At 39.9% G+C, this 123,286-nt stretch overlaps 1 protein-coding gene across 1 annotated transcript; it reads left to right on the top strand.

Annotated features, from left to right (window-relative positions):
- Nucleotides 1-26,832: 26,832 nt before the first annotated feature.
- LOC126346209 (twinfilin) lies at nt 26,833-112,650 on the top strand. Its single transcript, XM_050002167.1, has 8 exons — nt 26,833-26,949; nt 27,431-27,508; nt 40,745-40,856; nt 69,909-70,071; nt 86,027-86,258; nt 89,019-89,162; nt 97,046-97,167; nt 111,625-112,650. Exons 1-8 carry the CDS (start codon nt 26,925-26,927, stop codon nt 111,775-111,777), a joined length of 1,029 nt encoding a protein of 342 aa, XP_049858124.1. The 5' UTR covers nt 26,833-26,924; the 3' UTR covers nt 111,778-112,650.
- Nucleotides 112,651-123,286: the final 10,636 nt, after the last annotated feature.

The following is a 123,286-nucleotide window of genomic DNA, read 5'->3' as shown; positions in this document are numbered from 1 at the left end:
TAGCGGCGCTGAGGGGTTGCCGCGTTTGAATTTTGTATGGATAGAGATGTAAACTCTGGCGCATGAGACGATACGTGGACGTTGGCGTCATTTGGACTGCAGCTGCAACACGGCGAAAGGAAACCCGAGGCCGCTGTTGGATCACCTGCTGCACTAGCTGCGCGTTGCCCTCTGTGGTTGCCGTACGCGGTCGCCCTACCTTTCCAGCACGTTCATCCGTCACGTTCCCAGTCCGTTGAAATTTTTCAAACAGATCCTTTATTGTATCGCTTTTCGGTACTTTGGTTACATTAAACCTCCGTTGAAAACTTCGTCTTGTTGCAACAACACTGTGTTCTAGGCGGTGGAATTCCAACACCAGAAAAATCCTCTGTTCTAAGGAATAAACCATGTTGTCCATAGCACACTTGCACGTTGTGAACAGCACATGCTTACAGCAGAAAGATGACGTACAGAATGGCGCACCCACAGACTGCGTTGTCTTCTATATCTTTCACATCACTTGCAGCGCCATCTGTTGTTGAAAATTGTAACTACTGTAATTTCCAAAGTTTGTCCGCATGAAAATGTACTGTTGTCCCAAGCATATTGCAACAAACGGTGTATTTCTATCGCTGCCCGTTTAGTTTTTATTGCCATTTCAACTATCCCGGCCATTTTTGAAACACCCTGTATGTTTCGTTGTATATCATGCAGATTATATGTAATATTAATCTAGTAGAAAGTGCTTATGGCCTGATAGATTAAAAGATAATCTTTGTAATAAATGTCAAGGAGGGAGATAGTTGTGAAGAACGATGTGAAGATATGTAAATTAGCGAGTGAAGAAAGTGTTTTTGTAGTAGAAGATTTGGACAAAGAGGAAGGAGAGGGGAAAGAAGACGAAGATAAAGAAGGGTATGAGGCATGAAAGGAGACAAATAAGACAAAAAAGAAGGTGAATGAGAAGTAGGCAAGAAAGTAGATGAAGATGAGACAGAGCTGTTTGGGTGGCGGGAAGAAAGAGACGCTAAAGTGAAGAGATTGGCAGCAGCAAAATTTTAGTTAATGAATATTTGGGGATGCCAATAGATATTAACCTTGCTGACTATCGACTGTGGACTCAGCAGGCGATATTTACCATGTGAGTGTTCTTTAATTGGTCCTATGGTTATCTTTTCTATGGGAGTTGTATTGCTTTCCAGGTATTTGCATAATAAAGTGGTGGGGCACTACATTAATGACCTGTGGCAAATGCACACTGATTAATTTTCACACAGACTCACATGCAACACATTCAAGTGCAGCCATTCTGCAACTGTTGTGTGCCTCAGTTCGCAACACAAGACAGTGATTTCATTGTCGGATTGTACAATGCTTCGCAGCCTACTCAGCAGCAACTCACATTCATCAAACATGTCGGACAATGGCATGCTACACACAATTTCCCATGTAACTTCGATACCACTCCCTCTCTTCCCGAAAACGTGACATGAACTGAGTCACAGTAATCCGACTAATCATATCTGTAGTCTTTCATTGTGGCGAACAGGTCTTCCACACCACATGCGAAATTATTTGACCAGGTGCTGGTAGAGCTGGCTCCACAGTCCTTGGATATTCCGACACCACTCCTCACTGTGCTTTCAACACGTATGGAACATTTGTTCATTACACCTCTATGGATGTAGCCCTAGCAATCGGGATCACTGTCCAATGACGTCGCCTCCACCCACTTCAGTGCACGTCCTAAACTGCCACCATTTTGTGCAGGTGAACCAACTGTCTGGTAGACAATAGCCATAAGCATCCTCACCGCATATGGCGTCACTAGTGAAGGTGGTAAATTTCTTACACAGCTCAATCACGTGGGACAGCAAGCTAATGTGATAAGTGAAGTTATCGTCGTACCCCCCCCCCCCCCCCCCTCTCCTTCAAATAACAGGTATAATGCAACAAAACTGACTCTTCTGCATTTACAGACGCATGAAGAGCAACTATAGTAAGTAATGTATTACGAACTGCGAAATGGGACTTCGTCACAGCTCTGGACCTTGGACCTTATGGGTGGTCGATCTACTGTCAAAATTGCAACTTCTCATGTTCGCACATATTTATGAGTCGTTGGATAACAGGCTCAAATTAACAGACAGAATCTTCACCGTACTCCAGCATCGATAATGCATCAGTACCACTCACAATGATGACGTCATGGAGCGCAGCAGCAGGCTTATCATGCCTGCCCTCTCACTGCAGTGAGGCCTGCTAACCCCATTCGATCGATGCCAGCTGTGATGGCTGGCCGGAGTGGCCGAGTGGTTCTAGGCGCTACAGTCTGGAACCGAGCGTCCGCTAAGATCGCAGGTTCGAATCCTGCCTCGGCCGTGGATGTGTGTGATGTCCTTAGGTTAGGTAGGTGTAAGTAGTTCTAAGTTCTAGGGGACTGATGACCTCAGAAGTTAAGTCCCATAGTGCTCAGAGCCATTTGAACCAGCCAGCTGTGATGTAACAACCCCAGCCCAGGACAATAACCCTCATGTAAACCCAGCAGCTTCCTATGCACCTGGCGACTGCAGCCCTTGCGCTGCCACACAGATGTGGGACTAACTTTGCTGGTTTCAGATGCAGTTTGGCGACACTGCGCGTGAATGTCACGTCTTGCAGCCAATCAAAGGATTTACATGATCTGTGATAGATCCACAGGATCCCAGAGGCTATTCGAATCCCTCATCATATAACACGCCATTGAATCGTCTCCCATGCCACCATCATCTCCCATGCCACTGACACAGAATGGCAGCAGACTTGACATCATCAGCCACTTACACTAGAAACGACATCTCATGTATTGGGCTTCTGATTTTAGCACCACACCTCCAGTTCTTTCATCAAGCTTCAGTTCTGCTATACAGCTCCACGTGGCAAAGACTCTGTGACCACTGTGTTCAGCTCTCAGTCTTGCACACTGGAACTGGGTCTTGGAGGTGTACTCACATAGAACTGCCTCGCCGCAGACATAAGTAAATCAGTACGTGTCGCTGATTTCCTACTCCATTTCTGACTACTACCGGATGTAGCTAGCTGAGACAGCTGCTGCTGCATCACTGGAGTCATGCTCTTCTAGCAGGACAGCACTCCCTCTCAGCGTCTCCTTCAGATGTCACTCAGTGTCACACTTTGAAGGATCTATTTAGACTGCATCACACATTAAAATCCAAGTCCAAGTACTCCACTTTCAGACACATCTGAATTCCCTATGCCTATAGGAAAATGGCGCCAAATGATGAGCAATCCATGTGATGCCAAAGAAATTCATTGTGGCATGGCGCCAATGATAAATTTATCAGTCATAACAGTAACCTCCACTCGCCTGCTACCATTTCATCCCACCATCTCAACTCGGTCTCAACACAGCTTCGACAGTCTTCAAGGAAGTGCCTCTGTCACCACAGCCTTCTTTTGTCGACAAGGCCAGTAACATACCTCCTGGCCATGTGTTTCTCACTGGAACTGTGTGTATTCTTGCACTCCCCCCTCCCCCCCAATCACTCCATGAGTGTTGTTTATACAGTGTGCTACCAGAAACGGAGGAGTAAACCAGGTTACCACCATGCCAGGCCCTCTGCTCTGCCACAAACTGCACAGGCTACCACCGGACAAGCTCTATACCACTAAGCCATGGGTTGCGCTCATTACGTTAGTGCTCAAGAAAGGACTGTACATTTATGTGGAGACTATAGGATACCTAATAATCGTATGATAATTGACAATTACTTGATACTGAGCATTCAGTGTATTGCCTACTACCTCGTGGGCCCTTGACTAAAAGCAAGCAAACCTGCAGATACTGATAAGTGTGGAAGACTTCCGCAAGACATCAATTATCATGCTGTTTGGCTTGTTCGAGTGCCTGTTTATGCCAAACCGCCTCAAAAATGATGTTCAAACCTGGCAGCGACTTATTAATGGTATATTGCTCGAGCTCCCTTTTTGCGACCTAGACTAACATCCTCATTTTTTCGCCAGGAAAGGACATGCATGGATTACATCTTCAACAGGTTTTGACACGCTTGCTGATAACGATGTCACGATTAATGAAAAAAAATGCCAATTTTGACAAACTGATGTCATCTTTCTTGGAGATGTTAAAAACGCTGGAGGCATTTGTCCTACACCACAGCAAAAACAGAGTACACCCATCAGCTGCTCCCACTACATAAGTTCCAAGTTTGTTGATTTCTAGGGATGGTTTATTTCTATCACTGTCGCCTTCCGCATGCAGCCATCATTCTGTCCCACTCATGGAGATTATTGAGGGAATGAGACCAAGAGTAAACATAAGCTATGGTCGAATCTCTCGTACAACATGCCTTTGATCAGCTTAAAGACTACCTTGCACTTTGGCACACCCACTTCCTCATTATCAACTCACTGTTGCGTCTGTTGTGGGTAATTTCGCTATTGGGGCCGTTCTTGAGCACGAAGCGGAAGGTGTATAGCAGTCATTTACTCACATAAATTGACAGCTTCACAGCGTAAGTGGTCTGCCTACAACCAAAAACCTCTAGCGGTTTATAAAGCGGTGTGCCAGTTCAAAAATGATGTGACTGGCAGACCACTAGTCATTTACAAGGACCACTGACCACTAACAGAATCAGTTCAAAGATCGTTTGAAGACATATGTCCCAGGCGATTCCAATGCATGGACTATACTGCATAGTTTATGACCAACGTCCACCACCTGAAGGGTGTCGACGATGTTGTTGAGGACTATCTCTTCTCCACGATCCCACAAATAACCTCAGACTAGACAGACCTTGTGTGACGTGTCACAGGTTCGAACTAGGCCCTCGTCTCCCAGCTGCTTCGGAAGATCATCTTTGATGAGTTGCAAAACTCGTCACATCCCAGCATTCACCTGATGAAGCCCCTCATCACAGATCGCTCTGTGTGGCTAAACGTTAAAAAAGATTGCATAGCATGAACATGGGCGTGCATGCTATCTTAACAGAGTAAAATGGGCATCAGGGGCAGTCATCGCGTGATCAGTTCGAGGTACTGAACGACGTTTCCAACAAGCCCATCTTGATCTGGTAGGAACCTTTCTCTGAGCCCAAAGACTATCTATATATTCTTCGTTTGCTGAATGTGTAACACATACCTCTTAGCGACATCACAGCAAATTCATCAGCCAGAAGTTTCACTGATACATGAATTTTTCAGTTTGTATGCATGGTAACAATACCAACCGATGAAGTTCGGCAATTTGAATCGGCCCTGTTCCGTGAACTATGCAATCTTTGGGGCCCTCATCAATATCGGATGTCTGCCTACAATCCACAGAGCAACGACCTCATCTAACCCTGAAACATGTCATTGTCACAGACGCCTTGAGTGCTGTTAAGTGTGTGCTCGGCACACAAATTTAACTTAGGGGCTTCTCTGACAGAGTTCCTATACGGCGAAACGCTCTCCTTACGAACCGATTTCGTACTTAAACAAGTACAGGTCACAGTCATGCACCTACCCGACCTCGTTGCATGGAAAAAACGCCACACCTCCACACCTGCTCAAAAGTTGCAAAGTATGCCAAGTATTTTACTGTACAAGGCCTTGGCCATCTGCAACTTTGTTATGCTCCATGACGACACAATTCAGTTAGCTTTACAGCCACCATACTCAGATCCACACAAAGTGCCTAAAGGAGGGGAACACACTTTCGAAATATAACTGAGTGGCAAGACTACAACAGTTATGATAAACCATCTCAAGTTCACATTGCTCTTCACTACGACTCATCCACTGGCAACACATCGCTTCCTTTGTGCCAGCCAGCACTGCTCCCTGCCCCTCAGATGTATGGCCTGACAGCACACCAATGCTCTCAACGATTTCGAAGTATTTCATGATGTCCAAAACTTCAATGTCAAATTAGCTGACAATTTTCTGATCATCGAGGGACAACACTCAGAATGGTATGCCGAGAATAGCTTCATTGCCTGTCACTTCAATCACATCTATAAGCTGCAAATCATATTCACTTGCCTGCTATTATGTCATGGTTGGCACTAGATGGCTACTTCATTATCACTACACCCAGAACATCTCATCCACTCAACACCTCTTACGAGGATTCTGGCACTTCCACCCCACAAGGTGATCCCTGCAGCTCATCACCGACAACCAATGCCTACAACCAGACCTGCTATGACTGGACTTGGCGACCTCCAGTAAATCTTTGGGACTATCACCTCTATGCAATGACATAGGAATCACTCCCATGTACAGACACTCCAGCTGGCACAACCACTGCACTGACTGAATCCTACAACCAGTTGGACCTCACCATGCCTCTCCTGCCAAATGGGCCTCATACTGTTGCAGCATAGTTGGAACATGCTGCTCACCTTCCGCAAGTACTCCACATTTACCAGGGCGAGGGCCTCTGTGGAAGTGCTACTGCATATTAACCTTGCTGACTATCAACTGTTCAACTGTGGTCTTAGCCATGAGATCTTTCGAACCTTGTGCATGCTTTAGTTAGTCATATGACTATCTCTTGTACAGACATTGTCTTATACTGTTGTTATTCGTGTAATAAAGAGAGTGCACTCTCATATTGGGACATGTTATCTGTCACCTTAGCCTATCCTGTGTTAGGACACTATAAATATATACATCAGAAGGAACAAGATATCATAGAAATTAAATATTCTGAATTGATCAGATGAACTTCAGTATTATGAATAAAGGAGTATCAGTAGCTGGCACAAGAATGTTTTGGTTAGTTAATCTAGAAGAGGGAGGCGGTGGAGGAGTTACAGGAAGCACCTACTAGGATGACAAAGTGCTGATGGATGTATCGAACCAGCAAGTGAAGAAGCCAGCAAACAAACGAATGCAAAAAACAAGCGAAATAGGTCAATTAAGTATAAGCCCATTTACTATTAAAAGACGAATTGTTAAGAGAAGATACAAGAAAGAAAACGATTTTCAGTGTTGTGCTCTTGGTTTGCATCATATGTTTTTATAGTGATTCAGTGTGATAATGTTTAGTGAGGAAGCAAGAGGAATCAAGATTAGAGCCTCCACACTAATGGTCAGCTAGTTGTGACACATTACTGATTGTTGACAGTGCCAGACACAACTGCTGAGATTGAAGAGAATGGTTTCTTTATGTGGAAGAGTGCAGACAGCCAAAAGAGCTGTGTATGAATGGAAAGGTCGTGGTGCCCGACCGGGTGATACAGAGCTCAGCAGAGTGAACATCTGAAGTAACACTACATCACAGATTGTTAAAAAAAATCATAGGTGTCAGTGAAATAGGAGAGGGCATTGCAGTGCTGGTCTCAGATGGCCATAGGGATGTGAGAAGTATGAATCTGGGTGTGGAAGTGAATTAAATCAAATTGTTCAATTTATCAAACATGTGACATAACTGTAATAAATAAATGTAACTGTTAGAAACTCTAATAAAAGCAATTTATTATCTTAGAGTTTTGGGTGGGAGATATGAGAGAGACTTTTCTCCATTGTAAATTAGTCTAGTATTTTCTAAAATTATGTACAATGGTTTTAATGTTCGTTTAATATAATACATGCCACACACAAATCCCAAAGTTGTAAATGTTTTCTGTAACTGAAGTTTTGATATATATATTTAATGAAAATTCAAATGTAAATTCTGTGTAACATAAATGTAGCTGAAAGTACATTGGTCTGACAGGTTAAAAAATAAATCACAAGTAAAAAGGGGGACTGAGGGATGGAGGTTCGTTAGTGGAGAAACAAGTTCTATTATGTGAAAGGGAAGAGATATTTTGTGCCAGTGAGAGGTCAGTAAACTGGTGAGTAGAGGATTGAAAGAATATTAACATGCAGAAGTAGGGAGACAATTGAAGGTCTAACAAACAGGGAAGGATGAGCATTTTCTATGGTCTCGTTCGCAGGGATTTTCACGTTCGATAATGAGGAAGGAATACATTTTTTTGAGTTGAACTCAGACAGTGACCAGTTAACTGTAGCCAGAAAGAGACAGGATTTGAATTAATTCAAGTGAAACAGTTCCTAGAAAATCAGCCCGAAAGTAATAACAGATTTGTTGCATAGCAATACAGTACCTTCATTGAATCTATATTTGCAATTCTAATACAAGTTTTTATGTATACAAACTATTCAAACTCTGAAAAGGCAGAACAAGGACAGAATACTTGGAGAAGGATCAAAGATTGAAGACTGAACTGATCTCGATGCAGAAGATGATACAAGAAAGAAGAAATTAAAATACTGAAAGAGAAAGAATTGTTTGGACCTTGATTAAAGAAGTATTAGTGTATGGAATAGTAGAAGAGGTTGAGGATGGAGAAGTCAGCAGTCTGATGGAACAGAAGAGCATGTTGACTATAGTGGATGAACAGACAGTGTTAACAGAAAGCGATAATTACACAAAGTTTTCTGTTAGGGAAGTTGAATTCTTGAAAGACAGCATATAACGTAAAAATAATTGTGGACACAGCAACAGAGCATTCTCGCAGTTACTGTGCAGACAGCTCCTGTTCAATTACGATTAATTATGTTTGAGTTGTTCTGTATATTGACTCTACATTACAACACATTAAGCATTTGTAGCTTGATCTTAGGGAAATTTGCATTAGTAGCACTGATACTTAGTGGCTCTACTTGAATTGAAACACAGTCTGTTTCTCTTAGTTCAGTATTTAACATTATTGTGTTTTGTAGTTGTGTCTGTATGTTCAGCTATATAATATTACCACAAGTCTTGCTGTGTGCGATGTTTGTGGCTTAATTTCATTTGCTTATTGTGGAAGAATTGTGTTCAGTTGGCTCCTGTATTTAACGCATTTTATTTCCGTAATTAGCGTGCTTATAAATTACAGGACTCGCAGGAAATATGAAAACAGAACTGACATAACTGGAGGAAACAATTCATTGACATACCATAAGAGCAAGAGTCTCTCAACCTAGCCAACAACGGGATAATCTAACATGTAACACTCGAAAACCATGGAATGTCTGCACACCATGGCAAGGACTAATCACATGTCAGTGCTCCTAGCGGACAGCGTGCAAACTCAGGTAGCACATAGTATGTGATCAACTGACCAGTGATAACAGCTCCACTACCGCCTCTACGTCCTAGAATCTAACTGGGAAATACACACTCATCCAGACTGTGTCTGATGTCTTATCTGCGTTGCTGGAGTTACAGGAGGTGTTGTTTGGTGTAGGGGAAGTTGATCATCTAAAGATTCCTCCATGACAAACACTGGCTTAACTCGGTCAATAGGCACAGTGTTTCTTTTTCCATTAACCAAAATGTTCATCATCTTATCTAGTGTTACTCCTACACAGTGTGATCCAGTACATGGTGGCCTGAGCGCAGGCTTGGGGCCATCTTTTTGTAGCATGACGTGGTTGCAACACTTCAACTTTTTATGGACTAACATGTGCCATGTGGCTTCTCGTTGAGCTGATTGCGGTCTCATGTACGAGGTTCAGTCTCTCAAATGAACTGTGAACTGCACTGGCTGTGATAGGTCCATTGTCCAGGCACCCGGATCGAAAAACCCGCCTGGCAGGTATAGCATTTCCCATAGAGCAATTCAGTAGGCGATGTGTTGAGGTATGGTGTGCTGAGGCCAAGCAGAATTAATGGTAGGGCTATCATTCGCTTTGATTCATGAGACATGAGGGCAGCTTCTAGGGACCAGTTCCACAATTCGACCATGCCATTGCCGCTTGGATGATAAATCCTTGTTATGTGATGAGATCCACTGCAAAATTTGATCAGGTGTCTTCTGTTAGTTGTCTTCTTCAGATGTCATATGCAGTTGACTTCTGAAGCGACACAAAAGCGGCTCTAGCGTCTTGGCAGAGAAATTATCTTCAGAAATAGCTTCTGGCCTGTTTGTGACTCTATCAGTAATGGTTAGCAAACAACTTTGACTTCCTGATTGTACTAGTGGTCCCATGACAATATGTATGTGGGCGAACCTCTCGGTTCTGTAAGGGGATTTGCATACCAGCGGATGAACATCATATGAATCTTTTCTGTGGTGACTATTCGCGGATTTCCAAGACCACTGACGGCAATAATTTTGTACCTCATGCCACATGTAACGATTAGATATGAGCTTCGTCACCTCCATTACTACAGGACGACACAAATCGTGCAGGTTATGGAATACATGTTTGTACAGTTCTACTGTAATCAACAAGTGAGTTTTTCCCTTGGAGGTGTTGCAATACACCTTAGTGTTTGCATGTGATACGTCAATGAGCATGAGCTGCAGGCCTGTCATGGTATCTTTTATGCAGTCTCGGAGTTCTTAGTTTGACTGCCATGCTTGAGCCAGATGTGTGAGATTGATTGTCTCCATGGTAGCGTTGAATGTCAGTGGGTAATTGGACAATAAATTCCAGCTGATTAAACTGCCTTGGAGAGCACTTGACGTTGTTCTGGAAGAAGGTGAAGGTTAGAGGTTTGTGGTCTACCTAAATTGTGAATTCTTTTATCTCCAGCTACATTTGGAAATATTTCAAGTGTGCATAGATCGCCAACAATTTCCATTGATGTGCTCTCCTTTGTTGCTGAGATGGGGACAATTTCTGGGAAAGAAAAGCGAGGAGCTCCCAGATCTCGTTAACATATTGTTGCAATGCTGCAAAAATGGCTACCTGGCTACCGTCAACCACTAGCACGACGAGTCCTTCTAAAGCAGGATGAACAAGAAGCCTCTTCTTGGCGGTCACGTAGGCGTCTATCATTGTCTGTGAGCTGACTTTTGTTTTCGGACTGGCCAGACTTGACAAAAGTGCTTCTCGAAATTCTGCCACATGCGGCAGATGACAGCGGTAGAAATTGAGCACTGAAAGGAATGTGTGTAATTCTTTGGCTGTGCAAGGAATACTCAAAATGGCTTCAACTTCCTCTGTCAGAGTGCGGATCCTGCTGATAAAACAAGGTGGCACAAAAACATTATCTCTGGCTGTTTAAACATGCATTTAGGGACGTTCAAAACAATTTCGTATGCATCAAGGTGCTCAAAAACCTCTGTGTAATACTGTTTTATCTCGTTGTTTCAGCTAGTCTCATGTTTAAAGGAAGAACTTCACTTTTCTCACAATGAACAGTAATTTTTCACAAAAATTAAAACATACTTCACACAGCCAGTAAACTCGTTTGCCATTGGGGAGCATCTCATTTAGTATTTTTCGTAATACATAGTAACGAGTATGATGTTAACTGGTCTCAATTTGAAGAATGAAAAGGCAGCAACAGTTCCAAAACTACCAAGAATATACCAATGAAAGGTACAGTGGGAGTGATCGAACTTGGATAAGGATTAAAACAATATATATATATTGTTCTTTGGTCTGATGTTCTTACTACACTGATGTCATTTTCTCTCTTCTCTTTTTTTAAATTCAGTTTCCGTATTGGAATTGCCCTTGCCGAACTGTCATCCCTGAATCCTGAACAGAGTATTAGCGAGCTATTTCTGTGTATATTACAACAACCCATTTGGATAGGCTATTAGTACTTCATGCATGCATTTTAATATTGCACTGTCCGTTTAATGTTCCAAGAGAAGATGTTACATGAGTACTTATCTTGATTTTGGCATCAGCATCTAGGGGATGGTGTCCAATAAAAATGTTGATTAAAATTCGTTTCATCCAGATTTGTGGTTGAAAATAACACTGAAGCACATTACTTTAACAACATCACAATATTATTAACAAGCAGCATCATTTGTGTAGCAAAAAACACAAAGATTTAGCACAAAGGAGAAACATTTAAACGCACAATTCTCATAGTAACAAAAGGCAGTTTATATGTGCAGTACATAAGTAGTCTGACACACAATGAGAGCTAACAAGAAGTGTTTGAAGTGAAGTGAGTACCAAAGCGTGCGCTCTGAGGGGAATATAGTTGTAAATGTCAATCTGTATTGCTTCCAGAAGATTCTAGAAGCTTGAATGGATCAAATTGAAATTGAAACAAAATCTGGTTTATGTATTATCAACATTTTATGTAAACTAGTTTCTTTTCACTCTTTCAAAAATGAATGGAATTAATTACTGGTAAAAGTTAATTTGTAATGTTGCAAAATAGAAATTTACAGATTTTAAATTATGTCATATATACAAGTATGACAGTATATGAGTATATTTATCTTTCACGAAATACTGATTTATTTACAATAAATATAAGTCTATTTCTTCAATATAATAACAGTTTTATGTTTGGTAAACAGTAAATTTTCTTGAGTTGTTATGTAAGTTATACTTGGAAAAATATTACATCCACTGATATAAAATGAAATCTACAGAATTATTAATTTTTATGACGAAAGCCTTTTCCATTGGAAGTTACAAATAATGTTTCAACAAGTTGCGAAGTAATTTGGAAAAGTGTAATTTTTTTGTAAATACTTGAGTATAATTTGTTAGACATGAATCCTGTACTTTATAAATGCATTTAGAATAAACATTGCTGAAAGGAGAAAGAAGATTACAGTTTTTGTTAAACAGCAGACGATATCACAAACAACTCTAATTAACATAGGAATCGCACATATTGGTTTGTTAGAATATGATGGTAAAATTCTATAATATAAGGAGCTGCTGCATTAATTCATCTGATGATATTGCTATTGTTGCCCTAAAAAAAAGAAAAGACTACAGCTTTGAAAGGAGTACAGGCACAGTAACCCTCTTGCAACGTTTCCTTTTTTCCCTTACTTCAGTATGAAAGTTGGAAAAGAAATTATGACTATGTTTCAGAGAAAGTATTAGAGGTACACTTATTAAATAATAACACATATCTTTTTGGAGTTTACTGAGGCGAAATAACGCTTTTTCTTTTATGTTACCCAAACAACTCTCAATTTATATTTCATCTATTTCATAGTTGGGAAAGTAACAGGAATTATTGTAATGAAACTGTACTTTCGTGTCTAGCTTATGCTGCAACTAATTGAGATGCTGATTGCTCAATCCTTTTAAGTAATTTTTGAACCTGCATCTTCATGATTTCTTTCCAAAGATTAATTTTATTATGATTTAGAATGAAATTTACATACTTTGAGAGGGGTTCCATGCCTTCTTTTGCATATCGCCTCTCACTTTCATTAATTTTATTTATGTTTTACATCATTGCACGGTGGCAACACGCCGAATACGGTTATTGTAATGAGAGTATTTGTACTGAGAGCCCAAAATACTGACGACATAAAGCCCTGCTTGAAATTGGAGCGAACGGTCCCTATTGGCGCGAATGATGTTCTCAGACATTATGGGGGAATTTTGTAATCAGCACTGAATGCTGATTCGCGGTTTTCGAGGATAGTAGTGAGTTGAGCGATGTTGGCTTCGCTCTTGCATTGTGTGGGCGCAGGGATGCGAGATCTGATCTTCGTCAGAGTCGGAAGGTCTTGCGACTTAGTCGCACTGTTTTGGTAGAACTTAAAATTCTCAGACAGCCTTCGAGGCCAGAGGTTGAAACAGAGTTGCTGTACTGCAGAACTCGGAGGCTACATCATCAGAACGCTGCTTATCGATGACCTGCTACAGATTTCAGGATTGGTAAAGTATTTTGGGGCTTTGGCATTATAGGAACTATCAATTTGATACTGAAATCCTCAACAGCACGACCATTCACTTTGCTACAAGTCCATTTTGCTTGTTTCTCCATGTGATCCTATTTGAGCTCTTACTACCAATCGTGATACTGCAATGTAGTCGGGAGAGTAATATTTGATTCATTAAGACCTCCAGTCATTATCATCAATCTATTGCATCACAGAAGGTAGGAGCCCCTTGTTCTCAAGCCAATATTATTCTCATAATAGTTCAGCATACCTTACCTTTTAACCTACTGTTTGTGTCGTTAATAATGTGCCTTTATGTTCTGATGTATAATAAATCTTACTATAATATTAAATCTGCAAACCATTTCATAGATATATGGAGAATCCCATTTCATGTTGTTTATCATGATAAAATTCTCTTTTCTTCTCTGAGTAGATTACGATTTTTGTTAAATTATTGTGAGTGTGCACTCCTTATTTTACCAACTAGCAGGGCCCATCATCATTTCCTTTCGTTACCATTGTGTGCGTAATTAATTAGTTGGTAGGTAAGGAAAGGGTCGAGTGCAAGTATCGTTCTCATGAAAAATTCGTCAGAATTAAAGAGGTACAAACTCTTATCCACCCCGGCACCTTGCAGCTTTATTGTTATAAGTTTTCAAGTAGTACAGACACATATTACTTTTTCTTTACATTACATTACAATAAGGCTGATTGTAGTGGGATAAAATGCCGGTCCACCCAAGCATGGGTCACCAAACCTGGCATGAGGGGGGAAGGGGTGCAAATAAATGGACACCACACACACACACACACACACACACACACACACACACACACACACACACAAAATATGTGTGTGTGTGTGTGTGTGTGTGTGTGTGTGTGTGTGTGTGGTATACCCAGTTGTTGTTGTTGTACCTGCTAGCACATGACTGTAATGTCTGCACATTGTTGATTGACATATTGTGGACCAATTCCTTCAGGTGTCCCCAAAACCAAAAATCTAGAAAACTGACGTCTGGAGAACGAGCAGTCCAAAGTGTGGGGCCCATCAACCAATCTAACAGTCCTGAAATGTTTGTGTTAGAAGTTTGTGCACATTGTGATGAATGTGTGCTGGACTCCATCATAAATGAAACACTTTGTATTCATTGCTTCAAAGTCTCCAGTAAGGCAGGCAATTAATTTATGAGAAAGTCCAGATACTGCGCCCAGTTAATCTTTGTGGTAACACATATACATGCTGGTTATGGAAATTCACAGCACCAAGATGGCCGCCGAGTGAGATCACAGGTATTTTCTTCGTCCGCTAAAATAACTTATTTAAGAGGAAATAGTGCCAAGTTTAAATATTCTTTGTTTTTATTACTTGCTGTAGTGTCCGTTCTTGTCACACAACTGAATATTAGCGTCCAAGCAGAGCTTGTTTTTGAAAAAACTTGTTCTTTAGCTGAGGTCCCGATAATCGCGACATAAGCCGTAATTTTGCGGGACATAAACACAACAAATTCTATTCAAGTTTTCTTGATAGTGCAAAACTCGTTTAAAAAAGACAGCTACTAGTTTCATCAGTGTCTATTGTCGCAATAAAAGTGTAATTAAACATTTCTAAATCGTATTTAACTAACACATTTCGTATTGTTTACTAGTTAGATAGACGCGATCTAGGTCTAAATTTTCCGAGTATAAACGTTTAAAAACCTGACCAAACACGCCTGATAACTTAAATTCTCTAAAAGCAAAGTAATTACAAATTCATTCTTCTGTTTTTGCATCTCTAAATCAGTAGAAAAACAACAACCACCGCACATAAGATCTTTGTGTCGTTTTTTTTTTTGGTTTGCTTGCAGACATACAATCTCGCGACCTTGACAAATTTAAAACATTCTTTAAACTTAACTATTCTTTCGAAACTGACCATGAGTGAGAAATGTGGGAGCTGTTATAGGGTAGTGAGTAGAGGGATTTGTTGCCAATCTTGTAGGAAATATTTTCACTGGGGGGGATGCAGTGGGGAGAATATTGGGAGAACAGAAGAGGCTCTCTCCTGGAACTGCAGAGTATGCAGTAGGAACATTTTGATTGGGGAGCAGGAAAGAATAATCTGTGCCCTTCAGGCACAGTTGGAGGAAGCAAGGAAGGAACTGATAAGGATCAAGGGAAATAGGGGGGAGGAGGGTGGTTGGGAACTGGCAGCTGGTAGGAGGATAGGAAGAAAGAGAACGCGATCTGATAGTTTTATCATCAACACCAAAAACAGGTATCTGCCACTGCCAGAGTTAAGTGGAGAAGAGCCTCAGGTAGAACGAGGAGCAGGAAATGTGCAGCACACTTCAACCGAGGCCAAGAAGCCTAGGAATGTACAAAGTGTTAGGAAGAAGAAAGTGCTGCTGCTAGGTAGTAGCCATGGGCGAGGTGTAGGCCCTCAGTTACAGGAAAGTTTAGGGGCAGCGTACCAGGCCACCAGTATCTTCAAACCAAATGCAGGGCTAAGTCATGTGATAGAGGACCTAGGGTCTTTATGTAAGGATTTTACAAAAGAGGACCATGTAGTGATAGTGGGTGGGGCGGGAAACAGTTTGGACAGGGATGGGGCATATGAAATAGGTGGTGACCTGGACAAGATAGCTTCCCTGACTCATGGCACCAATGTACACTTTGTTGTGCTGTTCCGGCGTCATGATCAGCCACGCCTTGATGGAGCTGTGAGGCGAATCAATGTGGGGCTGGGGATGGCTCTGAGGATGGCCAACTTTGCTCATGTTTCTCTGGTGCCCGTCGGGACTATCAACAGATGGGGTTTCACTAGGCATGGCCTACACCTAAACAGGACTGGGAAGGGAAGATTGGTACAGCTGATTCATGAAAGTATAGGGGGTGGATCTCGGGCCACACATGGTCAAATACCTGTTGTCATAGGTAGGAAAAGTAGGTCTTTTTTAGGATAAATCCAGACAACAGGTTCCCCTGCCTAAAGAGTATCTCTAGCAGTTCAAAAAATACTGAAACAATCACTCACAAGACAGATTATAACACTTCAAAAATCACACATACCAGATGTCACAAAGAAAAACAAACCATCGGAAAGAGTAACATGGGGCATTTCACAGACTTAACAATCCTCCATCAAAACATGCAATCAATAAAAAATAAAATACAAGCATTAGAAGTTGAGCTCCAATCTTTGAACTGCGCAGTAGTTTGTATTACTGAGCACTGGTGTAGAGACACAGAAATCCAACATGTAGTATTATCAGTGTATGAAAGGGCAAACTCTTACTGCAGAACTACTTCAAGGGGTGGAGGATCATGCATTTATATCAGAAAAGGAACACAGTTCAAATCTAGACTGACCTCAGTACAGTAAGTGAAGACAAACACATTGAAATATCAGCTATTGAATTATCAGGGCTCGATATCACCAAGAAATTAATCATTTTGTGTGTGTATAGATCTCCCAGTGGTAGTGTGGACACTTTTTTCAATAAATTAACAGAAGTTCTAGATAAAGTCTCAAGTACAAAGGTCAACATAATTCTGTGTGGGGACATAAACATCAACACTAATATCATAAATGAATCCAGCAGCACCTTCATAAATATCCTTCAAAGTTTTGGCATGTCCCTATTGGTCAATAGTGCAACAAGGGTTACTACAATGACTGCATCAGTAATTGACCATGTGGCCACAAATATAGACAGGGAAAAATGTGATGTAGCTGTAAAATATCTCGGACTATCAGACCATCTCTGTCAAATAACAACAGTAATATCAGGCATCGAATCATTCCCTAAACTACAAGCCTATAAACGACATCTATCAGAAATCAAAATAAAAGATTTTTCAAAAGAACTAGAAAAACAAAGCTGGGATGAAGTGTATAAGGAAACCAATGTGAATATGAAATTCTCCAAATTCTCCACATTGTTTAAATTGAACTTTGAAACAGCATTTCCAAAAGTATGCATGACTGTATCAACATCTCACAAAAACAGATGGATAACAGCAGGTATTGAGAAGTCCTCCCAAACACTTAAACACCTCAGTTCCATGAAAAAGATTCACAATGATCCAGAATTCTTAAATTTCTATCATAGATACAAAAAGATTTATAGGAAGGTGCTGATTGCTGCAAAAAAGTCATTTAATGACAAAATAATATATAATGCAGAGAATAAAAGCAAAGCAGTCTGGGATGTTATAAAAAAGGAAACGGGGAGAGGCAAACAAACGCAGAATAACATACTGCCAAGGGAGGGGGATAAGGTAATAAATGATCCACAACACTTAGCAAACTATGTAAACGAGCATTTTTCAAGTATTGCAGAGAAGTTACAGCAAAAATTCCCCAAAACAAATATAACACCTGCAAAAATTGTTGCACTAGATACAATGATGTTACTTCCAACCACAGAGAATGAAGTCAATAAAACTGTTCAAAAGCTAAAAAATAAAAAGTCAGAAGGCTTAGATGATGTACCAATGTGTGTACTGAAACAATGCATAGGGATTATACAAGGCCCATTAACAAATATAATAAATGAATCCTTCACATCAGGGACATTTCCAGAGCAGCTAAAACAGGCAAGAGTTGTACCTTTGCTTAAGAAAGGTAATGCAGAAGACATAGAAAATTACCGGCCCATTTCCCTGCTGTCAGCATTCTCAAAAATAATAGAAGCAATTATGAAAGACAGATTAATGAATTATCTGAATAAATACAATCTTTTAAGCAAATCACAGTTTGGTTTTCGAAGTGGCAAAAATACGGAGTCAGCCATAGTAGAATTCACAAAAGTTGTACTTAATGCTCTTGATAAAGATGAGTGTGTCACAGGCATATTTTTGGATCTTTCTAAGGCTTTTGATACAGTCGACCACAAGATTCTATTAAATAAATTAGAAGCATTAGGAATAAGAGGGGTAGCTAATGACTGTTTTCGATCATACCTAACAGATAGGGTACAAAGAGTAGAGATAACACATACTTCAAATAGATCTAAACATTTAGTAAAATACTTATCAGAACCAAAACATATTAATATAGGGGTTCCACAAGGTAGCATATTAGGACCAATACTATTCCTGATATACATCAATGACTTTCCCAGTAGTGTTACTCATGGTGAGAAAATTCTCTTCGCTGATGACAGCAATATTATAGTCACTGAGAGAACAAGAGAACTCCTTACCGAGAAAGCAAATGAAACTCTCAAGGAAGTTTACGATTGGTCAATAAGCAACAAATTGACATTAAACATAAAGAAAACTAATGCCATGAACTTCAGTTTGAAGAGGAAAAATGACAATGTTAAATTAAATGTAGATGGCACCTCTATAGACTGTGTAACAAATGCAAAATTTCTAGGAATGAATATTGACTCTCAGCTGAAGTGGTGCGAACACACAAAGGTACTTGCAAACAGAATGTCATCAGCATGTTATGCCCTTAGAATTCTATCATCTGTGTGTAACATGCAGTGTCTTTTAGTTACATATTATTCATATGTACACTCAATTCTTAGCTATGGCATTCTTTTTTGGGGAACAAATCCACAAAATATGAACACAATTTTCAAACTCCAGAAAAGAGCCATAAGAATAATAACCAGAAATAGTAGTCGAGCTCATTGTAAAGATCTGTTCAAAACACTGGGAATTTTAACTGCTCCATGTGAACACATTTACCAGTCAGTTGTACACATCAAAAGTAACATTGGCAATTACTGCACAAACAGCTCTGTCCATGACCATGCAACAAGAGATAGACTCAACTTACATTTACCAAGAAAAAATAAACATAAAACTCAAAACAGCATTTTCTACCAAGGAATAAAACTGTACAATAAATTACCAAAAGAGATTAAAGAAATTTCAAAAATACACTTATTTAAGAAGGCAGCTAAAAAGTACCTGTTATGCAATACATTTTATACATTGAAGGATTACTTAGATAAAGCAGAGTAGGGGTTTGATAAAAAAATGTTATACAAACAAATAATAATAATAATGATGATTATAAAACATCCAATATTCCACATAACACCTTCACTTTATTATTTGTCTTCTTTTTTCCTTTCTAGAGACACTCTCCCCTCAAGCTATGCATAGCACAATACTAACACCTCTTCCTCTTTCTGAGCTCAACATCTCACTCATTATGAAGGGATGCTGACTCAGTTTTTCAGGATAGCAAATGGGAACTTGCAGTACAGAAAATGGCCCAAGGATCACCTGTATGTGTATGTGTGTGTGTGTGTGTGTGTGTGTGTGTGTGTGTGTGTGTGTGTGTGTGTGTGTGTGTGTGTAGTAAGTGAAGTGTTATGAAACAATGTGTGTATAGTGTGTGCAGTGACTGATAGTGAAATATGAGTGAATAGTGTGGCATTACATTATTTAATGAGTTAATTGTAAATAAATTATTGTATACCAGGAGTAAAATCTAATGATTGTCTCTAACTAGAAGTCTGTAAATATATGTGTATACGAATTAGCTTATTGTAAATTGATCTAAGCTTGTAAATACTATGACATGTCCTATATCCTTGTAAAAAGAGATCTACGGATGAATAAAACTACTACTACTACTACTACTACCATCTCTTGTGAAGCCTGCCTCATCAACAAACAAAATCTTGGTTATGAACTGTGGATCTGCAGCACACTTCTGCAACAGCCATTGACAAAACTGCTATCTGCTATGATGATCCTGTGGCGTTAGGGCCTCAACGCTCTGTAGATGATATGGGTACAGCAATTGTTCATGGATAGGAGAGTTCCTGGACAAGAGAGTGAGACACTTTTTCTGCTGCTGATAATCGTCCCTGGGGTTTCTTCAACCAAACATAGCACATGCTTCTCCATGTCAGACGTGTGGACTGTACACTGTCAGTGCTCCAAGGTGCAAGGGTACCTGTGTCCTTCAGACGCTGGAAAAGTCTGCCAAACAGCTTACCAAAGGGCACTCTGTGCTGTGAATATTTTTCAGCATACAGGGCACGGGCTATCAGGCTGTGTCCATTTGCTAAACCATAGCAGAATATGATATATGCAATGTCACTTGTCGAGTACTAGCCCTCAATGGCTACCAAGTGGTGGGTAAAACACCATGATATGGACCCAGGGTGGACAATATGGTACAATAAGGCAAACAAAATGACTAAAGCTCACGTAGCTATGAGAGATTCCAACTACACAACTGACTGCAACAACCACGTAATGGTAGGTAGTGTGCTGTGAATAAGACATAATAATACCCTTCCGACACATCAGATGGAGCGCCAATGGTACGACTGTGCTAATATCTGTACCCAATAGTAGTGTAGCCCTACCTATAAACACGAGTTTATTTGAGAAAGTATATGTCTCCAGATCCATGTTTATTGGCTGTATTTTGCTTGTTGCGATGTTCGTTATCATCTCTCAAAGTATTCGACACTGTACCAGAAGATGATGAGAGTGACTCTCATCAAAACGTCATGGAAGTTCAGCATAGCCAACCAGATGGTAGTCTGAGATTTCACCAGCAATATACGCCATGAAAGTCTGCATTCGTGTGAGGAAAGGTGTTTAAACATTAATTTAGAGAAAATGGAATATTTGGTTGCTAGATGAGCGAGTTAGAGTTTGGAGTCGTGAGGTCTTCAGACTGTTAGAGATATTTGGAAATCACTGTTAACAACGATGGGACCAGTAAAAGCGAAATTAAGATTCACATTGGGCAAGATAGGCGAGCAATCAAACGATTAAATCGAGTGTTATAGAGCACAGATATTAGATCAGAAACGGATGTTTAAAACAATTGTAGAAAGAACAGCAACATGTGGAGGAGAAACATGGGAAGCAGTAACTTATTATCAATGGATACAGAATTTTTGCAGTGTTGCTGCAGGTTAATGCTTGGGGATAAAATTAAAAATGAAGACGTACATAAAAGAGTGAATTGGGGTTTCGGTGTAATGGGTACAAGCAAAGAATAGTGATTGAGACATATGGGCATGTATGCTGTTTGGGAGTCCTAAGAAGATGGTGGAATAGATTCCAACTAACAGAAGGAGAAGAGGACACACAAAAACAACAGGTGGTAGGGGGATCAGAAGAGCTACATCAGAAGGAATTCGAAAGCAGAAGGGTGCAAAAGTAGGAGACTCTGGAAGCTATGATGCGAGAAGCCACTATAATGATGCATTAAGACACAATAAAAGAAGTGCATTTGTGACTACATTAATAGAACCTAAATAAATTGTCATCACAGGTACCGATAAATTTTAGATCTTTACATTTATCCACTTCAGGAATGCATTTTGCCAATGGGAAAGTGCTACTAGTTTTCTGTTATTAATCAATCACATTTGTTCATCTACAATGTAAATAACATACAAATAAGTTGTAGCTTTAGACACACATATGAACATTGTTTAAAAAATGAAAATCTTGGAATAATTATTTGTTCCTTGAATTTACAAAAAATTATGGTTGTATTTTGGAAAATGTTAGAAAATAATATCATGTTTTAAAATACAAAAATAATAGTATTCAATACTATAAAAATGAATATCACTTCATTGCAGTAAATTTTTAGAAAATGAGCAGCAGCTGATGACAGTTTTAACAGTAGTGTCTTTTGTAAAGTACCTGTATGTTGGGTGGAAAACGATTAGAAACAGAATTCTGAACCAAACTTATGAGAGGAATCCTCAAATGGTTAGTAAAAGGAGTATTTTGTGGAAGCTGGAAACATGTGAAGATATGTAGGCCGTTTTCTTAGCCATATAATGAGAGGTTGTTCAGGTGTGAATCTGAGGAGTATGGGTGTAGTGTCGGCTAGATGAGCTGGTACAAGTGCGAGACTATAAACAGATTATAACTGGAGATGAAATGATTAGGTAGTTCATGTCAAATTTGTGTCAAGTCTTCACTGTGAATAAATGTAAGGGAAAATATTAAGTTCATCCAGGATTCGAATGGGGGCGTGTAGACAAATATAAATGCCAGGTGGCATGCAAACCATTCGTGGATTTGGAAGAACACTAGAATTTTGGTGGAGTGTAAATCAAGCCATTGGCGTAAGTGAGGAAGAGTCAGATTATGATTTTGTAGGTGTGGAAGATGATGGAGGAATGCAGTCCCATGTTTGGTTGGTTAGTAGTTTTAGTCTATTGTGGGCTTGTTGATGCGTGGTTAGCAGATGGAGTTCCCATGTTATGTTACAAAAAACGGTTCAAATAGCTCTAAGCACTATCGGACTTAACATCTGAGGTCATCAGTCCCCTAGACTTAAAACTATTTCAAACTAACCATGGAGCGTTTTGTTAGCAACCTAAATGATGGCTCTGAGCACTACGCGACTTAACTTCTGAGGTCATCAGTCGCCTAGAACTTAGAACTGATTAAAACTAACTAACCTAAGGATATCACACACATCCTTGCCCGAGACAGGATTCGAACCTGCGACCATAGAGGTCGCTAGCTTCCAGACTGTAGTGCCTAGAACCGCACGGCCACTCCGGCCGGCAACCTGAGTGAAAATAAATCTGCTTCGACAGAATGGACTCAGTTTAACATTATTTTAAGATTATTGTTAAATTTATTTCGTACATTGTTGCCCTGGTTTCTCACCCAGCCGAACGCCGCCAGCTGCAAAGCGTACGCCAAAGATTTTCCACACCCCTACGTATCACGTGAACACCGAATGCTTTCTCTGGAAACGAGTGTAGACTTTAGTCTTAAGTATTTTAGAATGTTAATTAATTGGGTAGAGCAACTGTAGTGATGAAGAAGGCATGGGGGCAGAATATATTGGTGGTTCACTCTATAATGATTGCATTGCTCTTTGAAAGGTTCAGAACAATCACATAGGTAAAGTTGGTACCAGACTGCAGTTCATTGGTAGAATATCAGGGAAGTAGACTGAGTCTCCAAAGGAGACTGTGTACAAAATAGTCATGTGACATCATAGAATATTGATCGAGTGTATGGGATTCGTACCAAATAGGGATAACAGGAGATATAGAATGGATACAAGATGAGCGGTACGAATCGGCACAGGTTTGTTCGAACTATGGGAGAGTGACAAGATGATGTTAAAAAAACTGAAGTGGCGCTCGTCTGAAGATAGATATAAACTGTTCTACAAAAACTTTCTTAGAAAGATTTTAGAACCAACTTTAAGCGATAAGTTGAGGGTTATATTGGAGTCTCCTACCTATCGATCCTATAAGGATCGCAAGTACAAGATTAGATAAATTACAGTGCACACAGGGATATTCAAGCAATCATTCTTCCTGCGCTCCATACATGAATGGAACAGGGAAAAAGGCCTAATAACTTGTATAATTGGACATACCTTATGCCAAACACTTGATATTGGTTTGTGGAGTAGGGATGTAGATGTAGATCTTGAGGTATCATTGGCTGTACTGGGAGATTAACTGCTTGATGGGGAGTTGAAGGGATCCTTACCATTTCTGGAGGGCGAGATGTAAGGCATCATCGGCATATTAGGATGAAATGGACAATAGAAGAGGATTTTGGTATATTTGCTGGAACTCCCTTTTCTATTACCTACAGTCTCACTAGGGGAAGGGAGGCTCCTGCCTTTGAATAAAATCGTTAAGTGCATTTAGTGGAATACAGGTAATAGTCTTAATCTTTATGAGATGACGATGCATGTGGGCCTTAGACTTGTAAGAATGATGGTGCTGTGGGCTCCTCATAAAATTTTCTAGGTGATGGTTTTGGTTGCATATGGGATTGTAGACTAAGTATTATGTGAATGGAAAGGGTTAGTATTGGGAAGGGAGAAAAGAAATGTAAGTGATTGGAGGCGAGTAGAATTGCAGCAATGTGGGGAACAGGTTTGCTGGAGCCTTTATTTGGAATGGAAGATGTGGGGTAGGTTATTGTTGATAGGATAGACAGATGTCAGGAATAACATCATAATTCGCTGTGAAGCTGGCTGCAATTAACTTGGAAGATAACGTGGCTTGTGTGGAGACGTAAGGAAGGTGGGACATGCTGATAAAAGCGAGACAGCAGGCTCCATTCTCAAGGATAGGGGTACATTGGGGTGCAGAGAGCTGAAACTGCAGGAGACGAAGGACATGCAAAGGTATTACAGTTTTCTTTGGAGATGAGTTCTCCATCAGCCAGTACAGGAGGCAGGTTAGCTGTAACTGCCTGAATAGGCCTCGGCATAATCAGTGATACCGATTGACTGCTGCATCATCCTCAGCTGATAAGCAATACTGATGCGGATATGAAGGAGCCTGTTGTCGGCACACTGCTCTCCATGCTGTTGTCAATTTTCGTCACTGAAGCCACTATTTCTCGGTCAAGTAGCTTATCAATTTGCCTCACAAGGGTTGAGTGCATCTGCTTGCCAACAGCTCTTGGCAGACCCATATGGTCACCCACCCAAGAGCGCTAAAATTCTGTGATCTGCCAGAAACTGATGTTACTGGTGTAGCAACGTGATTTCCAGTGGAGACAGGTAGAGTAGGATAAACGGATACAGAAGTCTAGGCGGAGAACATACATTCATGGATATGAAAGGTATGCAATCATTACATTAATTATTTTGTGTAAAATGCAAAATGGGGTGCTTTGTGCAGAATAAAAACCTATATGAACAGGATACAGAATAAGAACACTCCCACCAAACACGTTAGTGCACTTTGTTAGACAATGAAAAAATGTAGTGAATTTTGAAAATCTGGTTAACATGAGATGAAAAAAAATTCTAAAAAATAAGTTGTTCTCATATATTCTATATGGATGTATATTTGAGTTAAGTTCATTGTATCTTGACAAAAAATCCTACACAATTACAAGATGATCCTTGGATTATTTAATAAATATTTAAAGCCCACTCCTGAGATACACTTAGTTGTTTACATCTGGGTTTCCATAGGTATGAATTTCTTACAAGTGCATTGCTTCCCATCATTCCCCTTACTTTATCATTTGCGTTTTCACACACCTGAGTTGGAAACACTACTTAGGCGACTTTCAAGATGGCAACAAGTGAAATTACTCGTATGGAAGCTGCACAGAATTTAGCTGAGGAGCTTATAGTGACATTTACGGAAGAAAAACGTAAATACATATGATGGATACGGATATGGGCACCTTGTAGGAATCGTTTGAGAACATAAAGTACACTAATAAGGAAGGTTTCAGATGAGGACGATGTGTAGTTCGAAAATAATTTTGGAATGAATAAAAGACATTTTGAAATCTTTTAAAGCCATATTTCAGGCTGTTGTACAAAATCGAATATAATTATGCAGTGTCTGTTCATATTAAATTACAAGCAACAGAGAAATATCTAGTAACTGGAGTCACTGCAATATACATTTTGCATTCTGAAAAGTGCTGCCTTTAATTTTTATGTTATCTACAATACACTGAAGGTGCAATGGAAAGTAAGGTTTTTGTCTCAACATATCAGTTTTGTTTTTATTTTCAGAGTTAGTCAAGCTTTTGATAGATCACATGTGCTGTAAATATACATTTGTTTTACCCTCTTAATTTTGTAAACTAACGTTTTACTACCTCTCAGCAGAGACCATATTCAATGCCGCCGCTAATGTGAAGGCGTATGTTTATATAAGACTTTAATGAGGGCCAAGATTACTTTTAAATCCCTAAACCCACAAATAAATTTCCATTTCACAGTAATGTTAATACTCAAAAGCTACAGTAAAAAAATTAGTATCCTTATATTGAAATAAAAAATACCTGGACAGTGGTATTGACTGTTCTCCAATGAAATGTATCTCAGCTAGTTCACATTCTTAATTTCAACAATTTATAAGCCATTTCATCACTCCAAACGATGGTGTAGTACTCTGTTAGAAATAAGTGTTTATAAGTAGTTGTTGGATGCTCACTGTCTAAGAACATTTTGCAACGTTAAATGTGTTTATTTACTTGGTTGAAGACTGCTATTATTTTTTCATGACGCTATCTTTTCACGCATATTAACAAACTGTTTCAGATCTCTGCAGCAGTATGAGAACAGATCCACCAATCTGCAGTTGCTGATTCTCGTGGGGGAAGTGACATCGAGAAAAGAAAACGCCTTTCAACTTTCGTAAGTTGATTGACAGTGTGCATGTACGGATCTTCAACATGTAAGTTGACTTACGCGAGTGGTGGTGGTGGGGGAAGCACGTGTAAGAAATTCTTGCCTGTGGAAACCGTGCGTACCGTGACGTTGAGTGGCATAGATGTAGTTGCTGCATTGAAGTCTTTGGTAGGTTTTCCGAAAAGGAGGGGTTGGGACGTATTTTGTTTCTATATTTATATTTACCACAGTATTAAATGTCTCATCAGACGGGGATACGCGGTAAAATACAATTTTTGATTTTTTAGCATTTACAGAAGTAAACATTCATTCAGAAATATTCATATCTTCTAAACTAAAAATCTGAAGCACAAATTCGTCATGAATAGTTGATACAAAGTACTGAGTTCAGTGTACCGGTGGTTAAACGTACGTCGTAATCAGATTGTAATGGATGACTTTGTTACCAAAAAAGACTTGTAACAATTTTCTTGTGTAATTGACTTTCATCTCCTAGTTACAGTTCACGATCGAACTGTACTCCAGTGGGCCGGTAGCATGAGTTTATTGGATGATGAATTTCGGGCACATGTAGCCTAAGTATGCAAAAATTATTAAAAGCTTTAGGAGAAATATTCACGTGTGTGACCTGAATTGAACTCTTAATGAAAGCGCGCATTGTTAGTTTTCGTGTAGTTTAAACCACATATAGAATGAGTAATTAATTTGTTCAGAGTTTCCAATTCTGTATTTTCTGTTGCAGCAAATGACGCCCTCAAAAAGTTTTTTGGAAAATGCAAAGGGGGAAATATTCGTGTATTTAAGGTCTCTATAGAGAATGGTGAGTGAAGTATATTGTTCTCTATAGTACAATTGTAATATTTGGAAGTAAATAAATGTTCATTAAAAGCTTAGTCATAATTTTTAAAAGCCCATCCAAGGGAGAGCAAAATAAAGTAATTGGTCAAAATCTCCCATAAACATTAAAAATATTGGCTTGTCACCAAGTCAACAGAAAAACATTAAGATACTGGAGTCGTCTTCAGATTCTTGTTCTACCACCCTGATTGATGATTTGTGTATTTGCTGTGCTTGGCCTGAAGTGGATGTTGAGTTGACTTCAGATACATGACACTTGATGAATGTATTCACTTGAAGTGTGTTTTTTCTTACTGCAGTTTTCTTTTTCTACATCCACTCTGGTGGAAATTCAGTTATCTATCAATCCTATTTTGACAATAAATATCAGAGTTCCATAACATTACATTCAGGCCTTGACCCAGATGTTACATGTATATTGACTCTTAAGGAATATGTGTGGAACTACCTCGAATTTTGTGTTTGCTGAAAGCAGCGCTGCAGAAAATGTGACTGAAGTAGCCATAAAGAGCTTCAGCAATTTGGTCATTTCGGGCTTGTGTGGCATGCTGTTAGCTGTTAAATGTAGTTATACCATATGTTGGCAGGTTGAATAAAGAGTTAATATTATATACACAACAGAAACAAGCTGCACAATCATTAGCATAGACTGAAGCCTGGGCTTAGTTGGAAGGTAAGCTTGGTTGCGAGTTATTGAAGCCAATGAATATTGTTTTGAAATAAAGGTTGTGGCAAAAGATTGATCTGTAGGGGTGCTTGCGCTATCCACTTTTACACGATATTTTAGGCACTTTGCTAGGAAGTTAGTTCAGAAAACCTATGTTAATACACAAGTCTACAAACCATATTTTTTTCACTACTTATGCACATACACTCCTGGAAATGGAAAACAGAACACATTGACACCGGTTTGTCAGACCCACCATACTTGCTCCGGACACTGCGAGCCGGCTGTACAAGCAATGATCACACGCACGGCACAGCGTACACACCAGGAACTGCGGTGTTGGCCGTCGAATGGTGCTAGCTGCGCAGCATTTGTGCACCGCCGCCGTCAGTGTCAGCCAGTTTGCCGTGGCATACAGAGCTCCATCGCAGTCTTTAACACTGGTAGCATGCCGCGACAGCGTGTACGTGAACCGTATGTGCAGTTGACGGACTTTGAGCTAGGGCGTATAGTGGGCATGCGGGAGGCTGGGTGGATGTACCGCCGAATTGCTCAACACGTGGGGCGTGAGGTCTCCACAGTACATCGATGTTGTCGCCAGTGGTTGGCGGAAGGTGCAAGTGCTCGTCGACCTGGGACCGGACCGCAGCGATGCACGGATGCACGACAAGACCGTAGGACCCTACGCAGTGCCGTAGGGGACTGCACCGCCACTTCCCAGCAAATTAGGGACACTGTTGCTCCTGGGGTATCGGCGAGGACCATTCGCAACCGTCTCCATGAAGCTGGGCTACGGTCCCGCACACCGTTAGGCCGTCTTCCGCTCACGCCCCAACATTTTGCAGCCCGCCTCCAGTGGTGTCACGACAGGCGTGAATGGAGGGACGAATGGAGACGTGTCGTCTTCAGCGATGAGAGTCGCTTCTGCCTTGGTGCCAATGATGGTCGTATGCGTGTTTGGCGCCGTGGAGGTGAGCGCCACAATCAGGACTGCATACGACCGAGGCACACAGGGCCAACACCCGGCATCATGGTGTGGGGAGCGATCTCCTACATTGGCCGTACACCTCTGGTGATCGTCGAGGGGACACTGAATAGTGCACGGTACATCCAAACCATCATTGAACCCATCGTTCTACCATTCCTAGACCGGCAAGGGAACTTGCTGTTCCAACAGGACAATGCACGTCCGCATGTATCCCGTGCCACCCAACGTGCTCTAGAAGGTGTAAGTCAACTACCTGGCCAGCAAGATCTCCGGATCTGTCCCCCATTGAGCATGTTTGGGACTGGATGAAGCGTCGTCTCACGCGGTCTGCACGTCCAGCACGAACGCTGGTCCAACTGAGGCGCCAGGTGGAAATGGCATGGCAAGCCGTTCCACAGGACTACATCCAGCATCTCTATGATCATCTCCATGGGAGAATAGCGGCCTGCAATGCTGCGAAAGGTGGATATACACTGTACTAGTGCCGACATTGTGCATGCTCTGTTGCCTGTGTCTATGTGGCTGTGGTTCTGTCAGTGTGATCATGTGATGTATCTGACCCCAGGAATGTGTCAGTAAAGTTTCCCCTTCCTGGGACAATGAATTCACGGTGTTCTTATTTCAATTTCCAGGAGTGTATATCGTACACATAAACTACAAGAGACACTACATAACTGTTACTTGAAACCCCTTATTGACAATACCAATTTTGGTATATGCTAGTTTCCTAAAGTTGATGAAGGTAATAATCCTGGACCATTCCTTTAAAAGGGATGGAGCCAATTTTTGTATCCACCATTGCCCGTTCTGGGATTTCTAGATTACAAAACCATATTTTTTCTTCCATACTATGTACACAGACATATTGGTAGAGTCATAAATGCTACATCTAATATGTACTGCATTGAATACAGGTGCTGTGTCACAGTAGGCCACATAGGGATATAAAGAAAAGCTAATGATATTGACAATATTAGAAACAGTAAAAAATAGTTCAAACTCCGGAAGTGTCCGATTCCACCCATCTGCTTTTACCCGTGACATCTAAATATGGCGCAAATGGCTGTTCTAAGCGTCTTCAATATGGCGCCAATGATGTCACTACATACACATGGCGACAAACACGAAAATTTGTATAAAGAAGGCAAGAACATCTCCCTCCTAAAATACAATCAAACCAACGGGAGAATCGTGGGAACTTGGGGCGTTTTAGGGAGGGGACAAGCTAAATATAGCAGTTAAACAAACACACCACGATCCATAAACACACAAAATGAGGAACAAAAAAAAAAAAAAAAATGCAAAATCTACTGTATCAGACACTTCCCGTGACCTATATAGGTCTGCTGCACCTGACGATAACAAAACACCAATTTAAAGGTTTATGAAAGTAGTTATTTTCCTCTTTGTTACTAGAGACAGGCGGATTATGTTCCTAAATGAAATATTAATTATTTGTCCTAGCTAGCAAACAGTTACGTGAAATGAGAGGTTTTAACTGCACATTGCATTCAGTTCTCTGAAACAGTTGACTACCAGATTGTGTATTGTTCACTGTTTGCAAATTTTGATAAGTAATTAGCTGAAAATAGTCACTTTAAATTCACATTCTGTTCTCTCTCTCATCACTGATTCTGTTTTTCTGATCAGTCTAGAAGACACTGCTTGATATTCTTTTATTAATTTCAGTTTTTAGGAGAAGACTTTGTCTTTTGGGAAATGGAATTTCCATCCTAGTGGCTGATTTCACTTTTCATAATGACTTCGTAGACAAGTGACATGAATATGATATATATTTTTACAGACAAATCACAAAGCAATTGCCTATAGAGATTATCTAGAGCACAGTGTGTCTAACGCAGAACAAAACTGAGAGTGTACAGTGATTGTCCCTGGCTTATATCCTATGAACCAGTCTACGGTAGGAAACTATAGCTTCCTAAACTTTTGTATTCTTTGCCTCTTTCTTTCATCATTGTATTGTGTTTGTATTGAAAATTTCCAAATATTTTCATGAAAACTTTTACTGAAGGAAAGAAATAACTAACTTAACAGGCTTACCAAAAGCTCTGGAAATCAGGGAATTTCAAATGTGTCAGGGAAATTTGGAAAAAAAAAAAGAAAAACATGGAAAATCTCGCTTTTGTCCCAGTAGATGAAATGGTTTGTTTACTGAGATGTCGTGCATCATCGCTGGCTGGGAGCAGCTGAGTATGTGCGCTGCTTCCCTACTCCCTCACTCATACTGCTTCTCCCTTCCTACAACTCCCTGCAGTTAGCAGTCATTGCTGCCACCAGTTCTTGCCACTAGCCTAGCAGCTGCTGACGAGAGGCAGTGAGGCTCGGTTTGTTTGGATCTGATTCTCAGAGATTGTTGACGCAGCGGTCATGTGTCCATGGGATGTGTCTGAGTGACTGTGTGAATGTGTGTGGCTCTCATTTTCTGACAAAGCCTATGACAGAAAATTTAGTTCTAAGAATGTGAGTGTCTTTTCTACATGTCTGCCTGTGGCTCATCGATCATCTTTACAGTGAGTTGCTACCTATCCTCATTATTATTGATTCTCAGAATATTTTCTCAAGTTATCTGTAGCATGGATTGCTCACCGCAGATTCATTTCATCGATATGGTGTCTGTGACACATGAACAGCTGACCCACGAGTGGATTTCCATGATGGGCCAATACTGCAGGCCGTTTCTGTGGGTATCACTAATGGATTGGACCTGACGATCTGAAACCAGCCATTTCCCACTAATGTGCAGGGCCTGTCAGTAAGATCTAGTCTCACCATCTGTGCGCAGGCTGAATTTGTCTATGTGTGGTGTAATGCAATGGATTTTCGTGATTTATCCATGGATCCGGGACTGTGATGCCAGAGGCTATGGGCGATGGATTTCAGGAATTGCGACTGTTTCACCACAAGCACATTGTACAGTGTGGCATTTTATAGACTTTTATTTATTGTAGTACATTTTGGCACTTCATAAGTAGTTTATATATTAGAAAGCATGGACAATTAGAGGAAGAAAATTGTGGCAGTTGCTGGTGGTTTGTAAGCTATGCACTCATATATTTCTTAAAAGAAATATCACACAATACCTGTAAAATGATAGGCACAACACAGTGGGTAATAACTGATGATAATGTACGTGGTAGAACCAAAATTTTATTTGTAGCCACCTATAGTGTTGGTTTACACAACTCTTCCCTGCCTTATACACTTCTTTCTAGAGGCTTACTTTTTTCTGATGTTATTTCTGGAAACAGCGAAGGTATTTTAAATCTGTCTTGTGGCTCCAAGGAAAAGCATATTTTTGTCACCAAATGTGTTTCGCTTTATTGAATGATCATTCCATGTCAACTCAACTCTCTTCCTGCCCCTATCTCTGACTCTCTCCTTCTCTTTCCGTTCTCTGTCTGTCTCCTCATCTCACATCTGTCCATTTCCTTCTCCTCTGTTTCTGTCCATTTCCTCCTCCTCCTCTCCCATTGTCCAGGATCTCCTCGTAAACTGGTCCAACACAACTCGCCAGTCATGCAGGGCGACCAAAAGTATGGTTATTCTCACGTCGTGGGCGACACTTCTTTTTCACCCCCACCCCTTTGATAGGTGGAAGGTTCTTACCCCACAGTGATTCTTCCTCAACAGTAAACGATATGTGTACAAGTTTAGTTGAAATTGGTCTACTGGCTTAAGAGGAGATGTAGAAGTTACGTCTCTCTCTCTCTCTCTCTCTCTCTCTCTCTCTCTCTCTCTCTCTCTCTCTCTCTCTCTCTCACACACACACACACACACACACACACACACACACACACACACATAGATAAGAGCAAATATGGAACTTATGTACATTCATAAATACATTTTTGTAATATATTTGCAACACCAAGTAGGACTGGAGATATTACAGCCAAATGATTTGGGAGATAACATTTTATACAAAGATCATGTGCTTGAAAATACAGCCCCATATGAAGTGAGGAAGATGATGAACTCGGTATTGAAACTCAGTATTGAGTGTTACTCCCATTGCTATCTATAACTGCCGCTACACACTTCAGCATTGAATAAAAAAGGCTCTGGATGTGTTGTTGGTTATAGGAGTCCATACTGTCTCCACATATGCCATAGGTGATCTGGTATAGCAGCGAATTGTATATCCCAGGCCAGCCGTTCCACAATCATCAGGTGTGGAATCCAGACATAATCTAAATGATGAATAGTAATATGAAAAAAAGTAGATGGCCAAAATTTCAGCCTATAGTGCCAGCATGGTAGTAGTGAGCCTTGGCTGGTGTGCTACTTCCGGTTGGTCAAAGCATGACTAAAGTTACGGTGTGAGAGAAATGCACAAAACTTCACCATCAATTTTCTTGGGAGCTAGGTGCCATTGTATCAAAAGCTTCTATCCAGGTACTCGGGTCAGGTGTGTCTGCAGCATGTCTAAGACTAATTAAAAACTGCAATTAATAGATCTGGTGGTCTTTATTAGAATAATTATAGATTAATTAAGAGCATTATTATTGCCAAAGTTTGCAGCAATGCAGCTTTGTAGATGGTGTAGGGAAACTTCTTTGGTTATTCTGTCATTAAAATTCACTTAGCACATCATTATGATGTGTAATTTTGTGTGATTCTGAGGACGCTACAGCAGGTAAGTGAGATATGTTTGAGTCACGAGAATCTTCAGCTTCATTGAAGCCTCGGTCGGCCAGCTGTCCTGTCCTTACAAAGCAAACTTAAGTGTTGTGTGTGTGTATCTAAATTTTGAGTAATTGATTTTTATCCTATAACCATGACAAATTCCTATATCATTGTGAGAGAATCCTTGAGTGAAATATATAACTGCCATTCAATCTACGCAACAGACAAGTCAAGAAATTGCAGACTCTCAAAGACAACATTTGCTTTCCAAGACGGGAATGATTGTGTTGGGTACTGTGGCACATGTGAATTAAGGGCAAAAAAGGCTATAGGAAATGTAGTTGATACTTCGTGGCCCAATGTACTCGTCATCTATGCGCCATCACATTGTTGTTGAACACAGGATCATTTGTCAAGATGGTGAAGTGGTGTTGTGTTGGAGGGGGGGGGGGGGGGGGAGGAGGATTGGGAGATATGGGGGATGATCTGTGATGATGACTACCAGTAAAACCAGCTTCCTGGACACGGCTTGGTACAGCCACCAGGGCATGCATTTAACATGCATCGGTTTTTGGTAGTGTTGTAAAACATGTACACTGTGTGATCAAAAGTATACAGACACTTGGCTGAGAAGACTTAAAAGTTCGTGGTGCCCTCCATTGATAATGCTGGAATTCAGTATGGTGTTGACCCACCCTTAGCCTTGGTGACAGCTTCCACTCTCGCTGGCATACATACAAATCAGGTGCTGGAAACTTTTTTGGGGAATTGCAGCCCATTCTTCATGGAGTTCTGCAGTGAGGAGAGGTACCGATGTTGTTTGGTGAGGCCTGGCATGAAGTCAGTGTTGTAAAACATCCCAAAGGTGTTCTGTATTATTCGGGTTAGTACTTTGTGCAGGCCAGTCCATTACAGGGATGTTACTGTTGTGTAATCACTCCGCCACAGACTGTGTGTTATGAACAGGTGCTACATCATGTTGAAAGATGCAGTCGCCATCCCCAATTTGCTCTTCAACAGTGGGAACTAAGAAGGTGCTTAAAACATCACTCTAGGCCTGTGCTTTGATAGTGCCAAGCAAAACAAGAGGTGCAAGCCCTCTCCTTGAAAAACATGACCACACCACACCATAACACTACCGCCTCTGAATTTTGCTGTTAGCACTACACATGATGGCAGGTGACGATCACCGGGCATTTGCCATATCCATACCTTGCCATCAGATCGCCACTTTGTGTACCATAATTCGTCACTCCACGCAATGTTTTTCCGCTGTTCAATCGTCCAATATTTACACTCCTTACACAAGTGAGGTGTTGTTTGGCATGTACTGGTGTGATGTGTGCCGCTTGACCATGAAATCCAAGTTTTTTCACCTCCCACCTAACTGTCATAGTACTTCCAGTGGATCCTGATGCAGTTTGGAATTCTTGTGTGACAGTCTGGGTAGATGTCTGTCTATTACACATTACTCCCTCTTCAACTGTCGACCACCTCTGTCAGTCAACAGACAAGGTTGGCTTGTACGCTTTTGTGTGGTACGTGTCCCTTCACATTTGACTACTGAGGTCGCTGATGTGGAGTACCTGGCAGCACAATCTCAGGATACTTTTGATCACATAGTGTAATCCCTTTGGTGAGACCTGGGAGCTAGCCCAGAGTATAGTGCTTGTGCCATATTGTATTCCATATACATGATTATAACTGCTGAATTGTTTTAAGAACTGATCTGACCCCTGTTTTGATAAAATAATCCAGTTCCAGATAAGGTCTTCGCTGAATTTGACTTTCAAACTAATTGCTGTGTAGGAGATCTTAGTGTTTCCTTGTGGGGCTGGTTCCTCTGTTTATTGTGTAGGCGACCAGCCAGCTACGTTTTACTGACTTGATATTTTATTTTCTTCTGTTTGTGTATAACTGTTCAACAGTAGATTAAAAGACGATTACTTGGCAGCTTAAGGTTCTGTGCGCTCAAGGCTTAACAGTGCTTGGCTGGCAAGTAGAGTGAGGGCTTTAAAATATTTTATGCTATCAGGTTTGCAGTTTATAGTTTTTAGCAACATTCATCTTGTAATGATTTAGTAACTAATTTAGGAGTAAAAGATAGCACTGTTTGGAATAAATTCATTGTTTAGTTAGTGTGTCAAAGACGCACAAACACCTACAGTGTGCTGTCTGGACACAGTGGGGGGAGGGGGGGGGGTCATAAACATTGATGGGATTGTAATTTGGCAGGTGGACTAGGTAGAGCAAGGTGACCACATACCAGTAATAACGTGAATTATCAGTCAATTTCATAAAGTATCAGAGAAATATGCTACATTGTGCTGTCTAGATACAGTGACGTGAGATGAGTGGACACATTGGCGAGATTGCATTTCAGCTGGTGGACTAGGCAAAGCAAAGTGACCATGAACTGGGGATATCATGAATTATCAGGGAATTTGTGTGTAACTGCCCCATAGAGAGGGGTTACTTTGTAGTATCATGATCTTAACAACATAGTATGCCATCTCAGATATTCATGTGTCTATTTCCTTATTCATGATTCTAGTTGGGACTACTGGCTTGTCAAATTATTGGTTGTATTGACATAATGTGTTAATACAATTGATTGCAGACACTCTAGATGCAGTGTAGTTGTTCTGCTTCTGGATAGACTTAAACTGCTGAAACACACCTCCCCTACCATGTGGTGGCCCCTCACAGAGTAACCCCCACCATTACTGTTGGCCACTCCTCCACAGGGGCAGAGTTATTTTGTGTGCGCTCCACATGCAGTTTCAGGAATAGATGTAATATTACCATATTGGTTGCATCTCCTCCCCTTCCCTAAATCTATGAAGAAAACTTAAGACTAGGAGCTGTATTTCTGGGTGTCCAATGCTGTATATGTTAATATTCTGCTGCAAAAGTTTTTGTTAACTAACCTAATTGTCAAAATATTCAGAAAAATAGAATTTAGTCTTGAAAATATTTCTTTTATCAGTAACGGAGGTAGCACTTCAAAACTTCTTAGAAACCTTTGCCGTGCACCTCACAGTGATTTGCAGAGTGTAGATGTAGATGTAGAAATGATGTTGTTGTTGTTGTGGTCTTCAGTCCTGAGACTGGTTTGATGCAGCTCTCCATGCTACACTATCCTGTGCAAGCCTCTTCATCTCCCAGTACCCACTGCAACCTACATCCTTCTGAATCTGCGTAGTGTGGTCATCTCTTGGTCTCCCTCTACGATTTTTACCCTCCACGCTGCCCTCCAATACTAAATTGGTGATCCCTTGATGCCTCAGAACATGTCCTACCAACCGATCCCTTCTTCTGGTCAAGTTGTGCCACAAACTTCTCTTCTCCCCAATCCTATTCAATACTTCCTCATTAGTTATGTGATCTACCCATCTAATCTTCAGCATTCTTCTGTAGCACCACATTTCGAAAGCTTCTATTCTCTTCTTGTCCAAACTATTTATTGTCCACGTTTCACTTCCATACATGGCTACACTCCATACAAATACCTTCAGATATGTCTTCCTGACACTTAAATCTATACTCGATATTAACAAATTTCTCTTCTTCAAAAACGCTTTCCTTGCCATTGCCAGTCTACATTTTATATCCTCTCTACTTCGACCATCATCAGTTATTTTGCTCCCCAAATAGCATAACTCCTTTACTACTTTAAGCGTCTCATTTCCTAATCTAATTCCCTTAGCATCACCTGACTTAATTTGACTACATTCCATTATCCTCATTTTGCTTTCGTTGATGTTCATCTTATATCCTCCTTTCAAGACGCTATCTATTCCATTCAACTGCTCTTCCAAGTCCTTTGCTATATCTGACAGAATTACGATGTCATCGGCGAACCTTGAAGTTTTTATTCCTTTTCCATGGATTTTAATACGTACTCTGAATTTTTCTTTTGTTTCCTTCACTGCTTGCTCAATATACAGATTAAATAACAGCGAGGAGAGGCTACAACCCTGTCTCACTCCCTTCCCAACCACTGTTTCCCTTTCATGTCCCTCGACTCTTATGACTGCCATCTGGTTTCTGTACAAATTGTAAATAGCCTTTCGCTCCCTATGTTTTATCCCTGCCACCTTCAGAATTTGAAAGAGAGTATTCCAGTCAACATTGTAAAAAGCTTTCTCTAAGTCTACAAATGCTAGAAACGTAGGTTTGCCCTTCCTTAATCTTTCTTCTAAGATAAGTCATAGGGCCAGTATTGCCTCACGTGTTCCAACATTTCTACGGAATCCAAACTGATCTTCTCCGAGGTTGGCTTCTACTAGTTTTTCCATTCGTCTGTAAAGAATTCGCGTTAGTATTTTGCAGCTGTGACTTATTAAACTAATAGTTCGGTAATTTTCACATCTGTCAACACCTGCTTTCTTTGGGATTGGAATTATCATATTCTTCTTGAAGTCTGAGGGTATTTCACCCGTCTCTACATCTTGCTCACCAGATAGTAGAGTTTTGTCAGGACTGGCTCTCCCAAGGCCGTCAGTAGTTCTAATGGAATGTTGTCTACTCCGGGGGCCTTGTTTCGACTCAGGTCTTTCAGTGCTCTGTCAAACTCTTCATGCAGTATTGTATCTCCCATTTCATCTTCATCTACATCCTCTTCCATTTCCATAATATTGTCCTCAAGTACATCGCCCTTGTATAGACCCTCTATATACTCCTTCCACCTTTCTGCTTTCCCTTCTTTGCTTAGAACTGGGTTGCCATCTGAGCTCTTGATATTCAGACAAGTGGTTCTCTTCTCTCCAAAGGTCTCTTTAATTTTCCTGTAGGCAGTATCTATCTTAGCCCTAGTGAGATAAGCCTCTACATCCTTACATTTGTCCTCTAGCCATCCCTGCTTAGCCATTTTGCACTTCCTGTCAATATCATTTTTGAGACGTCTGTATTCCTTTTTGCCTACTTCATTTACTGCATTTTTATATTTTCTCCTTTCATCAATTAAATTGAATATTTCTTCTGTTACCCAAGGATTTCTACTAGCCCTCGTCTTTTTACCTACTTGATCCTCATGCTGCCTTCACTACCTCATCCCTCAAAGCTACCCATTCTTCTTCTACTGTATTTCTTTCCCTCATTCCTGTCAATTGCTCCCTTATGCTCTCCCTGAAGCTCTGTACAACCTCTGGTTCTTTCAGTTTATCCAGGTCCCAATCCTTAAATTCCCACCTTTTTGCAGTTTCTTCAGTTTTAATCTACAGGTCATAACCAATAGATTGTGGCCAGAGTCCACATCTGCCCCTGGAAATGTCTTACAATTTAAAACCTGGTTCCTAAGTCTCTGTCTTACCATTATATAATCTATCTGAAACCTGTCAGTATCTCCAGGCTTCTGCCATGTATACAGCCTTCTTTTATGATTCTTGAACCAAGTGTTACCTATGATTAAGTTGTGCTCTGTGCAAAATTCTACCAGGTGGCTTCCTCTTTCATTTCTTTGCCCCAGTCCATATTCACCTACTATGTTTCCTTCTCTCCCTTTTCCTACTACCAAATTCCAGTCACCCATGAATATTAAATTTTTGTCTCCCTTCACTATCTGAATAATTTCTTTGATTTGATCATACATTTCATCAATTTCTTCGTCACCTGCAGAGCTAGTTGGCATATAAACTTGTACTACTGTAGTAGGTGTGGGCTTCGTATCTATCTTGGCCACAATAATGCATTCACTATGCTGTTTTTAGTAGCTTACCCGCATTCCTATTTTCCTATTCATTATTAAACCTACTCGTGCATTACCCCTATTTGATTTTGTGTTTATAAACCTGTAGTCACCTGAACAGAAGTCTTGTTCCTCCTGCCACCGAACTTCACTAATTCCCACTATATCAAATTTTAACCTATCCATTTCCCTTTTTAAATTTTCTAATCTACCTGCACGATTAAGGGATCTGACATTCCACGCTCCGATCCGTAGAATGCCAGTTTTCTTTCTCCTGATAATGACATCTTCTTGAGTAGTCCCCGCCCGGAAATCCGAATGGGGGACTATTTTGCCTCCGGAATATTTTACCCAAGAGGACGCCATCATCATTTAATCATACAGTAAAGTTGCATGCCCTCGGGAAAAATTACGGCCGTAGTTTCCCCTTGCTTTCAGCCGTTTACAGTATCAGCACAGCAAGGCTGTTTTGGTTATTGTTACAAGGCCAGATCAGTCTATCATCCAGACTTTTGCCCCTGCAACTACTGAAAAGGCTGCTGCCCCTCATCAGGAACCACACGTTTGTATGGCCTCTCAACAGATACCCCTCCGTTGTGGTTGAACCTACGGTACGGCTATCTGTATCGCTGAGGCACGCAAGCCTCCCCACCAACGGCAAGGTCCATGGTTCATGGGGGTGGAAATGATAATGATAGTAATAAGAAATGCCCAGTGCTGCAATTTTATTTTGTTATGGGTACTCAAGTAGCTGCAAGTATTTAAATTAAAAACTTGGCATGACACAGTTCTGTTGCTATTTTAGGCACACAGATTGCTAGATTGGGCTTAATATTAACAAAATGATACTAGATACTCAAGGAATAAATGTCAGTGCAATACTTCGACAAGCATAAAATGATTTTGACACTATTTGTAAATTGTACTGCATGATGCTTAAATAAATTCCTCTTCCATTTCATGTTTCAGCACTTTGCCTGTAGATGTATTTTAATCTTTGAATGTTGTCTGTATTGTCACTCCTTTCTATGCATCTCCCAATTCTCTGTGCATTTTCAGTAGAGTTTGCTCTTTAGTGTAAGGTCATTGTAAACATATAGTGTGCCTATATACTAGCAAATCTTCAGCAGGAAAAGGCAAGAACCGATTTGCCTTAACATGTAGTGTTGTAAATTCCATTCTGGTGATATACATTTGTATGTTTCAGAGCAACTCTCTTTGGCAAAATTTAAAGAGGCAGTTGGATCATGGCAAGAAGATTTTGACAACTGTATTCTTCCTCTTGTCGAAGATGAGCAGCCATCATACATATTATACAGGTGAGGACAGGGCAGTATTTTGTACTTTGGTTAGATATAGAAAGATAGCATTATGTTAGTCTCCCTATCACAGCTTAAAATTTTGGTAACCAAGATGATCATTTATGCTGTTAAGGTGTTCATAATCTTTCACTATTCTACAGTAGCTTGAAGAATAACAATAATAAAAAAGAAAGTTACACACACACATTTCATGGTTCAACCTGTCCCTGGTTTGTCCTAGGTGCTTGTTGTAAGTGCAGTCTGATCATCTCTCTGAACCTTGCATTTACTTGTAAGTGGATGTTAATGCACTCATGCATAACATTGCTTGTTTTTTAATAATAAGTATGTTTAATGGTGATTATGTCATATTTCCTCATACTTAATTCTCTCATTTCTATTATCTTAATGGAGTGGGGGTAACAATCTGCTCCTCTTGTTAACAGTGTGATTTAGTAAAAACTTGTCTGTACTGCTGTCTATGTACGTGGGATCATTACTACATTGCGTTTCCACCTTTGTTGGCAAAAAAGTCGCAATCAGTTAGTCCAACCCAGAAATTCATACATCTGTGATACAGTTGACGTTGCCCTGCAGCAACATAGCAGAAATGTAGTTTTGCCGAATGTGTCACAGTGTTTGGATGTAGGAAAACCATCCTGAGGATGTCAGTAAAGGGAATATCCTAAATTCTGTGCTCTTATGGACATCTTCCAAAAATCCCAGAAAGTGCCTGCCTTCTTTAGCCATCAATACATGTTGGCTTGAAAGATAAACACAACACTGTCCCCTCTTTTTAATGAAATATTGAACACACACTGAAAAGAAAACTAAAAGCAGTAGCTGAAACCATTAATGACACAACATCAAATGATAGCTGGTTGGTATTAACATGGAGTATTCACATGTCTCACATGTGGACAAAATTGACACATTGCATATGTTTGTAAATGAAAAAGAAATTATGACACTCAGAAAAAGTCCTCAGTAGTAAAGGAGAACAAGTAGCGTCGTAAATGAGAAAAGTAGCAAAATAATGCAGCCTCATTAGATTGTGAAGTAGTATTGCTGTAAATTTTAAGTGATTATTAATAAAATAAAGGTAATATACACTGAATGCCAAAACATTATGACCATGGCTCATGAGATGTTGGATGCCACCTGGTGGCATTGCGGTCATGTGACACAGTAAGGAAAGTATTTAAGCAGAGCAGACGGATGGAAGTTTACCCTAGTGAAGATATGGGCTGCAAATAGGGAAATCCATTGAGATAACTGACTTTTACAAAGGGCTGATTATTATTATGTAGAACCTTTGAATGAGTATCTCAAAAACAATGAAGCTAGTCGAATGTTCATGTGCTACTGTCATGAGCATCTACAGAAAGTGGTAGAAAAACAGTGAAACTACCACTAGCCAGTAAGTGGTTAGACAGAGTGTGGGGCTCAGAGGTTTTTCTGCTCTGTAAAGTATAGATGGTGATCTGTGGCATCTCAGCTGAAATACCACAAAGCTGGAGCATGAACAAGTGTTCTGGAGCACATTGTTCATGCTACATTGCTGAACATAGAATTCCACAGTAGATCACTCCCTACATGTTCCCGTGTTGACCCAATAGCATTGACAATTATAACTGCAGTTGCCATGGGACCATAGGGATTTGACTGTGAATCATTGAAAACATATTGACTCTTTGGACGAATCATGTTTCTTGCCACACCAGTTCAGTGGCTGTCTTCACAAAAGCCATCATCGGGGCGAAAGGCGGCTCCAAACATGTAATGCACTGCAGGCGCAGGCTGGTGGTGCAGTATTATGCTAAGGAAGACATTCTCCTGTGCTTGCATGGCCCCTATGGTAGTAATCAAAAACATTATATCAGCCGCAACCACCTGCTTACCATCATGCTTGTCCATGTCTCGAAGCCAGAATCATGCTACAGTGGTTTGATGAAGAGGATGACGGTGAAATCAAGTTGATGTCTTGGCCACCAGATCTGCATGATGTGAATTCAGTGGAACCCTTGTGAGTCACTAACACCATGTACACAAATCAGCAGCCCATTGTTTATGGAAATTATGCGAGTGGTGTGTAGACATCTGATGCTACACACCTCCAACAAATCTACCAACAAATTGTAGAATTGATGGTACACAAAATCGGTGCTGTATTGCATTCCAAAGATGGACCAGCAAGCTATTAAGCAGATGGTCAATCTTTTGGCCCATCAGTGTATAAACGTAATGTGAATCCCTATAAGAAAAGAATAATTTGAAATTTCAGCAATTTACAAGAATTACAAACCTCAATAATAAACAAAACAACTATTCTTGTAGTATCCTTTAAACTTTCTAGTACTAATAATTCAAACATCAAAAACTGCTGCTGGTAATGGCAAAGTGCCCTTCTATGTCTGAAGCAACAAAGCCCAGAATCTTCCAAAGATGAGTCAATTTATACAGATGCAGAAAAGTGTGTTAAATAGCCCATGGCAGATTCAATCTACCAAAGAGACTTGTAAAATCAAAGAGCTTGAGGAACTGGTACAAAGTGTATATCTTTGATCTCTGTTCAAGTTATCGTGCTGTAACTGAATCTTGACTTGTTGAAATTTAGTTATAAAGGAGAACTAAAATTACATTACAGCACAGTTGTTTCCATAGAGTTCAGAGTGCACATGTGTTAGGACATAGTAGCAGGCTTTGGACACCAAACAAAAAGAAAATAATGATGCTCAGTTGTTAAAGAAATGGTTGTCTCAGAGGTGGTGGCAGTTCCTTATTTGTACAATATCACATGGCTCCTTGGAGGACTGAATCTTTGCAAGTGTACATATTTGGCCAGTCTCTGGTGAGGTGGACTAGACTGCTTTGTGCTTTAAAGGTTATCTTACTATTTGCTGGAGTCAGTTAGTTTGAACTCCTGTATATGGTGACTATAACAACTGTTGAAAGCTTGGGAATTAAAACTCAATTGGGATGGCTTTGAAAACAGAGAAAATTTTATTTAGTAATGTTGCTAAAGATGATGCCCAGGTGGAGAGTTTGAGTTTTCCTCTGTCCTGTTGCAGAACTGAGCCAAAATGGAGTGTACTTTATTAAATTTGAGTTTATACCATCTCTTTAGTTAATGTGATCTTTGTGATAACCTATTTCATAAAATTTACTACTAACTGGGCCAACCAGTAAAATCCTGATAACTGTGCTCCTTTTCTTGCTCGCATACTACTACTCCTTTACAGCTGTTTTCAGTGCTACAGGCTGAAAGAAAGCTGGAGTACTTCTCAGTTTTATGTATTGAACAACACTATTTCTTCTTTCAGCATCAATCTAGAGGACAAATGTAAGGATGTAGAAGCTTATCTCACTAGGGGTAAGATAGATACTGCCTACAGGAAAATTAAAGAGACCTTTGGAGAGAAGAGAACCACGTGTATGAATATCAAGAGCTCAGATGGCAGCCCAGTTCTAAGCAAAGAAGGGAAGGCAGAAAGGTGGAAGGAGTATATAGAAGGTTTATACAAGGGCGATGTACTTGAGGACAATATTATGGAAATAGAAGAGGATGTAGATGAAGACGAAATGGGAGATACGATACTGCGTGAAGAGTTTGACAGAGCACTGAAAGACCTCAGTCGAAACAAGGCCCCCGGAGTAGACAACATTCCATTAGAACTACTGACGGCCTTGGGAGAGCCAGTAATGACAAAACTCTACCAGCTGGTGAGCAAGATGTATGAGACAGGCGAAATACCCTCAGACTTCAAGAAGAATATAATAATTCCAATCCCAAAGAAAGCAGGTGCTGACAGATGTGAAAATTACCGAACTATCAGTTTAATAAGCCACGGCTGCAAAATACTAACGCGAATTCTTTACAGACGAATGGAAAAACTGGTAGATGCAGACCTCGGGGAAGATCAGTTTGGATTCCGTAGAAATGTTGGAACACGTGAGGCAATACTGACCTTACGACTTATCTTAGAAGAAAGATTAAGAAAAGGCAAACCTACGTTTCTAGCATTCGTAGACTTAGAGAAAGCTTTTGACAATGTTGACTGGAATACTCTTTTTCAAATTCTAAAGGTGGCAGGGGTAAAATACAGGGAGCGAAAGGCTATTTATAATTTGTACAGAAACCAGATGGCAGTAAAAAGAGTCGAGGGGCATGAAAGGGAAGCAGTGGTTGGGAAAGGAGTGAGACAGGGTTGTAGCCTCTCCCCGATGTTATTCAATCTGTATATTGAGCAAGCAGTAAAGGAAACAAAAGAAAAATTTGGAGTAGGTATTAAAATTCATGGAGACGAAGTAAAAACATTGAGGTTCGCCGATGACATTGTAATTCTGTCAGAGACGGCAAAGGACTTGGAAGAGCAGTTGAACGGAATGGACAGTGTCTTGAAAGGAGGATATATGATGAACATTAACAAAAGCAAAACGAGGATAATGGAATGTAGTCAAATTAAATCGGGTGATGCTGAGGGAATTAGATTAGGAAATGAGACACTTAAAGTAGTAAAGGAGTTTTGCTATTTAGGAAGTAAAATAACTGATGATGGTCGAAGTAGAGAGGATATAAAATGTAGACTGGCAATGGCAAGGAAAGCGTTTCTGAAGAAGAGAAATTTGTTAACATCGAATATAGATTTATGTATCAGGAAGTCCTTTCTGAAAGTATTTGTTTGGAGTGTAGCCATGTATGGAAGTGAAACATGGACGATAACTAGTTTGGACAAGAAGAGAATAGAAGCTTTCGAAATGTGGTGCTACAGAAGAATACTGAAGATAAGGTGGATAGATCACGTAACTAATGAGGAGGTATTGAATAGGATTGGGGAGAAGAGAAGTTTGTGGCACAACTTGACTAGAAGAAGGGATCGGTTGGTAGGACATGTTTTGAGGCATCAAGGGATCACAAATTTAGCATTGGAGGGCAGCGTGGAGGGTAAAAATCGTAGAGGGAGACCGAGAGATGAGTACACTAAGCAGATTCAGAAGGATGTAGGTTGCAGTAGGTACTGGGAGATGAAGCAGCTTGCACAGGATAGAGTAGCATGGAGAGCTGCATCAAACCAGTCTCAGGACTGAAGACAACAACAACAACAACATGTTGGCTTGAAAGATAAACACAACACTGTCCCCTCTTTTTAATGAAATATTGAACACACACTGAAAAGAAAACTAAAAGCAGTAGCTGAAACCATTAATGACACAACATCAAATGATAGCTGGTTGGTATTAACATGGAGTATTCACATGTCTCACATGTGGACAAAATTGACACATTGCATATGTTTGTAAATGAAAAAGAAATTATGACACTCAGAAAAAGTCCTCAGTAGTAAAGGAGAACAAGTAGCGTCGTAAATGAGAAAAGTAGCAAAATAATGCAGCCTCATTAGATTGTGAAGTAGTATTGCTGTAAATTTTAAGTGATTATTAATAAAATAAAGGTAATATACACTGAATGCCAAAACATTATGACCATGGCTCATGAGATGTTGGATGCCACCTGGTGGCATTGCGGTCATGTGACACAGTAAGGAAAGTATTTAAGCAGAGCAGACGGATGGAAGTTTACCCTAGTGAAGATATGGGCTGCAAATAGGGAAATCCATTGAGATAACTGACTTTTACAAAGGGCTGATTATTATTATGTAGAACCTTTGAATGAGTATCTCAAAAACAATGAAGCTAGTCGAATGTTCATGTGCTACTGTCATGAGCATCTACAGAAAGTGGTAGAAAAACAGTGAAACTACCACTAGCCAGTAAGTGGTTAGACAGAGTGTGGGGTTCAGAGGTTTTTCTGCTCTGTAAAGTATAGATGGTGATCTGTGGCATCTCAGCTGAAATACCACAAAGCTGGAGCATGAACAAGTGTTCTGGAGCACATTGTTCATGCTACATTGCTGAACATAGAATTCCACAGTAGATCACTCCCTACATGTTCCCGTGTTGACCCAATAGCATTGACAATTATAACTGCAGTTGCCATGGGACCATAGGGATTTGACTGTGAATCATTGAAAACATATTGACTCTTTGGACGAATCATGTTTCTTGCCACACCAGTTCAGTGGCTGTCTTCACAAAAGCCATCATCGGGGCGAAAGGCGGCTCCAAACATGTAATGCACTGCAGGCGCAGGCTGGTGGTGCAGTATTATGCTAAGGAAGACATTCTCCTGTGCTTGCATGGCCCCTATGGTAGTAATCAAAAACATTATATCAGCCGCAACCACCTGCTTACCATCATGCTTGTCCATGTCTCGAAGCCAGAATCATGCTACAGTGGTTTGATGAAGAGGATGACGGTGAAATCAAGTTGATGTCTTGGCCACCAGATCTGCATGATGTGAATTCAGTGGAACCCTTGTGAGTCACTAACACCATGTACACAAATCAGCAGCCCATTGTTTATGGAAATTATGCGAGTGGTGTGTAGACATCTGATGCTACACACCTCCAACAAATCTACCAACAAATTGTAGAATTGATGGTACACAAAATCGGTGCTGTATTGCATTCCAAAGATGGACCAGCAAGCTATTAAGCAGATGGTCAATCTTTTGGCCCATCAGTGTATAAACGTAGTGTGAATCCCTATAAGAAAAGAATAATTTGAAATTTCAGCAATTTACAAGAATTACAAACCTCAATAATAAACAAAACAACTATTCTTGTAGTATCCTTTAAACTTTCTAGTACTAATAATTCAAACATCAAAAACTGCTGCTGGTAATGGCAAAGTGCCCTTCTATGTCTGAAGCAACAAAGCCCAGAATCTTCCAAAGATGAGTCAATTTATACAGATGCAGAAAAGTGTGTTAAATAGCCCATGGCAGATTCAATCTACCAAAGAGACTTGTAAAATCAAAGAGCTTGAGGAACTGGTACAAAGTGTATATCTTTGATCTCTGTTCAAGTTATCGTGCTGTAACTGAATCTTGACTTGTTGAAATTTAGTTATAAAGGAGAACTAAAATTACATTACAGCACAGTTGTTTCCATAGAGTTCAGAGTGCACATGTGTTAGGACATAGTAGCAGGCTTTGGACACCAAACAAAAAGAAAATAATGATGCTCAGTTGTTAAAGAAATGGTTGTCTCAGAGGTGGTGGCAGTTCCTTATTTGTACAATATCACATGGCTCCTTGGAGGACTGAATCTTTGCAAGTGTACATATTTGGCCAGTCTCTGGTGAGGTGGACTAGACTGCTTTGTGCTTTAAAGGTTATCTTACTATTTGCTGGAGTCAGTTAGTTTGAACTCCTGTATATGGTGACTATAACAACTGTTGAAAGCTTGGGAATTAAAACTCAATTGGGATGGCTTTGAAAACAGAGAAAATTTTATTTAGTAATGTTGCTAAAGATGATGCCCAGGTGGAGAGTTTGAGTTTTCCTCTGTCCTGTTGCAGAACTGAGCCAAAATGGAGTGTACTTTATTAAATTTGAGTTTATACCATCTCTTTAGTTAATGTGATCTTTGTGATAACCTATTTCATAAAATTTACTACTAACTGGGCCAACCAGTAAAATCCTGATAACTGTGCTCCTTTTCTTGCTCGCATACTACTACTCCTTTACAGCTGTTTTCAGTGCTACAGGCTGAAAGAAAGCTGGAGTACTTCTCAGTTTTATGTATTGAACAACACTATTTCTTCTTTCAGCATCAATCTATTTAAGCTCCTTTATGTAAATAAAACAGAAAGAAACTTCCACATGGGAAAAATATATTAAAAACAAAGATTCCAAGACGTACCAAGCGGGAAAGCGCCGGCAGACAGGCACATGAACAAAACACACAAACACACACACAGAATTCGAGCTTTCGCAACTGGCAGTTGCTTCGTGAGGAAGCAAGGAAGGAGAGGGAAAAATGAAAGGGTGTGGGTTTTAAGGGAGAGGGTAAGGAGTCATTCCAATCCCGGGAGCGGAAAGACTTCCCTTAGGGGAAAAAAAGGACAGGTGTACACTCGCGCACACACACACACACATCCATCCGCACATACACAGACACAAGCAGACATATTTAAAGGCAAAGAGTTAAGGGCAGAGATGTCAGTCGAGGCGGAAGTACAGAGGCAAAGAAGTTGTTGAAAGACAGGTGAGGTATGAGCGGCGGCAACTTGAAATTAGCGGAGGTTGAGGCCTGGCGGATATCGAGAAGAGAGGATATACTGAAGGGCGAGTTCCCATCTCCGGAGTTCAGATAGGTTGGTGTTGGTGGGAAGTATCCAGATAACTCGGACGGTGTAACACTGTGCCAAGATGTGCATGCCTTGATGCACGGCCAGCACATCTTGGCACAGTGTTACACCGTCCGAGTTATCTGGATACTTCCCACCAACACCAACCTATCTGAACTCCGGAGATGGGAACTCGCCCTTCAGTATATCCTCTCTTCTCGATATCCGCCAGGCCTCAACCTCCGCTAATTTCAAGTTGCCGCCGCTCATACCTCACCTGTCTTTCAACAACTTCTTTGCCTCTGTACTTCCGCCTCGACTGACATCTCTGCCCTTAACTCTTTGCCTTTAAATATGTCTGCTTGTGTCTGTGTATGTGCGGATGGATATGTGTGTGTGTGTGCGAGTGTACACCTGTCCTTTTTTTCCCCTAAGGGAAGTCTTTCCGCTCCCGGGATTGGAATGACTCCTTACCCTCTCCCTTAAAACCCACACCCTTTCATTTTTCCCTCTCCTTCCTTCCTTCCTGACGAAGCAACTGCCAGTTGCGAAAGCTCGAATTCTGTGTGTGTGTTTGTGTGTTTTGTTCATGTGCCTGTCTGCCGGCGCTTTCCCGCTTGGTAAGTCTTGGAATCTTTGTTTTTAATATATAAGCTCCTTTATGCATAGAGTTACTTGTTCTCAGATTGTATATTACAATCGTATCAGAATTATTTGGACACAAGTACTGTGCGCAATGAGATTACACTTTGAGAAGCAAACTGAATGAGAACATAAGACTGAATGACAAGTTTTAAAACCTTTTTTGTTTTTCTTCTACAAAATCACTTATTATTATTATTATTATTATTATTATTATTATTATTGTGAGGACTGTTCTTACATGTTTGCAACACACTTCCAAACCACAAAGTCGAAGAACAAGTGGCTGGAAACAGGCGAACCCACTAAACCTGTTGTTCAGTCTTGCAGATACATTGCAACCGTACACCTTGCCTTACCCACATGTAATAATAAACCATTTCTCTAAGAAATGCTGTCTGAAACTTAACTACTAACAAAAGTATTAATTAAATGTCCTCTCATCTTTCATTGTTTAGAAGGATTGAGAGTGTAACCCATCATTATCCCTAAAAAATGTTACGCTTCATGGGACACGTAAAAAAACATACTAAATCACATGTATAGTCCATATTTTCCCCATGCAAAAAGTGATCATATCTGTACAAAAAAGATGAGGAGAGGGGGACAAGACTATACTCTTTTAAAAAGTGTGTCCTGTCATTTGTAACATAAACTTCTAATTAGCATGTCAGTGTGAGAAAAAAAGAACAGTACTATAAACCTTAGTGAATATTGGTCATCAAGCACCTGTCGGGCATGAGCATGTAGGCTACCAAAAACATGTATATGGTATTATTAATTTGCTCTGGTAGAGACCAATGCACGTTCAATGAAAAATTTAAATAGCACAATTTATTCTTAGGAGTGTGCTTATGGATACAATTTACTCATTTTTTCATACTGAATGTATGCTTTCTTTATTTATTTTGCACTCTTCGATCTTCAATGAATATTAATTTCATATTTAAATCACCTAATGGGATCACTGGGGGATAAGATTGGATCTCACCAAATCTAACAATCCACTGCTGCTTACATAACAGCAAGATTTCACAAAAGCATGTCTGTACTGTGATCTGTACGTCTGTAATGTACAGTGTAATTGCACCATTATTGGCGAATAAAATGTTCCTCCTACTGACTCTTTGCAATTCCGTAACAAAGGAAATTATGCAGTGCAACAGTTCAAAGAAATTTGCTCCAGAATCAAATATTCTGGAAACAGTATTGTCTATTTTTACTTTAATAAACATTGGCAGGTCAGTTTCTTCCACCTCCATCTCTTTTATGTAATCATTAACTTCTGGGTCCCCTTGTTGTTGGACCTTTACAAGAAATCCACTAGATACTTCATTCAGTGAAAACTTTTTGAAATTCCATACTATGCTCAGGCTTTGTGGGAGTCCCTTAAGGTTATTAGCAGAGGATTTATCCAAACTGCTGTCTGGTTCAGAATGTCTTCCAAACATCCCAACAGGTGTCTGTCCTGGTCTCAGTGAGTGCAGCAGTCTTTCATCCCCTCAGCTAAGTGCGTAAAATTATTCATAAGTTTGAATAAAAATTCTTTAACAAACCACCTATAACGTTGAGGATAATGCCAGAACTATGGGCATGTTGGAGGAGAATTTTATGCTGGGCAATGCAGTGATAAAGAGCACATTCCAAGTTCGTTTCACAGTGCAAAATCAAGTCATTATTGAAGGGAAACAACGTGCGAATGGCCAGCTGCAGATTTAAAATATTTGCCAATCTTGTATTTATATTGTGAATTGTGCTAAAATCCAGACAAGTGCAAATGTGTTGTGCACAAACTTACTTATTTCTGTAGGTGGTGGTGGTGGTGGTGGTGGTAATAATAATATTGTATGGCTCAGTGGCATTGTGAAAGTCTATATTTTGAATGCCTGTTTGCTGACTTGTGTATCCCTAACCTACCGCAGTTATCTGGCAGAGGACAGGGAGCCTACTGTTTAATGTAGAATTAAAGTGAAGTGTTGTTTATGGCAACTCCTCACAGCATTGAGAGGTGAAGGTTCAGTTGAAATGAAGGGTGAAAATATCTGTGGTCTGACCCAGATTTGATCCCAAGACCTCAGTTACCAGGCACACATTTTTTTCACTAGGCCGCCAGGTCTGGTATGTATATATGTAGTTCATCTGAGACTTTGATGTGGGAGCTAGTGAGTATCAAAATATTTGACATATCTGACTGCATATTTTGATTGCATTGACTTAGAAGCTTAAATTTTTTACACTTCCAAGGGGCCGTAAACCTTAGTGTGTGACATAAATTGCAACTTTGAGTCTACCTATTCCTGAGAAAAGGGGATGTTAACAGATGCATAGACTGACAGATGGACAACGGATGGCAAAAAATATTTTTTTATGTGATATAAGTACAAATTAACAATTTCCAGCTCTTTTCCCTATGAATCTTTGCTTCTTGTAAAATTCCTTGTTCTAAGTGAACAGAAAGTACTGTATAGGTTTTGATGAGTGAGTTCACAAGAGTTTAAATATGTGACATAAATCTTTTGATTACTTTGGCTCAGAAGCTTAAATTTCTTTCCCCACGGGCAAGGGACTTTAGACTGTAGTAACTGACATAAATCTCAACTTGATACCTATTCCCATTCCTGAGGAAAAAAGTGTCTTCACAGGCTGGCAGGTAGACAACAGAGTGATCCTATTAGGGTACCGTATTTTCTAACTGAGGTACAGACGTCTAATTAATGTAAATCAAGATCTGTTGATTGTTTTTTAAGGCTAGTAATTCTAGCTTAGAAAACATAGAAAGATAAACAATTAATGGAAACTAAGAGAATCTCCTTATGTTAACAAAATATTCTGTTTCTCTTTGACTGTGGACATTTTTGTTGCATACTTAAAAGTATTTAGGTAACTAGTGAATTGAAATAGTGTATTTTTTCTGAATCTAAAACTGTTGATAATCAGTAAGCTTGAATTTTATTGTATTTTGTGACAGCCACTCACAATAAATGTAATCGGTATTGATTATTTGTCTGGTGTGTTTAAATTTTAGTTTTAGATGTGGTAAACTATTGTTGCATGTATAAAATTTCACATTTTGCTCCAAATAATCAAGAACCACTACATAGTCATTAAAATTATCAGCAACTGCATAGAAAACACATGGCATTTTAATCTGGCAAAGGAACAGATTGTTTTGAGAAGTGAATTTGGTACAGGTCATGAACAATTTATTGAATGGAGCAGTGAGTATGAATTATCAGTTTGGCAGGTATCATTGAGTCAAAGCTTAAAACAAGTTTCATCAAAATGTGTACTGACATCCTATGAGAAACAAGACATCACCTCAGAATGTGTTAAATGTTATATGCTAAGAAATATATGGACCAGTGCTACAGCTTTGCTTAGATTACTTCAGGATAGTATCAGATACTTTTTGACTTGAGCCCGTTGTAGTCAGAAAACTATTTACCATATGGGTACCCCACTTTTCAGACAGTGTGCCACAGGTTTTGCATTGTTAGTAGTGTTAGTGTCATGACTTGTGTTCAGGCACAGGTACTGGTATGGCGACGCAGGAGGAAATCTGTTCCCAAGACCAAGGACAAAGGCCGTGCCACATGAATGGCATACATTACTGTGATCTGCTTTGCCAACATGTGGGAGAGAGGTATTGTGGACTCAATTGTTTTGATGCATGAAGGAACACCACCTCACATTGCTGTGAGGTTACTCAGTAATACATTTGGAGAAAACTGAATCATTATCCAATTGTTCCAAACTATGTGGCCACCAAAATAACCTAATTTGTTATTTCTCTTCCCCATGTCTTTACAAAATTTTCCACAAAGTTTCATTGTCCTTTAATCACTCATTTTTTCAAGGGGTCCCTATCAAGTAGCGGAAGTTTAATTATTATTATTATTATTATTATTATTATTATTATTATTATTATTATTATTATTTTTGTTGTTGTTGTTGTTGTCTTCATTGTGAAGGCTGACTTGATGCAGCTGCAAGCTTCATCACCTCTGAATAACTATGGCAACCTACAGCCTTCTGAATCTGCTTACTGTATTCATCTCTTGGTCTCCTTTTATAATTTTTACCCCCATGTTTCCCTTCAGTACTAAATTGATGATCCCTTCATGTCTTCTTGGACTTTGTTTTTGATAAAAAGCTGACATGGTTGCCCCATATTCGCCACCTGAAGACTATGTGCCTGCGGAGCTTAATGCTCTCCACGTCCTGGCCCATACATCATGGGGTACAAACTGTGCTACTCTTCTCCATCTTTACTGTGCTTTGACCTTGTCCAGACTATGTTATGGTGGTAAGATTTATGGTCAGTGGCTCTTTCCACTCTGAAAACACTGGACTCTGTTCACCATTGTGGGGTGCATCTGGCTGTTGGTGCCTTTCGCACTAATCCCATAGAGTCTCCTTGCAGAAGCAGGGATTCACCTTCTACAGATGCACCAGAGCCAACTCCTGGTTTCTTATGCAATGGCCATTCGCCAATTCCCTGACCATCCCATGTGCCCTGCCCGATATGCAAACGGGGCTGTGTCTCTCCTAACAGCCCACAGGTGGGTTGCCGCTTGGAATGCGTCTTACTTCCCTCTGTTGGGATCTCCATCCCCACTCCCTGGAATGTGCCCCGTGTATTTCCTCCCCCCTCCCATGGATGGTGACTATACTACGGATTAGGACTGATCTGTTCCAGGGTCCTAAGGTCTCTGTGACCCCTATGGTCTTTGTGGTCTTCTGGTGTCTTGTATGTCCAGTCCTTGCAGAGTTCTAGGGTGCTACTATCTTCTGCACTGATGGTTCTAAGACAATGGATAAGTTAGGATATGCTTTGACATCCTCCTACTGGCTTAGAACACCATTTATTGCCGGGATCATTTAGTGTGTTCACAGCAGAGCTGCTAGCCATTAACAGGCTCTCCATTTTGTTACTCAGGCCTCCCTCCACAGTGTTTCATATGTACTTATTCAATGAGCAGCCTGCAGGCTATTCACCAATGCTACTTTTACCACCCTTTGGTCTCTGCTATACGTGACCTCCTCCCTGCCCTTGGCTATGCCACCTGCTCAGTTGTCTTTCGCTGGGTCCCAAGTCGTATGGGTATCTCGGGGAATGAACTGGCAGACTGTTTATTTAGAGAAGCAGATACTTACTCCCAACTTTCTTTCATGATTCCAGCTGCAGCTATGCGGATGTCAGTCACGTCTTTTTTTGTCGAAATGCGGAATGACATTTGGTGCACTACTGCCCTCAGTAATAAATTCTGCGCAATCAAGGAGACTGCTGTGGTTTCGCAGTCTTCCTTCCACTCCACAGCCATGCTGTCAACGCAATGGTCATGCTAGGCTCACCCATTGTTTTCCATTGTGTAACGAGCCACACCTACAATGTGGTTGTGGAACCAGACTGGCAGTATCCCATATATTGGTGGAAGGTCCCCTTCTTTTGGCCCTTTGTACTATTTATTTGTATAGTCTTCCAAGTTGTCTTTTAATATTAGCAGATGATTCACAGATGGTTGAACTGGTCCTCAGTTTGCTCCTTGAAAGTTGTTTTTATTTTCAGGTATACGGTTTTGCTTTACTCCTGGAGCAGGGGCAGGGTAGTTGTGGTTGGGGCCTCCCTTCATGTTTTCTTGGTCTGGTCCCCATGATGGATCCCCCATGCAAACACCACTCTTTTATCCCTCTGTTTTTTTCAGTTTTTAGATTTGGTCTACCCTTTTATGCCTTCTACTGTGTGTTTTTTAACTTCCTTGTTTTATAGTTTGACACCTCTGACTTTAAGTGGACCCTCTCTCTTCCACAAGTAACTTTGGAATCACAGGTCTGAAGACCTCGCCGTTTAGTCCCTTAACCCTCCTCAATCAATCAATCTCTTGATATATCAGAGTGCATCTTGTCAACCGATCCCTTCTTTTAGTTGGAGTGTGCCACAAATTTCTTTTCTCCCCAATTCTGTTCAGTACCTCTTCATTAATTACGTGATATACCCATCTAATCTTCAGCATTCTGCTATAGCATCACAATTCAAAAGCTTCTATTCTCTTCTTGTCTTAACTATTTATCGTCCATGTTTCAGTTCCATACATGTCTACAGTCTGGACAAGTACTCCAAGAAAAAATTCCTAACACTTAAGTCTATATTTGATGTTAAGAAATTCATCTGCTTCAGGAAAGGTTTACCTGCAATTGCCAGTCTACATTTTATATCCTCTCTACTTTGGCCATCATTAGTTATTTTACTGCCCAATTAGCAAAATTCATCTACTACTTAAAGTATCTCATTACCTAATTTCCTTACAATCTCCTGATTTAATTTGACTACACTCCATTACTCCTGTTTTGCTTTGGTTGTTGTTCCTTTATCTGGTCCATTCAAGACACTGTCCATTTCATTTCTGCCAAGCCCTTTGCTGTGTCTGACAGAATTACAGTGTCATCGGCAAACCTAAATGTTTTTATTTCTTCTCCCTGGACTTTAATTTCTGTTCCAATTTTTTCTCTAGTTTCATTTGGGTGCTTACGCAATGATACAGATTGAATATCATTGGGGATGGGCTACAACCCTACAACCCTGTTTCACTCCCTTCTCAAGCACATTTTCCCTTTCATGCCCTTCAACTCATATGACTGCTGTCTGATGGCTGTGTAAGTTGTAAATAGCCTTTTGTTCTGTGTATTTTACCCCTGCTACCTTCAGAATTTCAAAGAGAGTATTCCAGTTAACATTGTCAAAAGCTGTCTCCAAGTCTACAAATGCTGTAAATGTAGGTTTGCCTTTCCTATACTTATCTTCTAAAATAAGTCATATGGTCAGTATTGCCTCGCATGCTCCTATGTTTTTCTGAACCCCAAACTAATCTTTTTCTGTTCTTCTGTAAAGAATTCAGGTTAGTATCCTGCAACTGTGAATGGGTTAACTGATAGTTTGATAATTTTCACAGCTGTCAGCAACTACTTTCTTTGGAACTGGAATTATTATATTCTTCTTGAAGTCTGAGGGTATTTTGCCTGTCTCATACATCTTGCACACCAGACGGAAAAGTTTTGTTGTTGCTGGCTCTCCCAAGGCTGTCGGAAACTCTGACAGAATATTGTCTACTCCCGGGGCTTTGTTTTGAATTGCGTCTTTCAGTGCTCTGTAAAATTCTTCTTAAAGTAAAATATCTCCCATCTCATCTTCATCTGCATCTTCATGTCCCTTGTGTAGACCCTCTATATACTACTTCCAACTTCTGGCTTTCCCTTCTTTGGACTGGTTTTCTATATGGGCTCTTGATATTCTTAAAGCTGCTTTTCTTTTCTCCTAAAGCTTCTTTCATTTTCCTGTAGGCAGCATCTATCCATCCCCTAATGAAATATGCTTCTAAATCCTTAAATTTGTCGTCTAGCCACTCCTGTTTAGCCATTTTGCACTTCCTATAAATCTCATTTTTTAGACATTTGCATTCCATTTCATCTGCTTCGTTTGCTGCATTTTTATATTTTCTTCTTTCATCAGTCAAATTCAGTATCTCCTGTATTGTATGAATATCTCTGTTAGGCCTTGTCTTTTTACCTGTTTGATCCTCTGTTGCCTTCACTGTTTCATCTCTAAAGGCTACCCATTCATCTTCCACTGTCTTCCTTTCCCCTGTTATTGTCAATGGTTGTCTAGTGCCTCCTCTGAAACTCCCAAGAACCTTCGGTTCTTTTCAACTTACCCTGATCTCATCTGCTTAATTTTCTACCTTTTTGCAGTTTCTTCAGTTTCAATCTACCATTCATAACCAATAAATTGTGGTCAGGGTCCACATTGGCACTTGGAAATACGGTGCAATTAGAAATCTAGCTTCGAAATCTGTCTTACCATTATATAATCAATATCTTCTGGTGTCTCCAGGTCTTTTTCATGTATACAACCTTCTTTTATGCTTCTTAAGCCAAGTGTTAGTGATGATTTAATAATGCTGTGTGCAGAATTCTACCAGGTGGCTTCCTCTTTCATTCCTTTTGCCCAGTTCATATTCATCTACCATTTCTCCTTCTCTTTGTTTCGCTATTTTCCTTCTGTCGTATTCCAGTCCTCAATCACAATTAAATTTTCATCTCCCTTAACTATCTGAATAAGTTTTATCCCATCATACATTTCTTCAGTCTCATTATCTGCAGAGCCAGTTGGCACATGAGGTTGCGGTAGTTGGTAGGTGTTGGCTTTGTGCCTATCTTGGCTACAAATATATGTTCGCTGTGCTGTTCATAGTAGCTTGCTCACATTCCTATTTTCTTCTTCATTATTAAACATACTCCTTTATTACCTCTATTTGATTTTGTATTTCTATCCCTGTATATACCTAACCAGAAGTCCTGTGCCTCCTGTCACCGAAATTCACTAATTCCCGCTGTATCAGTTCACATCGCATTGCTAGCTGCAACAGGTAGAAGACATGGTTTGTTGGTGCTACACATTTTAGCAGTTTTGATAGAGATAAACTTACACTCCAGTGCAGTGTTTTCTTTGGCATGCCATTGTAGAAGTGTGTACAGATAAGTGAAAAATCTGTGCAATACGTGTGTGTGTGTGTGTGTGTGTGTGTGTGTGTGTGTGTGTGTGTGTGTGTGTGTCATATATATAGCCAACTTAGGAATTTTCCCTTGTGTGAGACTGCATGTACAAGACAGTTTGTCAATTTCAAGTTCTGGATTCGCATATTTTATTGTTCGTGTCGCTTCTTCTGTGTAATCTTTCTTTGATTGTATCTGTTCTCTTTTGTATTGTGATATGTTGTGAAATTCCGAACATTCATGAGTGCAGTGATAAACTAGCACTGTTATCGTCAAGCTTAAACAAAATTGTGCTCTTTTAAATTTTTTGAGGACAGTAGGCCTATCCTCATTTAAAACAATCTTTCTCTAATTTTGTTGCACAAATAAATGAGAAATAGATTAGTTTCAGAATTTTTGAATGCTTACAAAATTATGTTTTCGTAAGTTAGTGGTTCTTGTGTTTTGGATATGTAATTTAATTCATAGCAAATCAGCATTTGTGGTTCACAGTTAAGCCAAAGTATATGTCACCCCTGAATTTCATTGTATATCAAAGCAAATGAACATAACATTTTTGAGAATTTTTGGAAGCCCCCATTGACCTTTACATAATGTATGAGCAATTTGTAACCAATCAGCATTTGTGATTTATTTACTGTACAATAATTTGTAGCTAACCTGTTGTGTTACATCTAGTTTTTCCTTAAAGGGGAGTAGCCCTATATGTGTCAATTTAGAAAACTAATAATTTTTAACACAGGTTTTTGTGTTGCCTTCATAAAAATCTTGTTTTTTATACCCGATTCAATTCTTATAGCGAATGAGCAGCTTTCTATCTCAACAGATTAAAAGATAATCATCAGGTTTAATTTAAAGTCAAAATGCAGCCCCACTATGAATGCTGTTCTCAAACATGGAATGAGTTGGTTGATGGTCATAAGCAGCTGTAAATTGCCCTGAATGCTGTGAATAGGGTTGTTGGAAGAGCTTCCAAAAGTCGTGTACCTGCGATAATTCTATCAGAGGTACCTCAAGTTCTATCCTCTCCTATACTATCCTCTGCAGAAAGTACACAATCTGTCATTAGCTGTCCAATTGATTGCGAGTGGCTTGTCAGTGGTCGACATAGGTGTCCTGTATATGGTGGATGGGGACCAGGGAGGACTCAGGGTAGTGTACCGATCCCCTTAACCTACAAGTTTGAGATGCTGTCCTGCACTGAAACTGAAACAGCCAGTGGGACTCACTTCACCAGTTTCGGGGAGACCTGCTGTGTCAGGAAGAGACAAACACATAAGGGTAGGGGTCTATTAATCATTGGCAGTTCAAACATACGGCAAATGATGGTATCCCTCAGGGAAATGTCAGCAAGGGACAGGAAAGGAGACACTCTCTCTCTCTCTCTCTCTCTCTCTCTCTCTCTCTCTCTCTCTCTGTATGTGTGTGTGTGTGTGTGTGTGTGTGTGTGTGTGTGTGTCAGAAGTACTACACATTTTGTCTCTTGAAGGTACATACTCACAAGCACTTCTGCTTCATAATTTATTAGTTTCTTTGATTGGGTTTTCCTTTGATAGAATTATATAGTAAGAAGTCCGTTACTGATACTTACTGCAGCAAGTTATGTCTTAATAAAATGAAAAGGCATTAAAAACTGCAAACCACACTGCTACAGTCCACAGTACCACCCAGTTGCTAAGGTTTGCACTGACTACAACCGAGTCACAACAACTCACAGTCACTTGGCTTACATCGATTCCACTGCTCCCTCTAAGTGCCCATTACGGTACAGAGAATACAATGCATATATTTTTTTAAGTGATTCAGCTAACGTTTATTTGGAATTCTTTAATGAAACCAAAACTTACTCAGAGAGGATACTCCAAACAAAGCAAGCAGTAAAAAGCTGAATCTGCTGTGGGCTGGTAAGTGTCGTTGAAAAATACTATTCAAGTAGATCTTCAAAGCGCTACAGCATCACCAGCATGAAGAAACTGGATATTCTATTTTCATCTCTAATGAAGTGAATGTGGTATCAATAAAATTAAGACAAGTTTAATACACTGGAAACCTTATTATGCATTTTTGTCCTTCAAAGCTTACTGACGGCATATCAAACAAAAAGATATGGAAGGAAATCCTGCTACGGAAATCCTGCTCTACTGGATTAATGATCCATGATCTACTTTAGTCATTGTACTTCAGACATATCATAGAAGTAAGACTTACTGATCATTATCTTCATGCTGAAAGTCACTACTTTTTTTCTTCAATCATATAGTCTTTCTAAAACAGTGCTGTGAATTAGTCTTCTTTAACTTCAATTTCCCGTTCTAGCAGAACCATATAGTATCAAATGTGCTGCAAATCAGTTGTTTAAATCTTATATCACCAACAAAAAGTAAACAGTATAACCCAAAACCACATCATATACATTTGTGTGTGTGTGTGTGGGCCCTATTCGACATGTTGAAGAGGCTGTGCTGGCAGCCATTGAGGGAACAGGGTGCAACCAACAGCAAATTGTGGCACATGTTGGAACAAATGGTGCTCATCATCCAGGCTCCAAGGTCATTCTTGGATATTCCAGCATCTGGCAGAGAAGGTGCAGAAGACCAGTCTTGTGCATGGAGTGCCAGTGAAGCTAACAATTTGGAGCATTGTCTCAAGGACCGAACCAGATACTTCGAAGTTTCTGTGACATAGGCTCTCTCTTCCGGACCTGCACCATAGGGTTGAGAGCTGTAGGGTCCCCCTAAATAGGTCAGGTGTGCACTACACACAAGAGGCTACTACTCAGGTAGCTGAAGGTGTGTAGGTTGCTCACAAGGTTTTTTTTAGATTAGGCAGCTCCCCATCCAATCAAGATAACAGTAGCTATAGTAAATCCAAAAGCATCAGTGTAAGATCAAAAGAAATGCCTCTCATAGGCGAGAGTTTTAAAATCTTAATTGTAAACTGCCAAAACATTCTCTACAAAGTGCCAGAATTTGAAGCACTCATGAAAACCAGTGAAGCCCACTAATACTAGGTACAGAAAGCTGGTTGAAACCTGAAATTGACAGAAGTGAGATTTTTGGGGAAAATTTAAGGGAATATCAAAAGGACAGGCAAACCGGATGTGGAGGTCGTGTATTTGTCACAGTAGTCAAGAAACTCAAATCCACTGAGATATAGATTGCAGCTGCACGTGAGACTGTTTAGGCATCACTCAGTATCAGGGGGTGAGCATAAAATGATGATTGGAGCCTTCTATTGCCCACCAGACTCATTTCCTGATGTAACCAAAAACTTTAGAGTAAACCTCAGTTCACGTACACGTAAGTTCCCCAATCATATTCTTATCATCGATGGAGACTTTAATCATCCAACAGTAAATTGAGAATATTACAGTTTTGCTAGTGTTGGTCGTGATTAATGCTTTCTCTGAAAACTAACTAGAACAAATAATTTGTAACTCCACTTAAGATGGAAATAATATTGGATCTAATGGCAACAAATAGACCTGATGTCTATGAGGTTATCCACATAGAAACTTCTATCAGTGATAATGATGCGATTGTGGCAACAGTGATTACCAAAATACAAAGGACAACTAAAACAAGAAGAAAAATATACACGTCCTGTAAACTAGATTAAAAAAAAAAATCAGTAGTGTTATATTTCGGTGGGGAACTTGAAACTTTCAGCATGGGTCAGGAGTATGTAGAGGAACTCTGACCCAGGCTTAAAAGAGTAGTAGACCACACACTGAATATATATTTATGTAGTAAAAGAGTTCATAGTGGCAAGGAACCTCCTTGGTATACAGTCACTGTAAATAAACAGAGATTACTGTAAAACAAAGTGTGGGGCTATAGATAGAGAGATGCTGAATGAAATGCATTTGGCTGTGAAGAGGGCAGTCTATGATGCCCTCAGTGACTACCATAGCAGACTATTGTCAAATGTCATTTCACAAAATCCAAAGACATTCTGGTTGTATGTAAAAGCTGTTAGTGACAATAAAGTTAGTGCCCAGTCCCTAATGAATGAGACCGGAACTGAAACTGATGATAGCAAAGCAAAAACTGAAACGTTCCCTTACAAAGCAAAGCCCAGGAGAACTGCACCAATTTAATCCTTGTACCACTGGAAAGATGAAGAAAATGAGTATTAGTGGCAGTGGTGTTTAGAAACAACAGAAAAATTGTTAAAATCGAATAAAGCTCCAAGCCCCAATGGAATCCCTGTCAGATTCTAACTGAATTTTGGCTGGGTTAGCCCCTTGTCTAACTAGATCGTAGATCCCTTGAACAAAAAACAGTGCCCAGTTCTTGGAGAAAAGCACAAGTCACTCCCTCTACAAGAATGGTAGTAGAAGGGATCCACAAAACTACCATCCAATATCCGTGACATTGATTTGTTGTAGAATCTTAAAACATGTTCTGATGTCAAATATAGTGAGGTATCTTGAACAGAATGACCATCTCAACTAAGGCGAGCATGGATTTCGGAAACGTCACTCATGTGAAATCCAGCTCGCTCTTTTCTTACATGACATACTGAAAGCTTAGGATCACGGCAACCAACTAGAGGCAGTGTTTCTTGAGTTCTGAAAAGCGAGTGACTCAGTACCACACCTACACTTAGTGTCACAAATATGATTGTATGGGGTATCAAGTGAAATTTGTGACTGGATTGAGGACTTTTTGGTTGGGAGGACACAGCATGTTGTTTTGGATGAAAAGTCATCATCAGATGTAGAGATAACTTTAGGTGTGCCCCAAAGGGAAGTGTTTTGGGGCCCTTGCTGTTCATATTGTATAAACGACTTTGCAGAGAATATTAATAATAAAATCAGGTTTTTAATAGATGATGCAGTTGTCTGTAATGAAGTACTATCTGAAAGAAGCTGCGTAAATATTAAGTCAGATCTTGATAATATTTCAACATGACCCAGAGTTGGCAACTTGCCATAAATTTCCGGAAGTGTAAAATTTTGCACTTCACAAAACAAAACAAGTAGTATTCTGTAACTAGTGAGTCACTGTTGGAATTGCTCAACTCCAATACCTGGGTGTAACACTGTGTAGGGATATGAAATGAAATGGAATGATCACATAGGTTAAGTTATGTGTAAAGTAGGTTTATTGCTAGAATACTGGGAAAAAGATTGCTTACACATCGCTTGTGCAATTGGTTCTAGAATATTGCTCAAATGTGTGGGACCCATACCAGATTTGACTAATAGAGGATATTCAACATATACATAGAAGGGCAGGGCAAATGGTCACAGGTTTGTTTAATCCATGGAAGAGTGTCACAGAAATACTTAAAGAACTGAACTGGCAGACTTGCAGACATAAACTATCCCAAGAAAGTCTATTAACAAAGTTTCAAGAAGCGATTTTAAATGATTGCTTTATTGGATATGCTACAACCCCCTACACATCCAGGGTTGCCACAAATTATAGAAATCAGGGAATTTCAAATGTAACAGGGAAATTTGGGGAAAAAGAACTGGAAAAATCTCTTTTTTGTCTCAGTAGCATGAAATTGTTTGTTTAATGAGATGTCATGCTTCGTCACTGGTTGGGCACAGCTGAGTATGTGTGCCACTTCCCTACTCTTATTCTTACTGCGTCTCCCCTTCTCAACCTTCCTCTCAGGTTGCAGTAAGTGCTGCCACCACTACTTGTTGCTAGCTTAGCTGCTGCCAATGAGAGGCAGATGGAGGGGGCTGAGGAGTGGTTTGTTTGGATCTGATTTTCAGAGCTTGTTGATGCAGCGGACGAAGACAATGCTCATCTGTGCATGGGTTGTGACTGAGTGATTGTGTGTGCACTCTCATTTTCTGCCAAAGGCTATGGCCAAAACTTTAGTCATGAGAGTGTGATTGTGTTTTCTATGTGCCTGTCTGGCTCAGCGATCATCTTTATGGTGAGTTGCTGTGTATCCTCGTTAGTACTGGTTCACAGAGTATTTGTCAAAGGTATCTGTTGCATGGGTGATCAGTGTGGGCTCGTTTCATCAATATGGTGTTTGTGACATGTGAATAGCTGTTCACACGAAACCACAGGCCATTTCTGTGGGTATCTCTTTAACAGATCGGACTCCACTTAATGTGCGGGTCCTGCCTGTCAGATCTAATTTCACCGATCTGCCTGCAGGCTGGGTCTGTCTGTGTGTGATGTAATGCGGAGGATTTTCATGGTTTATCCACGGACCCAGCACTGTGGTGCTCCTTGGCAGGCTAGAGGCCATGGGCGATGGATTTCAGGAATTGTGACTGGCTCACCACAAGTACATTGTACAGTGCAACGTTTTACAGACATTTTATTTATTGTAGTACGTTTTAGCACTTCAAAAGTAGTTTATATATTAGAAGGTATGGACAATAAGAAGAAGAAAATAATTGTGGCAGTCTCTGGCAGTTTGTACAGTATGTAGTAACGTATTTCTTGAAAGAAAAATCATGCAATACCTGTAGAATAATAGACACAACACTGTGGACAATAACTGACAATAACAAACATAGCAGAACCATTATTTAATTTTATTTGTTTTACACAACTCTTCCCCACCTTATACAGGGTGTTTCAAAAATGACCGGTATATTTGAAACGGCAATACAAGCTAAACGAGCAGCGATAGAAATACACAGTTTGTTGCGATATGCTTGGGACAACAGTACATTTTCAGGCAGACAAACTTTTGAAATTACAGTAGTTACAATTGTCAACAACAGATGGCGCTGCAGTCTGGGAAACTCTATAGTACGATATTTTCCACATATCCACCATGCGTAGCAATAATATTGCGTAGACTCTGAATGAAATTACCCGAAACCTTTGACAACGTGTCTGGCGGAATGGCTTCACATGCAGATGAGATGTACTGCTTCAGCTTTTCAATTGTTTCTGGATTCTGGCGGTACACCTGGTCTTTCAAGTGTCCCCACAGAAAGAAGTCACATGGGTTCATGTCTGGCGAATAGGGAGGCCATTCCACGCCGCCTCCTGTATGTTTCGGATAGCCCAAAGCAATCACACGATCATCGAAATATTCGTTCAGGAAATTAAAGACGTCGGCCGTGCGATGTGGCCGGGCACCATCTTGCATAAACCACGAGGTGTTCGCAGTGTCGTCTAAGGCAGTTTGTACCGCCATAAATTCACGAAGAATGTCCAGATAGCGTGATGCAGTAATCGTTTAGGATCTGAAAAATGGGCCAATGATTCCTTTGGAAGAAATGGCGGCCCAGACCAGTACTTTTTGAGGATGCAGGGACGATGGGACTGCAACATGGAGCTTTTCTGTTCCCCATATGCACCAGTTCTGTTCTTTGACAAAGCCTTCCATGTAAAAATAAGCTTCGTCAGTAAACGAAATGCTGCCCACATGCATATCGCCGTCATCAATCCTGTGCACTATATTGTTTAGCGAATGTCTCTTGTGCAGCAATGGTAGCGGCGCTGAGGGGTTGCCGCGTTTGAATTTTGTAGGGATAGAGATGTAAACTCTGGCGCATGAGACGATACGTGGACGTTGGCGTCATTTGGACCGCAGCTGCAACACGGCGAACAGAAACCAGAGGCCACTGTTGGATCACCTGCTGCACTAGCTACGCGTTGCCCTCTGTGGTTGCCATACGCGGTCGCCCTACCTTTCCAGCACGTTCATCCGTCACGTTCCCAGTCCGTTGAAATTTTTCAAACAGATCCTTTATTGTATCGCTTTTCGGTCCTTTGGTTACATTAAACCTCCGTTGAAAACTTCGTCTTGTTACAACAACACTGTGTTCTAGGCGGTGGAATTCCAACACCAGAAAAATCCTCTGTTCTAAGGAATATACCATGTTGCCCACAGCACACTTGCAAGTTGTGAACAGCACACGCTTACTGCAGAAAGATGACGTACAGAATGGCGCACCCACAGACTGCGTTGTCTTCTATATCTTTCACATCACTTGCAGCACCATCTGTTGTTGAAAATTGTAACTACTGTAATTTCGAAAGTTTGTCCGCCTGAAAATGTACTGTTGTCCCAAGCATATTGCAACAAACGGTGTATTTCTATCGCTGCTCATTTAGTTTTTATTGCCGTTTCAAATGTACCGGTCATTTTTGAAACACCCTGTACATTTCTCTCAAGAGGCCTACTTTTTTCTGAGGTTATTTCTGAAAGCAGTGTTGCGACTCCATCAAAATGTGTATTTTTGTCATCAAATGTGTTTTGCTTTATTTAAATAAAATATCAGTGGTCTTAATAAAACATATATGCCATCTAAAAACAGTTCATTACAAAAGATGTTTATGTTAATACTTAAGATTTTTGCTCGCACATAAGAAATACAGAAGTCTATTTTGTTTTAACTTATGTCTTAACTTACCCTTGAGATCTCAAAATTTGTCAGGAAAAAATCCTAAAACTTGTCTGGAAATTGGGGAAATATCAGGTAATTTCACTTGGGAAAACTTGTGGCAATCCTTGTATCACTCACATAGGAATCATAAGGGTAAGATTAGAATAATTACTGCATGCACAAAGGTATTCAGACTGTCATTCTTCCCACAGTCCATACATGAATCAAACAGGTAGAAACCCTAATAACTGGTTCTATGGGACGTACCCTGTGCCATTCACCTCAAGGTAGTTTGCAGAGTATTGATGTAGAAATCTCACAATATCTTTCCATTTCCCTTTTTAAATTTTCTAATCTACTTACCCAATTAAAGGATCTAACATTCCACTCTGACCTTCCGAACACAAGTTTTTTTCTCCTCATGACTATATCCTTAACGGATAGTCCCTACCCAAAGATTCGAATGGGTGGACTATTTTACCTCTGGAATATTTTACCCAAGATGATGCCCTCATCATACAATAGAGCTACATGCCATCGGGATGGCTGTAGTTTAATTTTCCCGTCAGTCGTTTGCATTAACAGTGCAGCAAGGCAGTTTTGGTTAATGTTGCAAAGCTAGATCAGTAAATCATCCAGACTTTTACCCCTGCAACTACTGAAAAGGCTGCTGATCCTCTTCAGGACCCATGTATGCCTGGCCTCCCAACAGGTACTCCTCTATTGTGGTTGCACCTACAGTATGGCTATCTGAACTGCTGAGAAATGCAAGCCACCCCACTGACGGTGAGGTGCATGGTTCAAGGGGGGAAGTTTAATTATAACCACCTTGTATTCTAAAAAAGTGATACCTGATACTTCCAGGACACTCAGTATAATTGGAGCTGGTTAAAATGGAACGTTCCGAAGAGTCTTAAATTTCACCATTATTAAACATACAGTTGTTTAATCATAATCATTAAATACTACTAACATAAATCATTTGGGTGTGTTATTACTTCTTTTATGAAATACACAAGTAGAATGTATTTTCGTACGAACCAAAATCATTAGAACTCGCATCGATGCTGAGTTCTATTATTAAAGGTAAATAGATGTGCTGCTGGTATATAACTGTTTGTTTTATTCTTCAAAATTATTGCACTTGTTGGCTTGGAGCCAAGTCAGTAAAAATCAAGCCCAATAATTCTTTAACCATCTCCAACCTACACTTCCTACTCTGAAGGAATAAAACATAAACTAGAACTTGGCTAAAGAAGCAGATACTGATCCCCACTCCCTTTCATGATTTCAGCTGCAGCTATGCAAATCTATGTCAAATCTCTTTTAGCCTAAAACTTAAATGACATCTGGTGTGCTACTGCTCTCAATAATAAGCACCCTGCAATCAAGGCGGCTAATGCGGTTTGGTGCTCTTCCTTCTGCTCCTCTCGGAAGGAGCCCGCTGTCTTATGCGATCTACACATTTGTTATGCCAGGCTCACTCATTGTTTTCTTCTGCATAATGATCCACTGCAATAGTGTAGTTGTGTAGACAGACTGATGGTATCCCATATGTTGATGGAATGTCCACTTTTGACTTGTCTTACTATGTATTTGTATAGTCTTCCAGATCCCTTACCTTTAATGTTATCAGACAATTTGCAGATACTTTCCTCCATGAAAGTGGTGTTTTTCACATACAAAGTTTTGCTCTACTCCTGGAACAGGGGCAGGATGGCTGTGGTTGCGGCCTCTCTTCATGTTTTTTCTGTCTGGGGCCCATGACCATGATCACTCCCTCGTGCAAAGACTGCTCTTTTATCCCTCTGTTTTTCCAGTTTTTATATTTGGTCTACCCTTTTATGCCTTCTACTGTGTGTGTTTTAATTTCCTGGTTTTATAGTTTCACTCCTCTGATTGGACCCATCCCATTTTAGTGGACCCTTTCTCAAAACCCCGCTCAATGAATGAATGAATGGATCAACCAATCAGTCGTAAACTGGAGCAAATCATATACAGCTCCACCACTCTTACACCTATAAAAGTATTCAACTTTCCCATTATTTCTTTGCAAAATGTTTAACAAATTAGACATCCATGTCAATGTCCGGAATTCGAAGCATGCATCCTTCGTGTACTTAGCTATGTTTTAACATAAAACTCCAGAATATGAAACAACACTGTGCTAGATGTACTGTCTCAGGATTAATTCTCATGAACTATCTCACGCTGGCACTTAAATGAACACAGTAGCAGTGCTTTTATTCTTTCCAAAGTTGTAACAATAAGGACCTCCTTCACAGTGACATCCAACAGCACCTGTAGTCCGTGTTCCTGTTGTTCTTGCCAGATGCCTCTGCCATTGCCTTCGCTCTCTCAAGTGATGCAATACACATGCAACATAATATTGAAATCTAAAATAATATATTAGATTGTGTGATTTTTGTCACTCTATAACTCTTGACAGAAAAAATATGTCATCAGTGGCTCGACATTTGATGAGTGGAAACATGCAAAAGAATTGTTCTGAGATCTACAGACAAAATGGTATTTTACATTACTTGCAGATTTCACACCATTCTCTGCTACTCTGGAGACCCTAACTTAGGTGTTAACTCATCAACAACGGAGAGGTGCAGGTTGAGAGTGAGAGAGGGGGGGAGGGGAAGAAACAAGTGAATGAAGGAACAGACTGGAGTGAAGAACATAATTACAATGTAATGAAAATTTAATATGTGGACAGGACAAGTAGCCAGGTAAATGGGTGATAGACATGCAAAGGCAATTTTTGCTGGATAAGGTAAAAAAAGTCCGAGGTGAGGACGAAATGCTCTGTGGGCAAATTACACTAGAAAACATCCAAGAGCAGTGTGAATGTATGATCATCATCATCGTAGTCGTCATCATCTCTCCACACGAAAACAAAAATAACGCAAAAAAATTGCTTCAGAAATGATTGGTGCAAATTTTCGTCCCATGATGAGAAGATGTAAGATTTCAACATTGAATTCTGAATGTAGTCAGAAAGACTAAACTGTACATCTGCAATTAATTTGAATATCATGCACAGCAAGGCTTTATTAGACAAGACTGACTCATATTGTTATATTAGGTTTATGACAATGAATATACATGTTGAACCTACTTGCAGTGGAAGTACTGTAAGTACTAATGAAGATATTGTCAGAGGTTGTATGTCTGGTTTGAAATCTGTTACAGTGATTAATGTAGTTGTGTATGATGTTTTATAAGCCTTGGTGGCTTAGGGGTTTATTTGTGTTCCTGAACTTCACTGCAGAATTTTTGGAATAGGTTAATGTTTAATAGAAATGTGAAGAGGAGTGGAGTGATTTATGTTACAAACTTTCTGTTTATAGGTTGGACTCAAAAAATACATCTGGCTATGAATGGTTACTTATTAGCTGGTCACCAGACAACTCTCCTATCCGCCAGAAGATGCTTTATGCATCAACAAAAGCCACACTTAAACAAGAATTCGGTAGTGGACAGATAAAAGAAGAACTTCATGGTACAACTTTGGTAAGTCATGTAATTTTGCTTCTTAACTTATCACTCGACTTTAAAACTAAACAAAAGACATACCTTTCTAACTCTGGGGTTTTGATAATCCTCAACATTAAATGTGGGTTTTCACACCCTGTGCCAAGTGGACAGAAAACAGCAAATGAATGTCTTGAGAGACCACAGCAAATGCATGTCTGACAACTACCTGTAACCATGCTTCTCCAATGCAAGAGCCCAGCCATCGAACAGCAAAACTGCTGTCTTCTGTTGTGTTGGAGGCCTTTGTGAGGCAGCAAAGGTCTTCAAACGATGTGGTGAAAGCTGGATATAGTGAGCAGTTGTTGAGCAACAAGCTGCACTACTACTTGCACTCTTTAATGTGTGAATGGTACTTTTCTGGGAAATTGAATGTTTATATCAATACAGGAGCATTAAGTGAAGGCCTGTGCTGTCGGATAAGCCTACAGCCATATACAAAGATCACACTGTGGCTACAATTTCCTGGAGAGAAATGTGTACAGCTCTTAATGAATAATTTTAGGCCCTGGAATTGAGATAGAAATGCAGTTACATGTTCATGAACGTAGTCTATGCATTAGTTTGTGTAGTACACAAAGCTTTTTCCTACATGCAGGTTCGGTATATTTCTTGTGAAAGCAATAATTCTTCGTTTTTGATGAACTGTGGTATGTACTGTACTGTAATCAAAGGTTTTGTAGATGTCTCTTCAAATGACAATGTTGCTCATAAAAACTTGTGATAGACATGCATATTAATTTTGTTTTTAATTTGTCTTTGTTGTTCCTTAGTTCTTCAAACAGGAGCTGAAAAGCATTGAACAATTATATTATTTCATTAATAGGATGAAACCAAGGCATTCAGTGGCACTATTGTTGTCAATGTTGCCAATAAAAATGCACAAAGCAATTAGTTGCTTGTTCACTGGAAGCCCAGATACAACTGTGGCAACAATGAAATGGCAGTGGATAGCGAAAGCCAACAGTTGTTCTGCAGCTGATGGTGTCCACCACCAACATGAACAGAATGTAGTACTCAAACTTTTACCTCACATCCAGTTAATAATAAACAGGAGAGAAATCAGTGTCTTTCAAAGATTAAAACCCTTATTCGAACCTTCGACTACATTTCTTACATCGAAATGTACAGTCTGAAACATGGTGAAAAGTAAGTAACATGCAATCGCACCTGAACAAGGAAAGTTTGCTAAGTGTATGTACTTGATTATTGGTGCAATTTCACAACGGTCATTATTTGTAACGATAAGGTAAGGTATTTCTACAAAGCTGGAATCCTGTTACATGCAAAAAATCTGCAGCTCATGGTCTAGTAGTTACAGGGTTTATACGATCCGGGACAACCGGGTGATCCGGAAATAATCCGGGAATTTTTTCAGTTGCGAGAAAATCGAGAAAACCCAGAAATTTAATAGAAATCCGAAAATTTTTTATTGTTCTAGTTTTCAGTTAAATTTTTGTAACTTTGACTGGTAAGAACCAATACTCTAACAAAGGATATTATTGTATCTCGTTACTACAGAATAATACTGCAGCAATAAAACATGAATGAGAGGAAAAAAAATAAAAAATAAAAAAAAATAAAACTTAAGTTGCAAAGGAAATACACCATATACAACAACAAAACAGTTGTCATAAAGTGTCTGCCAACAGCAAAAGTGTCAAATGCTTTAGAAAGACTGTGGAATGCTTCATAACAACAAATTGCCTCTGATGACCATGACATCATGACTGTTTACATTAGATTCGTTTGGGCAGGTGCGAGCTTATGTGCATGCGCAGTTGAGTCATGTAGACTAGTTCCTTCTGCCACATATGGCTGCAGGAGTGTGGCAGCTAGCTGTAAAACCTTGTTTCACAAAGCGGCTACCACCCAGCGCACGTTGGTCTATCAATTATTCATATGATTTTGAAACGCATCCCTGTTGGTTTTTGAACATTTTTAAAACATTCTAAGTTGATTTCTGAATGAATCATAAGTTGATTTCTGAATGAATCATAAGTTGATTTCTGAATGAATCATAAGTTGATTTCTGAATGAATCATAAGTTGATTTCTGAATGAATCATAAGTTGATTTCTGAATTAATCATAAGTTGATTTTTGAATAGTGTGTGTGATGTCTCTGCTAGGGGAATCTCTGTCACATTTAGAAATAAACTTTCCTGCACACAGAAGGGGATGGGGTTATACAAGCTGTGTGGAATAAGTCAAACGGGTGAATGCCAGTCGCTGTTTGTATGGTTGACTGGGTTTGTGAATGATCACAGCGTTTTTACAATTACCAGCTAAATTCTTAGATCCAGACTACCAGAGTGGAAATAAATGACTAACAGGAATAACAGGTAAGAGAGATTACATATTATCTTCTCGGTGTATCCTTGAAAATGAAATTTTGACAGAAAAGTTTTGGCCAGACTGCTACACTAGTAAGGCCAGTTCAGTGACATTTCGTTTTTTCGTGTAGCTAAATGTTTGATGAACTTTGATGAGGTAATAGATTCTCTCCCAGAAAGGAAAGCATGTCATCTAAAGCTGTTGCGAGATTAGAGAAGAAAAAAAATGCTAGGACTTCAGGATTGAAGAAATGTGTACTGTATTGCTCGTCTCTTATCTTTACTGGTTTTATGTATCCTGTATTTAATTTTATGTCCTACAAACTGAAAGTTATTGGCTAATAGGCAATAAAGAGTGCAAATTTTCTGAAGACATTTTAATTTCCACTGTCATAGTTTGATGGCATCCATTACAAAATATAATATGTTTGAGTTCCGCGGAGCGAAATATAGTGATAGCGATCGAAGAACGCTGTGTGAAGAGGCATGGCACTGCACTTTGGCACACTTAAGACCAAATAACATGTCTTACATTTCCTCGATCACTTATGTTTTATGTATCATACTCTTCAGAAGGATGTGGACTACAAAATGATATTTGAAAAGCCGATTTTTTAAAATTTTTGGCATCCTTCCTCAAACACTCGAGGGTGGGGTCGCCACTATCTAGTATTGCCCCAGTTATGAAATATTGTAGATCCAGGGCTGACCACAGGGAAGTCCGAGTTGTGGTGGAGAAGTGGGTAGTCTCCATGTGACCCCCAATTACGTTTAGTGATTTGCTGTTTGCTCTTCGTTTATTGCTCTCGCATCAAATGAAAACAAAACGGATTTCTGTGGCCGGGAGCTATCAAGTGAATTAAAATACATTCACATAATTATGGAAGGCTAAAATGTGCTATTAGTTACAGGTTTCATTCTATTTCCTCCTTTCTGACAGTCGAGCATTAATCACTTTGCAGAACAATGAAGTGATTAATGTCACTTTGCTAAAGAAATTTGACTTTCATTAGTCATTTCCACTGAGGCTATCAATTTATTTGAAACGAAGTGTATAACTCCACACTATTGGCTAGTTTCAACTGTTCACTGCATTTCAAGTGCACTTTTACATCTTCTAGAAAATATGGGATTATGCCAGAAGAAAGAACCAAACATGAGATAATAAAGTACTGGTACTCCAAGAAAATTTTCATCTGGATTTGGAGATATGAATGTGTACTTTAAGCTGAATTATGAATTTTAGTTTGGTTCACAAAATTCCGATGCTCTTTGAGTATCCTCTAATGTCTTGTTTCTTTTATGGCATAATGTAAGATATTTTAATGTTTTACACGTACGAACATACGGGTTTCCTGCGTCATCGTAGCTGTGCAAGCATGGTGATGCCTGTTATGTGGTGATCTCTGCCAACTGCTGAAACGAACCTACTTCTAACAAGTTGTGGGAGAAAATTGCAAATGGTTGTTTGAAAAGTGTTACTTTCAAAGTAAATTTCCTTTTATGCAAGATGAACTATGTGCGAGAATGTACAAGAAGTCTCTTAAACCCAGAGCATTTGACTCCTGTTTAAAAATTAACTCTTTGAGGACAACCATTTAGAAGAAATTCGAGCCCAGAAGATCAGACATTTATGTCATTGTTAAAAATTTTACTGGTTTATCTGTGTGACGTATCTTAAAGCGTAACGCATGCAAAAAGAATCAACACTATATGTGAAAGCTTAGCTTCTCTTGCAGCTTATTAATCTTATAGATCAATATTATATGTGAAAACTTTTCTTTTCTCGTAGCAATGCTATGTATTTAATTTAAACCATTAACTTTTCCTATTCGTGTGTTCGTGCTACCTAACAGTGATGTATCTATTGGCTGACTACATCACGTGTCCTATGCACTGAATAACCACTGTCATCGGCATGACATGAGCTATGACTGACGTACAAAAATGCACCGCAGTCTCAATTTCAATGCTTCGGAAAGTAAGATGCGGTGTTTGTTGGGACTAGAATTTGTACTTTCGTAATACAAAAATATGCAGTGTACATATTGCTGCACATCAAACATCTTTCCAAAACGTTTTTTTTTTTTTTTTTTTTTTCTAAAGTGCTGTGAAATTCTACGTCAGTGTATAAAACCATAACATAACCAATCAAAGGATTAAAAAGTTTTACAGGTCTGAGGAAAAGTATACTGTCACTTAAAACAGTAAAATTTTGTTTTCACCCGGGAGAAAGTGTATTTGTAACATGGAAATCAAGGAAAAATCCAGGATTTTTTTTTACTTGTACGCGTACAGCAAACAATCCTGTTGGAAGAACATCCGCAACAGAGAATTATACCAGATGTTGAAAATATTGCTACAGTTGTAAATTTCTTTTATTTAACACATGGCCAGTATTGGGCTCTTATATGCCCATCTTCAGGTGTCGTCCTGAAAATAGCAAGAGATGGGAGATAAGTACTACTGGCAGCTATACAGATAAAAAACAAAAATTTAAAAACATTAGAAAACTGCCAGTCGGGATAGGTGCTGCAAAACCTAAGTCAATGCCAAAATGACACAATACAGTACTACTGACGATTGCCTGGGTAAATAAATATGCAAAGAATACCAGGACACTTACACTTGGTGCTGTGACCCCGAGCACCATGGTGGACTTGTACAAGACGTAGTGTGCTACCAATGAGCACAGAGCATGGAGTAGCGGACATGTAGGAGGAAGCAAACTGATAACCAGAGAGGCAAAAGTACTGCCATCTGTTGATGGACAGAACAACGCGTGGCCACTAGCCCAGCTGTTCACAATTTGAATTAGTGATTTACGTTTAAAATGAACAATAAGAAAAAGAAACATTACATAAAAAGTTAACATGAAAACTGTTAAAAGTGCATTATGTGTGGTAAAGGAACATGTTGTACAGGGCAGTACAGAACTGTATTAAAAATGCAGTGAAGCTTTTCCCTTTACACGAGTGGCATGCAAGTTTTTAATTTAGTGGGGATATATATGTGGCGACGTCGAACAACACGCCACAGGTCATTAGTTAAAAGAACGTACTTGTGCCACTCCTGTTTACAAGCATCTCTCTACCGACCAAAGGGGAAAGTAGTGAAACTAATAGCACTAAAAGGACACATTAAAAGTGGGGTCGGTTTAAAAACTGCTGACTAAAAGTCAGCAACTAATCAAGGCTTACATGAGATAAGACCTGAGACGTATTTTACATCATGAAAGATGTAAATTTTAAATTAGTGTGGACACAAATAATGATGCAGTACAATAATGTGCCACAGTCATAGGACAAAATAGAAAACATGCAAACTTCTATTAAAAAGAGGACAATTTTAAAGCTATCTAAGACGAACTGTGTGGACCTTGCAGATCCCACTATAAGAAACATACCCACAAAAATAATGGCGAAAAACATTGACCCAGTTACAAAATATACATGTATAGCGTACAATAATCGGAAACCAGAGAGTGAAGGAAATGAGGCTCGATGCTGATTCAAAAAAGAAAAGTTTTTCAGCAGAACTGTGTACTTAAGTGCAGTTTACTTCTTCAAACTGCCAGACGGATCACGGCAAATGCTACGGATGATTTCTATTTCTTCTAAAGTGTTTAAAACCAGGCCCTTATGTTGGATATGTAGAATGCGGCTATTTGTGTTTATATTGGAAATGGAATTGTTATGATCCTTCAGGTGGTTATTGAGAGCGGATTTGGAGTTGCTAAGATCCTGATTCTCTCTGAGCCTATGTTAAAGGAGCGTCCAATTTGGCTTATGTATGCTGAAGGACACTCACTATACTGGATGCAATAGATGCCCGATCGTGTGTAGCGATTGTCTTTTCTAGTATTATGGTGCTTCAATAGGTGCTCGACTTCATGCACGGTGTAAAAGGTGGGTGTGAACCCCTCTTTTCTAAACCATTTGCAAATGCTGTCAGGTATAACACCTCCATATGGATCGCACAAAAAAAAAAAAAATTGTAGAGTTATCATGACAGGGTAATCCCCTACAAATCATTGGACTGCATTTGCTGGTGAAGAACATCAACAACATTTGGCTGGTAGCCATTAGAATGTGCTGTCAGTTTAGTGGTATCCAACTCACACTGGTAGTTTTGTTTTGGGAGAGGGGCTCTAGTCGCACAGTAAAACATAGCATGAAGAGCTACTTTTGTTTAGTGCTTCGGATTAACTGAAGAGCAATGAATAATAGAACTAGTCATAGTTGGTTTCCTAAATATGTTAAAGTGAACTTTACTGTCCTGTAATGAAATTTCCAAATCAACAAATGGGAGTGTAAAGACCAGAGTGCAGGATGGTATTCTTTGCACACTGGATCTTCGGGTGCATTTTGTTTAAATCATGTTGAAAGAGTTGCAGCTGGGCGTCAGTCCCATTATACAAAAGTATGATGTCAGTGACATATCTTTTGTAACATACTACTCTTTAAAGGTGTTGTGGGTGGGTTGAAAAAAAGTGGTGTTAAATGTAATTGATGTAAATATTAGCTCTTATACTGGCTATGGGGGATTTCATGGCGAACCCATCAGTTTGTCCATATGTAATGTCTTTGAAGGCTCCAGAACAGTTCTGAGCAAATGAATAAATTCATTCATTTTTTGTGAATCTAGTAGCGTCAAGTTGAATTCAGTAATGGGAATCACCTCTTTAATGGGGATATTCATACACATGCTTACTATGTCGAGACTTGCTAGACACCCGTGAAAGTGAGCATTCTCGGATTCATCGGTATTAAAGTTATTTAACCCCTCCAGCCCCATTTTCAAAACATACTCATTTAACCGCACAGCTAAGTTCGTTGCAGAAATTAAGAAGGAACTTAAGAAACAGATGCGTTTTATGGTTTATACATTAATTTTATGCCAGTGCTTCCACTCAGTTTTACTACAGTTCTGTACTGCCATGTTCAACATGTTCCTTTACCAAGCATAATGCACTTTTAATGTTTTTCGTGTTAACTTTTTATGTAATGTTTATTTTTTTATTCTTCATTTTAAATGTAAATCACTAATTCAAATTGTGAATGGTCGGGTTAGTGGCCCCGCGTTCTTCCATCCATAAACAGGTAGCAGTTCTTTTGCCACTCTGGTTTACCAGTTTGCTTCCTGCTTCATGTCCACCATGGTGCTCAGAGTCACAGCACCAAGTGTAAGCGTCCTGGTATTCTTTGCGTATTTCTTTACCCAGGCAGTTGTCAGTAGTACTGTCTGGTGTCACTTTGGTACTGACCTAGGTTTCACAGCGCCTAGCCTGACCCGTAGCTTTTTAAATTTTTTATGGATTGTTTTGTTTTTTGTGTGTATAGCTGCATGTAAAACTTCTCCCGCCTCTTGCTATTTTCAGTACCACACCTTAAGATGGGCGTATAAGAGCCTGAAACCGGTTGTGTGTTAAATAAAAGAAACTTACAACCGTAGTGGTACTTTCAACCTCTGGGCAAGTGGTTAGCTTTGCTGTCTCTGGATCAAGGGGTCCCGGGCTTGATTCCCAGCCGGGATGGGAATTTTCTGCACCCAGGGACTGAGTGTTTTTGTTGTCCTCATCATTTGTGAAAGTGGCAAGACTGGAGTGTGTAAATATGGGAAGTCTGTACAGATGCTGATAACCACACAGTTGAGCACCCCACAAGGAAAATGATCATCATCATTGTCAAACATGCAAAGAACAAGAATTAGATTTACTGAGTCAATACTTCTTTTGCAACAGAAATAGAAATGTTCGCAAAAATTAAAAAATAGAAGCTACAGTTTCCTAGATGTTTTTTTTCTGTGCTTAATGTGTTTGTCTCTTAATGCTGGAGACATCATCAGAAACTACGTTAGTTTCAAACTTAAGAAAGCTCAGCAAGTCAAACTTTTTATATGACTCCATCCAACAGGTAGTTTGGATGTCCTCAGATCACTTCCTATATCGCAGAATCACAGCAATGTGTGTTACACATTACTAGACAAAATATTACACACAGAAATATGACTTGAATTGTGGTTGAATGCCCAAAACCAAAAATCACGGAGGCTGTAAATACTAACTGTGGAAGCCTGCATAGTTATGATGAGAAGCTATAGGAAGGTAATATATTTCACGCCAATCACCTGCCACCCTACCTAAAACGTCTTTCCTCATCACCTTAGCCAGCTTCATCCTGACCCACAACTTCTTCACTTTTGAAGGCCAGACATACCAACAATTAAAGGGAACAGCCATGGGTACCAGGATGGCCACCTCGTATGCCAACCTATTTATGGGTCGCTTAGAGGAAGCCTTTTTGGTTACTCAAGCCTGCCAAACGAACGTTTGGTACAGATTTATTGATGACATCTTAATGATCTGGACTCACAGTGAAGAACTACTCCAGAATTTCCTCTCCAACCTCAACTCCTTTGGTTCCATCAGATTCACCTGGACCTACTCCAAATCCCATGCCACTTTCCTTGACGTTGACCTCCATCTGTCCAATGGCCAGCTTCACACATCCGTCCACATCAAACCCACCAACAAGCAACAGTACCTCCATTATGACAGCTGCCACCCATTCCATATCAAATGGTCCCTTCCCTACAGCCTAGGCCTTCGTGGCAAACGAATCTGCTCCAGTCCTGAATCCCTGGACCATTACACCAACAACCTGAAAACAGCTTTCGCATCCTGCAACTACCCTCCTGACCTGGTACAGAAGCAAATAACCAGAGCCACTTCCTCATCCCCTCAAACCCAGAACCTCTCGCAGAAGAACCCCAAAAGTGCCCCACTTGTGACAGGATACTTCCCGGAACTGGATCAGACTCTGAATGTGGCTCTCCAGCAGGGATACAACTTCCTAAAATCCTGCCCCGAAATGAGATCCATCCTTCATGAAATCCTCCCCACTCCACCAAGAGTGTCTTTCCGCCCTCCACCTAACCTTCGTAACCTCTCGGTTCATCCCTATGAAATCCCCAAACCACCTTCCCTACCCTCTGGCTCCTACCCTTGTAACCGCCCCTGGTGTAAAACCTGTCCTATGCACCCTCCCACCACCACCACCACCACCACCACCACCACCACCTACTCCAGTCCTGTAACACAGAAGGTGTACACGATCAAAGGCAGAGCCACATGTGAAAGCACCCACGTGATTTACCAACTGACCTGCCTACACTGTGACGCTTTCTATGTGGGAATGACCAGCAACAAACTGTCCATTCGCATGAATGGACACAGGCAGACAGTGTTTGTTGGTAATGAGGATCACCCTGTGGCTAAACATGCCTTGGTGCACGGCCAGCCCATCTTGGCACAGTGTTACACCGTCCGGGTTATCTGAATACTTCCCACCAACACCAGCCTATCCGAACTCCGGGGATGGGAACTTGCCCTTCAATATATCCTCTCTTCTCGTTATCCACCAGGCCTCAATCTTCGCTAATTTCAAGTTGCCGCCACTCATACCTCACCTGTTATTCAACATTATCTTTGCCTCCACACTTCCGCCTCGACTGACATCTCTGCCCAAACTCTTTGCCTTTAAATATGTCTGTGTCTGTGTCTGTGTCTGTGTGTGTGTGTGTGTGTGTGTGTGTGTGTGTGTGCGCGCGCGCGAGTATATACATATCCTTTTCTCCCCCTAAGGTAAGTCTTTCCGCTCCCGGAATTGGAATGACTCCTTACCCTCTCTCTTAAAACCCACATCCTTTCATCTTTCCTTTCCTTCCCTCTTTCCTGACGAAGCAGCCGCCTGTTGCAAAAGCTCGAAATTTTGTGTGTTTGTGTGTTATTTTATTGTTCCTGTCTACCGGAAAGTGCCTGTAGATAGGCACAATAAATAAAACACGCAAAAACACACAGTCATGAAATTGGACAAGCCAATATCTAGCTACTAGATCCAGTATATATTCAGAATGTGTGAAAAGTTAACAGTTTAAATTTCCCAACAGTAGGGACTGAACAGCATTTTGGTATTATATTCTGAATGATGTTGCCAGTTTGTTGAATGTTTGTTCTACATATTGAATGTGTTTCTGTGGTATCAGTTATTATATGTGTTTGCTTTATTTATTTGCTTTAATATGGATTCATGTAAATACCGGCACACACACATACACACACACACACACACACACACACACACACAAGTAGAGCTTTAAATTACTACATCATCATAGAAAAGCAAAAAGTGATAGAGTATTTATAAACTCTGTAGACAACAACCTAAATGTAAACTAAATAATATGAACAAAAATATCTATATCTTCCAGGCCATTGAAGGTCTTGCAAACAGTAAAGGCGGAGTACGTATGAAACAAAAAATGTGTTTTATTCAGTTTCCGATTAGATGGTCCCGAAGTTAAAATTATCAAAATATTAAACAAAAAGTTAGACAATGGAAACTCCAGTTGGAATGTCAACAGTATAAGGAAAAGATAGATTGGTATGCAGTGTAAAGATGACATGTTGAGTTGTAGTCAGACGCAACAAAAAGACACTTACGCATTAGCTTTTGGCCAAAGTTTTCTTCAAAAGAGGGGGGAAAAAAACACATTCATTCACACAAGCAAGCGCACCTCACAAACACAAGCAGTAATCTGGAGGGGGCAATGAAGAAGGCTAAGGGATAGCAGAGTACAGGTGGCGGAGAGAAGAAACAGCCACAATGAATGTTTGGTGACTGAGGGGTGGGGTAGGTGTGGGGGGGGGGGGGGGGGATGCCTTCCTTAGAACTCCAACATTTTAGCTGAAGAAAGGACAGTTTTACACAACCTCAAAACAAGTCCTGACCTAATCTTCCTACCAGCCAGCAAAGGTTCCACCACTGTTGTAATGAATTGTGGTGCCTACCTGGTGGAAGGCTTCTGCCAATTACCTGACTCCTCCACCTATAAACTCAGCCAGTCTGATCTCATCCCAGAAGTCCAACATAACCCCTAACCCAGCTTAAATCCTTAGAGCCTTCCGAGAACCTCTCCCCTGAATCCATTTCCCTTCTCACCCCTATAACACCCCACTCACACACCTTCTGTATGCTGCCCAAAATCCACAAACCCAACAATTTTGGATGCTCTGTTGTTGTTGATTATTGTGCCCCCACTGGAAGAATTTTCCCTTCATTGACCAACACCTCCAACCAATTGCCCATAATCTAGCCTCTTACATCAATGACCAACCACTTCCTTCACCGACACCCCACCACCCCCCCCCCCCCCTCCCCCTTTACCTCCTGGATCCCTGTTGTCACTGTTGACTCCACTTTCCTATACTGGAACATCTTTCATGCCTATGGTCTTACAACTATTGAACACTACCTTTCCCAACATCCTTCTGACCCCAGACCCACTACCTCATTCTTCTTATACCTTACCAGGGCGCGTACACCCTGAGAAATCCGAGAAAAACCTGGGAATTTTTTCATCTAGGCAAAAATGGTGAATACTGGGAAATTTTTGAGGATTGTGAGAATGTATCATTGTTTAACTTCTCAGTTTAAATTTTTGTAATTTTGACTGGTAACAACAGATACAATAACGTAGAATTTTACCAAATCCCCTTACTGCACAATAATACTGCAGCAATAAAATGTGAACGAGAGAAAAGAAAAGAAAATAAAACTTAAGTTTCAAAGGAAATGCACCATTTACAACACCACCACAGTGCGCACACACACAAGCATCTGCCAACAGCAAAATGTATCAAAGGCTTTAGGACGAAGACTATGCAATGCTTCAGAAAAACGTAATGCTTTTGATGAGGATGAAGTTACAACTGTTTGCATTAGTTCATTTGAGTGGTTGCCAGTGAGTTCATGCGCAATCACAATTGAGTCATATATGACCAGTACCATCTTCTGCTTCTGGTTACCTCAATAAAATTTTTGGCATGCCAAAGCTGCATGATTCGTGAATCTACAGAGCAATCTGAGTTGGAGTGAGGAGGGTATTTTCCACATTACCTGTGTTTACATTTAGTGGTTTTGCTGTTTCTTCTTCATTTACAGCTCTCAAGTCAAATGAAAACAGAACTAATTTCAGTGGCTGGGAGCTATGAAGTGAATTAATATACATTCACATAATTATGAAAGGCTAAAGTATGTTATTGGTTTCCGTTTTCTGCCTTTATCTCATTTCCATGTTTTCGGCAGACAAGCATTAATCGCCTTGCAAAACAATGAAGTTATTTTTGTTGATTTGCTTAAGAAAATTTGAATTTATTAATCTTTTCCATAGAGGCAGTTAATTAATTTGAAAAGAAGTGTTTCACATCACACTTTTGGCTACTTTCAACCTTTTGCTGAATTTCAAGTGCATGTTTTCATCTTCTGGCACGTATGCCATTGTGTCATAATAAAGAACCAAAAATGAGATAATTTAAGACCTCTTAATGCTATATATGTATGAACATACGGGATTTCTGCATCATTGTAGCTGCGCATGCGCAGTAACACCTGTTTTCTGATGCTCTCTAGCGACTGCTGAGACAAAGCTATTTCTAACGAGTTTCAGGAAAATACTGTGAATGGTGGTTTTGAAAAGTGTTACATTAAAAGTAAATTTCCTGTTACGCAAGATGAATTACACTGAAGAGCAAAGACACTGCTACACCGCGAGCATGCAAAATTCCACAACATGACATGGCATGGACTCAACTAATCTCTGAAGTAGTGCTGGAGGGAATTGACACCATGAATCATATAGGGTTGTCCATAAATTTGTAAGAGTATGAGGGGGTGGAGATCTCTTCTGAACAGCACATTGCAAGGCATTCCAGATATGGTCAATAATGTTCATGTCTGGGGAGTTTGGTGGCCAGCTGGAACTGGCCACGTCCGTTGGAATGCACAATGGACATGAATGGAAGTAGGTGATCAGACAGGATCCTTACATATATGCCATCTGTCAGTCATATCTAGATGTATCAGACGTTCTGAAGTGCCGGGATGTTTTGAACCAGTGGATAAAACCTTAAACATTCAAAGGATTGACAAGAGAGAGTATATGTCCCTTGACATAGAAAAAGTTTATGTTCACCTGTGTAGGGTGTATAATAATTATGTGTTATTTATGGTTATTCAAAGAAGAGATCTGGCAGAAAAATACGCTAAGATATATGTTAAGTGAACATTCTAGACTTTGACAAATTAAGCCACAATATTTGGAAGTGGCAGCAGTCGAGCAAGGAGGCCAGTGACCAGCAGAGTTTGCGCAGCAGCATTCAGCACTTCGACAGATCAATGACTGAGCAGACGGGCAGTGTTTCCAAGGAGAGTAATGACCAGCGCAGTTCGCATATCATTGGTCAGTGCTTCAGGAACTGTCATCATACTGAACTCATGTGCGTGACGTATCTGGCGATGCAGAGGACGATGACAGGACAATGCCCGACCACTCCAGTATAGAGGTAAGAGAATAAAAGACAGCACATGTGTCAACATTGGTCATGATTCTGTCCAATGTGAGAAGCGTAGGTTGAAGACTGACTCTTCAGTCGCCACCCTGGAAACATCGCGACATTACCTCCAACAAACGGGCATGATGGGACCCTTTGAGGGAAGAAAGAAGAAATGAAGAAACATCACCTGGACAGACAGACCGATGGTTAGTAAGTGGACGTCATACTTCACTGAAACAATTTGGCTGCTACGCTGCTCGACAGAAGATGATGTCTGTACCATGCCAATTGGTCAGTGCAGAAGATGACATCCCAGGTGTTACCAGAAAGAAGTTTGTGTGTTACTTACCCAGGCGGCTGGTGAGGATGAAGGGAGTACGACCTCACCAATTGGGTCATCGTGTGAACCTAGGGGTTGATTAACTTCACCAGAAGATGTCGAACCTGAGGGTTGCTGGTTCAATTCAGAGACGAAGCACTCAACACCACACTGTAGCAGCTTGTTAATAATGCAACGAGCAAATTCACAATGAGAAGACCACGCTGCCACTACAGTGGATCACAGGTATAGTACTGAATGGAAGAATACGCCACCTGGCCCTCTGCTGCAAGATGAGCCTTTGCTACTTCAGCAGTCACTGGAATTTGCCCGCTACGACACTGCGCTGCACTGCTGTTACAAGGAATTGAGCAAATTAAAACACAGTATATTACTCTGTTTAAAGGGTCCTATGTGTCAATAAATTATTGATAGTGAACCCTTTCCACTGTCCACAAAGTGTTGTTTTCCATCGTGCCATCCCTGATAAAATAATTACCTTCGCTCCCTTCTATCACTGCTGCTCAGTATCTAGGGTCACAAAACCCCGACTCACAATACTTTGGAAAAGTGTATATTTAACTGGGAAATCTGGGACCCTTTTTTTATTGTCCGCGTATACACACTGCTTATTAACTTTAACCTTGCTCACAACTACTTCTCCTTTGAAGGGAAGGTATATAAACAGTTCCATGGGACAGCATGAGCATCCACATGGCATCTTCCTGTGCCATCCTGTTCATGGGCTATCTACAGGAGAACTCCATAACCTCCCAAAATGTCAAATCCCTAGTCTGATTCAGGTTCATTGATGATCTCTTCAAGACATCCTATCGTCATTTCTTCACAACCTCAACACTTTCTCCCCCATTCGATTCCAAAGTTGTGTTGGGAAGTCATTCCACATCCACCTTATTCACCTGATATTGTGTCCTCAGATTTTTACCCTTTCCACTCCCTGCCCAACAACATTCAAGGAACTTCCTTTCAGGATGAAAATGCATTCCAAACATCGCTCGGTGAGTTGTTCACCTCAAAATCGTGAGATTTCTACTGTCACTGGATCAAAAAGTTATCCCAGAATTGGCAGACTGTTTTAAATAGTGAAGGAGAATATGTTATTGATGATGGCTATAATTTGTGATGGATACCTGTTGTGTTTATTAAACTTGTGGAAAAACATTACAAACTTGTGCACCAACCCAATAAGTACGTGCACATGCGACAAGTCATTTTAGGATGACAATGCATGGCTTCAGTATCATGAAGTTGTTAGTGCTGGGCTTTTGGTATGATTAATTTGTAGTTGTTGTTTGCTTGTTCATTTGACAGTTATAGTTCAGTTAGATGTAGACGATATTTTTCTATTATTTTAAGATCTGCACTGGAAACTTGAAACCAGTCACAGTGTGTGACTAGCTTGTCATTGGTGCTGTTAAAAAACAAAAATAAATCTATACAAAGGCGTTGAGAGCTAGACGTTAACTGTTGATCAAAATTGAGAAAATGATTGTACAAAATGGAATTGTGCAGGGAAATAATTCTATCGAACCAGTAAACAATCCCATTGCGTACAACTATTCCGTCATTTGTTTCACATTGATAAAAAAGGGTCTGTAGCACATTTTTGTTGAAATACAGTGTGAATATTAATAAGACTGACAAATGGCAGGGAAGGATGCCTGACTGAAAATTCCTCCGTTTCCAATCAGGAATCCTTCCATGCATTTTGTCAGTTTTATTAATGTTCATCCTGTATATTTACATGCATCTCAGTTGCTGTTTGGAAGAAGTTCCTCTGTTGTTAATTTTGTGCTTCAGTTAATTTAAAGTAAATATTCAGTATATGTAAACTTACTTTCATTATTCCTTTTTCTGATTTTCAGGAAGACATTACATTAAATGGCTTTATGCGTCATAAACAAGCTGCAAAGGAACCAGCCCCTTTGACAACAGCCGAAGAAGAATTAGCAGAACTCAAACGCACTGAAGTTGGTGTTAGTGTTGATGCCAGACACCAGACTTTGTCAGGAGTCGCCTTTCCTATCACAAAAGAAGCTCGGCAAGCCATTTGTGGAATGCTTGATGACACATACAACTATGTACAGTTAAGGATAGGTATTTCTCTGAAAATATGTTGCCCTTAGATGTAGGTAGAGTAAGTTATGTCCTTATTTTAATCATCCATATTTGCTGTTATTGATTTAACATGTTAAATGAAGTATAAATTTGTGTTCTTTTTTTAAAATTGCTTGGCCACTTCCCTTCCCATTCAAGAGTAGTACAGTGATTAATGAAAAACTTGGCACTAATAAGAGAGAGAGCAATTTGTCTGACATAGAAGATATCATTAACTGTTTTATGAAAATCAGGAATTTTGTAACTATATTATTTTAACTTATTGGGAGGGAAGGCATGGTTTTCCTTGTTAATGTATTTTAGAAGGAAATGTACTGTCTTATCAGGGCTCTGATCAGTATATGACAGTGAACATTATTTGGAATCCTTACAATTACAATTTTTTTTTGGGGGGGGGGGGGGGGGGTTAAAAGCAGAACACTGATTCTGATAGGGAGCTTAATCTGAGGAAAGTTAGCACTTACATTCTGGTTATTAGCTACTGGAGACATTGTAATTTTTTCGCATTTCAATAACTGCTATATCTCAGATAGATCCTGATTTCTGAGTGACACATGCAAAGTACTTTAAGGGTTTGATTGAAGTGCATAAAAGAAAGATGATTTCAAAAAATGAATAATGAAGTGTGCTATGTACATAAACCTGTAACAGGTCACTTGATAATAAATGCTATATAATTTGTTAGAGCAGAGGTAGCTTTGTTGTAGGAAAAGGATTTTATTTACTCAGTTTGGAGATTGGCCTCCCAGCGACTGATTTGCGGGCACTATTACTCCGCACAGTTTTCGATTTATGGGACACTGATTGGCGCAACCTGCCCGTGCCAAACTAACTCTGCCGTATCAAGGAGACGACTAGTGTGTGGCGGTCATCCATGCGAGCCAACCACAGGGAATCGGTCGTCCTTTGTCGGCTCCGCATTGGCCACACCCGACTCGCGCACAATTATTTACTGTGTCATGAGGATCCCCCTCTTTGTCGTTGTGGGGCGTCCTTGACGGTGGTCCATATTCTGTTGGAGTGCGCCCTTTTATCTGTGCTCAGGCAGACTTTTGCGCTGCCTGATACACTCTCTGCGCTTTTATCTGACGACTCTTCCATAGCGGACATAGTTCTGCGTTTTATTCGGGCAGGGGGATTTTATCGCTTAATGTAAGTGTGTGAGTTTTTGTGTTGATTCTGACCTATGGCCTACGATTTGTCTGAATTCCCCCCCTCTCCCCCCCCCCTCCCCCCCCCCCCCCCCCCCCCCCATATGTTTCTCGGTGGTTGGCTTTTCCCTTTTTGTTTGTATGGTCGGCCAACCACCGTCACACTCTGTGTGATTTTAGTTCATCTTGTCTGGTCTTTGTCTACGTTTCTCTTGTTCTGTGTCGTCTGTCTTATCGTCCGTTGATCGTTATTATTCTCTGTGGGTGTTTTTAGTATTTGGAAAAAGGGACCGATGACCGTAGCAGTCTGGTCCCTTTAACCCCCACAAGCCAACCTTTACTCAGTTATTCCGTCGGAAACGTCTAAAATAATAGTGATACATGAACAGTGTGTTTGTGCTTAACATAAACCTAAGCAGCAAGCATGACTGGGTCTTTTGTACATTTTCATTTCAGGTTGCACAATAGCTTCATTCTTTGTATTTGTTTACTTTCAGGAAATTTATAGTGCTTATGCACTCATTTCCACCTCTGGAAGTATTGAATGATTTTATTGTCTCTCTCTCACATTCCTGTTGAACCTTTGAGTGCTTCAGCTATTTCATACCAGTTATATTTCATTTTGTGCAGCATTTTGTGCTGTGTATCTCTTGGGTCCCATAGACACACATACTTACATTCTTCTATGAACAGCATTCGATCCATCCACTGCACACACAACTCAAGTCAGCAACAAAATTAGTTTGCATACAAAACAGCAAACTGCTGCTCTGTGCACTGTTAGCACCGAAATACAGGGGACAGATAGTTCCTTTGATGATATATTGAAACACCTACGGCCATGGACAGAGGTGGGAACCAGTGAAAATGAACCTGACACAACAAAATGGTCTTTCAGTAGAACGAAAAACCAGTCCAAGTTGCAGATTTTTACGTTTTATTCACTTGATAAATAGTTTTGGTCCAAGACCCATTTTCAAATCACTGCTAATGTTCAAAGCACATTTTTGAATCTTCGGAAATGCTATTTTTGACTACATTATGATGATTTGAAAATGCGTCTCAACCCAAAACTATTTATCAAATGAATAAAAAGTAAAAATTTGCAACTTGGACTGGTTTTTCATTCTAATGACTTCAAAAGTTGCTGACCCAAGCTATTCCAGCATGCTGGAAGTTCCCAAATGCTCTTTGCTTGATATGCCTGCCACCTTGATAAAGAGAATTCTTATTTGCTGATAGTCGTTTGCCCTGGTGTAAACCGGGCTGAATAGAAATAGTATGCTTGTCATTGTGCAAAAACAAAAGTTAAGACTGTTACTGCTACTACTACTACTACTACTACTACTACTACTACTGCTGTAAGTGGTGGTGGTGGTGGAACCATCCTAAAACTATGTTTTGCTTTGTAAGGCAACTTTGGTTAACCAGTGTGGGAGATAAAGATCTCTCTCTCCTGATTTCAGTTGTTTGCTTTTATTTTTTATAAAGTTTCATGTGTCATAAAGTCGTCATAATTTAGGAGTATCAATATGCTTCGCATTGGAAATTCTTGAATATTGTATGATTTTCTTGTGTACTTTTGCAGATCTCAATGAAGAAAAGATACATCTTGCCAGTGCTGGAAATGTTCCTGTAGCTAAATTAAGCCAGAAAGTTCCTACTGATAGTGCCCGCTATCACTTATATAATTTCAAGCACACTCATGAAGGTGATTACATGGAAACCATAGGTGAGAGTAACATTTATGTCTTATATGCTGTGATTCTGTGCGTATCAAACTGCAGTAAGATGACAATTGCCTGTTAGTTGATGTCTGTAACTTACCAGTACAGAGTAGCTACATTGGCTGCCACTTGTTTAAAGGCAACATGCAAATGTGGCAGGTCACTTTACAAGAGGGAACTTAGAGCAATGTTATAAGCAGCTGCCATCAGGTATGATGATTTTAAGTGACCAATGACTGAACTAAGGCAGACGACACTTTTTGTAGCCCTGAATTTACACTCATGTCCTAACTTAACCAGCTATTAATCACATTTGCATTGTTCATGGTGATTAAAGCTGACCTCTATGAGCAAACTAAAGACAGAAAAAATTCAGTTTCATCTCTGAAAGTGAACTGTAATCTGTCACTTTCATTGTTTACCTAAACCTATCCTCATGCTGGCTACACAAGCTGACACATTGCCAACCAATGAGCAGTCCTGATTGGCAGTTTGGTTACATGTGATAGGTGACACAGCTTGGTTTCAACCAAAAAAGTGAATGATAGAAAGAAAAAAATCAGCACAAATAAAGTCAATACAATGATAAAAAGATATATGGCAAAGGATTAAAATTTAAAAAAGTTACATTTCAACTGATTAATTGAATAAAAACAATAATCAGTCATTTTGCTAAAGATTTAAGAATATAAAACCTTTTATCCCATATCAAGACTCAAACCCATCACATTATGTACATCAGGATCGAAACTTTACCGCCAGACCATACAACCACTTGTATTTACAGCACTGTATTTATTCCTGTGCTGAACCAGATGCAACCATGATTTGGTGCCTTCAAAATGGTCAGCCTCATGCAGTGCCATTTGAAGCTTATCTGCTGGAGCCTGATATCTGTGATGATGATTGAATATGTGATGCTGAATCACATCTTGGGTGAAAGAATCTAGCAGTGTTTGCATAGTGACGTGTATGAAATGCATTTCAGTACCATCATTGTGATTGTGTGTGTTGTTTGTGGTGCAGTTATCATGTTTGATGAAATATGAAATAATTGAGCCAGACCCAGAATTCAGGATTGAAACAGACCAAGAAAACAAACCAGACAAGGAATTGGAAGTGAATGGACCATTTGCTGTGGCAGTTTGGAACAGAAAACCGTTCCGGCATGATGTTGAGTGCTGTGATTGGAGAAAAGTAGCTTCAGTGTACGAAGTATCAACTAACAAGTAATTTTTATCAGAGTATAGTAATAGTTTTAATTACTTTCATTCACTCTGGATTTTTTTTTAAATTTCACGTAAATCATTCACATTTGTGCACCACCACGTTCATATTCTGATGAGGGGGTGATTGCACCTATGAAGAATTTCAATCACTGACAAATGGTGGGAGCTTCCACAGCAAGAGGATAAAACAGAGGTTAATACAAAAGCAGGACAAGCTCTAAAGAATGATTCTTTGGCGGGAAAACATTGGGCGTGATGATTGGTATGGCATTGGCCATGATGATTGGGTATGACTGAAGTCATAATTTAGTAGAAAATGCCAAGAAAGACATTATGTTGTTCTTAAAACATTCTGCAACAAAGGGAAAGTAAAAATGGACTTTGCAAGGTCTGAATTGATTTAAAAATTAAATTTGTGCTTATTTTATCAAACTACAGCATTGAGAAATTTACCTAGGATTGTCTATCCCAAACTGCTTTTGAATTGCAACTGACTGTAGACTCATATGACACAGAGCAAAAATAGACACAAAGGTAGGGGAAAAACTGACTTCTCAACCAAGAAGTAAAAACCATAACTTATGAAAATTTATTTCACGACAGGGAGAGACAACAGATTAAATAAGCAACCATTCCAGTATCTTAGAAAACGAAACTTTTGCAGACACTGTTAAAGGGGCAGATAATAAAATTAGTACCTGCCAAAGGAAACCAAAGATCAGGCCAGGATGGCAACATAGGCCTGTTTATGCCTGAGAAACAGGGAGGGGAGTTAGTTAATAAAGGGCACTCCAGTATTCTTACAGGTGGAATGCTCTCACAAGCTACATTTCTAAGTGTCAATGAATGAAATTCCTATTTAGAACATGAATAGAAATGTAACATATAGTACATCTCACCTCTATTGGCAGAATTCATAACACTACTACCCTAGTGGTGTTGCTATCTTGTTTTGAAGCTATGCCAGTCCATCATCTGCTGTTTCTGTTATGGATGATAATCTAACTCTCTGTTCATATCCAAGCAGACTGATTTTATTATATTTTCAGTTTCCTCGTCTGTCAAATATTGTTTTCTCCAATCATCATCATGAATTTTTTGAAATGACATGTTATTTTCTATAGTCTTCCAATGTCACAGCTAAAAAACAGGCCACTCTCATATTGATTAGCATTTTTTCTGGTGCCACCAACTCGCTGGGTTCGATTCCCTGTTGTGCACATCAGATTTTCTGTGGTGGAAAATTCTGAAAGGAGGTCCACTTACCATTGTGACGCCTAATGAGAAACTTCTTGAATAGAAAAGCAGCCAAATTGGCTCACAAGTTGTCAGAGTGGCGTCACGTCAAAGGGCTTGCACCAGGCTGGATGACAAATGAGGTATACTTGTTAGCAGAAAAAGCATATATCACACCACCACCACTACCCCCTCCCCAAGCCTGTAGGATGCAGTATTTGATATATTACGATTAAGGACCTTTTTAGGTTTCACACTAGTTCTTTAGGACTCTGGTCTAAATGATATTATGACAGTAGGACGAGAACCATTTTCTTGGAAAATTTGTCTTTGGAATAAACAAGAGAAGGTCGGTACTCCATAACAATATCATGAAAAAGAAAATTGTCACTCACCATATAGCAGAGATGCTGAGCTGCAATAGGCACAACAAAAAGACTGTTCCAAATAAAGCTTTTGGCTTGCTTTGTCAAAAATACACACACACACACACACACACACACACACACACAATGCACACAATACACACACACACACACACACACACACACACACACACACACAATGCACACACGCATGACTGCAGGCTAAAGCAACTGTAGTCACAACTGTTGCCTTAGACTGGAGTCGTGAGTGAGTTGTGTTTGCGTGCGCATGCGTGTGCGTGTCATTATTTTTGTTGAAGGCCTTGCGGGCCAAAAGCATTATTTGGAACAGTCTTTTTGTTGTGCCTATCTGGGACTCAGCATCTCTGTTATACGGTGAGTGGCAACTTTCCTTTTCATAATATTGTTACATTCCATCCTGGATTTTCCATTGTTTGGCTATATATAATTAATTTTAAAATTTCAACTTTCATTGTCTAGGTTTTTAAAATTCATTCTGTTCTTATCTCTTTGCTTTTGTAAAGTTTTACTGTTTGTCATGTAGAAGTGAAGATGAAACATAACTCGTATCACTGTCTGCATGCATGACAAGGATGCTTCGGGTGGTGCTGCTTTTTTGGCAGTACTCATTCTGATTTTGTCACTGTTCCACTGTTTATTGACAGTGTGATGTGCATGAATTCATATTTCATCTAATGAAACCAATGGCTGCTTTAATTCTGGTGCTTCATTTTTTGTAAAAATGTAGTATATTCCATCTTTTCAGATGTGTCCTCTTGTTTATTTTTTCACCTTTTAAATCTGAATCCCAGTGATAGAACAGTCTCTTTCAGAATTTCTTTCCTTCCATTAAATTCCGTATCTGTGCGCAAAAAGCTGAAAAGATTTTCTTGTACTGTTCATAGTGATGCAGAAATTGTTGCCTGTCATCCATATCACTTTTGTGCATTGTGCTGCTTCTAGCTTGGAGCAGATACCAGACTCCCACTTTGGTTGGCACCATATCCCTCTATCTATAATGTGCACACTGCACACTCCATTGCAAGTAAACATGTGACCACTTACCTTTTGCTTGTGTACCACTTGAACCACAATCCATTGACTTCTCTGTTGACACTATCACACCTTTCTCCTCCACAGCATCAATAAAATTAATGCTATTAACGGCAACCCGTCATTCTTGCCTGCAGCAATATTTTCTGCAATCATTGTGTGTTTACTGTGTGAGAAAACAATGCCTGTAATGTGGAATTGGAACTTCACTGTACCTAGTCATGCGGCCAAGTTCTCACTGCAGCCAGGTCTACGATTCTCTTTGTCGAGTAATCACTGTAAGCAAGTACCTCTTTATAGGGCAACATAATGAGTTGCAGTTTGTTTGTTTGCTAGCTGACTACCACTTATTTTTGATCTGTTTGGTCCTCAGTTGGCGTATTAATAATCAAACAGTTGTTTGTATCATCACTTGTACAATGGAAAATGTGATTTATATTTCTGGCAAATTGATTTCACATTTTATTTCCAAAAGCATCATCTTTCACCACAGAGCATCTTATTACTTACAAATATCTGTCTGTGGTTATTTTATATCATGTATTGCTTGTTTTGTTGACTTTTTATGGTAACCCATAAATTTTAGTTTATGACAATGTTTTCATCCTACTTAAATTTTTCTGACATTTCTACACTTGTGCTACCGATTTACTTATTTTGTAATATAAAATCTGCTTGCTATGTTGTTAGATTGTAGCGTCACCATATTTACAACCAGCTACAAGATTTTACTACAAAATTCCAGGGAATTCCTTGCTATAGAAGTGTTAACATTTTTCTTACAGTTGTCAACTTTTGTATAGCTTTTGAACCACTCTGTATGTCTGTTTGTGGAAAGGCAGGAGGGGGGGATTGGATGACGAAGACATGCGAACTGAGAGGAATAGGGAATGTTTTCTACATCTACATCTACAACCATACTCCGCAAGCTACCTGACGGTGTGTGGCGGAGGGTACCTTGAGTACCTCTATCGGTTCTCCCTTCAATTCCAGTCTCATTTTGTTCGTGGAAAAGAGGATTGTCGGTATGCCTCTGTGTGGGCTCTAATCTCTCTGATTTTATCTTCATGGTCTCTTTGCGAGATATACGTAGGAGGGAGCAATATACTGCTTGACTCCTCGGTGAAGGTATGTTCTTGAAACTTCAACAAAAGCCCGTACCAAGCTACTGAGCATCTCTCCTGCAGAGTCTTCCACTGGAGTTTATCTATCATCTCCGTAACGCTTTCGCGATTACTAAATGATCCTGTAACGAAGCGCGCTGCTCTCTGTTAGATCTTCTCTATCTCTTCTATCAACCCTGTCTGGTACAGATCCCGCACCGGTGAGCATTTATTCAAGCAGCGGGCGAACAAGTGTACTGTAACCTACTTCCTCTGTTTTGGGATTGCATTTCCTTTGGATTCTTCCAATGAATCTGTCTGGCATCTGCTTTACCAACGATCAACTTTATATGATCATTCCATTTTAAATCACTCCTAATGTCTACTCCCAGATAATTTATGGAATTAACTGCTTCCAGTTACTGACCTGCTATTTTGTAGCTAAATGATAAGGGATCTATCTATCTATGTATTCGCAGCACATTACACTTGTCTACATTGAGATTCAATTGCCATTCCCTGCACCATGCGTCAATTCGCTGCAGATCCTCCTGCATTTCAGTACAATTTTACATTGTTACAACCTCTCGATATACCACAGCATCATCCGCAAAAAGCCTCAGTGAACTTCCGATGTCATCCACAAGGTCATTTATGTATATTGTGAATAGTAACGGTCCTACGACACTCCCCTGCGGCACACCTGAAATCACTCTTACTTCTGAAGACTTCTTTCCATTGAGAATGACATGCTGCATTCTGTTATCTAGGAACTCTTGAATCCAATCACACAATTGGTCTGATAGTCCATATGCTCTTACTTTGTTCATTAAATGACTGTGGGGAACTGTATCAAACGCCTTGCGGAAGTCAAGAAACACGGCATCTACCTGTGAACGTGTCTATGGCCCTCAGTCTCGTGGATGAATAGCGCGAGCTGGGTTTCACACGACCGTCTTTTTCAAAACCCATGCTGATTCCTACAGAGTAGATTTCTAGTCTCCAGAAAAGTCATTATACTCGAACATAATACGTGTTTCAAAATTCTACAACTGATCGACGTTAGAGATATAGGTCTATAGTTCTGCACATCTGTTTGACGTCCCTTCTTGAAAACGGGGATGACCTGTGCCCTTTTCTAATCCTTTGGAACGCTACGCTCTTCTAGAGACCTATGGTATACTGCAGCAAGAAGTGGGGGCAAGTTCCTTCTCGTACTCTGTGTAAAATCTAAGGTCCAGCAGCCTTTCCTCTTTTGAGCGATTTTAATTGTTTCTCTATCCCTCTGTTGTCTATTTCGATTCTACCATTTTGTCATCTGTGCGACAATCTATAGAAGGAACTACAGTGCAGTCTTCCTCTGTGAAACAGCTTTGGAAAAAAACATTTAGTATTTCGGCCTTTAGTTTGTCATCCTCTGTTTCAGTACCATTTTGGTCACAGTGTGTCTGGACATTTTGTTTTGATCCACCTACCGCTTTGACATAAGACCAAAATTTCTTAGGATTTTCTGCCAAGTCAGTACATAGAACTTTACTTTCGAATGCATTGAACGCCTCTTGCATGGCCCTCCTCACATTACATTTCGCTTCGCGTAATTTTTGTTTGTCTGCAAGGCTTTGGCTATGTTTAGGTTTGCTGTGAAGTTCCCTTTGCTTCCGCAGCAATTTTCTAACTCAGTTGTTGTACCGTGGTGGCTCTTTTCCACTTCTTAAGATTTTGCTGGGCACATACTCATCTAATGCATATTGTACGATGGTTTTGAAATTTGTTCACTGATCCTCAACACTATCTGTATTTGAGACAAAACTTTTGTGTTGAGCCGTCAGGTACTCTGTAATCTGCTATTTGTCACTTTTACTAAACAGAAAAATCTTCCTACCCGATGCAGTAACCGCGATATGATTGCCGATTCCCTGTTCTGCGTTAACTGTTTTAAATAGTTCGGGTCTGTTTGTCACCAGAAGATCTAATGTTATCGCCACAAGTCGTTTCTTTGTTTAACTGCTCAAGGTAGTTTTCAGATAAAGCACTTTAAAAAATTTCACTGGATTCTTTGTCCCTACCACCCGTTATGATCGTTTGAGTCTGCCAGTCTATAACCGGCAAATTACAATCTTCACCCAGAACTATAACATGGTCAGGAAATCTACTCGAAATATTTTCCAAATTTTCCTTCAGGTGTTCTGCAACAACAGCTGCTGAGCAAGGGAGCCTATAGAGACATCCCATTACCATGTTTGAGCCTGCTTTAACCGTGACCTTCACCCAAATCATTTCACATTTCGGATCTCCGTCAATTTCCTTCGATACTATTGCACTTCTTATCACTATAAACACGCCTCCTCCTTCACTGTGCAGCCTGTCTCTGCGGTATACATTCCAATCTGAGTTTAGGATCTCATTACTGTTTATGTCTGGTTTCAGCCAACTTTCTGTCCCTATTACTATATGGGCATTGTGACCGTTCATTAATTGTAGGTATTCAGCTTACCAAGACTACTATTTCTTCTCATATAAGAATAATGAATGTTCTAGTAGTATATTTTTCTTTTGTTGAATTGCCATTAGGGTGCAAAAGTTTGTGTATTGTTAAAATGCCTTTGTCATAGCTGCGCCTTTTGTCTACATTCAAGCAATTCTTGATATGAGTGGGGGTGTTATGTTTTATTTTATAAGGTATTCAGTGTGATACATGTATGCATGTATATATGCATGTATGTATAAACTTAAAAACTATTAAAAATTTGCTACTGTTACCAAAAAGCAAAGTGTTTCCCTGTTTATTTGTAATTCTTGTGCACTTTACATAAATTTAAGAATGTGGTTTTAGACTGTATTAAATTCTTATTTCTGAAATTAAAATTTTTGTGTGTTACAGTGTTCATATATTCAATGCCAGGGTACTCGTGTTCAATAAAGGAGAGAATGTTGTATTCAAGCTGCAAAGGTCCTCTCCTGGAAACGATTGAGACAGAAATTGGTCTCTCAGTTACAAAAAAGGTGAGGATGTTTATGCTTACACTACAATTGTAGGTATTCAGCTTACCAAGACTACTATTTCTTCTCATATAAGAATAATGAATGTTCTAGTAGTATGAAAAGTCTTATTGATCTTGAAAATTCCAGCACGTATTAGCAACATCACTTCATTTCCATTCCTAACGCACCCAACATGTTCAACATTGTCACGTGTTTATGTCTGAAAGAAACTAGTTTACAGAATTTATTGGCAGTTACAGAAGTACATGAGGAATTGCTGAAATTCATGATCCGGTGTGAGAGATCATATGCTAACGTGTTTATGCCTATGATATGTTCTCATTTAATAGCAAGACAGCAATAAGAACCTGGTCATCAAGAGTTTTTATAGTACGAGGTCTGTTCAAGAAATTCCAGAACATTCATAATTTCTTGCCAATGGTGTGTTGGTGCGAAATGGGGTTGGCATCCCTGCACACGCCTGTATTTAATGTGTAACTGCCAGTAGTTTCATTGTTGTTTGTCTGTTAGTTATTGTTCAGTGCTGTATTGAGTAGAATGTTGTGTCACACAGTTTGCGAATTTCAAGATGGCAGGGTTAGAGGAGCAATGAGTAGTTAGAGGAGCAACCGTCTGCATAAAAGTTTGCATGAAACTCAAGAAATCCTTTACAGAGACACACGAAACAATGCAGGAAGCCTACTAGTCGTACTAGGTGTTGTGGATGGTTCACACGATTTAAAAATTGCTGGACAGAAGTTACAGATGACCCTCGTTCAGGATGCCCTTCGACATCTATGGATCATGTCATTAAATCCTGACACAGAATCTTGGAATGCGTTGTGTTGCCACCAAATTTGTCCCGCAGCTCAATGGTCAAGACCAGAAAGTCGTTCGACTCGCAATCTGTGAATAGCTTTTGGATTGTGCAAGTGAGAATGACATGTTCCTTAAGAGAATCATAACTGGTGATGAAATGCGGGTCTATGGTTATGATGTTGAGGCCAAGATTCAAACTTCACAATGGTCAGAAAATGTTCTCCAAGACCAAAAAGACTTTATCAGGTCAGGTCAAAAGTCAAAATCATGCTGATAGTTTTTGCTGACTTTGAAGAATAGTTTTTGCTGACTTCGAAGAATTAGTTAATTTAGATGCATGCTACAGGGACAAACTGTGAATCAGTGGTACTATTGGGACATGTTAAGATGCCTGCGAGAAAATGTGAGAAGGAAACAGCCTGAAATGTGGCAAGATAATTCATGGCACTTGCATCACGATAATGCACCCGCATATTCATCCGGTGCATGACTATTGCACAAAAAATTAAATTACTATGCTGCCTCATCCTTCATACTCTCCAGATCTGGTCTCTGTAGGCTTTTTTTATTTCTGAAGTTGAAAATCCCATTGAAAGGGCAAAGATTTGCAACAATAGGTGAGATAAAAGAAAATTCACAGACTGGGCTTTGTGTGATCCAGCAATAGGCTACCAAGGCTACTTCCAAAAGTGGAAATGCCATTGGGAGCGGTGTATCAATTGTGAAGGAGAGTATTTTGAAGGAGACCAAGCATAATAATTAAAAGGTAAGTGTAGAAAAATTTTGTGGACAAAGTTCCAGAATTTTTTAAACAGACCTTGTAGGAATGAGATATGTCCTTTATCATTATCCATGGGGGGGGGGGGGGGGGGGGGCGGCATCTGAAGGTTTCCTCGGAGGTTGCTTTGATGTATTTTCAGAGTATCCCCTTTCAAGTTTTGTGGACTGACGTGACCTCTAAAACTTTTTAGTAGGGGTTACATGATGCCTCCTTGATGAGACGTTGAGAGTCTATGATGACAGAGAATGCTCTATTTCCGTTTTGTACTAGATGCTTAAGCATAGTGCTTAAAGACTCTAGATGGTCAGTCAGGAATGGTTTTCAAATCCCATTTTGCAATCCAGCCTTTCTGTTTCCATAACACACATGAGATGATTGCCTGGGTGGTTGTTTTTGAAAGAATGCAGTCAGTTTTCTTTCAGATTGTTATTCAACCTGAATTAATGTTTCCTTAACATTCTTTTTTGTTTTTGAGAAGAGATTAGACACCTAATCTTGGGAAGAGGTGCCTTTTGGTGGAACCAAGTCTAGCACAAGCTCATTTATGGCTGGTTCTTCTAGATTATTTAAAAAATCTTAGGAAGTTATGCCTGAGCATATCATTCAAGAGTTACTGACCATTTAAAAAAAAAAAAAATGTGATGGAGGCAATGTGGCCACTTTTAGTAAAGAATGTGTGTACTATTCTCTTGCAAACTCACTTTGCTCATATGACATTTGTTGAATATGCATAATTGAGAAAGAGAGAGAGATGGATGGTTACTGCTTGTAATATCTAATAAGTGCATTCACATTTTATCACAGTGTGAAATGTTAATTTTGATTTGCAATCTCTCCTGGATTTGAGATTGCAGAGCTATGAGTACTTCTTCTTCAGTACTGTGGAACAAGTCTCTTTGACTACAAGCTCTTTGTTTTCCATATTTTAAGAGGTGGTGGTATGAACCAAAACAAGAAAAAGTTCTCTAGAACATGTGGGCTCCAAAATGCATGCCTTTAAGAGCTATGAGCCCTTGTTCATCTTCACTATCATAAAACACATGCCCTCTAGCTCTGCTTTGACTGATTGCCCGGTCATATCCCTGAATACTGGGGCACACTCTATAAAGAATGATTACGCAGGAAGTTTCTCATTCAGAAACTACATTTTAATGTTATACTTTTGAGACATCATCATGTGTGTAGGAAGGATAAATATCTATCTGTATATGTTGCTATTAGATACAGCAGGATTGTGGCCTATCGGGACTGCAATTTGTTAATGTGAGAGTGCTTGCGTTGGTCAGGTTCATGTGTATATGGCATCATTGGTTTCTGGAGCGCCATATACACAGCATATTGCAGAATCCTTAAGGCCCCACATTACTAGCACCTGAGAGAACAGCCATATTGTTTGCTCAGTTTGCAGCAAGACAACCACCCACACAGGGAGTGTCATGAAGTCTTGAGCCCTGTAGACTGTCAGCATGGCAACCATTTGAGGCTTCACTTGACATGGCAGCAGAATGAGGCATGTCGGCAGTTTCACACTCAATGACAACACAGGATACAGCAATGAACAATGTCTTAAGACAAACTCAATACTATGTGCAGCATCTTTATGAAAGTGCACTGATCAGCCACAACATTATGATCATCTACCTAATAGCTGGAATGACTACCTTTGGCATGGATAACAGCAGTGACGTGTTGTGGCATGGAACCAGTGAGGCCTTGGTAGGTTGGTGGAGGGAGTTGGCATCACATCTGCACACACAAGTGATCTAAATTGCGGGGAGGAGGTCTATGAGTTCTGGTGCCGTGTTCAGTCACATGTCAGATGTGTTCAATCAGGTTCAGATCTGGCAAGTTGGGGGGGCCAGGACTTCAATTGGAACTCGCCACTGTCTTCCTTGAACCACTCCATTACACTCCTGGCCTTGTGACATGGCACATTATCTTGCTGGAAAATGACACTGTCATTGGGAAACATGGTCATTATTTAATTGAGTATATGGTGTGGAACCAGTGTACAATACTGCTTGGCCTTTATGGTGCCTTGCACGAGCTCCACTGAACCCATGGATGCCCACGTGAATATTCCCCAGTGCATAATGGAGCTGCCACCAGCATGTCTCCATCTGCAGTAACATGTCAAGGAGCTGTTTCCCCATGACAGGCTCGCACCCTCCCATTGGCATGATGAAGAAGGTATCGGGATTCATCAGATCATGAAACACTCTGCTAGTGCGCCAACATCCGATGCTGATGGTCACGTGCCCATTTCAGTCGTAGTTGCTAATGTCGTGGTGTTAACATTGGCACATGCATGGGTCGTTGGCTGTGGAGGACAATTGTTAGGTGTGTTCAGTGCACTGTGTGTTCAGACGTGTTCAGACACATTTGTACTTTGCCTAGCAATAATGTCTGATGTCAGTTCTGTTACAGTTCATTGCCTGTCGTGATTTACCAAGTCTGCCCAGCCTATGATGTCCAGCATCTGTAATGATGGGTGGCAGCCCCACGCTACAAATTCTGGACGTGCTTTCATCTTGGTTTCACCATGTGTTGAAGACACTCATGACAGCACTTCTTGGACGTGTGACAAGTTGTACAGTTTCCAAAATGCTCATGCCGAGCCTTCAGGCCATCACAATCTGCACTCAGTCAAACTCAGATAGAACATGCGCCTTTCCTATTTACACATGGGCTGCACACTCACTGATACTACATGCACCATCTGTGTGTCTGGCTAGCAGCCATTCCTTGCCAGATGACACTATCACTTGGGCAGCTTTATATTAATAGCAGGTGGGTGGTCTGGCTGATCAATGTATCGGTTTACGCAGGCTCCAAGAACTAACAATGCTAGATTGCATTTGTCATTGTCGTATGGGGCCCAACACCTAGCATCATAATATGGGATGTATTTTGGTATGCAACATGATCATTTTTAATTCTCATAATCAATAATTTGGACAGTGGGTATGACATATCTAAGGCTGGTGGCCGTGCCTATCTTTGAGCCTTCCTTGGTGTTATCTTTCAACAAGACAATGTAAGACTACATAGTGTCCCATTTTGTTGAGACCTAAGTTAATACAGAGGGCATTTAACAGCTACCTTGGCTAACACGGCCTTAAAGTGCCTCATTCATTGAAAACATCTGCTCATGTTTTGCTGAGAAACTGGCACATCACTCGTCAGCTGGCACGGTAGATGAAGTCTGGCCTGTAGTTAAAATGGAATGATGTACCCATATGTGTCATCAGAGCTTGGTTCAATTTGATGCACAGCTGGGTTATAACCATTGTTTGCTGCAGGAGGTGGCAGTTGTGTTTACTGAATTTGCACCCTGTATGCCCCAAATCATCTAAAAATCCAATAATGTATTTTTTATACCATCTATATACACACAATAAATAAAATTTTATTAATCCTTTCTGGTGTTGCAGTTTTAATATCCAGCAGTGTACACTGCATGAAAATTAGTATCTTATTCTTTATTAGTGTATTGTTGTATGTTACTGTATTTCATGAAATGGTTATCAAAGATTTCTTTGTGGTTTATTGGTTTACATAAAACCAATGTGCAAGAGCCTAAATAACTTGATCAATTCTGCCTTGTCAGCCCATCATCTGACACTACACTTCATTGTAAAGATGCTCAGTTAGTCTAAAATGTGGTCTCTGAGCTGGTAATTTGATTTGATTTATTTCAAATTCATCAAATGACTGAACTAATTCGTGGGGAGGTACCATCATATAAGGAAAGAAAAGATCTTTTCCAGATTGTTATTGTAGCACAAATGCACCAAATTGCCTGAAATGCTTCAGCAGCTGGTGAAGACAAAATCGAGAAAAACAAGCCCATGTTTTCCACACTTCTTCATAAGTATGATGCACTACAGTTTGCCGAAGTTATGCACATTTCTCAAAATGCACATTTCTCAAAATGCACATTTCTCAAAATGCACATTTCTCAAAATGCCACAACAGGGAAAGTGATTTCTCGCATCACGTGATAGTTGTCCGTGGTTGTAGATTCAGCCAACAGTGTGTATTTCACTGTTAAAATTCGGTGCGCACATACAGTTTTATGTCCCTTGGTTTATGTGTAGTTGCTTATAGGTGAAATCCAATTTCAGACATCAGTTAAAGTTTCCTGTGAGTACTGATATCATTCCCTGATACTATATTTCATAATGAAGCTTGGTATAGTCAATAACCATTGATGGTCAGATACTTCTTTCTTATTAATTTATTTGCAGTACATGGGCTGGCAAATTTTCTGAAAATTCCAAAATTTACAGAGTATTTGACTTTGTTGTGAAAATTCTAGGCAATCTTGGAGGATTCTGAAAGTCAGAAGAAATTATGAAAGACTTGGACATTTCAACAGTGATTCTTCAGTTTTTCCAGTTTGTATCATGAACAAGAAGTTACTTGGTGACTGTCCAGTTGGTCATAGCAAATGTACACATTATTTGAAATATAGACGGAATTATTGTCACCAGGTGCACTAATGCCTGAAGGCTGGAGCTGTTGCTGCTGGACTGCTACGGAACTACACTGAAAGTACTTGAGACAATGACATCAACTGCATTCCAGTGTCAATAGCTGCGTGCACCCATCCATGGACTCATCAGTTCAGTGGAATGGGGCACTTCAGGAGTGGATTGTAGAGTGGCTAAGGAGATCAGACTGGAGACGTTGTATTGATAGACACCATGATTGGTGATAAACATCATCTCAAGAAAATAATGTGCACCTTTGCAACATCAGAGAACAATAATAATACTGAAAGACAGATAAAGGCAACACGATTGTATGGATACTGAAAGAGTGTTGTGTGGGAAAGATTAAATGCATGCTAGCCAATCTTGCCCATAGAAGACAACAGGAAGATTTGATAGAACATCTAAATTTGAAATACTGACACTTTTCAGAGCTTCTAACATTCTGAAAGAATTTACCAGCAAGCTCATACAAAAGCACCTGTACTGCCAATATGTATATAATCATAATGTAGTCACATATACAGAGAATGAGTGTAGGGTGTAGATGCAGGCATCCTGCATCACTTTGGGCAAGGTTCTTGTTGAGCTGGTTTTCCATTGCCTTGCTGCGACCTGTTTTGAAGTGCAGATGTGTATCTGTGTCGTGTAGATGGACTGTGATGAGTGCTTGTACAGTGTATAATGTTGGGTTTGTGTTTTTATGGATGAAGTGAAAGAAAAGGGTGAAACCCAGTGCCTGTGCATAGCCTACTCTTCAAGCATACAGCTTACTCCACTCAAATAGCACCAAGTGCGCTGCTGAGCTCAACATCCCAATCCAACCGACAAATCACTATGCCATACCTGTAGAGCATTTACAATACATACATTAGAAATTAAGGATACCACATTTATAACTGTCTGGATTTCATAGAGTAGCATAGTTGATATGAGCTTAAGGACTGGGACATTTTTTCAGCTGTGATGTTATTCCTTTTCATGAAGGATAAGTCTCTCAAGCTGATTGGTGAGAAATTGTATGAGGAGATAGCCCATATATTTAGACATCCCCTTCATTACAATCACCGGCCTTGGGAGTTTTGCTGGGGTAACTCCAATGTTCGCCATTGCTTCTGTTTTCTTAAAAGATAGAAGGATGAGAATTTGACAGATCAATGAAAGAACTAAGTCAAAACAAGGCCCTTGGAGTTGATGACATTCTTGTGCGTTACTGGAGTCCTTGAGAGAGGCAGACCTGACAAAACTATTCTACCTAATATACAAGATTTATGATGAGCTCCACACTCTGACCCTGGTATACCATTCAGTCCTGGCTGTCTGCCATGTGATCCTCTGCCATTGGCATAACTTTGATGGGCTGTGGAGGAGAATGTGATCAGCACACAGCTCTCCCGGATATTGTCAGCTTCCCAGAATTAGGAGCCATAACTTCTCATTCAAATAGCTTCTCAGTTGGCATCATGAGACTGAGAGGACTGTTTTCCAATCTTCCCACCAAGGAGAGACCCAGGCTGTAGTGGGAAATTAACCTAGGTGGACATGCAAGGGAATTGGAACAGATTAAATACTCTCTGACTTGAAGAACAGTGTAGCAATTTTGATTCTAAAGAAGGCAGGTGCCGACATACAGTTATTATTGAACCTACAGTTTGGTAGGTCGTGCTTTCATAACATTCACTAGAACTATTTATTAAAGAATGGAAAAACTGACAGGAGCTGACCTGGGGAAGATCAGTCTGGATTCGGGAGAAATGTGGGAATGTGCAAGGCAGTACTGCTGCTTTTAAGATTGACTGAAGAATGGTAAACCTAGGTTTTACAGAACTTGTAAGTTTAGATAAAGTTTTGACAATGTTACCTGGAATACATTCTGAAGTCAGCAGAGATAACATACAGAGCACGAAAGGTTATCTACAACTTCTGGAGAAAGCAGGCAGCAGTTATAGATCAATTGTCAGAATGGACAGTGTTATAAAGTGAACACCATCAAAAGTAAATCGGGGGAAATTGAATCTAGTCTAATTACATCTGGTGATGTTGATATAAATAGATTGAGAAATGCGGCACTAAAAGAAGTATGTGAGTTTTGCTATATATGCAACAAAATAACAATGGCCGAAGTGGAAAGGATGAAAAATGCAGACTGGCAATAGCAAGAAAAGTGTTTCTGGAGAAGAGAAATTTATTAAAATATGTAAATTTAGATACTAGGAAGTCTTTTTGTGGAGATATTTGTCTAGAGTGTAATCTTGTAGCGAAATGGAAGAGTGAACAAAAACAGTTAAAACAAAATGAGAATAGAAGCTTTTGAATAGTGGTGAAACAGAAGAATGCTGAGGATTAGATGGGTAGATCAAATAGCCAATCAAGAAGTACAGAATTGAAATGTGAAAAAATTGCACAACTTGACGAAAAGGAGGGATTGGTTGATAAGACACATCCTGAGGCATCAAGGAATTGTCAAAGTGGTAAAGGAAGGAAGTGTGTGGAAGTAAAAAATTATAGAGGTAGACCAAGACTTGAATACATTTAGCCGGTTAAAATGTGTGTAGGTTGCAGAGGTAAAGAGGCTTGCACAGAGTAGACTAGCATAGAGAGGGACATCAAAGCAGTCTTCAGAATGAATAAGTCAGTGTATTGCACAGGATATGGAGTAGGATTGGTAAACCTCAGAAGGGAGGTGCTGAAATAGAGAGTTAAATTCATTGAACTTTGGATAGATTCTCTATAAGTTACCCAGAGCTCATCCTGGAGTGGAAGTAAAGGTTGACTGCCAGTATAGGTGCAGCGTGAATAAAATAAGGAAATAGAAAACACAAGAGGTGGCAGTTCACATTTGTATGGCTGTTGGCCATCAGAGGCGGACTGCATGAGGCAGTCCACTCTAAAAAAAAGCTAGAAAACAAGCGTGCGTCTGCTCTGTGCAACGACTGGAACTCAAGAGAAAGGCATGGCTGCGCCCCACCCTCCCAGGACCCTCCAGCAAGCATGCACATGACTCGTTTTCACATTACCTATCGGTCATCTGCAGATGCTTGTAGCTGGCAGGTTGCCGGAGAAGGGTATCATGATGTCTACTTCATGAACGAACAAGCAAAATTTGGCGTGATGGTAGCTGTGGTTTGTAGGCACTGTGGAACTGGTACTGGGATGGTGTTTGAAAGATATGCCTGTTACCTTTGAAATAAAAACTTTTCACGGAATCCCTAAACTATTTGTTTTGTAAATAAAAATCCTTAAACTGTGTTTGGGCAATTTGGCCAAACTGCACTGTGTTTTGAAGTTTCCTTTAAAAGGTTGAATTGTATCCTAGTGTTTTCTATGAAGTTGCATAAGATGGCGATGTTGTTGACAAAAGCTACTAAACTTAAGACTTTTTTAGTTTTTGGTGCAAAACCAAAAGGCAATGCCTTTTTTATCCTCTGGATATGCTTTTGGCAATGTGAGCATCTTTCTTCTGGGGTAATACTTGTTCATTCTTTTTGAATGGCTTTTACAAAAATATTGGCCACCTCAGTGCGCAGTGCTGTTTCGAAAAGTAGTTATTTAATATTAAGATCGGCTGCTACACTGTTTGTTCTGCTTGTCAGGTGTCTTTGTGCAGAGAGGTATATGTTGAAGACTTCTTCAGATTTTATTATAATGTTCAGAGCTTTTCTTTGGAGCTTGTAAACCAGAACATTGTTTTGTGTCAAAAGTCACATCTTTTTAGTCTTTAGTCACTCTCTTTCTCCAATTTGCTTGAGACAGCCATTTAAACATGTTTTGTTCATTAGCACTGAATTAGTTGGGCTGTGTCCCCTTGTCCCCTACATATGCAGCTTGAATTGTGTTGCCACGAAGAATTGCTATATACTTTATATTGTTTCATGCTGGCCTGGAATTATGACAGGGAACTGTAACTATGAGCTCTCAAAGGGTGGTAAACAACTTTTAGAACTGTTGCTAAAACTTCAAACAAACTACTGTTGTTTTTCCACTAGTTAGTTGTCTAGTTAGCAATACATAGTAACAATATTCTCTATTGGTCTACTTAGAAAATCTGATGCTTAAATTTTGTTGTTGTATTTCATGCCAATAATTTCAGCAGACGGGAGAAAACGTTACTGAAGAATTATTTTGAGAAACTTTACTTGCACAATTCTTGTTTGTCATTGTTGCTGCATGTTTCCAGAACTACATAACCTAATTGAGAGCTCTCCAAAATCTTTTCTGATATTTATCCATTAAAGTCAGTTTATTAGGTGGTTGGAGACTGCATATGTCACAAACGTTGCAATTTCCATCACTCTGCATATCAGTAAATTCATTTAGAACAGAAAGACAAACTTAAAAATTTTAATTGCAAGAATTGTAAATGAGTCATAAAGTTTTCCAACAAATGATTTTTTTTATTTTGTTGCTGTCTGATTTGAAGACATTTCTCTGAGAATCACAGTGCAATGTGTTGTCGGTTCCATTTCTACAACTGCAGAGTCCAGGGTTTTCAAAACTTGAGTGCAATAATCAGACCTATCTGAAATGAACACTGTGTCCATAATATGCAAAATAGTCCTTCGATCTTCATTAACTTTAGTTGGCAGAAGCTGGTATTTGGTTTGAGCCCAGTGTAATTAGAACAAATCTTGCTTTGAGCTGTAAACAATTAGATAAATATCTTGACTTTGTGGATTGCAGCTGCTGTGCCCATGTCCTGTGAACTTATTACATGCTCACAATCGATTGAATCATTGAGAAACTGCCATGATGCAGGAAAAAAGTTTGATTCTCTCTTGAGAAAGAGGCATCTGGATGCAAAATTTTCAAACTGCATAACTGAAAATAATTTCGTCTTTGGCATTAGTGTGTGAAAGTAAAGTAGTGCTTCTCCTTCAGTCTGTCAAATCCACTTCCAAACATTAAAAGAAAAAGACCGGAAGACTTATTGAAATGGAGATGATGGAAGTACAGAAGTATTAATTACTATTTCCTCAAATACACTATCCAGGAAAAAGTTGCTGATCATTTCAGAAAGATCATACAGTGAAGGCCTTCAGGGTTAGTATTGGTGGTTTTGTTGTGTAACATAAGCAGTTAACTAAGGCATACCTAACATTTTGCCTCCTAATGCTGAGGAGCTATAAAGGTTTTATGGGTTGTGTTTCAATATCAAACAAGCTCAAGTAAGCACGGTGTACGCTGTAGAAACACTAGTACGAATTCTTGTATTCAGCATATCAAAGCCACTGAATCTGTTAGAGGAAAATCAAGGAATGGACGTATCTGGCCTAGCTGTGGCCTTTTGTGTGTGTGTGTGTGTGTGTGTGTGTGTGTGTGTGTGTGTGTAAATTTGCTAGTGTGCACATGTGACATCATTGGTCTGTCAAGTTTTAGCAGTCACATTCCAATATTTATATTCCATTAGCCAAATGAATATACACTCCTGGAAATGGAAAAAAGAACACATTGACACCGGTGTGTCAGACCCACCATACTTGCTCCGGACACTGCGAGAGGGCTGTACAAGCAATGATCACACGCACGGCACAGCGGACGCACCAGGAACCGCGGTGTTGGCCGTCGAATGGCGCTAGCTGCGCAGCATTTGTGCACTGCCGCCGTCAGTGTCAGCCAGTTTGCCGTGGCATACAGAGCTCCATCGCAGTCTTTAACACTGGTAGCATGCTGCGACAGCATAGACGTGAACCGTATGTGCAGTTGACGGACTTTGAGCGAGGGTGTATAGTGGGCATGCGGGAGGCCGGGTGGACGTACCGCCGAATTGCTCAACACGTGGGGCGTGAGGTCTACACAGTACATCAATGTTGTCGCCAGTGGTCGGCGGAAGGTGCACGTGCCCGTCGACCTGGGACCGGACCGCAGCGACGCACGGATGCACGCCAAGACCGTAGGATCCTACGCAGTGCTGTAGGAGACCACACCGCCACTTCCCAGCAAATTAGGGACACTGTTGCTCCTGGGGTATCGGCGAGGACCATTCGCAACCGTCTCCATGAAGCTGGGCTACGGTCCCGCACACCGTTAGGCCGTCTTCCGCTCACGCCCCAACATCGTGCAGCCCGCCTCCAGTGGTGTCGCGACAGGCGTGACTGGAGGGACGAATGGAGATGTGTCATCTTCAGCGATGAGAGTCGCTTCTGCCTTGGTGCCAATGATGGTCGTATGCGTGTTTGGCGCCGTGGAGGTGAGCGCCACAATCAGGACTGCATACGACCAAGGCACACAGGGCCAACACCCGGCATCATGATGTGGGGAGCGATCTCCTACACTGGCCGTACACCTCTGGTGATCGTCGAGGGGCACTGAATAGTGCACGGTACATCCAAACCGTCATCGAACCCATCGTTCTACCATTCCTAGACCGGCAAGGGAACTTTCTGTTCCAACAGGACAATGCACGTCCGCATGTATCCCGTGCCACCCAACGTGCTCTAGAAGGTGTAAGTCAACTACCCTGGCCAGCAAGATGTCCGGATCTGTCCCCCATTGAGCATGTTTGGGACTGGATGAAGCGTCGTCTCACGCGGTCTGCACGTCCAGCACGAACGCTGGTCCAACTGAGGCGCCAGGTGGAAATGGCATGGCAAGCCGTTCCACAGGACTACATCCAGCATCTCTACGATCGTCTCCATGGGAGAATAGCCGCCTGCATTGCTGCGAAAGGTGGATATACACTGTACTAGTGCCGACATTGTGCATGCTCTGTTGCCTGTGTCTATGTGCCTGTGGTTCTGTCAGTGTGATCATGTGATGTATCTGACCCCAGGAATGTGTCAATAAAGTTTCCCCTTCCTGGGACAATGAATTCATGGTGTTCTTATTTCAATTTCCAGGAGTGTACTTTGGTTCAATCGTAACTTAATCTTTGGCTTGTTTCTATCACTTCACCATTATATCTCTGAGACCATGAAAAATGCCAGGGTGTACTGTGAATAGGGTTGTACCATAAACTGTGTTGTACAATGCCAGTAACTAGTCTGGTGAACCAGTTCGCAGATCAGGGAACAAGGGAATATCTTGTCCCATAGAACTGGGCCTGGTAAAGTATTGTGATGTAAAACCAACCCAACCAATCCTTGAGTTCATGACTGCTTTATTTAGTTATTTTTTCATTCCTCCATTCATGTTATCAGTTTCAGCAATTGATTAGCCGAGGAATTACTGATTCCCATAAATGTGCACACAAGAAGAATATACACAAGAGTAATGTAACACTCTGTACAGAATTCTGAATGCTGAATTAATAATATTGTAAGTTAGATTCTGTATAATGAAAGACAGGGAAAATCATATTTTATTGAAGATTCCTATATTTTTTACCAACTTTGATGTTCTTTTTGACAGGTTATTTTGCAAGCACTGTATTTTTGCTTTTCAAAGTTATGTTGAAAATTAAAATATACTTATCAATTACATTGTATTTATTTGTATTACACACCACATTCAGTTTATGGCAAAAGGAACATACATTCCTTCTCATCCCATCCAGTAAGTCTCCCCTGACCCAGGGTTCTGGGTGACTTTCCTGAACTGTACCTCTTTCCTCAAACACCTCCAGTACTTTTCCTTCACCCCTCTTCCTTCCCCTTCAACTCTTCTGCCAAAAGAAGGAACCACTGGCCCCGAAAGCTTGTAAACGTTAAATACTTTTGTGTGTGTGTTCCCCTGCCGCCGCTTGGTGAGTAGATTTTTTTTATCCATCCATTTACATTATATTATTAATAATTAATTAAACTTCTTGCTTTGATATTACACAAGTGTAAATACAAAAACTACCATATGCAGCACTTTCTCTCTGCAAACACGTAAATCAACATAGTGCCTTCTCTGTTTGCTTGTACCTCAGCTCGTCATAGGAACAACACATGATGTCCTGTAGAACACTGAAAATGTTTGTTTTGAAATTAATGCAATATTTTGACTGCTTTGTGAAAGATGATTGTGATAACAGCCCGACGAGTGCCCATGGCCTTGATTAAAAGTCAACAACCAGTTTCAACATTAAATATGTATCATTTATCAATATTAGTGAACTGCTGCCCTCAGATTTATGGTACTATTTCACAGTACAGGGAAAAATGTTTAATTTTGCATTATCAGTGTGCCATAAACCTGCCAATTTTTCATTATCAACATTTCACCAAAACTCCAATTTCATGTTATTGTTCGCTCTAAATTTTATGTCCTTAGTTATAACTTTTTTGGAACTGATGGTTTTATTGTACCAGGGAATAGAAATGTGGCCTCAGTCACTTGTGTGTGTGTGTGTGTGTGGGGGGGGGGGGGGGGGGGGGGGGAACCTCCAAGTAGTGTACTTGAACAGAAGTATCACTGTTACGGAAAGTGTTCTGGAAATACATGTCGAAATTTCAATTTCAGATGGAAATAGATGGTGGAGATGAGCTCACAGAAGCTGCATTGTATGATGCAATTCATCCAAAAACAAATCTTCACCAGCCAAAATTTGCAAAACCAAAGGGCCCACCAAATCGCGGAGCTAAGAGATTAACTCGAACCCAGCAAGCTGAGTAACATTCACATCGGGCAGCATGGTTATGCTGCCTGTCAGGAAGTGATGGTTCTGCTGGACCACATGAAGTGTGAAAGTGGACATGGTTGAACTGCTTTAAAACTATCATGCTAATATTTGCGGAAAAGCCTTGAAAAAATATTTTTTTCTGTGAACAGTATTTTTGATAATGTAACAAGCTGATTACGTATAAAATATTTGTGTGTGTGAATGTAATGATGCATATATTTCTGTGATATTATTCAGAAGGCACTAAAGTAAATTATGATTGCAATTATTCTCCTTATGGGAACATCAGTATGTTAATACTGAATAAAATATAATAGTGGTACCTTATTTATTATGTAAATATTTAAGCTTTTAAACTTTCTTTATAAATATTTTATCAGTCTTTAAAGATAGGCAAAAAGTTATATTTATTATATTGTAGCTTCTGCTTTATTCAAAATAAAACTGTTTCTGAAGAAAAAATATCCTTTCATTATAAAATATTTGGTATGATCCATTGCATGATTTTATTGTGATTCATTGCATTATTGTATCATCATGTCTTCTGTTCAGAAACATTTTTAGGAAGTAACTGCTCTTTATTAGAAAGTGTACAGAGATAAGAGAAAAATGGGAATACAATAATGCTGTCAAAGCTTTGGTTCGTAATGTAATGTGTATCCATCAGCTTGTGACGCATCTGGCCCACTGTTCTTTCCATGATGTAAATGCACTTTGGTAAAATTCTGGGGATTGAGTTTTACACCAGGAAATAAGGTCTTTCTCGCTACCAAATGTCTTGCCGCACAGGTGGACCTTCAGACGACCAAAGAGGTAAAAATCAGACGGATCCAAGTCTGGACTGTGGGGAGGATGAGGAACAATTTTCCAACCCATTTTCCCGATTTTCTCCTGCGTCACAAGGGCTGTATGGGGGTTTGGCATTGTCGTGGTGTAGTGCGATGAGCTGGCCCAGAAGCTGTGGTCTGTGGCTCTTGATGGCACATTGCAGCTTTTCCAGTGACAAACAGTAGTGGTCCAAGTTAATTGTGAAGCCAGGCTCCAAAAAGTCAATGAAAATGACACCACACTGATCCCAGAGGAAGGAGGCCATCACCTTTCCGCCTGCTGTTTGTGAAAGTCTTGGTTTCTTCTTCTGAGGGGAATCCAGATGATGCCACTCCATGGATTGGGTTTTGCTCTCAGGTTTGGACAAAAACGACGCCGTCAAAACACTGTTTCCACTCTTCAGTAAAGGTCTTCATGAGACCCTTGCACACATTCTTCCTCATCGTTTTCATTTCTTTTGTCAGTAATCTAGGCACCCAACATGTACAGATTTTTCTGGACCCTAGTGAGTTTACCAGTGATACTACACTACCCAATGACAAACGAGTCATTTCAGCAAGCTGTCATGTCGTTTCACTTCTGTCATTTTGGATGATTTGATCAATGATCTCCTTATTCACATCAGTCACTGTCATTGATTGTCTACCACATCGTGGATTGTCCAGTAGAGAGAAATCACCACCTTTAAACGTCTGCAACAACTGCTGGATACTGCTGTGATCCACTGTGTCCTCCCCATAGACGGGGAGCAACTTATTGTGAATTGATGTGGCAGAATCATCGCAAGTCTTGAAGACGAACTCCATCATCGACCGTTGTTGTAACCTGACATCTATTTCATGGTCCATTATAGATCACCTGTAAATAAAAGAAAATACTTTTATATACCAACTTACAGCTAAATGTTCCAAGTATGCTCACAAAAAATTCCATTCTCCTCCTGCAAAAAATAAAAAAAATTAGAGATGACTGTGCAAAACTTTTTGAATGCTCTTTGAACAATGTCATCCTCAAAGTTTTTATTTTTTCTCCATGAATTTTAATTCCTACTCTGAATTTTTCTTTCGTTTCCTTTACTGCTTGCTCAATACTCACAGATTGAATAACATCAGGGATAGGCTACAACCCTCTCTCACACCCTTCCATACCGCTGCTTCCCTTTCATGGCTCTTAACTCTTCTATTTTTATGGAATCCAAACTGATCTTCCCTGAGGTTGGCCTCTACCAGTTTTTCCATTTGTCTAAAGAATTTGTGTTAGTATTTTGCAGCTGTGACTCATAGTTTGGCAATTTTCAAATCTATCAACACCTGCTTTCTTTGGGACTGGAATTATTATATTGTTCTTGAAGTCTGAGGGTATTTTGCCTGTCTCACACATCTTGCGCACCAGATGGTAGAGTTTTGTCATGGCTGGCTCTCCCAAGGCAGTTAGTAGTTCTAATGGAATGTTGTCTACTTCCAGGGCCTGTTTTGACTTAGGTCTTTCAGTGTTTTGTCAAATTCTTCACACACTGTCATATCTCCCATTTCATCTCTATCTATGTCCTCTTCCATTTCCATAATATTGTCCTCAAGTACATTGCCCTTATATAGACCCTCTATATACTCCTTCCACTTTTCTGTTTTCCCTTCTTTGTTTAGAACTGTTTCCATTTGAGCTCTTGATATCCAAACAAGTGGTTCTCTTTTCTCCAAAGGTCTCTTTAATTTTCCTGTAGGCAGTATCTATCTTACCCCCTAATGATATATGCCTCTACATCCTTAATTTGTCCTCTATCCATCCCTGCTTAGCCATTTTGCACTTCCTGTCGATCTCATTTTTGAGACGTTTGTATTCCTTTTTGCCTGCTTTATTTACTGCATTGTTATATTTTATCCTTTCATCAATTAAATTCAGTATTTCTTCTGTTACCCAAGGATTTCTACTAGCACTTGTCTTTTTACCTGCTTGATCCTTTGCTGCCTTCACTATTTCATCTCTTAAAGGTACGCATTCTTCTTCTACTGTATTTGTTTCACTCGTTCTTGTCAGTCATTCCATAATGTAACCTCTGAAATTCTCTACAACCTCTGGTTCTTTTAGTTTATCTAGATCCCATCTCCTTAAATTCACACCTTTTTTCAGTTTCTTCAGTTTTAATCCACATGTCATAACCAATAGATTGTGGTCAGAGTCCACATCTGCCCCTGGAAATGTCTTACAATTTAAAATCTGGTTCCTCAATCCCTGTCTTACCATTGTATAATTTATCTGAAATAGCTAAGATTAAGTTATGCTCTGTGCAAAATTCTACCAGGCGGCTTCCTCTGAAAATTCCTCACCCCCATTCCGTATTTACCTACTGTTTTTCCTTCTCTTCCTTTTCCTACTATCGAATTCCAGTCACTCATGACTATTAAATTTTCGACTCCTTCACTATCTGAATAATTTCTTTTATCTCATCATACATTTCATCAATCTTTTTGCCATCTGCGGAGCTAGTTGGCATACAAAGTTGTACTACTTTGGTGGGCACGGGCTTCGTGTCTATTTTGGCTACAGTAATGTGTTCACTATGCTGTTCTCAGTAGCTTACCTGCATTCCTATTTTTTTTATTCATTATTAATCCTACTCCTGTATTACCTCTATTTTATTTTTTATTTATAACCCTGTATTCACCTGACAAGAAGTCTTGTTCCTCCTGCCACCGAACTTGGCTAATTCCCACTATATCTAACTTTAACCTGTCTATTTCCCTTTTTAAATTTTCTAACCTACCTGCCCGATTAAGGGATTGGTAACTTTGCTAAAATCAGCAGTCACATGCTACTACTACACCTGCAATATTTGTATTTTTTTCTTCTGTTGGTAGTCACACAGCACTTGTTCACAAAAATGCAAGCCACCAGCCTTGTTCTGTGTGTTCCCTGTCACTTCACTCTTTACTAAATAATAAACTTTTTGACACATGTTCCTATAGAAAATATTAATTTGAGTAAGTCACAAAATAAATTGCAAATTGAATTGATTGGGCATTCAATCCTAGGTAGAACACTGCACTACGTTTTATACACATTCACACTTCCTATCTTACACACTGTTGTGCGTTTTGAATTCCAGTCAGTGTCCATAACAACAGACAACCTCAGCATGACTTGACAAGAGCATTGATCACTTGCTGCAAGTTATCTCCTGTAAAGAGTTGACTAATTCTACAAAGATCGGTCACCAGCTCCTAAGGAGTGGATTTTGTTCCATGTTTCTGAAAGAAACGTGAATGTTTTGAAATTTCAAACTTGAATTTTTTAGCAAACTTTAGATGACTTAACAGACTTTGACCTGCGTGAATGAAGTTTTATTTCTTTGTAAACTCAGATGCAAGAAGGAAAAGAGATCTGAATTTTTAATATTCTTAGCAGTCTTGCTACTAAAGCAATTCTGATGTTGATCAAACATGTATGAATTTATTTTAACTATAAATAATTATTTGCAATAACTTTTGTAAAGAAATGAAAGATAATTTTAAACAAATGACCTATAAAAAAGTGACCATATTGTCTATGCACTAACAGTGCTGCACTGAAGGGTTATATAACATTGTAATGTAACAATGTATAAGATGACAAGTTTTCATCTTTATAGTGCACTACAAAAATAATCTTGAATACTAGTACTGATATTTAAATTGAATTTACTTTTTAGAACAATTGCAATTACTTACTGGCAGTTTTCTGAACACTGAAAACTGTTTAACAAAACTCTTCTGACTTCTTTTTGTTGTTATGAGTTGAGACGACATAGTTGAGGTAGAATAGCGGCTAGAATGTCTTCACGTCTCTGTACTGTTAACCATTGTTACATGTACACCTATGTGGATCTCAACACCATTGCGTCCTGGCTCGGCAGACTCCATGTTGACATCAATTCAGTGGGAAATTCTTGCACTCCAAATTGTGTTGTGGAGATGACTTTTCCTATCATCCAAAACTGCTGTCTTCAGTCATGATGCCTCTCACATTTCAATAAGCATACTTCACGTTTTTGCACAAGAACAAGTCTCACTCACGTTCACACGTGTGTGTCTTATTATAACAGTCGATCGCCATATGACCACTGGTTTCAATCCCTCTCTTTGTCTGCACTTTTACCTTATGCAAAGCCACTCAGTCGTAATGCTTGTACACTGTTTTGTGTATTGGACAACATTAAAACTAAGAAAGTGCCAGTCTATTACATTTTCAACAAAACAATTACTGAGTGAATTAAAGTAATAAACAAAAATTGTATTTAGCAGATAGACATTTTGATATGAAGTACATCTTATATGTAAGTGTCGTGGCTTTTCTGGTGTGAGCATATGGACAGTATGAAAAATTTCTTGCACCCTGTCATATATTATGGAAAATTTAGCACTCAGAGCTAGGTTACATTGCAAAATGTATGTTGATGTTGAACATGGAGATCAGGACACAATACTATCCGAGGTGACATTTCCATGTAACATAGTGAAGGCTTCACACCATTCTTTATGCTTCAGGGTTACGAGACCAAAATGACAATGGTCACACTGTTCCCATTTCAACCGCATAGTACTCACGCTGATTACTTGAAACACCTCATCACCAGGACGAGTAGACTTGTTAAGGATTTTTAGGCCTATGCATAAAGAGGGACTACCAGAATTGTAACTTAAACACTACTTTTGGTCATATCATATCCTTCGTTAGTCGTCAGCCTTCACATACAAAGTTGAGGATTATGACCCTTCATCAAAAAGACAAAAGCACAGAGATGACTTTCATGTACTCCGTGTGAAGCCCTACTACAACCCCAAGACACAGGTTGATGATGGGAGCTTCTCTTTCAAGAAAACTGAAGGCCTGCTCAATGATTGTGAAGCTTCATTGAGACTGGCTACCTTCAATGTTCGTCATGTGAAGAGGATACGACAACACATTTTAGTCACTGTTGCAGATGCCCTTCAACAGGTTATGTAATGCTACTGGGGAAGTTCACTTGTAACTTCAATATATTGTCTTCACAGGGCGCCCCTATAATTCCTTTAAAAAAGCATAAACAAAATCAGCCTTGCGATTGAATGTTGGGAGTAAATTAGAAGCTAGCTGTATTGTGATTTGGTGCTGCTCCTGCAGTGGTTGATGGCAATTAGCCTGGGTAAGTAAGCTATGTGCCTTCTCCAGGAGTGTTTGCAGCCATGAATGATAGGGCAGCCTCATGAGTGCAATCTGTCAGTACACTGAATACTGCTACCTGCAGTACCACTACCTACAGCAAAATAACTTTGTATTAGACATGCTGTCCAAGGAGTTTCATCAGATCTGTGTTCAAAGAATGTAAAGTGGGATCTGCAGAGCCTGTGTAATATCTTGTGAGTGAACAGATACAGCAAATAATCCACTGACAAAATAATATCCACTAAGAACAAGTTGCAAAGATGAGGAGGTGGAACAACTGTACACCATTGTTGTATGTTCAGCTGTCATAGGCCTTTTGGGAAAATTACTCAACTGACCGGCATTAAAAGGCAACAACAAAATTACAGAAATGTTAGGGGCCACCAAAGATGCTGCCAATATGTTGCACGCACTTTGAGTTTGGGGTCAGCTACAAATGTGGAACAGTTTCCATTGGGGAGACACGGTGACTTATAAGAACCCTTCTAAAAGAATGCAACAGACAACATGACTCCACAGTGCAGAACATTAAAATGAATGTAGTATATGTTCCAGTTTGGGAAGGGTTACATGCATTGTAGGCACCCATTTACATTCTAAAAAGGGAGACATGAGAGGCATTTGCAGTAGTCAAGCGGTCTACCAAAATGAATCGTGATGAAGGTTACAGACTTCCATAATTTTTGCTACCAGCACTAGTCAGCATATGCTTATCAAGTTGCCCCATTACATAGAGCTGCAAATTCTTCCACAGGAGGCACACAATGTATTAACCCATCCTAACTGCAACCGGACACTGTGACATCAGGATCACGTCACACAAGCAGCTAGCGCCTGTAATGTTAATGTGGGCCACTAAAAATTCCACCTTCAATCATGGTCCCTAAAGGACATCAGTTTGCTTTCTATTATCTCTTTGATATCATGTCAAATGACATATTATTTACATTTCTAACGAGGAATTGTAGGATCAGGAGCAAAAACAAAGTTGCATTGCCCTGATGAAGGCCACTTGCTAAAGTGGACAAAATGTTAATGCAACAGGAGATGAAGCATCATATTAAGAAACATGCCTTGAACACTGCATAACTACAACCTATATCCATTTGAACTTACTTATTGTATTCAAACCTTGGTATACCTCTACAAATTTTACCCCCCCCCCCCCCCCCCCCCAACACACACACCCTTCTTTCCCGTACCAAATGGATGACTCATAAATCCCTCATGATGCGTCCTATCAACCAATATTGTGTTTTAGTCAAGTTGTGCCATAAACTTCTTTTTTTCCCCAATTTGATTCAGTATCATCTCATTTGTTATTCAATCTGCCCATATAATCTTCGGCATTCTTCTGTCATACCATATTTCAAAAACTTCTATTCTCTTCTTGTCTGAGGTGTCTATGGTCCAAATTTCACACCCATAGAAGGCTACATTCAAGAGAAATACCTTCAGAAAAGACTTCATAACACTTTAACTGATGCATGTTAACAAATTCCTTTTTTTAGAAATTTTTTTCTTGCTATTGCCAGTCTGCATTTTGTATCATCTCTGCTTTGGCCATCATCAGTTATTTTGCTGCCAAAATGCCAACTGCTTTTAGTGTCTTATTTCCTAATTGAATTTTCTCAACATTTTCTGATGTAATTCAACTATGTTACATCATTACCCCAGTTTTAATTTTGTTGATGCAACTTCTTTTCAAGATGTTGCCTGTTCTGTTCAATTGCTTTTCCAAATCCTTTGCTGTCTACGTTAGAATTACAATGTCTTTAGCAAATCTCAAAATTTTTATTTCTTCTACTTTAATTCCCTTTCGAAATTTTTTTATTTGATTTCCTTCAAAGCTTACACATTGTTTGGACTGTATAACATCAGAGATATGCTACCTTCTACTCTTGTAACTGCAGTCTGGATTCTGTACAAGTTAAGATGCTTCACTTGATGTGTTTTATTTCTTGTATCATCAAAACTTCAAAGAATGTAGTGTGTCTGACATTATTGAAAGCTTTCTCTAAATGTAAAAATGGTATAAACATAAGTTTGCCTTTCTTATATGATAAAATTGTAGGGTCAGTATTGCCTCACCATGTTTCTACATTTCTCCATAACTTGAACTGCATTTCCATTGGTCAGCTTCTACCAGTTATTCTTTTTTTCTGTAAATAATTCATGTCAATACTTTGCAGTCATGTCTTATTAAACATATGGTTCAGTAGTATTCACATGTATCAACACTTTTATTCTTTGGAACTGGAATAATTTTCTCGTGACTGTGTTGCACCATTCCCAAGTCTGAACCATAGTACCAATGCAGCAAAATAATGGTACAGGAAGAAAGGTGCCATTGTTCTGGTGACCATGCATTATAAAGTAAGAAGACATAGAGTGCAAGAGCAATGGCCACTACTGCTGGGCCATCTGTCTCATAAGACATCTGCTTGAGTCCAGGCTGGGGACAGCCCAGTCTCTATATCACTGTGTTGTGGTTCCTGAAGGCTTCTATCGATGTGACCCTGATCATCGCCCCGTGTGGGCACATGCCTTTGACATCAGTTATGATGGTGGCTACAGTCTGAGTACTGTCCTTCACTGTGCTATATTCCACAGCAGTCCCCAGCTTGTGGTCTAGTGGCTAGTGTTGCTGTCTCTGGATCTTGGGGTCCCGGCTTTGTTTCCAGGTCAGGCTAGGGATTTTCTCTGCCCGGGGATGAAATTGAACTGAGTAAAGACTGAGTATTTGTAGGGGCGCTGATAACCCCGCAGTAGAGGGACCCACAAACCAATCATCATCGTCGTCATATTCTGCAGGCCAAGACAGGTCAGCAGTCTGGATGGGTCATCGTACATCACCTGCAGTGCACAGTTACTGCCACTGCTGTCTTGCGGACTCCATCGAGTGATGTGGCCCATGCATGCCACTGCCATGACATACCTGCTGACAATGACTCTCTGAGCTCTTTGGTTCATTACGTCATCGTGCAATTGATGGCCTCTCCTTTTGCAGTGGCTACAGTTCTGTATTTAACAAGAATAAATGTCTTAATTCAACCAGGGCTTTCTTACTAACGGTCCGCCACTCGCTTACAGTCTCTACCACCAGTCTCAGACTGTCCCACCTAAAGAGACAGCGTTACTTTGTGACTTTCATATAGCCTTCACCATAGTAGAAGTCACGCTTCTGGCCTCTTTAGCTGGCTCTCCCAAGGAACTTGGTAATTCTGAAGGAATGTTGTCTACTCCCACTAAGGTCTTCTAACAGTATATCTCTAATATCATCTTCATCTACTACTTCTTTTCTTTTATAACATTTTCCTCAAGTTTGTTTCTTTTACATAGATGCTCTAAATATTCCTTCCACCTTTCAGCTTTCCTTTCTTTTCTTAGTGCTGGATTACCAGCTGAGCTCTTGATATTCATACAGCTGACACACTTTTCTCCAAAGGTCTCTTTAATTTGCCTTTAGGTAGAGTTTTTTTTTTCCTTAGTTAAGCATGCTTTTACAGCCTTGCATTCGTTCTGTAGCCATTTCTGTTCAGCCATTTTGCACTTCTCTCATTTTTGGACTTCTGTATTCCCTTTTACCTGCGTCATTTGCTGTATTTTTACATTTTGTCATTTTAATTACATATCTCTTGTACCCATTCATCTTCTTTTGTATTCCTTTTTCCTGTTTCAATCCTATGTTGCTTTTATTCCTGCCATTGTGCTTCACTAATTCCCACAGTATGCATCTTCAAGCTAACCACTTAACTTTTTAAATTCCCTAACCTATGAATCTGGTTTTCCTTACTCCAGCCCGCAGAATGCCATTTGTTTTTTCCGGTGCCATCATCATCCTAGGGGGGACTATTTGACCTCCGGAATATCATCATTAAGTAATATAGTGGAGCTGCTTGCCCTTGAGGAAAAAAGTAATAGTTGCAGTTTCCCCGTTGCTTCCAGCTCTTCACAATACCATCACAGCAAGGCAATGTCGGCTTATGTTACAAAGCCAGAATCTGTCAACCATCCAGACTGTTGCCCTTGCAACTACTGAAAAAGTTGCAGAGCTTCAGGAACCATGGGTTAGTAATTGCAAACTGTTCAGATAATACAAAAACTAACATGGACATGGACCCCACGGTACAACAAACAATTAAGAATGTTCCATCATTTTTTGGGAGTGCACCCAGATTACTACTAATTCATGTACTGATATGTTGGCTGATAACCTTTCAACTATTCTCAAACTGAGTCTCTTGTGAGATTATGCCATCCATAATAATCAATGAAATACTTCTTAAGCACTGCAAATTCATTGACACTGTGTTTGCTAGAGGAGTAAAGTTTTATTTATGATCAATGCTCTTGTTACCAACACTGTAATTTTTAACACATACGCATTTAATCGATATTGTAAACTGCTTTAAAAATCTTGCAAGTGGTTGTCAGACCAAATATCAGTACAAGAGTTAATAATGTCTTGGATGCATTCCCGAAACATGATTTAATGTTCAGTCTGATAGGAAAACTTCAAAAACACAGTGCAGTGACTGAGTCGCTCTTCTCTCTCAGGGCAGTGTCCGTTGTGTTGTGTATGCACATGCATTAATTACCATTATGATGCAGCTGTCAAACAGCTTTCTCCCCAGCTACCAGGAGCACTGACATCTAACGGCCAGCCAGTGTGGCCGAGCGGTTCTAGGCACTTCAGTCTGGAACTACATGACCGCTATGGTCGCAGGTTCGAATCCTGCCTTGGGCATCAATGTGTGTGATGTCGTTAGGTTGGTTAGGTTTAAGTAGTTCTAAGTTCTAGGGGACTGATTACCTCAGATGTTGAGTCCCATAGTGCTCAGAGCCATTTGAACCATTTTTTGACATCAACAACAAATCACTCTGAGTTGTCATTAAGCTTTTATATTGAGTTTTGTATTTTGTTGTGCATTCTTTCCCTACTACCATTAAACAGTCTTTGAGTTGAAGGGTATATTTTGTCTTTTGAGTAGATTGTATATCGCCAAGCTATTTACCGTTGTTTTGTGCAAGGAATTCCAGTCCTTAAGGAACATAACAAAAAGACATTTCACACCCAGGAATGTTTAACTCCCTGCACCTCAGGCTAGGACAGATCAGTCACCAACAGTTAACTCAGTCCAAACACAGTGGTGACCCCAACATCATCTGGCCTGTTTAACAAGAACTGTGACTTAATCAGATCTGATATAATGGAACCATTGGAGGCAACAATTCTTTCCATTTATGACATGCAGCGCATGTCCACCCGTTCTGGGTGCCCAACCCAGCACTTCAGTTCACACAAATGGAAACCAGTTTCCTATATGCGGGTATTACTCCACTAAATCTCCATTGGTCATTAGCCAGTTGGAGCACTGTTATGCCATTGAAGTGGAAGATATAATTACCACACTGTCCACGACTAAGTCATATGAAAACCTAAAAGAAGACTCAATCCAATGGGCTTCCGTATCACAGGAGGAATGTAACCAG

This window comes from Schistocerca gregaria, chromosome 1, assembly GCF_023897955.1.
Source record: "Schistocerca gregaria isolate iqSchGreg1 chromosome 1, iqSchGreg1.2, whole genome shotgun sequence".
Taxonomy (NCBI): Eukaryota; Metazoa; Arthropoda; class Insecta; order Orthoptera; family Acrididae; genus Schistocerca; species Schistocerca gregaria.
The sequence above is the reverse complement of the archived record's forward strand: the minus strand, read 5'-3'. Positions and strand labels throughout refer to the sequence as shown.

Excerpts from the sequence above, each read along its gene's own strand:
- LOC126346209 (XM_050002167.1), top strand. The coding sequence starts at position 26,925 with ATGTCTCATCAGACGGGGATACGCG. Across the intron at positions 27,509-40,744 it reads TAAGGTCTCTATAGAGAATG|AGCAACTCTCTTTGGCAAAA; the intron begins GTGAGTGAAGTA and ends TGTATGTTTCAG. Across the intron at positions 89,163-97,045 it reads TGATTACATGGAAACCATAG|TGTTCATATATTCAATGCCA; the intron begins GTGAGAGTAACA and ends TGTGTGTTACAG.